This window comes from Simochromis diagramma, unplaced genomic scaffold, assembly GCF_900408965.1.
Source record: "Simochromis diagramma unplaced genomic scaffold, fSimDia1.1 OVJJ01000371.1, whole genome shotgun sequence".
NCBI lineage: Eukaryota > Metazoa > Chordata > Actinopteri > Cichliformes > Cichlidae > Simochromis > Simochromis diagramma.
In genome coordinates, this window is record NW_024386920.1 from 2,003,589 (window position 1) to 2,147,767 (window position 144,179).

At 40.8% G+C, this 144,179-nt stretch overlaps 6 protein-coding genes and 2 long non-coding RNA genes across 12 annotated transcripts; 5 read left to right on the forward strand and 3 right to left on the reverse strand.

The window, feature by feature from the left end:
* Positions 1-2,083: 2,083 nt before the first annotated feature.
* Positions 2,084-26,806, reverse strand: lmf1 (lipase maturation factor 1). 2 transcript variants are annotated; one of them, XM_040036678.1, is made up of 11 exons: positions 26,733-26,806; positions 25,378-25,687; positions 24,310-24,320; positions 21,639-21,787; positions 11,138-11,203; positions 7,387-7,554; positions 6,585-6,765; positions 5,586-5,739; positions 5,257-5,440; positions 4,689-4,801; positions 2,084-3,561 (listed from the first exon to the last, which is right to left on the reverse strand). In XM_040036678.1, the coding sequence occupies exons 2-11, from the start codon at positions 25,626-25,628 to the stop codon at positions 3,375-3,377; spliced, it is 1,464 nt and encodes a 487-aa protein (XP_039892612.1). In that variant the 5' UTR covers positions 25,629-25,687; positions 26,733-26,806; the 3' UTR covers positions 2,084-3,374. The 2 variants fall into 2 exon arrangements, with proteins under 2 accessions (XP_039892612.1, XP_039892611.1); XM_040036677.1 differs by lacking the exon at positions 26,733-26,806 and adding an exon at positions 26,250-26,460.
* A 1,940-nt stretch (positions 26,807-28,746) lies between these two features.
* sox8a (SRY-box transcription factor 8a) lies at positions 28,747-31,661 on the forward strand. The gene is made up of 3 exons (XM_040036680.1): positions 28,747-29,156; positions 29,913-30,166; positions 30,265-31,661. The coding sequence occupies exons 1-3, from the start codon at positions 28,747-28,749 to the stop codon at positions 31,038-31,040; spliced, it is 1,440 nt and encodes a 479-aa protein (XP_039892614.1). The 3' UTR covers positions 31,041-31,661.
* Positions 31,662-33,331: 1,670 nt separating this feature from the next.
* LOC120736502 (arf-GAP with dual PH domain-containing protein 1) lies at positions 33,332-79,633 on the reverse strand. Of its 4 annotated transcripts, none has more exons than XM_040036681.1 (12): positions 79,585-79,633; positions 75,927-76,334; positions 59,821-59,948; positions 52,415-52,506; positions 47,584-47,666; positions 42,233-42,345; positions 41,978-42,124; positions 37,502-37,585; positions 37,206-37,268; positions 35,538-35,609; positions 35,230-35,458; positions 33,332-35,048 (listed from the first exon to the last, which is right to left on the reverse strand). In XM_040036681.1, exons 2-12 carry the CDS (start codon positions 76,141-76,143, stop codon positions 35,020-35,022), a joined length of 1,257 nt encoding a protein of 418 aa, XP_039892615.1. In that variant the 5' UTR covers positions 76,144-76,334; positions 79,585-79,633; the 3' UTR covers positions 33,332-35,019. The 4 variants fall into 4 exon arrangements, with proteins under 4 accessions (XP_039892615.1, XP_039892617.1, XP_039892618.1 ...); XM_040036683.1 differs by lacking the exon at positions 79,585-79,633 and adding an exon at positions 71,314-71,514 and having other exon boundaries at positions 75,927-76,032; XM_040036684.1 differs by lacking the exons at positions 75,927-76,334; positions 79,585-79,633 and adding an exon at positions 71,314-71,515.
* Positions 73,220-75,106, forward strand: LOC120736503 (cytochrome c oxidase assembly protein COX19). Its single transcript, XM_040036685.1, has 3 exons — positions 73,220-73,403; positions 74,597-74,708; positions 74,792-75,106. Exons 1-3 carry the CDS (start codon positions 73,322-73,324, stop codon positions 74,883-74,885), a joined length of 288 nt encoding a protein of 95 aa, XP_039892619.1. The 5' UTR covers positions 73,220-73,321; the 3' UTR covers positions 74,886-75,106.
* Positions 79,634-82,010: 2,377 nt separating the features above from the next.
* Positions 82,011-82,966, forward strand: LOC120736613. The gene is made up of 2 exons (XR_005696545.1): positions 82,011-82,052; positions 82,801-82,966. It is a non-coding gene; the product is annotated as an uncharacterized LOC120736613 (long non-coding RNA).
* A 10,651-nt stretch (positions 82,967-93,617) lies between these two features.
* On the forward strand, positions 93,618-94,763 carry LOC120736637. Its single transcript, XR_005696560.1, has 2 exons — positions 93,618-93,872; positions 94,606-94,763. It is a non-coding gene; the product is annotated as an uncharacterized LOC120736637 (long non-coding RNA).
* A 26,667-nt stretch (positions 94,764-121,430) lies between these two features.
* Positions 121,431-128,174, reverse strand: LOC120736568 (RNA-binding protein with serine-rich domain 1-like). The gene is made up of 7 exons (XM_040036796.1): positions 128,054-128,174; positions 126,491-126,637; positions 126,152-126,334; positions 125,836-125,938; positions 122,487-122,640; positions 122,259-122,400; positions 121,431-122,149 (listed from the first exon to the last, which is right to left on the reverse strand). Coding segments are annotated over exons 1-7 (831 nt in total). The 5' UTR covers positions 128,056-128,174; the 3' UTR covers positions 121,431-122,049.
* Positions 128,175-128,205: 31 nt separating this feature from the next.
* LOC120736567 (solute carrier family 2, facilitated glucose transporter member 11-like) lies at positions 128,206-131,503 on the forward strand. Its single transcript, XM_040036795.1, has one exon. It carries the CDS (start codon positions 128,566-128,568, stop codon positions 130,168-130,170), a length of 1,605 nt encoding a protein of 534 aa, XP_039892729.1. The 5' UTR covers positions 128,206-128,565; the 3' UTR covers positions 130,171-131,503.
* Positions 131,504-144,179: the final 12,676 nt, after the last annotated feature.

Here is a 144,179-nt window from a genome sequence, read left to right on the forward strand (position 1 = left end):
GCTGATAACATGGTGAACATCACCATCTAGAGGCCATTTATGTTACTACAGGTTATTTTCATTTGCATAGAAACATGTTTTCCCCACCTTCATCTCACATCTCTGATATCTACTCGTGTTATTAAGTAAATGCAATTACCTTGTATATAATTATAAGTCAAGCAGCCCTAAGAAATCGTGACTGTAACATAAAGACGTAACTCAGACCTTAGCGGATGCTGAACGCTCAGGCTGACAAATTAATGACCCACTAACACAGGCCAAAGCGGTTTCATCGCGGAATGGAGGAAAGATTTATTGGTTCAAATCCAGCTTGTTTTGTCCAATATTTTACCGTCAAGACTTTCAGAACTCTCCATATTTCACTGCAACCATAAACACGCTCCTCTGAAGTTTGTAAAGCGTATTTTCGATGGAGAATTAATCACATCGGTCACATCGTTTGACAAAACTCTGTGAGGCCTCCGGATAATAAATGTTTCAGAGCTGAAGAATAATCAATAACCAACAGTTTTAGATCCAACCAGGAGCGGTCTTCATTTCAGAGCCAAAACAGGAAAAAAAAAAAAAAAGGAAAAATCATCACTCAACAAGATATTAGGCATCACAATCTAAAAGTCCAAGTATGGTATTCAAGAAAATCCTGCGGTGATAAGGTACAGGGCTTCTACATAGCAACAAGCAAATCATTGACAAAATGATCAATGAAACTTTATCATTCTTATTTGTTGCCTGGTTGTCAGCAGTAGTTTTATACCTACTTTTGCAAAAAAAAAAAAATTGTGATATTTAACTGAGCGTAGCGGCAGTCCAGAAAAATCAGACTACAACAACAACAACCTTTATTTATAGAGCACATTAAAAGCCTTAGGCATACCAAAGTGCTTTACAAAAAAAACAATAAAATAATACAAACAATAAAATAATACTCCTCCATTACTGGCAGATTATCTGATATTCCCAGTAAAAGTGCGAAAAGACAACCATTAAGGGACTTGAAACCTCAACCTTCTGACCGACAGTCAGGCCTCACGGTGAGACTGAATTGCTTTAATGGTAAATGCACCAATGGATGAACTGGAGAACAACTAAGGGTTATTATCTTGCCCAATGACACCTGGAGATGGCACAGCTAGGGATCAAACCACCAACCTTCTGATCTGTAGATGCCCTGCGCCGACGCTTTGCTATGGCTACCCCGTTTAAGCCGCTTTAACCTGCCCACATTTTCTGCAAGCTACTTTGCAAACCACTTCTAACTTTTTTTCAACAATATCGCCTGACTTAATGTCATGTCTGTCATTTATTTTTGTTTTATTGTTGTTTATTTCTGGTTTTAGGCCATAAAATGACTTAATTTTAGCACAAACATCCTTGTAAATACAAGTTTAGTGACACAATAATTCATTAGGTAATGCCATAGATCTGTGCATCAACTTTACTCCCAAAGGACACTTGCGTGTAAAAGTTACTGGTAGCTTTTACATCACAGAATGAAATGACACGGCTGATTTCTTGGATGAGCACACAAGCTGTTTTACACCTGCCCAAGTTCAGCTGACACTGTTTTAACTGTAGACAAGCTACTAAAAGCAGACTCGCATGATCTGGTGAACTGTACCCAGTGGAAGTATTCTAGCTTATTTCATAGTAACTGCTGTGTACAGATCAGCTGGCTCGAGCAATATAAGTAGTGTGATCGCTAACTGTGAAAGTGATGCTTACTTGCTCCTGGACCCTTCAGCACAGTTTGAATACACAGTGGAGGGTTTGCAGTCATGGTTGGTACAACACAACCATCAAATCAATTTATTTATATAGCACTTTTAAAAACAACAACTGTTGACCTGTACAATAAAATAATCAGATCAAATTAAAAAGGAATGTAAAATAAAAGATAAGAAAATAATAAGAATAAAATAATGACAGACTCGTACAGAATTAAAAGCCAAAGAGTAAAAAATGGGTCTTTAACCTCCTGAGACCCGAACTCTTTCATGGCATGCATTTTAAATTTCTCTTTGATATTTGAGCTGATTGGGACCTGATGAATTTAAAAATAAAGAATTACCAGATTTATTTATTTTTACCTGATTTTTGTTTCTGAGAAAAATTAGATCCACACATGAGGACATTCGCTTTAAATTTCAATAGAACAGTTGCAGTATAATGTCCTCGTAAGTGGATATCAGGCCCTTGTAGAGAAAAACTTTGTATGTGATGTGGACGCCAGGTCCTAGGAGGTTAAACGAGTTTTAAAAGTACCCAGTGTTGCAGGTCCTGATATGTAAAGGCAGTTTATTCCACAGTTTCGCAGCAGTCACAGCAAAATACCCAATCTCCTGTTTTAATCTAGACCTGGGACAACCAGAAGCATTTGGGCCACAGACCTCAAAGATCTTGCCGGAGTATACCAATTTAAAAGATCAGAAAGATATATATAGGAGCTAGTCCATGCAATGTTTTAAAAACAAGTGTCAAGATCTTAAAATCAATTCGAAACCTTACTGGCAGCCAGTGCAGCGAGACGAGTGCAGGGGATATGTGCTCTCTCTTCCACTTGCCAGTCAAAAGCCTTGCCGCAGCATTTTGAACCAGCTTTAGCCGGCCAATAGATGACGAAGTAACACCAGAGTAGAGGCTGTTGCAGAAGTCGAGGCGAGATGAAATAAAGGCATGGATTGCTTTCACAAAGTCTCTGAAGCAGAGAAATGGCTTCGCCTTTGCAAGTAAGCGGAGGTGAAAGAAGCTGGTCTTGATCACATTATTTATCTGTTTATTGAATGTTTAATTACTATCAAAAATCACACCTAAATTCCTCGCAAACGGTTTTTTATAATTTTCTAAGGGGCCGAGGTCGTAATGGTCACTAGGGCTGAAGACAATGATCTCAGGTTTCTGTTCATTTAGATTGAGAAGATTTAAAGTCATCCATATCTTAACATCTTCCAGACAATCGAACAGAGGGTTCACAGATTTGCGTTTCAGTGGGAGGTAGATCTGTGAATCATCTGCATAACAGTGAAAGGAGATACCATGTCTCGTATGAGTACATCTGTAGTGACACAAATGACCAAACTATCTAAAAGACTGTCGGAACAGACACAAATATGGTGGGACATCTCTCTGCATGAACCAAACACACAAGAAAAAGCAGGAAAGCCGATCATTACATATGTGTAGATCCCTTTTAATATAGAAACTGCACTCATTCAGAGATACAAAGGCGGGCAACTTCCCACCTTTAATTGAAAGCTTTACAAAAACCCTCACATCATGTGGGAATAAATGTGTGGATGCTCGATATCAATGAAAAAGTTCTTCATGAAATCGAATCCCACCCTTCTTCACAGTGAGTTTCAGAGCTCACGGCTTTACTTTCTGTTCTGCTGTAAATGCGGATGGGGCCAGTTCCTGGATTGGAAGTAGCCCCTGAGTCCTTCCAGGTTCACAGGAGGGAAGTAAGCTCCGATGCGTTTCCTCAGCCACCACTTGCCCTGTGCTGCGCTGGCACTGCCTGGCTGGCTGAACTTGTACCTGAAATGTTCTCCCCGAACCCACCTGCAAGGAAGAAGAGCCCAAAACTGCGTTCACATGAAGTAATGATTTTTATCGTCAGCATACATTCTTCAGGGCTTATAATACTGTGTCTACCAACAACAGTGAGTTTGTTAGGTTTGTTTTGCTCAGAGCAAAAGGTAAGGAATCTTAGAAAACAATACTGAAATATTGATTTTTTTCATCGCTTTTTTTTTTAAGATAAACTCATGTTTTGCAAAAAAAAAAAAAAAAAAAAAAATGTATGTGATGGAGGGAAATTGAGATCATTTTTGGATTCAGCACCCTAAAAAAGATAAAATTTACCAAAAATATTCCATGCAGCTGAAAAAGCTTTTTTTGCAGCTTTTTTTGTCAATCCTCACATCTGCTTTTAAAACACAGAGATGGTGACATTGAAAATAGTCCAGTTTATTTATATAGCACATTTAAAAACAACAGACACTGACCAAAGAACTTGTTGTACAACACACAACACAAATCACCAAAAAACATTACAAATGATTTAAGAACCATAGAAAAAAGTTTCAGCTGCAACAACAGAACTTAACTAATCACTGTGTAACGACAAAGTGCGTGTTGTCCATCTTTTATATACAGTATGGGTTGGACCATGATGGTCATACCAGCATGTTGTGCCGCTGGTGTTCATGCACGTTAAAACACTGAGGAACAATGTAGTGTTTGTTATTAGACGATTCCACTGCCTGAAAAAGATCTGCCCGGTTAGCTAGTTACTTAGCATGCCTTTCCACTGCTGGCTAAAAATGGTTTGGCGATGATAGAGACCAGTGCAGGTGAACATTGTACACATAATACACACTTTTCCTTGATGGTTGTGTTACATCTCTAAAGGTTGTGTGCGTGTGAGTTGCTCTCTTCTTCCTGTGAAGCGCTACTGAAGCGACTCCACTCAGCAATCAGCAGTGGAAGTACTTAAGCTGAGGAGCAGGAGTCAGCTCCACAGAGCCATTGTGGTGGCTCACAGCTGTGTGAATGAGTGTGGTTTTGGACTTATCCCTTTTTTTTTTTTTTTAACCAGCGTCTAAGTTTAGCTGTAGCTTTCTGAGGACTTTCCCAAACTTAACGGGAGTGTTTTGGTGAGGCTGGTGTAGACTGTGTGCGTTTACCTGGGTGAGTCTCTGCCGTGGAACGGGTTGTGGTCGAGAAGTGAGAGGACTGTGCTGTCGTTGGACAGCAGGCGTCCTGCTATGTGGATCACCCACTCGCTCTGCTCATAGGTCTGATCGAACAGATGGAGACAATGTGTTAGAGACTGAAATAAACACAGGAGAAGGAGACGGAAAGAAGAGAGGACGAGGAAGAGACAGAAATCAGGAGAGAGGAGAATTTTAACGAGTCACACTGGGAATCAAATAAGTGAGAAAGAGGAGGCAAGGGAATTTAATGTGTATTTGTGAGAGAGAAAAAGGGAAATAATGAGCAGATACAGGGAGACAGAAACACACAAATGAAGCCTGAAGGGCAAACACGACAGTTCTGGCTTGATTTAAAACAAGCGTGCAGCACTATCGTGGAAACACTGCCCCCCAGTGTTGGAAATGGGGTACTAAAGCTTTTCCACATTGATTACATTTAGATATAAACAGCCATAATAGCAACAATAATATTAATACATTGAAACTCTTTATCAACATTAGGATGATAAATAAAAATAATGCTGTAGTGAGGTTTCACCTGGAAGGCAGCGAACCACATGAGCCAGTCCAGTCGATAGTGGTACGGCGAGAGGAGGCACGGCCGCCGGTACACGTCCCCCGGCTTGCACATGAACTGGTACTCCTCCCACAATGCTTCAGGGTCCTTGGGATCTGGGCTCAGAGTGCCCTGGAAAATCACCTCAGTACGTTCCTTAGTGATGCTGACCAGAAGGAGAGGAAACATTAAATAAAACAAATAAAGGATCACATTTTTAAAATTTCACTAATTTCTTTAGTATGCAAAAATCTTAAATTTGCAATATGTCTGCTAATATATGCGTTTCCTCTCGGATCCTCTGGCTGTACCTGCCAAACGCTCCGTACGTGTTGACAATGCGCAGCGGGTCAAAGGATGTGTTCATCACCTGCCTGGAACTCAGCAGGTTCGTCACCACAGGGATGCTCAGGCAGCCAATCAGAATGCCCAAAGATATGTTAACCACCCGACGAATCAACATACCTGACACAGACACAGACACACAAACAAACAACTTCTAAATGCATCTTAATGTTCTGTCACTGGATAGAGCCCACTGCTTTCTCTGTCATCTGCTCCATTTCAGCTAAATATGAAACTGCACATGCATGTTGTCGCTCCTGTTTAGCCAAAAAAACGTGTATTCACCCCAAACCTGTACCTGAAGCCGAGGAAAACTGCACCTTAAATCAAGGTGACACATTTATTAGTGTCTGGCCTGGAGCAGTGGAGGTTGGCATTAACGAGTGAGCCGGCGTGTTTGCATGTGTTTGTGATCAGTGAAACAATTTCTTAGTAAAAAAGGTGTGGACGATGTGTGCCGGGGTAGCTGGTACTGGCAAACATTTGCTAAGTCTGCATCAGTTCCTTCCTACCTTTCTGCCTGGCCCAACACATGTTAAACACATCAGGCTACCCAAAATCATTTCTCACCAGGACCAACTTTCTGGCTCTGCTCAAATGATTCAAATAGGCCCACACTCCAGGTACCAGGTTATTTCATATTTACTATGCTACAGTGAAGCAAAGACACTAATAGGTCCAGTGGGACCAATTAGAGTGGGGCCACTCTCACACTTTTACCACAGTTTCAGCAGTCTGTATTGTAAAAATGTAAGTGGCGTTACTTTAAATTCCAACAAACTTGATGTCATTCTTTTCCCAGCTACTCAGCTCTCCAAGTGCTAATCCTTTTTATTCCCATAATTCCTTCTCTAGCACAACCAGATGCTATACAGCCTTGTCAGTCTGTACTGCTGAATACCAACATTTCAAATTCATAAGTAGACAACAATATCCTGCGTTTGCAAAGTTTGGGATGTGCATACCTTTGGTAGGTGCTGGGGTGCGTCCAGCTACATCCTCACTCTGTATCTCCAGCACTGCTTTCTTGGTTCCAGCCCCAGAGCGAAACAAGAAGCCCAGCGATGCATCGTCAAAGCAGGCCAAACTGGGAACGATGGTGAGCCAGTTCAGAAAGCTAAGGTTCCCGCTCACTATCAAAACCACCTGCAGCCCAAAATAATGGGACAGAGAGAGAAGGCACAGTGAGGAGAGATGATGCAGCAGTGTTTCAGCACCAATTCAAAAGCTGGAAAACATGTTTTTATTAAAGAAATGAACGACCCAATGAGCTCTAACAAAATGAAGGGCAGCACAAATGCCTCAAAATCCTGTTTGTTTTTCTTGTTCACCTCATGTAGGCTACCAGGGAGCCTACCACAGGCTACACATGAGGCACAGATTCAGTTTAAGTGTACAGTAATGGATAACATAGCTAAATGCAATTAAACATCCCAACATTAAAGCCATTAACTTTCAGAGTTCAAAGAGTAAGGGGACTTTCAAGGAATGAAAAATAAAATAATGACATAAAATCTTTCTGAGCAGCCCGCCTTGGTTAAACCTGTGTGTGTGCAAACACTGAACAGGAACAGTGTTTCCAAAACAGAGCCAACAACATCACATCAGTAGGTGCATTTATATTTCATTATTGTTTGACTTTTCCCCTCTTAATCATTACTACCTTGGCACCACCGTTAAGATCGTTATCTCAGTTGCCATAAACATCAATCATCATTCAGCCTTTGCTCTCATTGCTCTCTGTGGCTTGTGAACAGTGTAAATTACCTGGAAAAGGATCTGGATTGCTCCATTAACCATACACATCCGCCTGCCGAGGAAAGTGAAGAACGGGACGATGAGTTCGACAAAGTGGTTCGACAAGGTCTCAAAGCGATGGAACCACCACGGAGAGCGGTGAATGTAGTATGACATGGGATTGGGAACTGGTTGGGTCTGCACAGAGAAAAAACTCAAGGTCAAAGTGACAAGTGCCACGGTAACATCTCATCTTTAATGAATGGATTCCTCCCTGAAGTTCTGCAAAGTTTTTCTGATCTGCAAACATTTTCCAAACACAGTCTGCTCACAGCTTAAGATGGAAGTTTTTCGGATTTACTTTGGCAATAACTGTCTGAGATGGGATGAAAATTAATTTATAGTGTCACACCTTGAGGGAAACATTTCCATGTCTAAATAAAGATGGAAACCTATTTAAATAACAGCAACCACACCTATGCACCCCCCCAAAAAAAAAAAAAAAAAAAAAAAAAAAACCCCAGAGGATTCATACAGACTGGTAAATTATGCGTGCATGAGCTGGTTGCTATGTAAAAGCTGAATATGCAAACTGCTACAGGGAGTGAAAAATAAATATAGCACAGGAATAGGCGTAGGAAAAATGAAAACAAGACAGTTGGCATCCTAACCCAAACCTTTATTGTTTTTATGTTGCAGAAAATTGGGGTTATTAAACTTGCAGCTTACTGAAACACCCCTGGAAGACCAAGGGCAAGGGGCCTGCGACCTCAGACAGCCAAACAACCCCACAGGACTTGGAAACCAGCATTATTACAACAAACATACAGAGGCAAACAAAACAGCAACTATGCTGGAACACAGCTACACAGCCCCCCGAGAGTCAGGACAGGAGGAGATCTGCAGCTCCTCTGCTCATCTGAAAGGGAGCACTGTGTCCGAGGGGTTAATAAGGTTCACCTGGCACCACTGGCTTCCGGTACTGTGTGCGTGCATCTGTGTCTACATTACGGTGTAGGCTGCTAACTGTTGAAATTGGACCAGGAAAGGGAAAGTGACCCAGCGTGGAATAAGCTCCACATTGTAGGATGATTTGTCAGGTATAAGCTCATTTTCTGGTACACTAACCTTAAATAACTGTCATGTAGCTAAAGAATTGCCTCCGCAGGCATCTATAGTTTATTTAATAATTCAAGCAAGATACAGTGACCACAGTAGCTGAGGCTACAAACAAAGCTACATGCAGCTACACAACAGTCACAAGCTCTGAGAACTGAACCAGCGCTGTCATGCATCATTACAGTTAAAATAAGACAGCCATTTCCACTTGTGGTCATTTCTAATTGGTATAGTTTATATAGATATGTTTCAAAACCTGATGAGAGAGCAGCAGCACAACCGCCATCGCAGAAGAGACCAGACTTCAAGGACATCAAGTCATGTCAAGTGGGCTGCAAAGGAGCTTCCAGCTGAAATGAAAGTGTGAGCAGGCTGAAGCAGTTTCAGCAGTGTGCTGCATACGAGACACGCCAATTGGATGTAAGATGTTTGACTTCATCACTTACCTGAACTAACAAATCAGCAAGTGCCGAGAGACTGGTACTGGCACCCACTCGCCAGTACCAGTCTCTAGGCAGAATAATACCCTATACACTCACAGTCATTATAAAAAAAAAAAAAAAAAAAAAAATTGTTTTCACCCTTCATCACAATTTTAAAAAAAAGCTTTTTATAATCCATGCAGCTGGAGTTAGGGGGACCCTTTTAGCCCGATATCGGCGACAACCAAAACAGTCAGACTGAAGCTTCAGAACTGTCAGTGGAGCTAATGCTAGCCTCAGTTTAAAATAAGCTACCACACCAGACTAATTAAACCTGGAGCTGTTTAAAGCTTGTGTTTATTGTTTGTGTGTACTGAACTTAGCAAAGTAGAATTTCACTTTGAATTTAACAGTTCAGAGATTTTAAACATCATCTACCTTCGATTGCTCAAATTGGTCAACATCTGGCTCTCATTGTTCTAGCTGTAACAGCTGTGTGCCCCTAATACTACTGAGCACACTGAAAAGCAACACTTTAACCAACAGATCAGTTCAACTTTAACTATTTTTACATTTTACAAGTTTAAATGAAGGTATCAAAAGGAAGAGGAAAAAAAACAACCCATCTTTCTGGTAACAACAAGGTCATTTAGGGGAGTTTTCTTTATGATGTAATGGTAATCACATGACATATGAACAGAGAGTATAATTATTTCATACACTGAACATGGGGAGAATTAACCGATGTTATTTTTTTTTTTCAATGTACAGGACATTTGATCAATTTAGTTGAGGTTAAGACAGTTCAACATTTTCGATACACATGAAATTGTGAAATTTGTACAGTGGAAAATATTTGGCCTCACAAACTCTGCTCCCCTGTATGGCAATGAATGCTAAAACTGTGGGAAAATCTAGGAAAATTTTATAAGGAAGAGTCAAAGAAAGAAAGAAGGAAAAGCCATAATTAGAAAGGATAAAAATGTAAGCGCTTTATACTTCCACATTATAATCCTACACATCACTAGCTATCAACTCCATGGAAGCCTGTGTGTTACAACCTAACCTCCCTTCCTATTGTATTTTCGGCTGGGTGAATATCTATGAAGTATTCTTGATGTATCCCGTCTCATAGGAGCCAGAATATTCCTGTCTATGTTAATTACAGAAGACAGAAGAAGGTCCTCCTCCCTCTGTGGCCCGCTAACATTGAGCAGTGCTGGTTAGAGCGGTCGAGTGTCCCACCGAGGGAAAAACAAACACTGGATTTGCACAACCTCACACTCAGTGTAAGAGTTTGATTTATTGAATCCCACAACAGCGGTTTCTGTAATGTGCTGCCCTGCTGTGGTTAGCCTGATGCGAGTTTGTTGCAGCTTTGTCATCATCCAGGAGACGAAGCCAAGGTTCACTGTTTTTATATATCAATCAGACTGAGACGTTCAGACTGCTGAAGAAAACGGGCTTTTGGGAAATTTAAAAGCGACTCTGGTTTTGCTGGACACTTGTAATATGATAGCTTAGGTGAAATCTTTGGTTGTAGGAGGTCGTTACTGCAGCGGCTCCTGCACTGTACTCAGAACGCAAGCAAACGTGGGATTTTAATCTGTGTTCTGCACAGAACATGTTTAACAAACTTCCTAGAACCACCAAGGGGTTCTAGTGTGAAGGAAACAAGTGTGAACAGCTCCCGGCCCAACCTGTGAGGATTGAAGGCCCTTTGAAACCCATTCGTGTCTTTTGTTTGTGCGCATTCTGCTGTGACGTACCTTCACACAGCCAATAGAAACGAAGCATGCTGCGCTAAGTTCAGTCACACGATGAAGGAAAACATTCATATGCATATATAGGGACTTCCAAAGCCTTTCCAATGGCTCTGAGGACCTCGGGGGCAAAGACGTCTTGTGTAAACGACACACTCTTCACTAATCGGGATAGTTACAAAGATTAAGTCTTTATGAATAAGCGATACATTTTTTTATTAAACATAATACGTCACAAACTCTCTAGAGGATATAAAGTCAGAGAGATACATGTTTGGAAGTGACAAGAAGCAGGCGCATGTAGTACACGTAGAGCAGCTGCAATTTTTGGGTCCTTCACTCTAGTTAGGGTGAGTGCAGCGCACGCCGTGTCAAATGTCAAAGGGCCTTGAGGCTGCACTGTGCATTTACAACAACAGAACACTGAGAACCAGGAAGCTGGAAATGCAGGGAGTACATTAAATGCAACATACGCACCTCATAGTGATAGTCCATGCAGGTGAGGTCTCTCCAGCATTTGTCTCCTCTGATTTTTATAAGACCCTGAAAAGACAAAACATAAAACTTGTGCTACATCAACCTCAGTATACTTCAAACTTCACAGCAGCAAGAACTTCTGTGTTTAGCTGGACTTAATGGATGTCAGCACATGACAACTAAAAATCTGTCTCAAAAGGAAATGGTTCAACATGAACCAGTTAATAATAACGCCGTTGGAGAGTTATAATAAATAATAACATCAAATTTACATATTCATTAGGGGTGCAACGATATTCGTATCGATATTGAACCGTTCGATACAGTGCTTTCGGTTTGGTACGCATATGTATCGAACAATACAAAATGTGTAATTTATTTTATCAACTTTCCTTCTGACGATGCTGTCTGTGTTGAGCGCTCAGTGAATCTGCGTTCGACTACTCCGCCTAGGCAGTGCACTGCCTAGGCGGAGTAGTCGAACGCAGATTCACTGAGCGCTCAACACAGACAGCATCGTCAGAAGGAAGAGCGCAGGGCAAGCTAGCGAGACAGAAGTTAAGCTCTCCTTTTAACATGGACCTTCCCCCACCCTCATTCAGATCTGGCGTTTGGAATTATTTTGGTTTTCATGTGACGTATGACCCTGAAGGTAAGCGAGTCATGGACTAAAGTAAAACAGTATGTTGGATGTGCCACGCAATGCTCAATTACATGGGTGGGAACTAGTGTGTTAGCGCAGTTAGCTCGTTAACGTGTTGGCCGTCTAGCCCCATGCACGGGGCGATCGGCGGTAGCTCGTTAACGGAGATTTGCCATGTTGTGGCGTTAAGGTCATTTCAACGAGATTAACCTGAAAGCACTAGTGGGAACACAACGAATATGACTGCACATTTACGCCGACATCATCCTAGTGCAAAGACAAGTGGAAGCAGAAAAAAAACAACAAGCATGCTACTAACTTTAGCCGAGTCATTTAGACAGCTGTTAGCACATGATTCTCCTTATATGTTTAATATGCTGCTGAGAATATAGCCCAGAAGAAGCGGATAGTATAGCTTTTATTTTGGAAGAGACATTTCTCTGTAATAAACTCTCTTTTACAAAGATGAGTGATTCCTCAATCAGATACAGGGCTCGCAATATCGCTAGCCCGACGTCCCGGGGCTAGCGATTTTTTCAGTCGGTTTACCAAAATCTATCTCTGCCCTGCCCGTTGGGCTATTGTAGGAAGGAAAAATATATGGCAATGCTTTTGCATTCTTTCAGAAATGTAGCTGGGTAATTATGTCATTGGCATCGGTGAGCCACTGTCAATATGTGACATATTGCAATCGCGTTTGAATTTGCGCTTGTTTTTTTGCTTTCACTTTGCAATCGCGCGAACTGTGTATAGAGAGCGACAGTACTGATCTGTGAGTGATGATAATTTGTGCACCAATTCCTCTGACATCGTCTTATTAATTGTTAGCTTACTATGCAAACATGACAAGTGAAATCTCCCGCAGCTTAAACATGTGAGAGGTTGATCGCGCAGAGAATCGCTGAGCTTATGTGAGTGCGTGTGTAAAAGCAGCAGGATATATATTTGACTACAATGACCTGGATGACTGAGAACCTTCACAGACAGATATATATTTTAGTTCTGCTGAGCCAAATAAGACAAGTCAGGGTGAAGAAGTGACAGCCAAAGAAAAGCTTACCACAAAACGGAGAAGTTATGACAAATCAGACTATAAGGCAAAAAGAAAGTGCAGCTTTATGGTTTCATGGACAAAATAATTTCTGTGGCTGCAATATGACGAGCTAAATAACCAGGGCTGCACATAAGTGGTCCGCAGGTGCGCATTCGCTGTCAAAATAAAAAAACACGCACAAGGGTTAGGGTTAAATTTAAAAACTGTACTTTTGAGTTAAAATATATATTTATAATTTTAATAAATGACAAATTAAAAAGGCATGAACATTTTTTTGTATCGAAAAAATATCGAACCGTGACACCAAAGTATCGAACCGAACCGAACCGTGAATTTTGTGTATCGTTGCACCCCTAATATTCATATATATGTAATGTGTATAAAACATGCTAGTGGCTCTGTAAAACTGAGCATTGGCTCAGCCTTTGACCTAAACGCCAAGTTTAACTTGCTGCTGCCATTAAATTCAAAATGACTATTTCCTTAATGTTCCACTGGGAATTAAATTTGGGTTTCTGACACGGTTTTCTATTCACATGTTACAATTGGGGTTTTTAATATAGTAATTTTTTTGGTTCCAAAAATCCACAATGGCGACAGCAATAAATAAAGCTGAGGCTTCAAAACGAAGACATTCACTGCAGTTTTATCAATCTTTCAGTCTATTATCAGGGCACCATGATAATACCAATGCTTTAAAATCTCAATCAAAAGACCAAAAATATGAATCTTACAGTGGAAAATTTAAGGCATCACTAAAATCATACTCATCCGGTGTATGTTCAGAGCCTAAATAAACCAAATGCTTTATGGAGAAGAAATTCATTAACATGCTACACTCTAACAAACAGGATAGCATGTAGCCATATCTAAGAAGTGACAAGATACTTAAGCCCCTCAGTGGCTGACACACTTTAAGCACAACAAGAGACACAATACAAAGTGGGGATCCACCACCAAAGATCAAATCTGACACAACAAATCTAATTTGCTTGTTGTCTGAAAACATCATTAGCTTTTCTGACCTTCTCTACTCAATAGCAGCTCACAGTTGTGCAGCCCTGTTGTGCTAATGCCTCAAATTGGGAAGAAGCCCTCAGAAGATTCAGTTATAAAACAGAGTCAGTGCTAAAAAAAAAATAAGTATGGTGACGAATACAGGGGGGGGAAAAGCCTATGGAGCTCTACGAGTGTTTTTGGCCAAAAGAAATTGTCATGCTACTGAATCACAAGTCTGTTGTTAGAAGTCCATGGTATTTCTAAATTGATGATGCAGATTATGACTGTAATAAAAAGTTAACCATAGTCCCTCACTGAGGATTTTCCCTTAATAAAATAAGAAAAAACAAAAAAATGATTCAAACTAAGCCCAAAATGGAGAGAAAAGCAATGTCAGGGCTTGTTTTCCACCAACTGAATTAAGCAAACAGGACACTATCCAGGACCCAAGTGTCAATATTGACACATCGGCCTGTCATGTGGTCGACGTGGAATTTGGAATAAATCGCCTGCTAACCTCTAACCAGATTTACAAAAACCAGGACATTTCTTTCTGATTACAAACTTGGCTGCTGGCTGTTGAGGTGATGAAGCCAAAGATGTTGTTGATAATTCAATTCAGTCATGAGATTCTGAAATGTCATCAATTACTACCCAACATACAAACCTCTGACATAAACAGATATCTCTTCAGTATCAAGAGGCCTTAGGGAAAGGATATGAACCTGTAAACTCAGCAAAGAACACCAGAGAGATTCAACCTTTCACAACTATGATCCGCTCAAAATTTTATTAAGAAAGAAAATTGGATACAAATGTATCCATTGGATTCAAACAATGAAAATCTGACTATAAAAACAGAAAAGAGGAACTGTGGTGTTAATGCCACAGCAGTACTGGTGTTACATTGCTTTGTTTGACATGGCATTTTTCCAACATGAATGAAAACATACTGTTACTCTAAGAAGGCCTTTCTTGGAAGTCAAACAGGAAGCCACTTATCAAAAGTAAATAGTAATATCATCAACATATGCCAATGACACAATGGTAATGAATCATCAAACATTTTCAGTCCATTGATTGTCATGAGCTTAAAGGCTTAACTCTAGGAGGTTTAAGGCATCCTTGACTAAAAGCCCAAGCATGATTGTAATCCAAACTCTAACCCAGACCCTAGGCAATCATAATATCTAAACTTAGCACAAAAACTAAGGACATTTGTGTTTTATCAATTATTATTTTGTTGTAACTATGCTTTTTAGCAATAAATTTTATACCATTGGAAATGGTGCCCCTGTAAGAAAAATGCATCTGTGCATTGAGCAGGAGAGCCGAGTATGTGGGTTGTTCAGATCTTCCCTGCCAATGGCAAACAGCTTATTCTCCTATTGACTCTTGTTTGGTGTCATTTTTAGGATGTTTAAAGTCTGAAGAAAGAAGACATACTGGCAGTTTAACAAGTAGAATGTGGCCTCAGTAGAATGTGGAAGAGCCATACACAGCCACAGCAGCCTGACACCTCTACTTGGTCACACACTGCTGTGGGATGCCATCCAACTGTTCAGCCAGCATTTGAGATCAGTGCTGTTGTGTTGGTCACTCTGGCACGAACAGCACACCCAAGGTGATCCCACAAGTGTTCAGTGGGGTTGAGGTCAGGACTGCAGACATGTTCCAGTGCACGTGTTAAGTGCTGACAGGTCTCTTTGGGAGACAACACCACCAGAAGAATAAAGCCCGTCTCTGACATTCCCAGTTATATAGAAGTCGACTTCAATTTGGAGATGGTACTAGAACTCACTCCAAATAATTTTCCAACTCTGTTTTGTGGAACACCAGCCTGAAGTTGCCCTATGGCCTCTCCAGATCAATCAAACGTGGCATCCTGGTAAACAAGGCATCCTTGGAGCAGATGCCAACTAACCCCTGTAGCAGGGTCCACAAGCTGCCAGTCAGGCACCCGATTAGCTGCACCTGGAGTACCAGAAGCTCAAAACAAGATTCAATAACCGAATAAGCTGTTTGGCACTGACAGAGAAACGTATCATGGTTGCAGCCCACAAATGTATTTTCCCTACGAATGTGGCTCCATTTAAAGGGAAAATATGTAGATACAGGGGTATAAGACTTATAGCCAAGAAACAGTGCTGCAAAAACATTGTCAACCAGATACAAATTTCCTTAATTTTTTTTGCAAAGTTTTTTTTTTTTTTAAATTGAATTGTTCTCCTAAGTCTTATAATTCAGGGAACAAAGAAAAATCAAAAACTGTTGGCATTTGTCCCCAGAAAACACGTTTGCCTTCCTCTGTGATACAAAGTTAGGGTTATCACCTATGATGATTCAGAAGTCAGAGAGTTAAAGCTGCTATAATCAATATTGTTTTGCTGGCAATGAATACAATGACTGCTGTCAGAAACCTGACGCTAGCAGTTATTGAATAAACAGAGAATTACTATCTTACAGTGCAATTCCTATTAGCACCAAGCAGCTCTTTAGCGTCTTTCAGCTTTTTTGGGGTTTTTTTTTTTTGTTTGTTTTTTTTTTATACAATCTCAATATTGCTTTTGGCTCATTCTTGCTGCTCCCATTCACACTTAAGTTAGGTCTGAGTTACATTTGACTCATAGCTGGACTGTATGAAAGCCTTAATCCACGTCAGTCTTTCAGTATTAATAATTTGGACTTCTACTTAAACATATCTTCAGTTACAGCCAAAATGTCATTCAGCCAGGAATCATGAGCAGCTTCTCTTGTACACCTTGAACTCATTGTTACCCACATCTATTTATTATAACAGGCATATGGGTCTATCCATCCCAGTCGACCAGATGTGCACAACAGTCTGGGCGAATCAACGTGTCAGCAACACAAGAACCAAAGTCTAAATGTGATTTCAGCTCACGTTACACACCGTTAACTCTATAAAGCCAATTTAAGCCACAAACCACACCTAGCAAAATATTTCCTACAGCTGCTGTGTTTAATGGAAATGTTTGATCAAGCAAAAAAAATTATAATACAACGCATTTACAATCACTATACGCAACAGTAGAACTTAATAATTTATTGATTCTCTGACAAAAAAAAATAAAAAAATCAAACACCAGTATTTTTACTGCCTTCATCTATTAAGAGGTGCTTTTAAACTCTCAGGAATTTACTGGGGGGGCGGAGGGGGGGGGGCTGTTGTTATACCCTCAGTGATTAGTATGATCAAACTCTACTATGAACAAACTTAGAAGGCCATTTCAAGACCAATTTTAATTTAAAGTTACAACTAAACCATCAGGAAACAGCTAGCAAGCTAAGATGAAGGATCTATTATCAATTACTTGACTTTGTTGTCAATATTCTTGGTAACATGAGAAATTTAGTCCTCATACAAAAGTTTGATCAAGTAAGCATACCATGCTTATACTCAAAAATGTATCTACCCAACACTGTACTGAAAAAGCATCACATCTTACAACACTGAGACTTCATTTGAGGGTCACTTATCTAATTTACCTTTAAGATATAGAAGGGACTAAATGTCTGTAAGGCTGAACATCAATCAGAATTTAAAATGAGGCTTTTATCCCCTTTTGTGAAAACGCTTTATATTTAGAGTATTTACAGAGCTTCATAGTTAATGAGCCGACTCGATCTTCTGAAATCTAATTAGCTTCACATTTTGTAGCTTTCTGCCTGATTAACCTCACAGTCTACTGCTGCTGCACACAAGCTGCTAGGGCACAAATTGAAATGCATCCGAGCAGCTTAACATGCCACCTCAATGTGCAAGATGTATTAAATATGTTAAGCTACGCTAATTAGGAAACAAATAGGGGGAAACGTGTAATAATTACAACAACATTTTTTAAACATTTTAATGTCAACACTGTTGTTTAGCATAAAATACGGTCATGTGATATTTTTATAAACTGCTGGGGCATTTCTGTGTGTGCAAGTGTGCTGGAAGTTCCCCTTGTTTTAATGAGGTAATTACTTACTACAGAAGGTACAGTGGAGATGGTTCCAATTAGCAGGGGAAATCTGGTTTATATAACAACGTTAAGCAAGAAAACAAAGGCATTTATGTATACTTTTAAATTGGATTTTTATGCTTAAGGTAAGGCTTGTTTAAATAGAGCAGGGTATACATTTTTATCAAGGATGTTAAAATGATTTATGTACTTATTTCAATGGTAAAGGCTGACAAGCGGAAAATTACATTTAGTTAAACTGTTATCTTATTAGCCCATCCAATTAATAATATATGGTTAATGCATTTATAGTCCAATTCTTTCCTTTTTAATATATTAAAAATATTAGATGCTACAGCAATAGCATGTGCTATGAAATTATTATTGGGAAAAAATGACTTGTGCGACATTGTAGGACATTTCATTGCTTAAAAAAAATTAATAAATAAAAAATGATGGGCTCATACGCAACCCATCTCCTATATTTTCAGGGACCTTAAAAGTAGGGCTGGGCCATATTGTACCGTTCACGGTAATACCGGTATAATGTTAGGCAACGATAGGAAAATGAAATATCGCGATAGAATGAGAGTAAAACGCGCATGCGCAGTGCCTTTATTTTCATACGCACATGGCCGATTGTTGAGTGAAACAGATGAACCAGAATTGGTTTGTAAAAATGGTGCAACTTCAGTGATGTGGAACTGGTTTGGTGTTTGTCCGTCAGATACACAACAAAGCACATTTTTTTGCAGAACATGCAAGCGGCCGTTGTTATTGTCGTATTTGTCGGACTAAGATGCTCTTAAATCTGGGAGTAATCTGGGTCCTAAACTCTGTATGCTTCAGGTCAAACAACACTGCAGCATCACTGAGAGTTAAAAACTGTCTAAATTCTTTCATCTTTAATAAAACGATCAGCATTGCTGCTTTACCAGGTGTAACTATAAAGTTTAACTTCCAGGCATCCATGAAAACAAAAGTTATTACATTTAACGGAGTTAGAAGTTAGCAGGAAGCTAGCGGAAGTTAGCTCGCTAGTTTCGCTAGTTACCTAAGCATGATATTGCATGTTCTGACTGAGAGATTTCTGAAAAAATTAAAACGTACAGCTCTGCTATCACTTCCAACATAAATGAAGACAGGAAACTAAACAGCAGTGACGTTCGTAGGGTTACTGAAGTTGGGCTAGCTGGTATATAATGATGTGCTACGTGCTTGCTAGCGACACAGCTATGTTAGCATAACATAAACAGTGAAGCTGGAGGACGAACACTAACACTTTTCCACTTATAAAAGTTAACGTTAAGGTTCCTGATAGTTAAAGACAAATGCAATCGCATGGCACGATGCTGTAAACGGACCAAATTTCAGTCAGGAGAACAACTGAGATAATCCATCCACAATACGAGGTTAGTCATTAATATACTGCAACAACATGGGAACAGAGCAGCTGCCAGAGAATTCAACATTAATGAATCAATGGTACAGAAGTGGAGGAAGCAAGAAGAATGAGTTTAATAAAGTTTGATTTATCTGACTGCTTTGTTTCGCTTAATGTGCCTTATAATCCCGTGCACCTTATGGTCCGAAAAATGTGTACTGCACACTGCAGTTTAATGTTGCAAAGCACCTCTTTTTAACTTCAGTGGATATTATACATGGTTATGCTCAGGATATGTCAGCCCATTTCTACTGGAAATGCCTTTTGGTCAAACTTTCAGCAAGGAATTTGCATTTGCACTGTTACATTTTTATAAAGCTTTAATGTACATAAAAACCAGCTTCTTGTTTAAGTGAAAATAAATGGAAGGTTGTCTTTTTTGCGCTAGTAATGTTGTGGAGTTGTATTTTGTCTTGCATCAATTATATCGTCAGTTATATCGTTATTGCAAATTTTCAAATATATATCGTGATAAATATTTTTGGCCATATCGCCCTGCTCTACTTAAAAGTACATGCTAACCTTTGTCATCCTCACAAATATATAAGTCAAAGAACAGCATTGAACCACAGTGCTTTCAGATGGATAAATAGATACAGCCAGGGTGGATCAAACACTGTGGGAGGAACAGCACTGCAATTAAAGCTGCTGAAAAGTTGCTGAGTCTTTGTAACGTTTAAGCAGACCTCAGTTTGGACCATCATAAGCTCTCCCACTATAAGGTCATCAAACCCGTGATGGACGTCTCACATGAAAAATTAAAATATAGGAAAGTTCATCTCATAATCATAGTAGAAAATGTGCAGCAGAGCTTCAAAGTAAGACAATATACAGTCAGTGTGGTTCCTTTGTTTACTGTTTATCATCTGGATTTGATTTCCTGACAAAAGGAGCATGTGAATGCTATTTGGACCTTAACCTTAAAGTTCTGACATTCTTAACAATGTTACAAAATAAATTATCAACAAAATCTAATCAGCTAATCCAATTAGACAGAGGGTGATCAGTTGACTAGATACTAATCAGGTCCAACAATAATTTCATCTAATATTTTGTAAAGCTAAAGCCCAGAACATCATCCATTGCTATAAATCCATACACTTAACACTGTGTACTCTGAACAATAACGTGCAGCAGCTGGTTTCATTTAACTGAGGAAAGCAAGCAGAGCTGATGCATTTTATCAAAACTGCAGTATATCTGTGCAGCACACTGCAACAGAACAACTCGTCATAAGTACTTGAGATTAAAATTATAAAATTTTATAATTATTAAAATCTAAATAATTCCACTAGTAATAGCAGTTCTCTTTTTTGCACACAAAAATAATATACTCTCAGTTTTTAGTCACAATTTTGGAGGTATTTAGTCAATAAACAACAAAGTGAACAAATTTAAGCCCCAGACATCATCATCATCATCATCATCATCATCATCATATTTCCTCCAAGTGTTTTGAATATCTGCATATCTAATACTTGTCAGGACATTTTACCTGAATGCCTAAATGTCAGCCTATAAATGAAATATTTGGAAATAACCAAAGTCATTGCATTTTCCCCTTTGAAACCATGATCTCTAGTAGTTTCCTTGGTCAGTAGTCAGTTGTTAAGATACGTGTATCTTGGTGGCACAAAGAGCAGAACAAAAAAAACTTTCTCAATCTTTTCTTAAAAGATTAAAGTTTGCTTATGCCTTCGGAAAAATAACAGCACTTTCATTTTGCTTATGCAGTCACCGTTTTGTAGCATAACTGAGGTGCTTTCAAATAACGGTAGCCCTTAGCAACAAAACTCAACATTCATTCTGACGTTGTACATCAGAGAATGAAATACGCTATGAGAGCCTTTTACAGTGAAGCGCTGAGTAGGGGGCTCCCTGCGTTTCAGCTCGCTTTGTGGTCTTAACTGAAAAAATGCCACTGAATCTGTGGAAAACACAGTGATTGACAGATAAAACACAGACAGAGGTCTAAAATTCACCATGGAAACTGTCAAACAAAGAGACATATTGTTTAGTCGACCGTATATTTGTTTTGGCATCACCGGCTGCTGGCAGAGCTCAATAGCAAAAACCCAAAAGTAACAGTCTAAAATCCGATGACAAACATTCACGCTGCTCAGAAACTGTTTCATTTCTTCACATGACTGAGATGCGTTTATGTCAGGCTTTTAATTTAGAAACTTTAACAGCCACTGGAAGAAGATATATGCACACAAATGGAAGACAAAGGTAAGCTTTCTCATTTATCTTTCAGTTATTGTGAATTTGTTTGAAATTACTTCCTAAAATTTACTGTCAAAGCAGTTGTATTCTTGTTTTAACGGCATGCAATAAATGATCTATAAATTTGCAGACATCTCTTCTGTGTATTTATAAACTGCTATACTCACAGCCCCCAGCATGATGCGAACAATGAGCCATCTGAAGGTCCAGATACAGATGAGAGACGGGGGGCACCGGTGGGGAACCTGGGACAGAGTCCACACCGGACACAAGAAAATAGCCAGGAAGCCCGTCTCCAACAGCTGACTCTCCCAACCTGCACAAACAATCAGAAGATCATCAATGACCTGCTTTACTTAACGCAGGCTCAGTGTGTTATAGCACAGAAGAGCTAATACTGCTTTAATGGTGCAGGAACATTACACTTCAGGTCAACAAAGTAACACATGCACGCCCCAAGAAAACAACATGACGTCAAATTTCTGATTTGGAACAATATCAATAAATATGAGAGGAATGGCCCACGTTTGTCTGGTAATGTACTTGATAAAGCCACATTAACTGTGTTTCTGGGAGTCAAAGTCAGGATGTAACTGAAGAAGCACATCTTTGTCAAAGTTGGAGAGGAACTCTAAATTTTGCCAAAATAGGGAGTAACATTTTCCAGCCGATTAATGTATTGTGACCCCAACTTATTGCCATAACAGGGTGAATATCAGTAGTGATGGGAAACAAAAACACAGCTTTATGTGATTGGTTTTTGCTGCTGAACCTCAAAGCGTTCACTGCAAACCTATTTAATGGCTAAGTGTGTGGATCTTTTGCCTATCTGCCATACATATGTGAAAAAGCTTATAACAGGACTGTCATGCATGTACAGTAAGAGAAGTAAGTATTTGATTTGCTGCTGAATTCATAATTTTGAGCACTCTGTCTATAATTTTTTATTTTGTGATGGCATCAATCCACTTCCTGTACTTTGCGGGATAATAATTTTTGACTCCCACCCTAAAAACACTCAAACATGGCAGTGGAAACATTATGTTTTGGGGGTCTTTTTCTGCCAATATTATAAAATCCCTGCATCACACTGAGGAAAAAAAATGGAAAAGTCTTGGATAAGAATGTCCTTCACTCAGCCAGGACACTGAAAATGCATCGTGGGTGGGCCTTCCCACAAAACAATGATCCAAAACATACTTCAAAGTCAAAAGCTCAAGAAGACACCCGCTAAAGATGAGACAGAAAGCTGAAGTTTTGTATCTCCAAACCACAACCTAAAAGCCTTGAGGATTTCGACGAGGTCAGCAAAGATCTCTGCTTGACAACGGCTACTCTACCAAGTAGTCAATTTGAGTTCCAGTTATTTCTCTCTCTGAAATTCCCATTAATTTCTAACTGTGGCAGAATGATTCATTCTTGATTGTTTTGTAGATAATTTGTCTTTCACTACAGAAATAAACCAACCACTGACCTAAGCTGCTCATTTCTTTGTGTTTAAAACTGAATTCAACCGGGGGTTAAATCCTTATTTCAGGACTACATAAGGCATCATTTGAAGTGTAAAATATTTCAGTTTGCAAAAGTCATGTTGCTAAAATGAAACCACCTCTAACCGTATTTCGACATGGGTCGCCAGCAGACTGGTCAAAGACACTTATTACAGGCTACCTAATAGCTTTTTTCCCAGAGATACTTTGACATTTTACTGGAAGCTAAATGGCAGTGTCAGTATAATATGCTCACAATGATAGTGCTTATGTTTAGCAAATATAACGTTACATTTTTAGGTTTGCATATGCTCATTAGGATTGGAATTGTTTCAAGCACTGAAGAAAAACAAATATTTAAATTGGAATCACCTATTAAAATTCTAGTGTTATAGTCTATAAATGTCTATAAACAACCCAATATTAGTGCTAAGTGCACTAATATGGGAACAGTGGACCTTCATCTGCAGACTTTCAGCTCCACTGTCAGCCAGAGTGTGATGATGAGTCCAAGTTGCAGCAGAATGAGAGAAAAGGAATTTTCTTTTTCGGGTAATAGAAGCCACAGCCCAACCACAGACACAGGCCTGGCGTCTCTGACTACAAAGTGTCATTAGGCAATCACGGCGCTGCCGCTGACCTCACCACTTATCTGGGCCAAAGCTCTACATGCAACCTCATGTTTATACTTCCCCCGCCGCCATCTTTACCATCATAGCCATGACAGTTTATTGGGTTCACCCCGTTAAAAAACAATATACTAAGTTTTCACTCTAAGCTGCAAACAAAGTAGTTGATTTTTTCGCAGCATATCTTGATATCTACTGAATTTTGTAATAAGACTGGCTCATCTTTACAAATATGTCAAGTCGCCTTACAGTCATAGGCTTCTAAATAAACGCAATGTGTCAGTATAGATGTGCTTTTGGTTTAAGGAACATGTGCAAAATACAAACATAAGGACTGACTCAATCAGGCCGTCCCATTACCAAAGAACAACCACTCAAAAACACATTAATAAAAAGCAGCATGAACTACACTTTTACTCTAAATAATAATAATAATAACAACAATAATACACACTAAAATTCTGTTTCTTTTTTTAAGAACAAGGATCAAACACCGATGATCTTTAGCACTATTTAAATCCAACTCTTCAAATTGTGACCCGTAATTCGATTTTTCTAAAAAGTGTTGCTCAACACATGTTTAAAACATCTCACAGAATCAGTTTCACCTTTTATGAAAATATAAATGACACAGACACCTGTCTCACATTAATGCTTTCCTTCAAATCCACTTCTTTTTGGAGGCGAAACAAAGGAAGCTTCTGTGGAAGTTCACTTACCAAAGGAGTACCTGGAAAGAGAAAAAGGAAGCAGGTTAATGCTGTGAAACTCTGACAGACTGTTTGGTGTCAGGAGAGATCAAACACGCTGGGCAGCCAAAATGCTTTGCGGAAAAATAAGTCACAACATGAATACAAGAAATGAAATATGCAGTTGCTGTCTAGTAGAGAAGTTGACAGCTGACTATGGTAACCATCACTGTAGGATCATCTTATAGGGAATGTTTTTAAATGCATGTATGCTTTATGCTAATATAAGCGCGGGCATGAGCGCTTCAAATTAGGACCTACAACATTAATAGTTCACATAATCTTATCTTTTTAAACACGGAAACATCCAATCATAACTGAAGTGTATGCTATGCAATAGCAATAGCATACACTTAATAATGAATTCACTTGAAATCTTGTGGTGACTAATATGCAAAAAAATATTCCATCGTAAAAGTCGCCTGAACCTACATATTCTTTCTGAGTCACTCACACGAACACACAAACAAACAGTTATATGTTTAAAAATGCAAGTTAGATGTTTTATTATACTTAAATGATTGATAGGACTTAAAGAAATACTTAGAGACCTTTGAAAAGCCTGGAGAAATATGGTTTGAAATCACTGAAAAATGAGAATTCTGAATCAAAATGTAAAGAAATGAGTCGGCTTGATACTTTTGCACAGCCCTCTACGTAGCCACGTTTGACTACTCAAATTCTGCTCCCAGTGATATATTTTATTTTATTTTTTCTAACAACACTTCCTGTTAATTTCCACAATAAAAGCCCTGTAGCAGGAATGCGAAACTTATTTTACATTCTGAGCAGTAAATTAATGGTTTTTCAAAATCTAATAGTTTCAAACATTAATACCAACCCAGAACTTTCCAATCAGGGCTTCTCTACTCACTAAATTTGGCTACAACTTAAGATCTTCTATAAAGTTTTTTGAAGATTTCTACAAATCTGGCTGTAAAAAGTTATCTGATCAATCTTTAAGATTAGGTGCTCTACATTAAAACATTTTTAATCCAGTTTTATTGAGAGTGAAAGCATGATTTAACCAACACTTACCACAGCTGTCCTACGTTGACCAGGGAGTGGTATAGCACCCACAGTGTGAGCATGATCACCATGTTGGCCATTCCCATCACCAGGACAAACCCTGACAGCGCCATCCCCAACAGGGCGATGCCGTCCAGGTTGGCGTCCATGTCGCTCCAGTCAAAGAACCAGAGAACGGAGGGGGTGTACGCCATGGCAGCCATTCCGATCTTCCCCCCAACATAGCGCTTGACACTTCTGAGGTAGCTCTTACAGGGCATCAAGCCATGTTCACCAATCAGCTGCTTGTTCTGGTTGTAAGCAACACTGAAGGCCACAACTAAAAAACAGATGAAATTGTTTGTGAGACAGAAGCAATTAGTTTATTTTTCTCAAATTAAAGAGCAAACTTCTCCATGAGGCACAGCTGTCCTGACAGGAGCTATTCAGGTGGGGGCTTATTTATGATGTGAGTAAAACGCTGGTGGTGGTTGTAAGCTCAGCTCTTTGCAAGAAGCACCAGTAAAATCAGAACATGTGGTAAATGGACTGGTTCTTATAGCGCTTTTCTAGACTCAAAGCACTTTACACAACTTGCCTCATTCACTCATCTGACGTTCACATTCATGGGATTAGTATATTTCCTTGACTGCGCCATCCCTGTGTTTCAAATGAATGGTTATCAGAAACTAACAGAGCATTAATAACAGTAGTTAAAAAACTGCCAAACACACGTGTAGGTACATTCACTAATTGCAAGTTTTATTTACAGTAAAGTGCGCATGCGTTAAGATACCGTGGCACTAAACTGTGACTGTCATGCTAATGATAAAAAAGTAAACCACTACAGCTAAACTACCACCCACACACTAACTGACTGCAGACCGTAAGTGTCAACATACAGTAAATAAAGGCGACGGAGCGCAGCAGCACAATGCGAGTGAGCCAGTAAGTCCCGGGCTGTAAGGACAGAAGCGGCTTCTCTTTCTCTGCGTCGCTGCTGGAGTGTTTTCCATCTTCTCCACCGCTAACAGCGGAGTCTGTCTCTGTTCTCTTACTGCCAACACGTCTTTTCCTCACAGAGATCTCTGCACGCTCACCGCTTGCCGCCATGTTTAAGGATGTCACGGTCACGTGACAGAACAGACGCGGAAGTATGTTATTGTTATTATTATTATTGTTATTATTATTATTATTACATTTTAAATTTAATGATATTATACGGTTTGTATGTATAACGTATACATTTTTTTCAAAACCAATTTAAATTTAATTTATTGGAAGTAAACGGATCTTCCGTAGTACAAATGTTCTGAATCTACCAGTTGCCTAAGATGACAAATTTAAAGAGAAATCTATAAAGCAGGATTGAGGGGTTCTTGTACCTGAAGCTGTTTGAGAGGCATTTTGCTTCTCTCCTCTCCAGTCAGAGTTTTTCTGGCATTCCCCTCTTCAGACGCTGAAATGAAGATCGCAGGTTAGAACTATTATAGGTTTTATTACTATTACTAATATTATTTTTATTATTATACTTTTGTATTTTATAATATGACTTTTTTCATTTTGAGCTTTTGTTTTGTTGTTTAGTTCGTTTTTATTGTATGAGAAGTTTTTATTGTAGTTTAGTTTTTTATTAGTTTCATTGTTAATATTGGTCTTTTTAATTATTATTAAATATAGGGCATATGTCAGAGGCAAGATTTATCAAAACCAATTACAATAAAAACACTGAACTTTTTGAAGTCTGTTGAATCACAGTCTTGTTGACATCCACAGTTTCATCCATCACAGCCTCATCGGGCAAGTTGGGATAATATTTTTAAGCAAACTAACTAATTTGTTGTTTTTATCAATAGGTAAGGAATACAAGTGGAATTTTAGCAGAATAAAGACTCTTGTTTCTATGTTTTTCCTAGCTTTCTCTACACTTTCTTTACTCCGCCTGCAGTCGCTCTGGGTCTTACAGTGAAGGTTCACTGAAAATGAACAGAGAGTTGTTCTGAAAGAACACCTTTACACTATGATGAAACATTTCCGTCCTAACAGGAGTGGTTTCCTCCAAACTGACCATAGGGCATGAGGTGTCTCAAGAACCAACCGAAAGAACTATGGAAGATTTTGGAGCGGCACTGCTCTCCAACGCCACTTTAAAAACACCAAATGAGGGAATATCTTTTGGAAGAATAATGTTCCATCCCTCCAGTAGTTTTCCAGAGACTTGGAGAATCCACACCGAGGTGCACTGAGGCTTCTCTGTGGACGTGTGGTAGCTCAGCTCCTTAGACTGACTTTTCCATTAACTTGTCACCTGCTTGCAGTAAACGATGTTGTTTTGTAAAGTATAAAGAGTAATGAGGTGCTTACCGATACATTTAAAAAGAAAATAACAGCTGAAGAATAAAGATTAGCTACTGAACAATGAAATAAATCAGTTATTCATCTGGGAATTAGCTCAGCAATAATAGCTCTAAAAAAGAAAAAGAAATTGAAAGGTAAGCAGTGGAACAGGTTTTCACACCTCATAGAATCCAAAAAAGAGAATAAATGTGCATGCAGTTATTTTTAATAATGGAATACATTTACATTTACTTACTGAAGGTGGTGCTGATGTTTGTTTGTTTTTCGTTTGTTTGTTTTTATCAACAACAACTGTGGTATTGGTATCACATCAATATGTAGCCCACTGAACAATGTTAATGTTTTTTGCTTTATTTGTGTGAAAAAAATATATCTCAGACATGAACTGTAGAAAATATCTGATTCTTTGTGTGTTGCCTATGATGTTTTTAATTTATTGCCTATATCACATTTAAACAAGAGAAGCTTGGCACTTTTATATTCAATTACTTCAAAAAACCCAGTTTCAAAATAATGAAATACATGAAAGTGATTTGATGTGGTAACTAATTATTGTGGAAAGTAGCAATCACAGTGATTTGGTCATTAATATGTGTTCAGAATGATTCATCTCATAAATCATGACATGCTCTCCCCTAGTTAAGCTGGCTTTAAAAGATAAAAGAATCAGAGTCAGTATTAGTATCAGTACTGGCCTTGGATTTACTTGGATACCAAAGTGTGCAGTATCACAGCACTAGACTAACTACTCAGGGGCTCTGAAGAAACTCAAGCTTTGCAAAAGCCAATAGGACAAGAGGGGTGGAGTGACATGAGCTCTAAAGTGCTACAAAGAGTAGAATGTAACCGTCCCTCGTCAACATTTGCCTGGTCCTGGAGGAGGATGTGAGACGGAATGGAAAAATTCAACAGACCAAATCCGGGATTTTGGTTATTTACGCGGGGTTACACTCTTTCTACAAAGTCGCGCGCCTTTACGCAACTAGAGAGCTCTTTCGGATTTTGGAGGGTGGGGGTCAGTAGATCTTTGCAGCACCAAACATGACTGAGGAGAACAAGCCATTGTCACAGCAGGCATGCAGTCCAGCGGGAACCGACGGGTCTGCGTCCCAGCATGGATCGGATTCAGAGTCTCCGGCCTCTCCGGTAAGGCCCGAAACGCAGGAGGCAGCGCGCCCGCCCGGGATTACGCCCAAACTGGAGAGCTGCTCGGAAGACGAGCGGTTCCCTACCTGCATTCGCGACGCTGTGTCGCAGGTGCTAAAAGGTTACGACTGGTCGCTGGTGCCTGTGCCCAGTCTGGGGGAGAGGGGGCTGAAGAGTAAACCTCACGTGAAACGGCCTATGAACGCGTTCATGGTTTGGGCGCAGGCAGCGCGGAGGAAGCTGGCGGACCAGTATCCACATCTGCACAACGCTGAGCTCAGCAAGACGCTGGGAAAGCTGTGGCGGTGAGTACACCTGAGTTTCATCTGATGAGCACCTGCACAGTACTGAAACACTGCGCTGACTGAACATGACTGATCTCTGGAGTTACAGACTCTGGACTCCTCCATACATCTGCATTTTTGTAGAATTCAATAGATTTTTTTTAAATTACTATGTTACTGTGTGTCCCCCCCCTTTTTTTTTCATTACCACGATTATGTAATGTAAATCTAATATCATGACAGGCCGGTTTTATTCACTGAAACAAACAAAAAGAAGAAAGAATTCCAGTAAAATGAGAGAAAACCTGCAGATTGTGCATAAACAAAGCTATTATGGCGGGAATATCATTTTGTGGTTGTGGTAATACACACAGGAACCACTTCATTGTGGCTTTATCTGTACAGTACAAACAAACAAAAAAGCAACTGCTAGTTCATTTGTCATGTCTCAGTAACTGTAGATTTTTTAAGAAAAGGAAATATTCCTATTCTTTATTTAAGTAAAATAAAGAAGTCCTGCGTCAATGCACTTATGTAAGTAAGTATGTAAGTGGGTATTTCTGTGACGGAGTATTCACATAAAGTAGAATAAAATGGAAAATACACAAAACTGTAACATGTATAGAGTTCTTATGTGATTACTTATGTGAATAACTGTAGTTATTGACATCACTGATGAAAGAAGCAAGGAGTCTGTCTGGTTTTTTTTTTTTTTTTGCTTCCTGCTGTGTTTGAAACGCCAGCGGTTGTTCTCTGACTTGTCCCTGTCCTCCTCAGACTTCTCTCTGAAACAGAGAAACGTCCCTTTGTTGAGGAGGCCGAGAGGCTGAGGCTGCAGCACAAAAAAGACTACCCAGACTATAAGTACCAGCCTCGGAGACGCAAGAGCAATAAACCGGACCAGGGCGACTGCAGACCTGCGCTGGTCCAACAGCAACAGCAGAAGCAGGGCTTATATAAAATGGACCCGGGTGTGGCCAGGCTGGCTGGCACAGGGGAAGTGGAGCAGCATTACCATTCAGACAGAACAGGTGATGACACTGTGATACTCGTTTCTTTTCTTTTCCCTTTTTTTTTTTTAGTTAAATGTGAAAAAGCTGATTAAGGTTCACTTGATTTTGCGTTCCAGGTCAGTCTCACGGGCCTCCAACACCTCCCACCACCCCTAAAACAGACCTGCACATGGCACCCAAACACGAGAGCCGTCAGTCTGTGGACACAATGAGCTCCAGCGCTGCTCCTCCTCCCAACCGTCAGAACATCGACTTCAGTAACGTAGACATCTCTGAGCTCAGCACTGACGTCATCGGCACCATCGACGCCTTCGACGTTCACGAGCTCGACCAGTACCTGCCTCCAAACAGCCACGGTGCCACTGTTCTAACCCCGCCAGACACCAGCAACCCCTCCGGTACTTTCATCCCACCCAGCACCGACTGTCACACTCCCAACATCCAAAATTGGACGTCCAAAATGTCTGGTGGGACTTCCGCTGGAATGCCGCTAACCTCTTCCAATTGTGAGACTGACGGGCTGCACAAGGATGGCGGCCAAAAACCTCAGATTAAAACTGAGCGGATGAGCCCGGGTCACTACAACTCCTCAAGTCCTCCACCACCGTCACACCAACCTGAGTATACATCCCTGGGTTCGGGCATCTGTCCTTCCTCCACCCCTACCACCTCCTCATCTGCCAACCAGTCAGACTACACCGACCTTCAAAACTCCAGCTTCTACAGCGCTTTCTCTGGTTACCCCGCCAGCCTGTATCAGTACCCATACTTTCATTCCTCCCGCAGGTCTTACACCACCCCACTGATCAACAGCCTGGCCTTGGCACCACCTACTCATAGTCCTCCCTCTGGCTGGGAGCAGCCCATCTATACGACCCTCACCAGGCCTTGAAGAAGACAAAAATATATAGCCATATAGACTGACTTCTAACAGACCAAAATTTTTGAACATTGATGATCATTGCTGGCCGTAACTCACATAGTGTGTCATATATTGCTGCATTTGTTGATTTTCAGGCAAAAAAACTTTAGCGTTTTTGTCCACTTTGAGTACAAACACCTGCAGAGTGACATTTAAACCCGCCCTGGACACCAAAATGTTCCACTGAAATGCCACACTAATGAAATTTCAGCATGAAAGTAGCACCTATTTCAGACAGGGCGTTTTATAACACTTTTCCACACTAAAACTTAAATAGTTTCCTAATTTTTATACACTTTTATTAAAGTCACTTGGAAAGTGACGCGTTTCCAAAGGGCTTCTTAATCCTTCACCAGTAAGAATGTGATTTACATCGACATGACCAGGAGATTGTAACTTTTCTTAATTAGATTAAAAACAGGAGACCTGTAAGCCTTAAAGGCCCACGCCTGCTTAACTGTTTGGTATAGCATGTGTTGCATTTCGTGGTTATGTATGATAGTTGGACAAAATAAAAGATGTTTTGCTGAATTTGTAGTTTACGTAAAAGGAAGTTGTACCTGTGAGCAGGAGTTTTGAAGCCCCTCTTGGTCCTATCAGTTGTTCTCTGCAGACCCGGTCCCTCCTGCTGCTTCATTTCCACTGTGACAGCTGCTCCTGCTGAGTTTCCTGTGAGGAGATTAGTTAATTTCACAGTCCAAGCTGCGGCTGTCCTGTCCGTCAGCCACAAGGTTTGATAGGCGGGACAGCTGTGTGAGGTTTTCACAGAGGCACCGCACAAGAAACACACAAATTATTAAAGAAGAAAGAAATGTGGGTAAAAACAAGTCCTACACTCAATGGCTGTGTAGACATGCTATACTGACAATAAAAAATAACCAAAAATGAAGCTGATGTTGTGCTTATTACGTCCATGTAAGGACTGCAGTGCTGTGAAGCCGCAGGTTCACTGAGAATGAATGTTTGCCACATGTTCCAGCCACTCAGTGACCGTGGTATCTTTAGGACAAACACACCCGTTTTTAAACACTTCCTGTGTGGGTCTGAGCCGGCTGCTGCAGCTCAGTGGCTCCCTGTCTCAGCAGTTTACCGTGACAACCCAGGTGCCAACGACAACAAGGGCGCCAGACAGAAGAGACATTGATTTATTCACATGTGCGTACGGCCCTGGAGCCAACGTGCGGACGTTTGTGGAAGAGTGGCGAGATCATCAGGTGACATTTGCACCAACAGACCTTCAGTTAAGTCTTTATTCTGTGGTGAGTGTGCAACTTCACACATGCCAAGCTCCATTTGCTGCTGACCAGTGAGCCCCATCCACTGTAAAACGAACTGAGCTTCTAACATGTCACTTGAAAATTCAGGCTGTTTATTTGAGTTTAAAGGAGGGAACTGAACATCTATCATTTCATTCAGTGATCCCTGTGATGAGTATATGTCTTAAGTAGGTCCACATGAGGGGAATTATGACATTTTGCTTTCTCACTAAGAGAGACATGAGCATATTCACACCACCCTTGGCTCTGGGTATAGTGTTGCATACGATGGCAACTGTGAAGCTGGGATTTCTGAAGTTCTCCAGAAAAAAAAAATAGTGATAAAAAACAACACCAGAAATTTACTTTCCTACTCAATAACTTTCAAGGTTATTTTTTTAAGGCTTCTACCTCTTTGTATCATTTTTTTCAAATTGGGAGCTCAAAAACTAGGCTAACTCTCAAATAGCGTTTGAGCTTCTAATGATTTTAATTAAATATGTCATCAATTAAAAATGTCACTCAAGCTTTTACCAATCGAATAATCAGTTTTGATTTTGTAGTCATGTGATCAGTAACCATATGATATTAAGTGTTCCACTGTTTCAGATGTGTAACAGTCTGGGGTCAAGTAAATGAAGTCCAAGTCACACACCAGCCTAGAGAACAGTCGACAACCATCTCGCAACTATGAGAAAATTGTTGTGCTCCCTGACCGGTTGGCAAGTGGTTGCTGGAGGTTGGTGGTAGTTGCTCTGAAATCGATTCCTATATATTCACACATATCAGTGCAACCACTGGTTGCTAGGAAAAAAATGTGCATTTCCCGCCTGGTTGCTGATTATTTTGGCTGCTAACAGATTGCCACAGTTAGCACGGAAATACACAGGAGCTAGTGAAACTCTAAAAAGTGTGTCATAAGTCAGAAACAAAGACCGTCTGGCTTTAAAGTAAACGTTACTTTGAATGCTCTCTGGTTTGCACGATTGGCTAGCATTGTGTTTGCAGACAGGTAAGGGTCTTCCATGCAAACTATGGGCAACTGTGACTAATAACCAAAGCAGAAAGTTTTTACTGAATGACAGCCAGCAACCTTCTGCAACCATTTTCCAAGCGGTCAGAGAATATATGATTATATTATTATATTTTACCTGTGACACCAGAGACACATAAGGATGTGTCGATTTCAATATAAAACTACCTCTCACTCTGACAGTGGTTAACACTGCTGCCTCAGAGCAAGAAGGTCCAGTAGCTGCTCACGATGTGGACTTTGTATGTTTTGTCTGTAAGTTAAGAGAATGGATCTCTAACTCTCTTTCAGTAATTTCCCAGCAGTGTAGTATCCTTCTGGACTAAAGTGTCAGTCTATTTTTTTTGCCATCTGTTTGTACAAACTGCTTCAGTTTACATTAATGTCCCCCACATGCTCGCACATGATTCACATCGCCCTGTGAGCAGTGGCGGGGTGATAAAAGAGCTCCACCTAGTGGAAGATTTGGGGAGCACTGGCAGCCATGCTCAAAAAGACAGTACTTTCAACAAGTGTATTTGTGTATTGTTGTCAGCCATGGTTTAGTTTAGACTTTTGTGCACCAATCAGGATTCAAGGTTACTTGAAAGCAACAGCAGATGGATCAGTGTGTGGAAAACTGTTGAAAGACAACAGAGAAGAGGGAACACGGAGGACAATCCAAAACACCGGCAGCTCATTTCAGGATCCTTTGTATTGATTTTATAATGAAACAAACTATCACTGTGATTTAAGGATCAACACAACCATGTGTCTTTAAAACAAGATGCAAAGATTAAACGAAACGTCTGTAGAAGTGTCATATAAATTACAATCCTGTCACATTACAATCCTGGAAAGCAGCGATAACCGTCTACGATGACTCAGTATGTTCAACAGTACAAATAAATAAGAGAACATCTGTCAGATTGAGGTTTGAAAGGTAACCCTGCCTGGATGCAGATATGCCACCTCGTGCTGCCGAAACAGCAGAGGTGCTCACTGAGAGATTGTTGTGTGTATGTTTGTGTGTTTCGTATGCATATTTGTTGTTAACAGCACTTTGCAGATTTCAGGTTTACCAGGGTTTTAGTGCGGGAGGTTCAACCTCACAGTGTCCTCAATGAAAAACGTCGCACGCACACAGAATAAGCCACTGTCATCAAAACTGTACATTCAATAAATTAACAATGCATTGTCTTTGTTAAGCAACCAGTGAAATGACTCTAGATTACATAATTACATTAGATTACAGACAGAATGAACCATTCACAAGACAAAAAATTCTGGGTGGGAAGGGGGAGGAGGAGCTTGTTGCAAGGGGAAGGGTCCACATGGCTGAGGAGAGGAGAGGAAAGGGTTTCTGATGTGATAATGTACAACACAAGGTTGGTAAGCGCAAGAGTGATGACATCATCTACCCTTTGGCCTTGGATCACCCCATGAGGGGCCTCGAGTCCCGTTAGAGTTTTAGGCTTCCTACACGAGACAGACTGGAGTCCTGCCGGTGTTTCCTTTCCTTTCTTCGTGTTTTCACATCTCGGCCCATCCCTAAAACCCCTCGTGACCCATAAGACCCACCCCGCCTCTTCTAGCCATGGTCAGTGGTCGCACGCTGGGGCCGTCTCTGATCTGAATGAGACCGGGCTGGTCCAGTTGAGCGCTTGGTTTCCAGCAGATTTCAAGGCTTGTGTTTGAAATGGGCCTCCACTGCAGGGACACAGAGAAAACGACTTTCAGTAACAGGAAATTCATTTTTTTTCGTGTTTCGCTTATAGTCCGTATATTATGGTAGGATTTTAAAGCTTTACACATGCCCTTTCCCCCACAACAAAACATGCAAAAAAAATAAAATAAACCATTTTAGGACTCTAATGTTTTACTTAATGACCTGCGTACTCCTGTGGCCTCATTGGTCGATTTATGACCCTCTGGAAAGCGGCTATCCAGTCCTGTTGCTCGGCCTCAGTCTCACAGGCAAAGAGGAACTTCCTGTCTGGCGTGACGATGGTGATGCCGTGGTTCCAGTGGTAGCCCTGTGTGGACGGAGGCAAGCCAGCCAGGACAGTGTAGCTGTTCTCCTTGCTGCCGATGAACACCTCCCCGCGGGCGTAGGCATCCTGAGGGACAGAAAGACAAACTAAGCAAGCCACAAATGAACCAAATCAAAAGGTTGGGTCGATGCAGGGCTCTTCTTACCAGAGGGTCTTTGAAATACATGAGCCGCCTGTCATCCATCGTAAACCACCTCTTCTTGAAGCCCTCAGTGTGCTAACGCAGAGTAAGACAGACAGTACATTTGTTGAAAGGAGGGAGACAAATGCACATTTTGTCACTTATCATAAGACATGAAGATGAAGTTTTGTTGTAACTTGCAATACTCACTCCTCCCTAAACTCAAAGAAACTGCTTCCAATACAGGTAAAGAAAAAAAATCCTAATTTTACCACTAAGGAGAAAAAAGCTCCAAAATTCCAGAATTTCTTCTTTAGTTTTTAGTTTTTATAATACATACTGTATATAAAAGATTTCATAGCCACTGTGACTCGAACTATTAGGCTGTCAAGTACCGTTTTGTGGAATCAGACGTCAAGATGTCATTAACAATTGTTGGCTCTTACTGAGAAACTGAAAAATGCTGCAGCGTCAATCACAAAGTGGCCACGCCCTAAATCATATTCTGCTTCGTCGTTTGTTTCACTTTAACAAAGTCACCATCATGCTGTATTAAACCAAACTAGTATCTGAGACTATTTGAGAAAATAAATTGAGCGAGCAGATGACTCCTACACAGCCATACTTCTTCTTGCAACCTATAGACTGTATACAAAGGATGGATGGAGCTTCCTGGTCTGAAAAAGTGAAAGCCATTCTTTCTAATGGTCAACAGGAAGCAACTACAAAAAACTGGGTCTACACAGCTTTGGCAACAAGGGATAAGAACACCAAAGACAATTAATACCTTGTTTGTTTCAATAAAAGAAATACTGGAGAGAAACTTAATCCAACAATAGCAGGTGTAGTCAGTAGGGTGAGTGGCATGAGAGAGTGCACTAGCGTGTTTTTGGAGCAACCTAAATCCAAATGGGAGAACCAAGCAATAAAGCTCCAAGTCTTTTTGGATACAACATGAAGCTTATTTTGTAAACAATGTTCCCGGTTTGATTTTTGGGTGACTCGATTTTATAATTGACAAGTAGCTAGCCTATGAGTGTACACTGTCCCTAAGTTTCTTAGCCTCATGCACCCTTCACTTATCGGGTCAGGTTTTAATGAAAGTCAAAATTCCAGCTTCACCCGACAACATTAATAAGTAATTTTTTAATATTTATAATATATGCTATGATCAGAGGAGTCGCCCCCTACTGGCCATTAGAAAGAATGCATTTTAACTCCCTTTCATTTTCAGACTGACAAATTACGCCCATCTTTTATTTACAGTTAATGAAATCTGCATTTGTTCCATCACTTTCACTACTGCATTTTCAAACTTACATATTTTCTTAAATAATTAATTACAATTTACAACACAGCTAGCCTTAGCTTTAGGCATTACTCAGACTTAATTAGGTCAGTCTGCTTTATGGTTGTAATGGTTCACAGAATGAGAAAGAAGAACAATAATTGTAATCGCTAATGTTTACTTTTTTTATTGCAGAATTCTGAACAGATTTACTCCCTTGAGCCTCCATAACCTTAAAAATAATTCCAGCAGAAGAAACCAGGAGGCTAAAAGATTAGGAACCAATGAACTACTCTGAACCTGGAGACACTTTGGCCATATTTAGGTCACCTGAACACTGAAACTCAGGTGTAACTGATACTATCATCCTTAGTTCACTATAGAGGGATGACTACAGCACCAACCTTTGGACCCGTTTTCTCCATAAAGCCTTCCTTCATAAAGCTTCGGGTCAGTTTGGGCACCAGCTGGAGCAGCAAATAGACAAAAGAGAATCATGTAAAGAAAAAAGAAAAAGCATGCATGAAATATTAAAAACTGCCCTTATTTCAGCATGGACATGTGCAGTGGGATCAGAGGCGTCAAGACTGCCATGCAGTAGAAAAGCATCATGAACAGACACCTCTGAGAATGCTGTTTATTTTTTGAAACTATAAGCTCAGTAACAGCGATGCGCATGCTTAAATCACACCATCCTCACCTCTTCGTCACTCGCTCCCGGGAAGGCAACCTGCAGGTAGTGGAACCTGGCAGCTCTGATAGCATTGAACCAGTCGACCATCTCCTGCAAAGGACAAAAAGCTCTCTCAGTGGAACCATGCCCTGCCACACTTCATATCTTATTCATTCTAATCCGTCATTTCTGTTCTGAGTAAATAAAACAGATTTTGGATGAAGGTATCTGTCACACACAGCAGAATGAATTCCAAGGCGTGCGTTGCTGCGTGGAAGCTGCAGCGCTGTCGATAAATCCGCTACAAAACGTGAGAGTGACAGGGATGCTGAATGAACCCAGTGAACCCTTCCTGTGACAGCAGGCAGGAACTCTAATGCACCAGCAGAGGGAGCAGTGCACCCTTTGTCATTCTTACTCCACCAAATGGCTTTAAAACCTCTCCGTGTCTTCTCTTTCATCTGTTCAGCTTTGATTATGTCGCCCTCTTATTCTGTTTCAGCCCCAAATCCCAGTAACGTAGCAGCAACGTGAGGCTCAGCAGTGTAAAACTCTCAGGAACACACACCGTCAGTTTAAAGGTTGAAGTGCAGAATTGTATTCAGGGAGGAAGTGTAATGATGGACAGCTTATCTTACACATAGCAGGGCTATAAGATGTCAGATATGATTGTTTGTGTTGTTCAGTAAGCTAACAGTGTTTGTTTGTATCTTTCAGCGTGTAGCTTGATCACTGGGCAACCATAGCTTACGATACCATATTTACTGCAGTGTCTAAGAGCTCTATCACTATCTTACACATTCACAGCCACTTTATTAGGTATACTTGTTCAGCTGCTCATTATTGTATCAACGGTTCAGGCTGGTGATGGTCCTGTAATAGCACACTTTAGGCCCTTTAGTACCAGCTGAGCATCATTTAAATGCCACAGTCCATTTGAGAATTTCTGTTAACCACGTCCATCCCTTGACCTCAGTGTTGCCATCTTCTGATAGCTGCTTTCATGTTAAAAAGCTCAAATCATCTCAAACTGGTTCTTTGAACGTGACACTGAGTTCACTGGACTCTAATGGTCTCAACAGTCACCAGATCTCAAGCCAGCACCTTTGGGATGTGGTGGAGCAGGAGAGTTACATCACTGCGTGCAAACGCTGTGTGATGCTGTCATGTTAGCATGAAACAAAATCACTGAGGAATGTTTGCAGGACTAGATGAATCTACCCCATTAGGAATGAAGGCAAAAGTCCTTCTAATGTGTGCCTAATAAAGTGGCCGGTGAAGGCCCTACTGTTGGTCATACAAACAAAAACATTTAAAATGCTCTAACCACTGGATAACTGTATATAGAGGAAGAAGGAGTCACAGAATATGCTCAGTGCCGATATTTTACAGTTTTTCCAAATGATATCTATGTGACCAGCAGCAGTGGCAGATTGGGGTGTGGGTGTTGGGCGGAGGGGCGGGTTAGTGTGTGCAGACATTATCATCCATCCATTTACTTTTATGAGAAGAAAAGTGCCTGTCAGGAGCTTTATTGGACTGATCCGTTACCTCTGGGAGCGGAAGGGCTACAACACCTGTGAACACACCCTGCACCTTAATAACAATGAACTGGCCTAACCTAAGAGAGCCTGCAAACATTACTCACTATTTGCATGTCCTTAACATTTACTCAGAGTCAGATTCAAATGTTCTGACCCTCAATCAAGCAACAGGTGTGGCTGCATTTTAGGAAGTTGACACGCGACGCTTTTGTCTAAGAACATGGCTTTGATTTTGTATTACAAGTGGCATATTTCATCACCTTTGGTATAACAACTGGCTAATCCAGCACTAGCTTCAGCGCTGGTGTCTGTAGCAGCTATAGCCAGACCAACCAGACAAAACATGATTTCACAACTAGAATGATTCATTACTCCCCAGGACTTGAGGCCTCTTCACATTTTTCTCTCACTAGGTCTGAAATCCCATAAATATATGCAGGTGCTTACTGTTGTCATCATTTCAGTATCAAATCATATTAAAATAACAGTTAAAAGTTAAGATTTAATTTGATGTAAATGCTTGTGTTTTAATTAAGGTTAATAAGCCTAGCAGGTGGAGCGCACTCAGTGCATTCTGACTGATTTAATTCATTTCCTGATAACAGGCAAAACTGTAGCAATCACAGCTATTTTCATCTTAATATAACATCCTGGTTTTTGAACAACTGGCTGCTTCCAGGACTGTGCACAAGTCTAGATTTGCCCCTAATTTCTTTACATTTTGCTTCCAAGGAGGTAAAAATTATTGCAATTTTTTAAAAAGTGGTCTGAATGTTTTCAGCGCAATATTTTGTTGTTGTTGTTGTTAAGCCACTTAACACTGACTTATGAGTCATGCAAGCATAAAAAGCAAAGCTCAAGGAAACGCACGAGTGTTCTTTCGACACAGAACAGACAGCTTAGCAAAGAACTAATTGTATTTTTAGACACTTTGTTTCCAGCAGCCTGTCACTAAAGTGCAGAATTTGTTAAAAAATCTGAAAAATGGCAAAGATACCACAATGGGACAAATATAAAATAGTATAATTAAACCAAGATGATGATTCTCAAAAAGCAATTAGCTGAAAACTTGGAATATCTCATCATGGTGTGGCTTTAAGAAAAATGGACAAAAGAAGAAGTGGCAAACCTAAAACACTATGTTCAGAAGATGACCAGTCTATGAACGTTGTGTCCTGGTTTTGCTCACTGGGCTGTGCAGGTGACCCACATACTGCCTTTACCTTACCATATAAAACACCTTAAGGTGCCAGCTGTGATTGGAGCTATATAAATAAAGGTCCAGAGAATTCTCATTCCCAACGCGTAACATACTGACGATTTATCACAGCCCGAGGCGTCTCATAAGGACGCGGAAGGGTACATTTCGCGTTACTATGAGACGCTCCGGATTGTCAATTGAATCCAATAGAATGGCGTTTGAGGCGGTAACACATGCTTAGAGCAGAGGCTCCAGCCGTCCATTCCAGTCCGAGCCCTAACCCTAACCTTAACCCTATCAGATAGTGTTTTCCAAAGTGATTCATGATCAGAACGTAAAACAAAGGTACATGTACAAATTCATTCATCACCCCTGTTCTCCAGGAACTTCACTGGCTCCGTGTGAAATTCCAGATAGTGTACAAACTTCTTCTGGTCACCTTCAAGGTCCTTCATAACCTCGCTCCTCCCTACCTCTCTTCTGCCCGCTCACTTCGACCCTCTTCTTCTGTTCAGCTTGCTGTGCCTTCTTTCCGCCTCACCATCATGGTAAGCAGGGCCTTCAGCTGCTCTGCTCCCTGGCTGTGGAACTCTCTACCCCAGGTACAGTGGAACGCCGACTTACGAATACCCCGTTAAACGAAAAATTCAAGTTACGAAGGGACTGAACGGCAATATTTCTGCCCGTGTTACGGCAAAATGCCCGTGTTATGAAATCTGCTGGCTCTGATTGGCTGAGCCTAGAATGCCTACAATGCCGTCCGAATCATGTGACAACCCCGTGGCTTTTGTACTTGCGCTTCACTGTTCCACTTAAACGACGTATTGTTGTTGCCGTTAGCAATTAGCCTATCGTTCACTCAAAAGGCGCGATGGGTGCTTCGACTTACGAAAGACCCTCGGGAACGAATTAATTTGGTAAGTTGGGGTTCCACTGTATAAGAAACCTTGATTCTCTCCTCCATTTTAAATCCCTACTCAAAACCCATCTTTTCAAATCTGCATATTCACTGTGAACCTGTTGTTTGTGTACGTTATCTTGTGCTCTTGTTTTCTTATTTTTCTTCTGTCATTGTTCTATTATGTGTTTTATTCTATTGTTAAGTGTCCTTGGATGTCTTGGCACTTTCAAATAAAATGTATTATTATTATTATTATTATTATTATTATTATTATTATTATTTCAAAGGCTGTCATGCCTCCAAACGCGAAACACACCAACGATTTGAATGAGAACATGTTGTACAATTCACTTTATTTAAACTGAATTAATGTTGATGCAGAAGCCTGGTTTAAATTTGCCCCAAGGCCTTCTCCTTCTGGTCTTTCTCCCAGGTTTTCTGTCTTCTCTCCAATAAAAACTAAAAAACAAAGAAGCTTTAAATGTCCTTGGAGAAGCGTGGAGAACTGTTCCTGAAGACTGAAAGAAAGCTGCCTAAGACACTCCAGGCTGTGGTGGAGACTTTCAAGCTTGTTAGAATTGTACAAACTCCCTATTTTCCAGATTCTTAGCAAAATATAAAGAAATGATGGAGGGCAAAGACTTTTGCACAGTATTGTGCTTTGTTCATAATCTAAGGCATAGTCTCCTCAAATTAAAGTCTGCACTCTGCCATCAGAGTCATCTTTTGAGGCCACAGTTCTCCTCTGTGCTATTTTTAAAGCTTCGCGCGTGAGAAGCAGAAGCCCGTCATTTTAGTGTACATAGTAATTTGGAGTTACTTGTGCAGAAATGTGTGTAATACATGCACGTGCGTACCTTGGCGTCGCTGTGGTAAACAAAGATGTTCCTTGTGCTGTTGTCTTTCAGGTAGGTGATCTGCAGTCCGCAGGGGTTGCCAATCTTGGCAGGCTGGAAGGTGGCATTGAGGGTTTCTATTTTCATTATTGCCTTGGGATCTCTGGCCTTGACAGGAGCAGGGGTAAACAATGAATTGTAAAAGTCTCACATTCCTCAGTATGGCTGCTGTGCACCAAAGAGAAATTCTGCTATTGGCTGTATCGTGTTTCTTACATCCTGCTTGTTGAAGTATTTCAGCGCTCCCTCCCTCTCTGACAGGACAAACTTTCTGCTGAGAAACTGACCGTTGTCTCTTCCTCGTTTCCATAGAAACCCCTCTCGGTACCCTGGGTAGAAAGAAAAAAAAGAAATAAATGTGTGTGTGTGTGGTAGGGGAGCTGGTACCATAAAGCCTTTATGGGAGACAGGAGATCAAACAGAGGAGACGTTTACAACAGTGATGGGGAGATATTGTAACTGGTTGGTGTCAGATGATACTTCAGTTAAGCTGAAATCAAAGATCGTTTGAAATCTCATTTATGCAGACAGCGAGGAAAAGGAGACGGCGTGCAAGAGCGAGAAAACACAGCAGAGCGGGAAGAAACAAACAGGGGAGGGGGTAAAAAAACAGCGTGAGTCAGCGCAGACGGTTTTTATTGTTTCTGTACATAGAACATGCTTTCCCATGTTAATGACATGCCGCACTATTTGTAGCCCTGTTATGTTTTCTTCTTCTCCTTTGGTCTATTTCAGTAAACCCCTCTGACTCACACTGCCTCTTCTTCTTGCTTTTATCTTCTATTTCTGTCGAGCTCTGATGTGTTTTTTTGTCTGGATCTATTTTTGCGAGTTAAAATTATAGGAAGCGTAACCGGGTAATCCTCCAAAGAAGTGACTAATTTACATTCAAGATGAAACTGAAATCCCTACACTGGGGAGGACAAATAAGGAGAGGGGGTTACGCTAAATAAAGTTTAGAAATTTCAATGAAATTCGAATTTGTCAAAAATTTCCCAAGTGCTTTTATAAAAGAGCAAGGGATTTTCAGCATAGCATTTCCAAATATAGTAGTTTTCTTTAAAGCTGAGACAGCATCATGCCGAAAACAAAAGCAATCAGTTTAGACTTAGAAGAAGAACTGTTGATGGTCACAAAGCAGAAGATGAACATACAAAATGATTAGAGTGTTTCAAAGTGTTTCAAAGTGTCAAGAACTGGAAAGAGAAGTAATATCAAGAAATTCAAAGACAGTCACAGAGTACAGAACAACCCTCGCAGAGGTAGGAAACAGAAGACTTCAAAGACTAGAAAGAAAAGTAGCGAGAGATGTGACTAAAGACCCCAGAGCAACTGCCAGGACACGAGTGAAGGACTCAGCCAAGTAGGAATTGTAGAGGACAAGACAATCACCAAAACCCTGTACAGAACCTGTATAGACTCAGAGGCTGAACCAAGAACTTCATTCCACAACCTGGATGCATACTGCAAGTTCGTCTGATCGGATGAAACTAAACTGAAACTCTCTGGCCACAAAGATGCTGCTTATGTTTGGAGAGAAAAAGGGAGAGGTGTACAACCTAAAGAACACAGCCCCCACAGCAGTGGTGGGAGTATTATGCTGTGCGATTCTTCATTGTGTCTAGTCATGAAGAAAGAAGAATATGTGATGATTTTGAAAAAAAAACCTCAAGCAGTAAGCAGAAAAACTGGGTCTGGATCTTCCAACATGGCAATGACCCAAAATATATGTGAACAAACACTCCTGGTGAAGAACCAAAGTAAGCGTTACTGACTGGTCTGCACAAAGGCCGGACTTGAATGCTATTGAAAATCTGTGGGATGAACTAAAGACCAAGGTCCATCTTGGAACACCACCAAATTTGGAGGAAGTTGAGAGATTCACCAAAGAGAAATGGGCTCGTTGAGAACTACAAGTAACAACTGCAGTCGAATTCTGTCCTCATCTGTATGAGGATTGTTTCACCTGCACTTACAGGACTATTTAATCACACAGGTAGTTTCATTTGTTAAGCTATGAAGAGGCCAATGAAAACACCGCAGTGTGTCAAAAGCTTCTCCATTCCCAGGAAAGGTTTCAGTGGGTAACTGAAAAACCTCAATATTGCCGCAGTGGTAGCGTTTCTGGATAAATCAATGTTTTTTAAAATGAAACTATTTTCACATACACAGTTTAGTTTTAGCGGTTGATTTTATTCGCCAGCATTTTTTTGGGTGGAAGCATAAATGCCACCTATAAATAAAACCAAACATGGTCCGTCACAACCGAAAAAAATAAACAAAAAGATGACGGCTGCTGGTAAAATAAACTGAAAAGCAGAGGTCAGCGATAACTATTACAACACAGTTTTATGACATAAACAAAAGGCAAATACCACTGCTAATATAAAAAAATAAGCTTACATAAAATTATGAACTGCAGCTTTACAGTTAAAAAGCTTGAGGAGTCATTTTCATATTCACTCACATTTCTTTACTTTACTGCTGTCTTTTCTATTTTTTTTATTAGCAGCCATTGATTACCTGTGTTCTATCTATTCATCTTCTGCACTCATTCTGCTCCATATATGCATGTGTATGTGTGTGTGTGTGTGTGTGTGTGTGTGTGTGTGTGTGTGTGTGTGTGTGTTGTGTGTGTGTGTGTATGTATATGTCTTGCTGTCTGTGACTTTCCGGCATGAAACATCCACCTACACTGGCATTACCTCACCAATCAATAGCCCTCCTTGTCCCCACCCTCGCCTCCTTCTCTGACCTTTTTTTCTCCTCCTCTTCTTTGCATATTAGATCAATGTTGGTCACTGTGCATTCCAGGTTACTGCATAAAGTCAATCTCAAACACACACACACACACACACACACACACACACACATATATTTATGTACATGCACCTCAAAATGAGTGATGACGTTACCACAAAGGCACAAATAGAGATGACAGAATGACTCATATCATTACACTCTGTTGTGTGTGTGTGTATTTGCGTTTGAGTGTGTGAGGGTGAGGTCACTGCAAGCCAATCAGAAAGCACCATCTTCATCAAGATGTGAAATGTATACTAGTACTCTACCCTCAGCCTCCACACACACACACACACACACACACACACACACACACACACACACAAGCAAGCATACTCCTTTTAATGGCAGTTCCATTCACCAGCAGTGACAATTACAATGTCATTGCACGAATATGCTTTTAACCGCAAACATATACCACAACCATTTAGGAGGAGAAGGATGAAAATAATTGTCTGAGAGTCGTCAATGGATGTTTCAGGGTAATTGAATTTGTGCTACTGGCATCCACGGGGAAATGTTTACCCAAAGAGTTTTTCAAGGTTTTGCTTATCGAAGAGTAAACAGTGCAAGCCTGGCACCACAGCAGACCAGCCACTTTGCAGTCTCTTTTTGAGGTATGCTTGCTTGAGCATAGATGTGTTCATCTTATGTAGTTCTAGCTTGAGCGAGCACATTTACTGCTACAAAAAGCCTAAAAGTGGCTATATACATTTAAATGTGAAGACATTAGAGGTAACACACAAAGTACTTTAACCCCCGTCCCCAACCAAGTCAGAGTTCATGTGTTTTGTATCCATGCGCCAAAATGCTTCTTGTGCAGAATTACCAAAAACTGCAGTTCCTCTAAATGGCCACTTGAGGCTGATTACGAAATAATAAAATTCAAATATTTACAGCCTCTTACAAAAAGGTTTTTTTCTCTATAGTTAAAGTATAATAAAAGCAATAAAAGATGATGCATAATATATAGGATAATATACGACTTTTAAGATAAATACTGATATTTGATGATTTAACCATCTGACATTCCAACATGTCAGCTGATATTTTTTTTCTTTTAGACAAATGAAATATAAACATATTTTCTTAACATTTGTTATGTGTAGCTATTTATTTTATCCTTTACGCTCTGCCTGACTCTGCTTGGATCAGCTGATTGTTGTGTTTGTGTTGTTTCAAACACATGTTCACCAGCAGGAAAGTTACGTTGCGCCCTCTGATGGACAAACTATGCAATGTCATCCGTCATAACATGGCTGAAAGGTGTTTCTCTCTCTCCTCTTTACATTTAAATGTTCACTTACCGACTTTTATAAATGTAGCTATATCAGCAAATTATTGCTGATCGATATTAGCAAATAATATCAGCCTGCCAGTAAGTCTAATAATAATGGATTGGATTTATATAGCGCTTTTCAAGGCACCCAAAGCGCTTTACAATACCACTATTCATTCACTCTCACATTCATACACTGGTGGAGGCAAGCTACAGTTGTAGCCACAGCTGCCCTGGGGCAGACTGACAGAAGCGAGGCTGCCATATCGCGCCATCGGCCCCTCTGGCCAACACCAGTAGGCAAGTAGGGTAAAGTGTCTTGCCCAAGGACACAACGACCAGGACAGAGAGCCCAGGGATCGAACCGGCGACCTTCCGGCTACAGATGCGATTCCCAACCCCGTGAGCCATGGTCGCCCCTAGCTTTATAGCTATCATCCCCAGTTTCTTTGGATGGATGAACTGTTAAATAATATGGCTTACTGTGAGTGCCAGGCTGTCCGAGGAGTTTGTGTTACAGCTTTGGTGAGTAAAGCTGGAATTTTATTGGTCTGATACTAAGCACTAATTATCAGGCATGCAATTCTTATAGGGCCTACATTACAATATAAAGCACCTTGATGTGACTGTTGTTCTGATTTGGTGCTGTATAAATAAAATTTAATTGAAATGAGTTGAATGCCTGTGAATTGAACCCATCCAGTTTATGAATGCCGCTTTAGCTCCAGAAACCACAAGCAGTATCATAATGATTATGGTACATGCATCTTTTACATACAGTCTTAGTCTGTTCTCGAGTACTATTGCCCAGTGCTTCTACTGTTGTGGTGGATGGATATGAAGAGACAGTTGAGCAGTCGGACGTTATCTGAAGACCTCCTCCCCAACAGGGATGAGCTGTTTTTAACTCATAAACATGACGTGACATTTTAATATTTTTTTGAAAGACGTGTTGAAGGAATATTTTGATTTTGGAAATAGGCTTTTTCATTTTTGAGTCTCGCCATCTCTGTGAGGTTTCCAGGCAACCAGTGGACATGCAGATTAAACAAACAGGATGTGCTGATTAGTGGGCTTTAGGGGTCTCTCAGCAGTGGCTTCATATTTACCGTAAACACATGAGCCGCGTCAATCCTTTTATCTAACTCTAAGCAAGTGTGCAATTTCCTAAAATGTCAAACTGCTCCTCTAACACTGTTTCTTACATTGCTGGGATAAAGCCATTGCAGTGCGTAGGCGATTATTAATTATTCAGTCCTGCCTGATGCTGTCTTATTTTGCTCTTGTTTTCGGTCATCACCGGGTCAAAAGATCTGAACTGAAACCAATTCCTCAGTTTCTGTTTCTGACTTTGGAACACTGCAAGTGTCTTCATCTTTCACAGGCAAAAAAAAAAGGAAAAAAGCCAGCAGTTACAGTGATGTGTAGGAACATATAGATTGATGAGGACTTTTATACAAAGCCTTCCTTATCAGTATGCACGTACCTGCAGAGTATGGCTCTTGCTTCTCGATAAATTCAAACTCGTTCCTTTCGTACTTGGCTCTGATCCACTGCTCTCTCAGCAGTCTGGAGACACGATGAAAACACACAGTTAGCTTTTATGTGAATTGCACACTCATCATCAATTGCTCTGATGTACACAAACTTAAAATGATTTCTTTCTTTGTCAGTTAGACGTACACACTGTTACTTTTTACTGCTCAGGAGTCTTACTTTGCTTACAGCATGACCTCATAGAAATGAAGACAGACATATTTAAACACAGTGACCTTGACCCTTGACTGCCAAAATCAAATTATCTCACACCTTGAAATGGATTTTCTTTTTATGGAAAAAAAAACAAAAATGCAGCTCTCCAAAGACCCAACAATAAGCTGTAGTATTATCAGGGTTTGTTTTTTTATACTATTTTAGGTATAAACAAGATGTATTTGAGATTTATAAGAACTAAAGACTAAACCTAAGGTGGAAACACACATTCACATCCATAGACTAATTCAACCCCTTACTAGAGCCAATATTAGGCATGTGCCAATAAATGTGAAGTGGCATTTAAAAAGTAAGGAAGAGGCAGAAGAAACACCCTTCAGTGTTGATGTTCCATAGTCTGTCCAGCAGAGGGCTCACTGCAACTTCATAAATGAGTAAACATGCACAAAGAAGTAAATAAATGACAACATATAACAAATGTTCAGGAAATCTGTTTGTACTTTGTTTCCTGAAAGAAGAAAAAATGTCTGTCTATCCATCAGAAAATAGGGCAGAGTTAGCTCAGTTTGCCCCATGATCAGAAGGTTGGGGATTCAAATCCACCGAACGGCTACCCTGAGGTACCCCTGAGCAAGGTACCGTCTCTACACACTGGTCCACGGGTCCTCGATTGGTGACTGCCCACTGTTTCACTGAGTGAATGGGTTAAATGCAGAGGACTAATTTCCTATGGGGGTTAATAAAATGAAAAAAATAACCAGTATCAGTACTGGCTTTAAAAAGTCTGTTTTGGTTGGGCTCAACTGCTTATGCAGTTCAAGGTTGCAGTAGTGAAGACATCACCAATACAACATAAGGTGAAAGCTGCATCCACACTGGAAACGATGAGCTCGTTGTAAATCACTTTGAAGCCTACAGCTGGTCACTTTTGGACATTTGAGGCTCTGGTTGTCTAGGTAACTCTTGTATTTACTGCCAGGTCAAATGTCAATCAATGGCTTTGTGTGCTTTCACTGGTAGTTGCTTCAAGCAGAGAACGGTTTATATCAGGTCCTGCTCACATCGCCAGCAGTTATTTCACATATAGTCATGTGAAGTGAATGTGATTGACTTTCTTCTATTTCTGATCACCATGTCACTGTGAATCGCTTTCATTGTGGACTCAAATTTACACAGAGAGGCATACAGGCTCAGTCTCACATTCACAGCTATGGCCAATTTAGAATCACTACTTAACCTAATCAACACGTCTTCGGTCTGTAGGACAAAGCCAGAATATATAGAGGGAAATTACAAAGGAACAGCAACACCCTATTGTCCCCAGTTCTAAAGACCTTGGACACACTACATGGTTTTATTCTTCACTTTTCAGTCACTGGCTTTCACCTCCAAGATAAACTGCTACTCTGAGGACATTTGTGTTTAAACTTGCATCTTCTTATTGTCTAACAAGCAAGCTGGCAAAGGTCTTCTCTTACTTGTTCTCCTGGCAGTTCACAAATGCCAAATGCATTACTCCTGGCTTCCAACTTGAATTTTCTGACTTAACCATGCAGTCACCTGTACGCTTTCCCAACACATAGAGGAGATTAAAAGAGTGGAATACTGTGATGAAATATTTAAGACCCATCTGAACTAAGTGAAGCTAAGGTCACAGACACGCAAGCTAAAAGACTGGTTAGTGACCCCATTGAAAGCACCGGTCACTAGAGAAAAGTGAGTATTCCCTGACCAGATGTGAGTGGTTGCTGGAGCCGAAAACGTAATATGGTGACGATTTGTCACCTAGCGTAAAATGTTACGCTTTGGGAGTGAGAACGTGTTGCATAGAACTAAAGACCATCCAGTGACTCCACCACCAGTCGCTATGGAAAAATCTCTATTCCCCAATTGATTGGTGAGTGGTTGTGGGAAGCTGTTTGCTGTCACTAGAAGAAATTGGTCATTAAGAGGTATCTGGTGCAGCACCAAAAACCTTCTTGCCACTTCTTTGGTCATTAGTGATTACCACAGCTGACCATAGTTGAATAGATGATGACGACTTGTCTGCAACCACTTGCAAATTGCCTACCAAGCGATAAGAGCATTTGCCTTCAGAGCAAAAATTGAGCTTTTAGATATGTGTGCATGTTAGTGGTAGGGCACAACCAAAGCAACACAAAGGTTTTTGTCTCTGCACCCTCTTTGGGACCTACTTCACCCAAGCAACTTCCCACAACCACTTGCCAACCAGATTGGGAATACACATTTTCCCCTACTAACCAGAGGTTGACAAATGGTTGCTTACCAGTTTCTATGCTTTACTGACCAAACAAAAACTGATCATAACTCATCAACTTGATTATAAGATATAGTTAAGTGGCTTTTTATGGCCACTGTAATTCTGCTGACAGCCTAAGGAGGAAGAAGAAACTTCAGGACAGCTTCAGTCTCCCGTCAAAATAAAATAGCTTGAATTGTTAAATAATCTAAGCCATATCAAAAAAAATGTCACAAATATCATCATCATTCATAAAATGCTTACAGCAATAGAAGTATATCCCGGAATAGGAGGAGGGTATGACATGTACCTTTACAAGAATGTGCTTTACATGTTATTTTTTCATAAACCTCTTCCTTAGTTTTACAATGGCCATGGCAGCACTTTTAAACTTCTTAATTCATCCCTGCTGCATCTTTAAATTTGTTACTTAATCCTCAATAAAACAGAATAATGGAATATCCATTAAGCTTATACTCATATAACACTCATAGATATCTATTGCAATGCAACTCAAAGCAACCTGATCACAGCCTTGTACCAAAGCCTAATGTAAAGGTGGCAATCTCATTTTTAAACCTTCTTCCTTCTCACTGATAAAAAACAAACAAAAAGGCAGCTCATCGCCATGCCAACAATCTCTCTCATTCCGTTTCCTTCTCTGCCTCTCCCCAGCATGCTCTAAATGGCTCACACCATCTCTTTTTCTGCACAGAGGAAATACATTAACTATTCTATCAACATTTAGAGGTAAACATTCTTGGCAAATTTTTCTTCAAATGACACCCAATGATGACACTGGGTGAGAGCACAAACAGACAGCTGATACTGAGAAGGGTATTTCTCTCACTTCTAGTTCTAGGCTTTCTGTCAGTCTTTTGGATTCTCTTGGTTGTCTCTTTTCATTAAATTTACTGGAAGACAGGGAGACAAATGGAACAACACTCCTAAAATGCCAAGAAATGAAAGCCTTGCTACCTCAAGTACTATTTGAGGCTGATTCAAAGCACATGCTGGTGCAATGTGTACTACATAACAGCCTCCAGAATATTCAGAAATGCTGAATAAAACCCCTGCAGATTTACAGTAAAAATAATAACACAAACAAAACCACACTGCTTTTCATGGCCTTTCATACACACAAAAAATAAGAGAATGTGATGCTTCCTGATCACTGTGATTAACACGTGATATAACACATGATACACAATCTACAGCTGTTTCCTGAACAAACATGCAGCTTCTTTTTAGCTCAAATGCTATAAAAGTACACTGCAATTAGCTGTCCAACACCAAACGGTGGCCGACGTTAGCGCCTAGCTAATAGGTATAGCAGCAGGTTTGGCTCTGTGTGTATTACATGCACATACCAGCTACTATCAGAAAACTTTGCACCACAAATGAACACAATCACATAAGTATAGTCATAATGAATTAATTGGCCTAAACCCAAGTCGCTGTTATGAATGTTCTTATAACTTGTCGCCTCTGTCAGTGCGCCCCAGGGCAGCTGTGGCTACAACGTAGCTTGCCATCGCCAGTGTGTGAATGTGTGTGTGAATGGGTGAATGACTGAATGTAGTGTGAAGCGCTTTGGGGTCCTTAGGGACTAGAAAAGCGCTATACAAATGCAGGCCATTTTACCATTTTTTTTTTTTTTGTTGCTGTTGCTTCTGCTTTTTTCAGAGCAGCCATTGTGATTTCTTTAAGTACAGAAAGCACTAGTTCACTCTACCTTCATTAGGCCTTTAAGAAAGAATGTAATACTTGCAAAGCTAATATAATAATTAAGTAGATTTCCCAACAATCCCAACCTTTTCATTACACATTATTCTGTATTCAACTTTGAAAATGTACAAAAGTGGACTTTACACTACAGGAAGCATAGAGGGAAACAAGATGGGTTTGGTTTTGCCACGTAGGCAACTAAATGACAACGGAGAGAAGACTGGTAGTTATCAAGAGGACAGAAATGGCAGTTGTTTGTGTTGTCTTCTCTGGGTTTAGCTAATCATCCTTGTCTAGTAGTTTTTAGGGCTGTATCCTGTGCCTCCACTTAGCCCAGAACATATACTTTTTTCTACAAACCAAAACAGCCCTAAGAAATGTCCTAAATAGTGGTTCCTGCTGTCCTGACACACAGAAAAAACAAGTTCCTTTGACAGGAAAGGGCCTAACATCAGTTCACTCAGTCCTAGCACACAGTCACCCGCTAGCTAACAAAAAAGAATAAGCTAATTTAACATTAGACATAAACTGGTTATGCAACTATAAAAACTTTATACACACAAGGCTGTGTTTTCTAGTGTTCGTGTTTTGAGATTAATTTGAAAGGTGTACTTACTTGCAGTCAGTGTGTGTTGGTCTATAGTAGAAAGCCGGAACCTTCTGCTCATATTTGGCCTTGGCTGCACTGTTTCCCATTGCAGCCATTAACTGAAAGGAAAACAGAAAGAAAAACCTAGTCATCAAAACACTGTCCGCAGCTCAATATTTAATACTGCATTTCAGATATCAAGGTTAAATGGAAAACCGGATACATTTTATCTACCCAGTTTTTAATGAACCATAATTTTGCTATACTTTACTTGGGGACATAACTGCATTAAGTTTATTATATTTATAGTAATAGCAGCACCAGTAATATTGGTTTTAATCCTATTACTATCATTAACAATAATAACAGGAAGAAAAAATTCACATTTAACTTTAAATTAGATTAAAAACAGTGGGCTATAGCACAGAAAACCTTAAGTATGTTAGAACTTGTTCACTTGACAATAAGGCTCTGGCTTTCTTATAGGATTAAGGGTGGAAATGGCCACACTGCATTGGGACACATTTTCCTCCTGCCCTTGTTCCCTCCGTCGTACATTTCATCCTAGGATAATCCCTTAGCTCAATCCAGCTGGCACAATCCCTCAGTACGCTTCTTCTTATCCTTTAAGGGACTTTGGGGAATGATGCAGCACTGTGGCATTTTATTGTGAACGTCAAATAGAAGCAGATTTCTAAAGAAAGCCACTGAAATTCAGCTCATGTGACGAATGATGAATTTGGCACCTTGAATGAACATGAAATCAATCAATGTTGAATCAGCTGTTCCTGTCATTTGGTATAATCACCTCTGTACCACATCCATTCACTGTATTCCTCTCCTTCATGTGAATTTTTAACTCCACCAGACGGCTGAAAAAAACCCACTCGCAACTGTCTCAAGCTTCTGCGGAGCATGACCTTCAGTTACTGCTAAACCCGATCTTCATGATAACCTGGTTAACGCTGCAATAGCACATGAGACTGGATGACTTCTCGTTATCTACAGTCTAATTTATTATAGATCCAACTGCTTAAGCACATACATATCCATGAAAATAGCAAAGCTGATTCAATTTATATACTGATAAATATGCAGCAGTGTGCAGTGTAGTCTGGGCAAGGATAAAAAAAAAAGAACGTGCATAATGCATAAAGTGTAACTGAGATTGAATCAGCCACACAAAGCAAGGTGAAAGCTCCAGCTCGACTTCATCCTGGTAACTTATGAGACCCCAGTTAGTACAAGTAATGACAAAAGCCCACAAAGGAGGACTGCTTCCCTTGATCCTGCTTGCCTGCCCCCTCGCTTATTTGCATTTAGATGCAATATTTGAGTCATGGTTTTGGGTTTCTGTTGTGCCACTTCCCATTTTATTTTCTCATTTTTAGTGATGTATGTATCTAGTTACTTTGTTCTTTTTTCACATCAGTTTTCACCAGTTACATACTCTTTTACTATATATACTTCTTTGTCTCTCTGTAACATGCCAGATTGTCTTGGAAGTTAAGCTTTCTAGACAGTTTCCTAGTTATATTCCTCATATTCTCTTCCTGGAGTTGTATTCCTTGTGCTTCTTGTTCATATCCTCATTGTTACCCTTCGGGACTTTTTTCTGCACTTTTCTTGGATTGCTAGCTCTGTTGGTGTATGACCAGCCTTTAATTAAAAATGAGATTCTGGTGTATTATGTGGTGTCTTATGTTATATTTCTGAGCCTGCTCCGTTGCACCATTAAAAGCAAGGGTAAGATAATGTGTCCAGATACAGATTAAACATTAGTACATGGTGTAAATAAAGCCTAATGTGGTATTATAATTCCAAAACAAAATGAAGTAATATCCTTGTGATTTGTAGCACCTAGCTGAACACAACCACAGACACATTTCCACTGATCCCAATAGAAGCCATGTTCAGTTAATAAAGTGAATACTGCTGTGGTTCCTCCGATTACTGACATTTTATTGGTATGGGACCAAAACAGAGCTCCAGAGGTCTCAACAGTGATCTCAAAATCATCCTAAAACACTCCCAATTATATTAACCCAAACGCACGTCACAAAGCCCTCGTGTATTCCCGTACCTCAATCAAATGTATCCCCCATCCGCCAATAAATGTGCTTTTGTTCTGGTTTTATCCAAATGCTCTGTCCTTCCTGTGTATTCTTCTTCCATTTTCCTTGCTAACACCCCCACTGCTCACCCCTTAAGTCAAATCCCCATAACATCCCAATTACTGTCCTCCCACATCTTCAACCTTCCTGGTGACTCACATCACCGCTCCCTGAGTCCCTTTTTGTCACAGACTGACAGTCTTTGAGCGACAACACTGTTTCATTCACGGACAACTTTATTTATCCCCAGCAGAGTACAGAAGTCCAAATATGCATTCTGTGTTTACACATTTGCAGGGGCGGTACTAGGATGCCTTGAAGATGTATTCTGACCGGGACATGATCGCAAGGCACACAAGGGAAAAGAGTAAACTATTATTTTACTAATAATGCTTATTGATCCATATGGTGAGATATTCTCCTTCCACTGGGAAGTCAGAGTTAGGCTGAAGGTCAGAATTATAGAGCTGGTTAGAATTCACATATCAGGGCACAGGCATCACAGCAAATCTAAGTATTATTGGAAGATCAATACTGGCTGTATCAAGCCACATGAGACTCTGACTCTGATCATGCAGCCTTTTGTTTTATGCTGAAGAAAAACACTATGGCTAATCTAGAAATATAATGAATGTGTCAACAGACAGAGATGCCCTGGGTTTCAAAAATCCACCACTTTTCCTTTAAATGACATCGCTCCTCCTCATTTTTTTAATTCTGTCACATTATCCATAGTCCATATCACATGTCCATTGACTGGGTTGTTTCCATAGAAACAATAGTGATGCTTAAGCTTCAGTTACCATGGTTTTTGTTTTTGTCTGAATGTATTTGGTACAGTCACATATCAAATATGCACGCTTATATTGGGATTTGCACATATTCGTGAAGAATAAAGAATTCTAGCAGTTATTTCAATCGACTCATAACAGAATATAAACATTTAAACTCAGCTGATATAAAACATTGATAGTTTATTCACTTCTCTGAGTTAATAAACTGTTTGGCTTGAAGTTACCCATAGGCAGCAAAGATTAACGTTTGCACCGCCGCCATCTTGGTTTTAAAAAACTGGATGTAACAAAGAAGAGCAATTCTGATTGTGAAACTGCTTGCTCACTGGGTAATGACTTGCCTTTCCACGTTGCTAACTAACATACCATGGATAATATCCCTTTTTGAAACACAGTATGACCCAAAAGTGACTGAGCCCATATATTCATAAAGAAAGTTTTTACAGAAGTCGAGACAGAAAGCTGCTTTCCCATAGATTTCTATTCAGGTTCCTCATGTGATGTCATGCGGAAGTGACACAGTCACTGGTTGTATCACCTCCAGTGATACATCATGTATTCCCCCACTGGTTGGCAGTGGTTTCTGGAGGTTGCTGGCTCCTGCCAGCTGAAATCAGTTGCCAATAATATCCTAGTGAATTCTTTGGTTGCTAGCAGAATCCCAGCACTAATAGTTCCTATTAGCCGAGCAATAATACGACTTGAAAAACTGTGATACAAACTGGAAATGAAAGTTTGTTGTCAAAGTAAAAGTTGTACCTCAGCAGTGGCCAATATGTTTCAAAAGGCACAACTTTTAATTTGAAAGCAAATGGTTTAGCAATTTAGCAATAAGCTAGCGACCAAAGAAAACACAAAGGGGTTTTGCTAACTGGTTGAGGAGTACACATTGTTGCCAAGTGACATGTGGCTTGGGGGGGTCACTGATTGGTCTCTAGGCCACGTGACAGGGGCTTTAGCAATCATTCTCCCAGCAACTGCCATTAGCCTCCAGCAAACATTCACAACCATTTGGCAAATAGTCTTGTTTCCATTGCTTTTGCAATTGTCATGGTGTTAACTAGTGGACTTCAAAGGTATGTGCGATTTTGGGAATGACACATTTCAAAACACACAAAATGTAAAACTAGGAGCCATTTTACTAAAACAAGTGCAAGAGCGACTCAAAAGACAATCCTAACAAAAGGGACTGTTTGCTACAACTGTTAACACCACCACTTTAGTTATGATGCTACAAGTTGCTAAAAACAACCATCTCCGGTGCTAAAACATGAAGCCAAGCCACATGTGTGAAAGTCTAAAGTTCCCCAAATGGTCATTAGTTCTAAAATGACCCCACAGATATTAAAAGCACAGCCTGCTACAAAAATAATTTTGGTCTCTATGGCTATTTTCCACTTTCTTGACAACTGTACAAAGATGAATAATAATATAAGGCATCCATTTAGATTGCATGAAAGCTTATGTTTATGCAATATTTCAGCTGTAGCTGCCATGAATAATGGTGATAAAAAAACATACTGCCACCTCGTTAGCTAGTCGACTAAACTGAGTGGCTCACTTTACAACTTGACCATTGTTTACAGTTGTTGCTTTCATAGGTTTTAAAAGCAACTTTCTCACAACTAATACTCGTATGTATGATACATTATAGTGTTTCATGTGTATATTATTCTACAGTTGCAGAAGACTCAAAAATATTTTACATCAGCTTTAGCTAATTTCATAACAATCCACATCTAAAAGTTTGTCCATTTACAGTGGGGCAAAAAAGTATTTAGTCAGCCACCGATTGTGCAAGTTCCCCCACTTAAAATGATGACAGAGGTCAGTAATTTGCACCAGAGGTACACTTCAACTGTGAGAGACAGAATGTGAAAAAAAAATCCATGAATTCACATGGTAGGATTTGTAAAGAATTTATTCGTAAATTAGGGTGGAAAATAAGTATTTGGTCACCTCAAACAAGGAAAATCTCTGGCTCTCACAGACCTGTAACGTCTTCTGTAAGAAGCTTTTCTGTCCCCCACTCGTTACCTGTATAAATGGCACCTGTTTGAACTCATCATCTGTATAAAAGACACCTGTCCACAGCCTCAAACAGTCAGACTCCAAACTCCGCCATGGCCAAGACCAACGAGCTTTCGAAGGACACCAGGAAAAGTATTGTAGACCTGCACCAGACTGGGAAGAGTGAATCTACAATAGGCAAGCAGCTTGGTGTGAAAAAATCAACTGTGGGAGCAATCATCAGAAAATGGAAGACATACAAGACCACTGATAATCTCCCTCGATCTGGGGCTCCACGCAAGATCTCATCCCGTGGGGTCAAAATGATCATGAGAACGGTGAGCAAAGATCCCAGAACCACACGGGGGGACCTGGTGAATGACCTGCAGAGAGCTGGGACCAAAGTAACAAAGGTCACCATCAGTAACACACTACAACGGCAGGGAATCAAATCCCGCAGTGCCAGACGTGTTCCGCTGCTGAAGCCAGTGCATGTCCAGGCCCGTCTGAAGTTTGCCAGAGAGCACATGGATGATACAGCAGAGGATTGGGAGAATGTCATGTGGTCAGATGAAACCAAAGTAGAACTTTTTGGTATAAACTCAACTCGTCGTGTTTGGAGGAAGAAGAATACTGAGTTGCATCCCAAGAACACCACACCTACTGTGAAGCATGGGGGTGGAAACATCATGCTATGGGGCTGTTTTTCTGCCAAGGGGACAGGACGACTGATCCGTGTTAAGGACAGAATGAATGGGGCCATGTATCGTGAGATTTTGAGCCAAAACCTCCTTCCATCAGTGAGAACTTTGAAGATGAAACGAGGCTGGGTCTTCCAACATGACAATGATCCAAAACACACCGCCCGGGCAACAAAGGAGTGGCTCCGTAAGAAGCATTTGAAAGTCCTGGAGTGGCCTAGCCAGTCTCCAGACCTCAACCCCATAGAAAATCTGTGGCGGGAGTTGAAAGTCCGTGTTGCTCGGCGACAGCCCCAAAACATCACTGCTCTCGAGAAGATCTGCATGGAGGAATGGGCCAAAATACCAGCTACTGTGTGTGCAAACCTGGTAAAGACCTATAGTAAACGTTTGACCTCTGTTATTGCCAACAAAGGTTATGTTACAAAGTATTGAGTTGTATTTTTGTTATTGACCAAATACTTATTTTCCACCCTGATTTACGAATAAATTCTTTACAAATCCTACCATGTGGATTCATGGATTTTTTTTTCACATTCTGTCTCTCACAGTTGAAGTTAAAAGAGACTGTAAAATGGATTTTTAAAATAATTAGTTCACAAACTATATGATTAATAATACAATGATTTCCTTTGCATTCCCTTTTGAATTGAAACTGGATGGCTTTTTCCACGAGGTTTGTAAAATAAATAAAAATTAATTAATGTTTAAATCTCTAGTCTCTAGTTCCAAAGTTGCTGGCAGATTTAGCTACCTTCAGACAGAGGACAGGCTAGTTGTTTAGCAATCCCTGAATATCAGGTGATCTCACTGTCTGCCCACATCAGCTGATGGCTTAGCTGATACCTTTCTCCATGTCCAACTGACAAATCAGACTCAGACTGCGGGTTTACTTGTGGTTCCTCGGGTATTTAAAAGCAGGATGGGAGGCAGAGCCTTCAGCTTTCAGATGCCCCCCAACCCCCAGTTTGTATTTGGGAGACACACCTTCTCTACTTTTAGAGACACTGACCGTCCCTTAGTTATACTACAATATGTCTATACTGCTAAGGGGCTTCCCATGATGCACTGAGTGTTTCTTCTTCACTCACCTCTTTCCACTCTGTGTTTATACACCACTCTGCAATTAATCAATAGTTACTGTCAATCTCTAGCTCTACACCGCTACCTGAACCTGGTTTATTCCTGTTAAAAGGGAGTTTTTCCTTCTCACTCTCGCCAAGTGCTTCGTCATAGGTTGTCGTCTGATTGTTGGGATTTTCTTTTCTTTTTTCTCTGTACTATTAGAGGCTCCTACAGTGTAAAGCCCCTTGTGGCAACTGTTGTTGTGATTTGGTGCTATATAAATAAAAGTGAATTGAACTCCACACAACAGAGGAGGTGGATTGTATTTGATGTTAAATTAAAGCTCTGTTCACGACATTATCATCACAGTAATTTAATAGCATCGCAAAGTTGGTTTTATTGCCATATTTTAAAAAAAATATTTGATGCTGTCCTGATAAACACCGTGTGTTACACCTGATCAGACTACACCTCCTCCTGTATTCTCTTGAGAAAATCGTAGTTGTCGCTTGCCTGTGACCCCAAACCATCTGACGCTGTGGAGGCGTAGTGCGAGCAGTATGCTAGCAAAACAGCGGCGTTAGTCCTCCATCTCTTTCTCTCGACACAAAATGTAGGAGTGTAGGAATTCAATGCTGTGGAAGCCTTGTCTCACATTCATTTTATTGTTCAAATGTCAAATGTCATCAAATGTCAGCAAGTGGACTGAGGTTAAAGGTATGTGGAGATTTTTGACATTCCCACCCTACCTCCACCTCGCTGGCATCCCATGTGTCCTGGACAGACTTGACCCGGCTGATGTGTGGGATGCTCCGGTGAAGGAGCGAGCAGGCCTGGCAAACAAACACACCCAAAGTCAGCGACGCCCAGTCTGGTTCTGCAGGAGAGACAGAGAAAGGGAAGAAGGGAGAGCCGGGGGGGGGATTAGAGAAATGATGAAGGTAAAAGAGAGAGAGAGGGAAAAGGAAGAAATGAAATTTGTGAAAGCAGGACAAGACCGCGATACAGAGAGAAAGATACAGGACAAACAAAAAAGGAGGGGTGCAAAAGTCTTGTTATGAAGATGCTTTAACAAAAAAGAACAGCAGCTCAAGGTTCAGACTATAAATACTGAAGGTGCTGATGCCAGCGCTGTTAAGAGGTTACAGAGGCAAAGTAAATGAAGCGAATATTACACCAGACTGTGGCTGAGTGAGCTCCTGCTCATAAAGGAGAGCAGGGCTGCAAAATATGATTTTGGGGAAATCCTATTTAGCCTACTGGCAGGAAGCAGACCACCTGAGATCTGATCAGACCTTAGTTACCGAGCTAGTTGCATCAGACACACAAATGCACACACATAAAGACTCTGGGAGAATGTGCAAAACTGAAGAAAAACCACTCTCTCTGCAACGCAGCACAACAGCAGCAGCAGCAGCATCTGTGGGTGGTCAGCCAGGGTGCATGTGAGTCACTGTATCACACACAGGCTGAGTCTGCCCATGCTGATGAAGTGTTCAAAGTCAAGAGGCGTGATGTGCAACGGAAAGAGGAAGACAGAGCAAAGTGAGAAACTGAATGTTAGAATATGAGAAAGAGAAACAAAGAGGATCACACATGTGAATACCACAGATGGGCTGATTGGTGGGTAGCAAATGCAAAGAATCACAATTCAAGTTAGCTGACTGGTAAGACTAAATGACAAGCAATCCTGGCAGCCACAGTTAGTTACTTGGAAGTGATCGTCTTTCTTGTTCCAGTTTCTCAGCTGAAAGTTTGGTATTTTTAGCTGTAGACATCGCAGTGTGCATTTGGTGTTTTTTTTTTCCACTGAATACTCAAAAATCTCAACTTTTAGGCTGATTACTGACAAAAACTAAGGGAGAATAGCGAAGGGATGGGAAGTAAAGGAAGCATCATTTACGAAAAGAAAGTTCAATTCCAGCATCAGGCCGGGGTCTTTCTGTGTGGAGTTTGCATGTTCTCTCCGGCTACTCTGGCTTCCTCCCACAGTCCGAAAACATGCAATTAGTGGGGATAGGTTAATTGATCAATCTAAATTGCCCATAGGTGCGAATGGTTTTCTGTCTCTGTGTGTTAGCCCTTCAACAGACTGTCGACCTCTCCAGGGTGTACCCTGCCTCTCGCCCTATGAGAGCTGGGATAGGCTCCAGCGCCCCCCGCGACCCTGAAGAAAAGGATAAGCGAATGGATGGATGGATGGATGGGCCTGACACAGCACTAAGACCACTTTAAGTGTGTCTGAGGGAAATCCTTCACGTTTTGGTTTCTGTCACTTGGTCTGTGCCATTATTTTTTCTTTTTCTGTTGTTATTTGTGTGCTCTTGCAGCATTTTTCTATTTGCTACTTAAGTTGCAATCTATTTGACCTCTCTGGACCACCGTAGTCTTCTTCCATCGAGCCAGTTACTGTACAGTTAAGGTATTGTATTGTAAGTAAACAGTCAAGCAGGGCGAGCTTATTGAGACAAACATGTGAATAACAAGTCCATGAACATTTTTTTAGTCAGAGCCAGTTATTTCCATCTTTTATATACAGTCTGTGCTATCAGTATGCAGTATTAACGAAAACAAAATATATTTTATAAGTTCAAAGGTGATTATATTGGCTAATGTTAGTGTGCAGGTGTGTCATTTATGGATTAAGATGTTGCTAATGGATGCATATGCATGTGTGTGTATACTGTGCTACAGAACATATGCACATCCTAACCTGCATGTGCACAGCTACAAGCGACTGAAAGTACTGAGGGTGCCCTTACTGAGCAACATTCAAAAGTCTTTCTCTCTGTATCTCACTCTCTGTGCAGCTGCTATTTCTTAAATAAAGAGGCCCTCAGCGTGGCGCACCACAGACACACACACATGCACACACAGTGACAGCAGTGTGTAATACTCAAGGGAATCATATGAGAGGCAGGGGAACGAAAGGTTGAAGGAGGCAAAAAAAAAAACCCCAAAACCCAACACCATTTCTGCATCTCTGTCGTTTCAAGGCTGAAGCGGAAAGGTTTAGAGATCTGGATGGAAGCGGAGAACAGAGATGAGGGTTTGGAGGAGTGGAAGAAGCAAACAGAGGGATGATGTGAGTTCCCCCGAGAGCGTTAGCTGACATCTGCGATAATCTTCCTCCATTTCATCTCTTTTAACCCATGACAAGCAGGTGATGCTTTTATAAACGTCAAGTCATCCTTTAATCATTCTGGAGTGCAATGAAGCTTCAAGCAGCAGCGCTTTAATGTAAGGGAATCAAACCTCTTCCTTTTTAGGTCTTCGCAACAACAATATAAAAACTCACAGGCACCCACACAAACACACACACTCACACCAAACCAACCCCTGCTGACATGAAAACATACAACCTGCCATTCGGTGGTGAGGTCATCTCTGTCTGAGTCAGGCCTTACAGAGAAACAGGCGGCACTCAGGGAGATTACTGTGGCCGCATGACTGACTAACAACACACACACACAAAACCACACACACACACACAACTACACATGCACATACGCAGAGGGCTTTTTCCTCTACATGTACATGAGTGATGTTTCTCAACAGGATAGCTGTGAACAACAGATGCACAGTCGTAGTGAGCAGGAGGTGGAAAATTCCTGATGTAGTGTGACTTTTTTTTTCCTTACAGTGCATATGCTGTTTGAGACATGTTGTTTTTTTTTAAATGCAGCAGTACTGTGTTGCATCTCTGAGCAACTGTTCAGAGAGAGGAGACAAAAAGCTTTGCAGGAGATCTTATTGGGCTCACCTCTTAGGGAGCTTTGGACAGAGGATGAATGAATGGGTGAGGGGCATTTATATTCTTACAGTGGCGGCCTGTGACTGTGAGCATCTGCAAGCACTTTCATGCATCTGCAGCAGAGTCATTTGTACAGTATGTCTCATACACATGCCTGTCAGAAGTGGCATTGTGTTGGAGATTAATAGCTAGAAAGTAGGGCCAGCTGAGGTTATGACCCAGTGTGTTGGTAAAAAAAAAACAAAGAACAGACACCACAACATGCTTTCATTTCTCTCAGGGGTTTTTCATTTTAAAAAGACAGACGTTCCAGAGGAAATGTCTCTGCAAATACAAATATTGCCCATTGAATCCACTGAATTTGCTCTTCCCAAATCATTGATTCATGTTTCTTACCTGCTGCCATGGGGATAGATTTTAAGGCTATGACTGTTGGGTAAGTATCATAATTTTCCTTGATCCACTGTGGGCTAGTGTGGTCACTGTGTGTAGCGTGGTTCACTTAAATAGAGGGCTAACTCTCAAGTCCAAAACACGGGTTTGTTTAAAGTAATTGTTTCACAAAAAATACTCCATCTTTGTTATTGATGGATTACTACCTCATTACTTTTCTTTGCTTTTCATGTTCTTAACTTGAGGACATTTTTATTTACTAATAGATCTTATCCAATGCTAAAGTCTGTTCTAGAAGCAAGTATCACTGCACTGTGTTCCTTTCATTTTAAGGTCACTTGGACATGCTTGGTAAATTCCACTCCCCCCCAACTTCTATTCTGAGTACACGAGTACAAACAAAGGAGGAAATGCATTTGCTGAAATGCCACTGGTTCTAAAACTGAGGGCAATTTCTCTTTTACCAGCTATCAACAGTAATGATTGGTGCACAGAAAATGAACTCTTGGGGTATCTCACAGCTATACTGGACGCCTTCAAACATTGCCCACAGCAATCCAAAACCAATGGGTGAAGGTTGATGCCCATACAGTAGACATTTTTATGGAAGGACCAAACAAACTATGTAGCTTTTAGTTATAACCTTACTAAGGTATAAGGTATAAAGATAGAAGTACTAGGCCACACCGCTTTATCTTAGAATTAAAGCTGATTTTGGGCTCATTGGCCCAAGTATACAAAATCATAGCGTAAAAGTGGCATGGGTTTAAGTGTAAAGTGGCTCAGTATTTTGATAATGATGATGTCACTATGTCAACCCCTATATTTAGTAGAATAGCTAAATGTATAGCTAATAAATAAATAGCAAAATATTTGTTTCAGAACAATCCTGCTGAGCTTTGTTGGCTAATTCATGCAAGCACACCTTCCTGAAAGGTTACTTTGTCATGTTAATACAATATTTCTACAGTTACCTCATAATCATTGGGTCAAACAGCTTTCTAGAACATAAAATACTTCAAGGAATTTTTTTGTCCTGAATCCCTAAAGGCTGGTGTGTAGTTCCAATAAAGAGGAATTAGCGTTCTGTCTCCCTGAAACTCCCTAAAAAGGAGACTTGGTGAAATCCTTGACAATGAAACGTCTGAAAAAAGTACACTAAGCAATTGTATGTGTATATGTTTTTGTGTGTGTGTGTGTGTGTGTGTGTGTGTGTGTTACGTGGGCTTGTTGTTATGAGGTCACTAGAGTCTTGGAAAATTAAGAGTGTGGGTTGACCTCAACTTCCTTGAATCAAATGCTCTGTTTGATTTCATATACCACCCACTGTTTTGTTCATTTTCAACATGCTCTCCTTTGGTGATCTAATCAATAACACCTTAATGTTAAACACCAGAAAGACCAGTTCAGACAATTTCAAAAAGGTGTATTTCATTTCCAGAAGAATCCAGAACAATCTACTCATCTATTTTTGTACTGATTTTAAACTGCTTCTTATTATGTATCAAGGCTTTGTGCTGCCATATTTATTAGAATGCTGTATTATTTCAGTCGGTTGCCTGCTGGATGACAGAAAAAGACTGTAACTTTACTAAATCGAGCCTACAGCAAGGCAAACAGACCATAGTCTAAGAAACAGAAAGATCTAAAGATACTGATACATTTTATCATTAGTGCCTGATTCCACATTAAAGAAGTTTATATTCTATATTTACAGTGAGCTTCATGTTGCTAAACAGATGCTTGACTTATATATACAAGTCAAGCATTATACAATTTTATATATCTAAAAAATTCCCCTCTCGCCCCTGTGGGCGGTCTTTATCCATTAAGCTCGGGTCCTCTACCAGAGGCCAGGAGCTTGAGGGTCCTGCGCAGTATCTTAGCTGTTCCTAGGTCTGTGCTCTTCTAGACAGAAATCTCCAATGTTGTTCCTGGGATCTGCCGGAGCCACTCGCCTAGCTTGGAGGTCACTGCACCGAGTGCTCCGATTACCACTGGGACCACTGTTACCTTCACCCTCCACATCTTCTCAAGCTTTTCTCCCAGCCCTTAGTACTCCTCCAGCTTCTCATGTTCGTTCTTCCTGAAGTTGCCATCATTCGGTATCACTACATCTATCACTACGGTCATCTTCTTCTGTTTGTCTACGACAACTATGTCCGGTTGGTTAGCCACCACCACTTTATCTGGAAGTCCCACAAGATCTTAGCTCGGTTATTCTTGACCACCCTACGGGACGTCTCCCATTTTGACCTCGGGGCTTCCAGGCCATACTTGGCACAGATGGTTAAGAGAACTTTGTAAATATTCTCTCAGGCTTTTTGTCAGTATTACCCAGCAGAACTGTAAGCAAGAACACAGAAGTTGAGCTGGAATGGAGATGTAACAGTCTTTAACCTGCCTGCTGCTTAGAGCTAAGTTAGAATGTATTATTGAGCAAACTGAGAACTGAGAATTACCCTGAAGCAATGCCCTTCATGCATCCAGCCTACTGCACACTCTAACCGAATGATAACCTTTGCTGAAATCAAACAATTTCATGTAGCGAGAGTACATTAGAAGTGGAGAACCTCCTCCTGCTCTTGAGAAAGCAGACTGCAAAGGATGATATAAAAACATTTGTTCAGGATTTCATCCGATGTCAGATCATAAAAAAATACTCAAAACACCTTAAAATTAAAGCCCATGTGATCCTAAACTGTATTACAGCTCAGTCTGACTAGCGTAAAATAAGGACCATAACCTCCTTGTGACTTGAAAAAATTGATGGTTGCCCATTTCATTGCATTTTTTCGTCAACCAACTGTGAGTCGTTGTGCTGATGAACTGATCCACAGAGAACACTTTCAATCACAGGACACATGTTGCCTGATGGGAGTAACTTACAGCAATCACTCTCAGACTGGCAAAGACATGCAAATAGTTGCCGTTTGATTTATAAACTTGCCAGTTTATATGGTCAACATGTTACGATCAATCTGTTTGTTTGTCTATGCTGAACACAACTTGTCTACAGTGAGTCTGTTTGCAATAGCAAACTCGACTTAGATGAGTGTCAACTTCTATTCTGATTATTTATTATTTATTTCTGATTATTTTGCGGGTCGGACTTGAACTCAGGCCGGTCGCTTTCAGACGTTTCAAACCTAAAAAAACCCCCAGAAAGCAATGAGTGGTACTGCAAAAGGAACCTAAACCTCGTTATATCTCATCTTGGACCTGCTGATTTGCTGTTCTATAAACACCTTCTGCACACCTAAAAGGATTGCTGAGGCTTCTCTCTGGAGGCAAAAAATCATTTGTGTGTCCTCAGCAGAGGGCAGAACCACAGTGCTGCTGAGCTACAGAGAAACCCCGCAGTACAGGCGCCCAGCTCAGCCTCTCAGCGGTCTCATCAAAGCGCACCAGCAGAGTGAAGATAGGGGAAGAAACGCAAAGGTAAGGAAGGGCAAAGTAAGAATGACTAAGCATTACAAAAACATCCACAAGCCATGCGTGTTTTCAGCCCAATTCCAGCAAGCTTTCTGCCTGCTTAATGAATGTTGTATCTGAGATGGGACGATAAGACACGGGTGAGGAAGGACAGGCAGGTCACTGCTGATGCTGCGATGTGTTTTACTTTGTAAGTCTGCAAATTCACGAACAATAGAAGGATTTCATGCGATGTCGCGTAGCAGGGAAAATAGAGGACCTCATCTTTCAGGAAAAGCAGGCTAACCTGTCACCTTTATAGCAAAGTAAAGCTAGAAACTGTCTTTTTTCTGACATATTTCATTCTTCACCAAGAAAGATCTTTCTGTTTGGAGTGCTTCTGCACGGGTTTCCTCCCACACACCGAAGATCTGCTTAAGGTTAATTTGTGATTCTAAATTAGCTGTAGGTGTGAAATCGAGAGAAGGCGAGAGCCAGACAACCACACGACGGCGAGTGGACTAGACTCCAAAATAATTTTGTCTAGCACAATGCATGCTTTTCTTATTTCCTAATCCCATTTGAATTATCGTGTGAGTCATTGCAGAAAGCGATATATTTCTGGAGAAGACCTTTTCAGAGTGTAAATGTTTACTTGTAAACTAGCTGAAAGCCCTCACACCCACTTAACAGTCGCTTGTCTTGGTTTCTGGTCTGGTCTTAAATTTATGCATACAGATTCTTTAACAAATGCACCACTGTGATTAATGCAATCAGATTTCAAACAAATTTAAATGTCTGTACTCCCACTAAGTCAACTAGGAGAAGAACTGTGTGAACTGCAACATCTGGGAATGGCCATTATACAAGATTAATTGAGGGACATGCTGCCGGCATCTCCTGGGAGATAAAATAAGTGCATTTTCTATATAGGCCTGTGAAAAATGACCCTTATGCTCCCTCAATCTATGAAATGACCAAACAGTCTTCTGATGAGTTTATGGCCTCAATCGCTAGTTTCATTTCTCACTGAACACAGCATGTTGTTCATTTTGTAAACTGTGGCCCTATTAAAGCAAAAGAGGGGGATAAAGTAGAGCATCCTTTAGGGCAGCGGCCCCCAACCTTTTTTGCACCATGGACCGGTTTATGTCCAACAATATTTTCACGGCCCGGCCTTTAAGGTGTTGCAGATAAATACAACAAAATTTAAAAAAAGAAGATTCATAACACATGGGAAAAGACCCAGGGAAACCGAGTTAACAATAAAAATGATAAAAAAAATAGAAAACCCAGAAAACCATAGATTTCACACCCGAGCATCAACTCTCGCGGCCTGGTACCAAATGACTCACAGACTGGTACTGGTCTGTGGCCCGGGTTTGGGCACCGCTGCTTTAGGGCAGATCCACCTTGTCGATGACAAGTTTCTACCTGGGAAGTGTGCAATGTTGCTCTGTTTCTTAGTCAGTGACTGATGTGTAAAATGAATAAGAAAATTCTGAGTACAGGGAGAAGGTTACTGGGTTCGAAATCAGCCTGTGGCCTGAACGAACAAGCTTGTTCTCACCATGCTTGTGTGGATTCTTTCCAGGTTTTAGATTGGATATACGAGTGCAGGGTGTACCCCACCTCTCGCCCTTCGATACCTGGGATCCAGTTCTCCCACAAGCCAGAACTGGATAAGCAGAACAAGGATAGATGGCACTCGTTTAAGGAAAATCAAATGTTTGCTTCACTAAATATGAAAAAACTATTTCCCATTTTGTACTTACCTCTTTGTACGGTATCTGTTATATTCTACTTAACAGCCACAATGATGTTTTTTTCCTTTCTCTTTTGTCTATTGAGCGGATTTGTCTGTTTTTCTCTATATTGAAACCATCTCACAATTGAACCACCAAAACCAGCATCAAAAATTCATATCTTGATGAGATGTGAATTATTAGCCTGGGGATTCCTGGTTCCTGCCAACAGGGGAAGTGGTACTGGTGGGGGTTTCATCTGTGCTGCTTGTACTCTTGTGAAATTTTATGAAAGAAGCACAGTAATTAGGAAACAAAGCAGTTGGATTCAACTAAACTATAGCACGCATGCTGAAGGAAATTTCATCACCTCTTGAGGAAAACGAGTGTACACGACTTGGCGGATCAGATTTTCCAGCTCCTTCCCCTAAACTGTTGTATTACATCCTGGATACAATTGGCACTGCCACACAGAACAGAACATCAACTGCTCTTCAGAGGCGAGATTCTATTGTGCAATCATTGCAAAGGTGAAAGTGGTGTACTTGCCAGGGAAAACTGCTTAACAGTTTTAGCTCGGGAACATTCAATGCCAATCTTTCCCTGAGGCATAGTGAACTGTTGCAGAACAGTGAACAAATCATCAAAAACGACATCCCAAGAGACAAATAACGCTTGATCAGTGTAAATCATTGTGCCAGCTTTCCCCAAACAGCTTGTAGTCATGCTAGCTGGCCTGTGAGTCTGTACAGGTTTGCAAATAAATACTTATGCTAACACAGCCACACGCTCACAGAAAAAATGCTAATGCTAACCGTCTATAACCTTTACCATGTTCATCATCTTAAAGAAGACAGCATACTTGACAAGGATGTCTTTTAGATACATAACAGATCAGGTTTCATTTTAATTTCAGCTTGGAGAATTGGCTTCCAGCATAAGTAACACTTATAAAGTACTTTCTTTCCTCAAGTATGCTAACATTTACTAATTAACAATGAAGCTAATGACTACTGCCCATCAGTATTCTACTCTCTTTTCTACTCTATTCTACTGAACAACCATCCCATATGTTTTAATAGCATTCACGTATGGCTGGGGTCTCACAGGGGTCAGCTAGGATGCATCTTCTGAATGCCACAAATATCCACAATTTTCCACCAAACCCAGCACACCAATGGGACTCATTTGTAAACTATTTTGTAAAATATCTACTGAGCCTATTGTTCATACTAATCAATTTTTATAACTCTAATTAAGGTTAAAAAACTAGGGTCATTGACGAAAAGTATAACGAAAATAACAGTGATGCCTTGCTAACTACCATAAACTTAATTTCAAGTGATAATTTCACACTTTGTTAGCTTTTAGCGGATATGTACCAAAACCTCTTCTTGTGGATGTGGCTCTGCAACACTGTGGCTAATTTTAATTGACTTTATTTGGGCTGGTGGAGGGTTGGTTGAGGTATCCATGTGCAAACTTATATTATATCAAGTCATGGGTTTGGACTCAAGGTTGGGTTAATTGGTGATTCTAAATTACAGAGATGTGTGAATGTGAGTGTGAATGTATTGTCTGTCTCTCTGTGTTAGGCCTGTGTCAGGCTGGCAACCTGGGTGTACCCTGCCTCTCCCCCTGTGGTCGCTAGGATAGACTCCAGCCCCTCTGCGACCGTGAATTGGATAAGCAGATAAGAATTGATTGATTGATTGATTGATTGATTGATTGATTGATTGATTGATTGATATTGGCCTGGTGGAGGGCAGTCTGAGGTATCCATACACACATAGAGATAATATTAAGTAGTCATGGTTTTGGAGTCAAGCTGTCTGCTAAGACACAAGCCCACTGGAGCTAACGGTACAAATCAATCTCTGAGTTATTTTAAGGTGAGTCGTTGTTCCCTACTGCACCACTACACCGGATTTCAGTGTTCCCCCCGCCCTGCCAAATCTCACTTTAACCATTGTGTAAAAGCTGTTATAAACTGAAAAAAAGGCTGAACTGTTGTTATGTAGGTTGCTGATAATAAAAAAAAAACAGGAAAATAAAAGAAAAATGCTTCTGCTAATTAAAAGCTGCATCAACCACAAAAAATAACAACCTTTCCACCTTGCTACAATCACAATGAAATCCCTCTTTAAGTGTCTACCCCTCAGACAAAGCTATCTCGTTTTGCAAAAGTGCCTTTGGCTCAAATAAATAAATAAATAAATAAAATGTAAAAAAAAAAATGCTGCTCTGCTACAGCCAGTCCTCAGAGGAGCCGTAACCGGGGCCAAGGAACAGGCGTCCCGGGCAGGCTCGGCTCCAAGCACTGGGCGTTCGGCCCGTACTGGAGCCTCGACTGGCCACTCACTGGTTTACTGCCATTTGAGCAACGAGGAAGGAGGGGTGTACTGAAAGGATGATGAAGACAGGATCTGGGTGGGGGGGGGGGGGGGAGGAGAGATGAAGACAGTGAAAAATGAACATAAATAGCTGCACAGGAATAGGGTGGACACACAGTCAGGAACATGTAGAGCAAAACCACTCACACACAAGTAATAACTGAGCTTTATGGAGGTTGCTGACAGTGTAGATTGTAATAACACAAAACCACACACACACACACACACACACACGGAGTGAGGAGCAGAGTTGGCATGTCTTCACACAGTTTAATTGGTTTATGGCTCAGACTTATAAGTCCAGAGTCCACCGTCAGGCCTACTTTGGTCTACTTTGTCCTCGGGTATCTGCGGGCCTTTGTCATCAGACTCGCTCAGACTTGTGCGGTTCTGAAGTGCCAGTTGGCTCATGTACCCCCTGCTGGTGTACAGCGGCTCGAAAGGCACACGCGCACCGGCAGCTGGATGCGCTGACTCCACCGGGCGCCGGGTTTTCAGTAACGGGGCTGGTGGACGGGGTGGAGGGGGGAAGGTTTGCCATACCTGGATTGCCGCAGTCCGCGCACTTGTCGTTGCCCGGTCTCGCCAGCACGTCCTGCAGCTGCAGCTTGTTCCCCTCCGCTTCCAGCGCCATGGTGAGTTTATCCGTCCAGCCTCACCGCGGTGGGAAGAAGGTGCCCAAGAACATCCGCCGCTGGGGTCCAGCAGACAGACAGACTGGTCACCTGCCACCTCCGATCCGAGCTGTGCCCGAGGATAAGAGAGCAGAGAGAGAAAAGGAAACTGAGCGATCCGCGCCGAGAGCTCTTTCTGCCTCTCACTGATAGCTCTATTACCCAGGCTCTTTGGCTGCATAATAATCAAGCCCACACGTTACCATCGCCGCCTCCTCCCCTCCTGTCTGTCTGCCTGCTTTCCCTTCAGCCATATATCTTAGAAAAGTGAGACACCCAGCGGTGAGCTAGGTGAAGCTGCACGTTTAAAGAATCCAGTCCTCCGCTCGTGCAAAAATGTCATTTAAATGAAACTGATAACATGAACGTGCTCTGAATGCACACGCAGCAACGGAGAGGTGAATAAGTGTGCCTACTATTAATAAATACATATTAACATATATCTCCCATCTGAGGGAAGGTTGCAGGTTGTTTCCGGGGTTGCACTCTCCTGGATGGAGACCCCTGATTACCACTGGGATCGCTTTGGACTTCCACATCTGTTCCAGATGTTCCTTCAGCCGCTGATAATTTACTATTTTCTCCTGCTCCTTCTTCCTGATGTTGCTGTCTGCTGCGATTGCCACATTTAACACAACTCACACCACAGCGCATTTGGCCTGTTTCTCTTAACCACCTTTGTTGGTGTCTCCCAGCAGGACTTGGGGACTTTTAGGGTATATGCAGCACAGATGTTCTTGCACACAGTCCCAGCTTGCATCTTACATCCTGTTGCCTGCCATGTGTTGGATAGTCTCTGGGGCAGCCTTGCACAGTCTGCAGCTTGGGTCCTGTTGGTTGTGGTAAACGCTTACTTCTATGGATCTGGCACTTGGGGCCTGTGTTTGTGTTGCCATCATCGGAGCCTCTGCGCTGTCGGCTTCTAACCAGTAGGATTTCCTAATGTCAGTCAGTTCCTCTGTCTGTCATCCCATGTAGGGGCTTGGTTGTCCGTGACAGTTTCTCTTCCTGTTCCTCATCACCGTCTGTCGGCAGCTGCCTGAGGCAATCGTTTTTGTTGTTGCATCAAATCATTTTTAAATAATATTTTCAACCAGCAGTTATGATTTTCAATTTCTTACAGTATCTAAGAGAACAGTATGAATCGGTTCTATCAGATTCAGTGTACAGTTACAGAGTTTCTTTTTTATTTTGAATTATGAAACTGTTTTTTAGTTTTCATGAGAACTTTATTTTGCAAAGTATCCAAAGTCATTTGTTTATAATGAGGGGAAATTCTGATCACTGTGCTTTCCCCCTGTAGTCCTATAGTATCAGTTTGCTATTGTGCATTACATGGTCATTTTTAGCAGACTGGTTGTTAATGCCACGGAAAAAAATAAGTTACACATTTATTAGGACCAAAATTAAACCCGTATATGGTTCCAACACACAGGGACAGACAACCATTCGCACTCACATTCATTCACACTTAGTGGCAATTTAGATTATCCAATTAACCTATCCCCATAAGCTGCATGTCTTTGGACGGTGGGAGGAAGCCGGAGTACCCGGAGGGAACCCACGCAAACACGGGGAGAACATGCAAACTCCACACAGAAAGACCCCGGCCTGATGTTGGAATTGAACTCAGGACCTTCTTGCTGTGCGGCAACGGTGCTAACCACCGTGCCACCGGGATGCCGGGGTTTAATTAATATCAGCCCTTATTCTTTCACGAAAGGGCGGACAGTTTACGATAGCATCAATCGATTACTAATGTCTGTCTGCCGAGCCCTCAAAATAAAACGTCATACTTGCGCGACAGCAGGGTCAAACCGAGAGGCTGTTGTTTATGTCAAAACATTTTGAGACGGCCCTCTGTGAACTGAGAGAAAATGTCTACCGCTATGAATTTCGGGTCGAAGACTTTTAAACCTCGGCCTCCGGACAAAGGCTCGTTCCCTCTGGACCATTTCGGTAAGCTCCAGCTGAGCCTGTCTGCCCCGTTAAATAACTCTCGTTCCCCTCACCGCAGACACAACAGCGACAGAATTAATAATAACTGTGACAGTGTATGCTATAAATATTTAGAAATGTTTTAAATAAGTGCAATGCACTCATAGACCTTTGTCTAAGCCAGCTGCCTTTTAGCAGGATTGGTACATGGACGTTTACAGCGATGCTTGATGCTATTAGGACAGAAGGTCTGAAGGACAGACTGTAATGAAAATAGCGTTTACACAAACATGTATGATGTGCTGCTCTGCGTTACATTTATACCAGTTATAAATGTTCTTAACTACATTAAACTTCTGATCAGTTTGCTTTATTAAAATAAGAGACATTTAATGAAAATGAAGACTGACCACCACACATCTTTCATGGTTTTCAAAACTATAATTGGGTGCACAAGTTTGAAATTATTTTCTTTAATCAACACAGGCTCGTATATGTACACCCGCACTATTTGGTTAAATGTTCGTTAGCAAGTTGCACCTTGGTTGCACTTTAAAGAAATTATAAAAGCTCAAAATGACCATTCATGCGCATGATGAGTGTATGTAAAACAACTCACTCACAAACATCAGGAAACTTTGTAGAACAACGCCTCACCTGTTTGATTTTTTTTCCTTTCATTTGAAAACACAAATGTCTGTCCTGCTCTATATAAACTGCACAGAACCTTCAAGCAATATGTTGGCAGCAGCCCTTCACTTAAAAAGCTAGAAAAGTATCATGATACACAGTCATGGACAGAAAGTTTTGGCAGTAGCACAAATGTTGTGTTTCATACAAACTTCACTGATTCTGTTTTTATTAACATGATTTTTTTTTCTGCGTGTATGATCTACAGAAGAACCCACATTAGCGTGTCATAACTTTCAAAGACTTTTAATGGCAATTAAAAATCAAATATGTGCATTATGTTGTTGGCCATTGTTCTCGATAACTTGTGCTGGATGTCAGCTTCTTCTGTAAATCCTGACTGATGATCGTGATGGGCCGCCTTATCGGGGCTGAAAGTTGATGACAACCTGTGGGCTCCTGATTCTTTAATGTCCCCCTTAAGCACTAGCGTTGTGTGGCTCGGAAGAAACAGTTTTATTACTGGGGGTTACAGATAACCATACAAATGCACAAGTCCTGATTTTGTCCTTTTGTTTTTCCAGGAGAGTGCAAAGCCTTCAAAGAAAAGTTCATGAAATGTCTCAGAGAGAACAACTATGACAACTCCATGTGCCGACTGCAGTCCAAAGACTACCTGGAGTGCCGAATGGACCAGTAAGAAAGCCAATGAAAATGTTACCTAGTGAATCGACAAAGGTAACGTGTATAATCGTCTTGGTTTTATTTTTTGTTTTCAGTCAGCTGATGACCAAGGAGCCTCTGGAGAAACTGGGATTTAAGGACCTGATGGATCCTCCCCCCAGCCAAGCAGGCAAAGACAACAAATCCTGATTTGACTCCACATCTGCTGTTTCCAAAGTGCAGAAGCATAGAATAAAGTGCTGTGACCGTGAGCTGACAAGGATGACTGCAAAGACTCTGAACATGCAGCTCCAGCACGAGGACTGTGTGTTTTCAGTCAATACAAATTAATTTTGTACATAAGATGACTTTATGTAATATATAGAGATGCTGTTTTGCTTGTCAATAAATCTTTTTTATCTAAACTTTTATTTTGGAGCCTTTGACACAGTTGCAGCAGTGACATTCTCTGAACAGTTCAAAAACAAACCCGCTTATCAAAAATCGACTATTCTTATGTTTCTCGAACACAACCTTTATGAAATTTAAAGGCTTCCTGGATCTTCTCAAATCCTGTATGGTGGAATTCAAACCAAATGTGCCTGTTTGGCATTTAAGACTGTTTATTGTTAAGTATTTTTGATACTGTCCCATGAAATGACCAAAACGAATGATTCGTCCATGTCAGAGAAAAGTCGTTCTCCTGGAAATCCTTCCAAACAAAACATTCTTGTTCAGTCTTTTTAACTGAACTGCACTGTCATGAAGTTTAACTTTTAAAACACTAACCGAGGCCTGTAGTGTATATGGTTTTTCATCGTTTCTCTGAGCATCGTATCGCCTGATCTTGGGAATTTCTCAGGACATCCACCTCTGGGAAGACAGGCAGCGGTCTTAAATGCTGTCGCTGTAGATCTGGATGTCAAATTGTTTGGAAATTACTTTATAACTCTTTCGAGGTAGAGAAGCAGCGATAGTTGTTTCTGTAAGATCACTGCTGATATCTCTGACGCACACCTGAATGCTCCAGACAAGCAAAGACTTTGCTTCTCACTCTTACTGATAATCAGTTTGATTTGATTAGCAGCACCTGGCTGTTACTCACCTTCTGATACTCACCTTCCATATGTATTGACTCAGTCAATGGATCCGATTCTAATATGGTGGTTTGTAAATCACTTATAAATTATCAAATCTCAAACAGTAACTATAACTACAGGGAAGCTCCAAGATAGCAAACCAAGCCCTCACCTCTGAGCTCAGTAGCAGCAGTGTAGTTGGATGAAGCTTTCCAGCGAGCCTGATGCTTTTTAAACTCCTGCACCCGGCACATGTAGAGCCCCCGGTCCCCCTCGGACACGTTCAAGATAACCAGCTCAAAGATCTTCCCCTGTTTCACCACTGTCAGCTTCATCTTTGGCCATGGGAAACTTTTTGTGTAGTTGCCATAGAAACGCTCCTTCCTCATATTGACACGGGCGATGAGGAGTTCGTCTTCTGGTTGATCTGTGCCCGCCGGTAGAAAGGTCCATTTAACCACAGGTAACGCTGTGTTGCGACGTCGCTGGGAAACAACACAAGTAAGTGTGATATTTTCTCCCTCCTGGGCCACCGTGAAGGGAGAAGGGGTGATGGTGGCGTTGATGGCCAAACACAGATCTGTAGAAACGAGTAAGAATTACAGCATATATTATTTGGACTGTTGGATGCCATTGGCTGCACGTTGTTTAACAAAAACAATTGTGGCTTCTGTAAAATACTTCAGAATTTAAGTGATTAAGATTAAGTTAAGGAACATGGTGCAGAATTCAAGTCTTTGCAGAGATTAGTTGTTCTAATGTAAACTTGCTTACTTATGAACACGTTCAAAAAGCCATCTTTAAAGTAAACATTTCAACTTGCACCAATGCATCTGTAATCTTTTAGTAGCAGTATTTTTTTAATGTGCTGTAATATAAAACATCACTTCATGGAATTACGTGCAATTTACAACATTTTTAAACTTTCTTTTGCTGTTTTTTTCTCTGTTAAGCCACTCAGCACTGACCCATGAATCATTCGAGCATAAAGGAGGCACCTGAGCCACTGTTGTTTTTATGTGTAACACCTAAGTAAGTTTAGGCACCTTGGTACCCATAGCAACATAATTTGTTCTCATTTCTTTAGCTAAACCTTGCTTAGCAATGATCTGAAGCAGATGAACGGTGGTTCAACGGTGGCTGTGAATGTTATTAATTTGGACCCAGAACTGACTAATAACGTGAGTCTATTGTGAACAACTTTTAAAATGAGACGCTCAAAGTCACTGCATCGTATCAAAAGATCATAAAAGTGCTCTGAAAAATGGGTTTTCCTGACACAAGTTTTAGTTTTGGGGGGTCAAAGCTGTACCGTTCACAAAAAGTGTAAAAAGTGTCCATATTGTATCAAATGTAAGTGTGGGCAGCCTAGTGTTATTCATCAGTAGAAGAATACATCAGTGCATAGTTGGCTTGAATTTAGCTTTTGATAGTAAATGCACTGAGAAAGAACAGCCATGAGCATCACAAATCAGAGCTAAATATCTACACACTCCACAGTGAGTTTGTTGTTGCTCAGCAGCTTTCTTCCCTCTCAAGCTGACAGCAGTGTTGTTTTTGGCAGCTGTGATGACATACGTGGGATGATGGTTGAGGAACAAACTTTACTGCTGCGCGTGTTGTATGGCATTATATATGACACTTCTGCTTTTGTCAACTTTGGGCACATTTCACAATCCCCATTTTCCACGACACGCAAGCGTTTTACTGTCAAACAAGTCACATGCTTTGAGCGCAGTGCATAATTACAAACAGGGCTTTTCCCCCCAGTTTTGTCTTTTATTTGGTCTTGAGTGACAGAACAAAACAAGGAAAATATAGCTTAGAGACTGTAAAGTGCTGCTGCTGTGATGAGTTACTTAAATCGCCTGTCATAAATTACGCTTAAATAGACATGAAAATAAAAATAAGAATTAAAAGTGCTAAGTAGATAGATATATACATGATATATACATGAGTGCAGGTGGTGATCAGTGCCAAACATGGAATGATGCAGTGAACACAGCGTAGGGTCATGTGTTAGTGGTGGGAACAGTCATACGGTTATTGTTCATGTGTCCAACAGCAGAGGGGAAGAAACTGTTCTTATGGCGAGAGGTTCTGGTGCGAATGGACCGGAGCCTCCTGCCTGAGGGGAGCAGGTCAAACAGACTGTATCCAGGGTGAGAAGGGTCAGCTGAGATCCGAGCTGCATGCCCCAGTGTCCTGGAGGCGTACAGGTCCTGCAGAGATGGGAGTCTGCAGCCAATCACCTTCTGATATGCCGCGTTGATAAACTGTGTATTCTATTGACAACACACTCTCTAATCACACAAAGCTGCAGAAACTGGACAAAGACATGAAGTGCTGAGTTTGAGTCCACAAACCTGAGATAATCGGGAATATTTTTCACCACCTGTTTATCCATCACGGTGCAGAAGAGGGTGCAGTAGAAATACCTCATTGAGATGTTGCTGTTAAATAGGCTACTTAAGAACTTTGATTTCTACAGGAGCAGTATTGAACAGCTCTGTTGTTTTTTCTTTTAGCCCTCAAGGCTCTTCTTCCATCTGTTCATGCTGAATCGTATTTTTTTTTTTAAACAATGTGGGCAGGACCGCTTGAGAGCTAGATTCGTGCCATTCATTCAGTAATATTATTGATCTATGGGTTGTCATCTCATACTCTAGTAGGGGTCTATTTTTAGCCCAGCAGCATGCTACAAAGTGACTTTAATATTTATCGAACAGAGGAAAGTAGGTTGTGTTTTTGCTGGATCAACAGGCCGTATTTACCTAGATGACATGTAGAACTATTGCTACATTATGTTTGGCTTTGAAAATCTAGCCTGAGGGGAAAAACTACAATATGTTAACAGCTTGAAAAAAAACAATCTGAAGTGCATGGTACCAACCATAACCATTCATTGCTGGCAAAAACTAACTGGAAAGCTTGAATTTGCAGCTATCATAATGAGCAAAATACACTTCTTTCATTACTACTCTTCTCTCAGCAGACAAACAATGTGTCTCTGTAATGATTGTTACCATTTTCTGAATTGTGAATCAACACAAACAAACATACACAAACACAGACTGTCGGTAATGTAAAACACAATCGCATTTTTTTTAAAATGACATTCAAATGATCAAACACGTTGAGAGTGTTTGGATGGATTTTAATTGATGAATGTGATGCTGTTAATTTGTATTCGCCAAGCATGTTTACTTCTTCTTTTTTTTAAAAATCACCCAAGTTGTATTTTTCATTGAACTGCAAAATATACTGAACGTGTTTCTTTTTTGTATTGCTTTTTTAACAACACAACTCACAAAGCATCTTGACACTGCTATGTGTGGACGGGGGCATTTCTTGTTTGTCATGCAGGATTAAAGGAGCCAGGCTTTGTTCACACAGCTAGGATTGTATTTTAAACTGACCCTGGGTCAGTATAAGTATCATACAGTTTAAACGAAGCACTGAAACTTGCACATATTTATTATAGATGCACTGAAGCTAATCGAGATATTTGCTGTCAGTCTGTGGCTGCGATTAAACACTTTACTGAAAACTTTATTAACTAGTAACTTCATCAGTCATGACAGAAGCTAATATTTCTGTGCTAACATCGTTTAAACGGTAACAGCTTTACTACAATATAAGCTAACGTTTACACCGTAACTTTAAGCTAGCACCATAAAGACGGTAAAACAGTAATAATATCTACAAATGCATCTTAAAGCTGTTATATTAGCACTCGGTGTATTACTAACATAACCACATTAACATTACTGACACTCGCTGACTTTTAATAGTCATTTTATAAATGCTGTCCGTTTAAACGGTCTTACCTGTACACACTGCTGTATCCACCGGATTCCAGCCAGAGTGGATTCTGGAGTCTTCCACGCTCCTGTTAGTGATCCTCCATCTGGATGGATGATAACAACCTTCTGAACAATCTAGCAGGAGATGGTCCATATCTATGGGACTGATTTGTGCTAATAACGCCCATTGTATGGACTGATAACAGCCGAAGCGGGTGAATAAAGTCACCCAGTCGCTAGCTGTGCCATTACCCAGCATACATCACTCCCTCCATAAATGCAATAAACGATAGAAAAGTATCGTTCTACCTGTTTTTCAGGTAGTCGTTAACAGTATATAATTTATTGTGTTCAGTATACGTCACTACGCTTTGCTTAGACCCCCAAAATGGCGAATCGGGCCAAAATCCTTTCCACGCCCACCCCCGTGACATCACGCTCCAAAGCCCTATGACATCATATATCGTGCATGCAGATCAAAGCATCTGATCCATTCGAAAGGCATAAATAGGGGTGAGAACTGCAAACTTTTAGTCAGTTTATTGGCAGCACTCGTGTTCGCAGCATTCAAACAAACCTGAGAAACATTTTGAAACAGTTGGATCATTTACACAGTAGTTTTATTAAGATTCCAACATGTCTCAGAGAAAACGCAGCAAAAAAAGGCAGCCCAATGTGGATGATATAAATGAGGGCTGGAAAATATTATTTAATGAAGCACAGGAGCACATTTTAAAGCTGATGACAGAAAACAAAGACAACTGTGCTGAATTAAGACAAATGTCCCACCTGCTTGAAGAAAAAGAAGCTATTAATCAGGAGCTCGATGTGAAACTCAATAACACTGATTCTCAGTACTTAATACTGGAATCAAAATTGAAACAAGCCCAGGCACAAAACGAAAAGTTTCTTCAAGAGAAACAGCAACAGGAAAAAATGCACAAAGAGACACAACTTCTTCTCCAAGACTTAGAAAGGAAAAATCTACAACTACATGCATGTTCTAATGAAATGAAGGAGAAAATCATGGAACTAGAAGGAGAAAGGGAAAAACTGATAAAACAATGCTCAGGCATGCAGTACAGTTTCAATGAAATGCTAAGCAAGAACTCAGAGCTTGAGGAACTTAATAACATCTTAAAATACAAAAATGATGAAATCCTGAGAAAGAACACAGAGCTCGAGGGACAGAATAAGAACTTAAACCACAAATACAGTGAAATCCAAAAAAAGAACACAGAGCTTGAGGAAATTAATAACTTAAAATACAAAAACAAGAAAATGCTCAAGGAACAGCACGTACCGGGTGGTTTCGGCCAAGGGCCGGGTGTCAACTTGGGGGAGAAATCGGAGCACTGTGCATGTTGCCCCAATTCATGCACCCAGCAACTGAATCATGAGGGGCCAAAAGATGCACCAGTGCCTGAGCCCACCAAGGACTCCACAAAGGAGTGTGACGTGTGCGAGGCTGAGCCCTCTGCACCTTGTAATGATGTGACAGTGGAAGCTCCACTGTCAGAGGAACAGTTGCTTGTTAAAGAGCTCATAAAGGCAGTAGTCACACATGCCTCAAGAAAGGCAAATGTGTCGCCATCCGATGAGATTCAGCAGGGTCTCTTCATAGCTCTGTGGGCGCAACTTAAAGAAGAAACTCTAAATATAAAAAAAAAGAGGATCAAAAGTCTTGAAAAGGCAATTTTCAAAGACATTACAAAGGTACTGGGTATTACACCTAACCTTGTTATCATTGCGTTGGCTGTAGCGTCGCCGTACCAACAAGTGGTGATTTCCATATTCAAAGACCACCTGTTCCGAAAAAAGCGAAACCTACTTACAAGGTTTTTCGCATGGTGTGGAAAAACATAGGACGACCAGCTACCAGAAACTGACAATATCTCCCAGACACTTTTGAACGAATTTAAAGATATTATATTTCCAAGAAAACAAAATGAATATTTAGAGCAATCCATCAGGATTGCTCTAAATATTTCTTTAAAATTATTTGGACAGTTTAAGTGTATTAGTTGACATCAAAGTGACTCTTTAAATTGGCTAACAACAAACGATTCAAACAAGCTAATTTATTTCACATCCAATGAGTCACTTTAAAAATCCCACGACCGGTCGAGGCAGATGGCCGTCCCTCACTGAGCCTGGTTCTGCCGGAGGTTTCTTGCTTTTAAAAGAAAGTTTTTCCTCCCCACTGTCGCCGAGTGCTTGCTCAGAGGGAATTGTCAGATTATTGGGGTTTTATTTATTTTTTGTCAACTAATACACAACTCGGGGCTCGCAAAATCTCTAGCCCGACGTCCAGGGCTGGACTGGGGCAAAAAGTGATTGTCTGCCAAAAACTGATTTGTAATTTTGTAATTGTGTAACTGCAAAAAATGATGCAAGTAAAGAAGCAAATAAGATATTCAATTATTAAAGGTTACTTTCAAATCTTACCTTGAAATATGAACTTGTCTCTGTCTATCAGACTCTTCTAGGAGGTGTCAATGGAAAATTGCATTTAGTAGTCAGTATAATCTTTTAGTGATATAAGTTTGCATATGGTAGAATACTGCATGTAGTTATTTGTATTAGGAAATATTCAACCATGTATACTTAGAGGCATATAATTAATTGTGTGTGATCTTTAACAGGCTGCAAAGGCTTGGTGTGTATTCCACACTAGAATGCACACCCACATCCTGGGAGCACGAGAAAGGTCGTACTTTCTCTTATTGTTTTATGGTAGGATTAACGTAGCTACGTTTGTTTTAGTCTAAGTGCTCTTTGTTTAGATGAACTGCAGGACTTCCTCACCGTGTTATCTAGGGTGAACCATCTAGGGTGAGGGGGAGGCTACCCTCTTCCTGACCAAGGATGTTTGACCCTTTGATCAGCAGACACACACACACACACACACACACACACACACACACACACACACACACACACACACACACACACACACACAGTAGTTTATTGCACTTTTTTGCAATTAATGTAGTTACTATGGACTTAATGCATACATATTATTAAAATATGGGCTATAACAGTTGTATAGCAACTTGAAATGCTCCCACAAATGGCACTACAACATGTAAAAAAATAATATAAGCTCTGGCGGACTTGGTTCTATAGTAGGTCTTAAAGGGTTAAATAAATATCGTCAAATAATCGAGATTTCAATTTCAGTGAAAATAATCGTGATTATCATTTTTGCCATAATCGAGCAGCCCTACCTAACAGGAGGCTACGCTGAATTGCCTCTTCAAGAGCTTCATCTTCCTCCAGAAAAATAGGGCTAAGTAGATAAGAGATATTAGAAATCATAAAACATGTCAGCCTTGAAGAATTTCTCACACTACATCATTGAAAAAAAAAAAAAATTAAATGTAAATCCTAAAGTTGCAGTCATTCAGCAAGAAAACCCCAAACATGCAAATTAGAAACCTGCATTAAAAACAATATCCTAAACAACATCTAAAATGAAGGATTTCTTTAACCCCTAGACAACAGCTTACACAAATTCTGCCACATTATATGGAAACATCTGCTGTCCCTCTGCCTGGCCCTCATTTTTACTCTCTTGAATGCAGCTCTCCGTTTCCTGATGCTTGGCCTCACTTTCACCTGGTGTTGTAGACAACGCATGATGCACTGAACAAAGGAAAGAAGGTCAGCATGACTTTCTTCATAATGTTAACAGAGCCTTTATATATCCTTATATTAGTTTAAGTGAAAGTCGGGCACATATTCCTCCTTGGCTGTAATCACCTGTGATAATCCGTAAACATTAAAATGGTAAATGGCCTGTATTTGTACAGCGCTTTTACTAGTCCCCCCCCCCTAAGGACCCCAAAGCGCTTTACACACCCAGTCATCCACCCATTCACACACACATTCACACACTGGTGGAGGCAAGCTACAGTTGTAGCCACAGCTGCCCTGGGGCAGACTGACAGAAGCGAGGCTGCCATATCGCGCCATCGGCCCTTCTGGCCAACACCAGTAGGCGGTAGGTGAAGTGTCTTGCCCAAGGACACAACGACCGAGACTGTCCGAGCCGGGGCTCGAACCGGCGACCTTCCGATTACAAGGCAAACTCCCAACTCTTGAGCCACGATCGCCCCAATCGGACAAATTAATAATGCTCTCATCAAACAAACCCCCCAGGAATTATTACACACTACAGTAACAAAATCTAACTGGTCATTGAGCTTAGAACCTCACTAGGTTTTCATTCACGTCACATACCTCGTCTTCTCCGGCAGACTGGACTTTCAAAGTCACTGTCAGACAGCTCTACTGGTTCCTCCTGAGGGAAAAGAAAGCATGTTCTACATAAAATCAAATACAGTTGCACCAAATCACTGGTAACACAGAGGCACATGGCTGCACTAAAGACTGTTTACACCTGCTAAAACTGCAATATTAATTAATACAATTAATAAAATTATGTTAAGGGAACAGACTCACTTTTTAGACAATAAATATTTCTGCACTGCAATATAAAATGTTTACCTGTGCAGGTTTTTGTATCCCTGCCATTATATAGAGGTAGGTGGTGGAACAAATCGAGCCAACTTCTTGGCCACCCCAAAGAAAACTGCTAGAAACATTTGGTTTCATTAGTCGTTTACATCCTCTAATTGTACTCAAATACTCAAAAGGGAATGTCTGGCCAGTTGACAGTGCAAATGTTCTTCTGAAGATTGCTGCCATTTCTTCTCTAAGTTGTGCTTCAGACCAGTCAGATGTAAAGGAGATCTTCCCAATAAGGCCATCTTGTGCTAGTTTTGCTCGTGAATCTCCTCTCGGTATGAGAAACGTTGATGCTGAAGACAAGGGCAAGCACACAACATCTTTTGTATAGTGTTTGCAGGTCTTGTTTTTTGTCACAAAATGTGAGCGCGTAGCATGAGCTTGAGGAACTGATGGAAGAAGAACCTGAAATGAATTCAAACACAGATAGACACCTATGCATTACAATACATCCGTAAGGTTTCTGTTATCTGTTCATTAAAACAAACAAACTGTAGACTCAGACCATCTTACTATTGGTCTACTACTTTTTATGCATCTTTGAACGCCGTTTTTTTACGGCGTTCTGTGCCAGCTGTAACGGCGTTTAAAACGGCGTTTTATTGAAATTATGCAGGGCACTCCCCATGGTTCCCTCATCCAATTACTTTCAACTCATTTCACCCAATCAAAGAAGAGGAAGTGCAGACCACACTAATGCATCACCGATTCACCTTGCTGCTAAGCGATTGCCTATTCAGTACCAGTGCTTGTCACAGTATTCACTTGTATTATAATCCCACTATGCATTTTGATGTGTTTAAGGCATGATCGAGCAAACAAACGACAGAATACTTTTTCTGAAACCTTAACTGTGTTACCTGTTATGGCAGCTAACAGGTAATGAGCAGAGCTAGCTCTGCTCATTTCTGAGCCTCTTTCTTATTTTCCTCTTTACTTTTCTTAACCTTTAACTTATGTCTTAGCAATCAGATCCTGCCATCTTACATTACCGCTTCGTGCTAGTTATGTTGACTTTTCTCTTCTTTTGTCTCCACTTTTTTCACCCGTGTTTGGACACTCGGCGCATGGCTCCTTTGTTTACATTAGGGATCAGCTGTTAAGCGCTGCGCCCTGCAGCTGCGCTACCGGCAGACAGACCCGGCCTACATCCCCAGTGAGGGAAGAAATGGGGGTGATGTCTCCCGAGGACACCTCACACACCATCTCTCCTTCCTGTAATCACTGTAAATGTGAGATGGCTCCCTGATATGATTGAGGAGCTAATGACGCTAACACGGTCACAGTGGCAGTATCCCGGCACTGCCCGGTACTCCCTCTGTGAGTAGGCTGCCCGGCTTCCAGCTGCTGCGGGCGGACAAGACGAGAGACAGCGGTGAGAGGAAAGGAGGGGGGCTGGCAGTGTTTGTTAAAGACGGTTGTGGTATCTCTGGGCACATCGCTGTGAAAGAACAACTCTGCAACACAGACATTGAGCTATTAGCCGTTAGCATCCGTGGAGGCAGCCTGTGACTCTCTGTGGTCCGCAGACTGCAAACGCAATCTCCGAGAGCTCTTCTTCTAATATCAGGGGACTTTAATCATGTCTCGCTGGACTCCACACTGCCCACCTTCACCCAGTATGTGACCTGCCCCACCGTAGGCAATAAAACATTGTATGCCAATGAAAAAGTGGCATACAGTTCATCACCTCCCCCTGCCCAGGGAAGATCCGATCGTAACCGAGTGCGTCTTGTCCCTGTGTGCAGCCCTTACTGTGCAGGGAGCCACTACTCACCCACGCAGTGCAGAGATGGTCCGCGGAGGGCATATAAATAAATAATAAAAGCAAGTAAATGACAGTATGCTCTTTCTGAAACAAACGGAGACCTTAACTTTTATCAAAATACCGTTTTACTCAGTTTAAAGTAATACCACTGTATAATAGCCTTCAAATTTAATAATGTTAACAGTATCTCAGGAATATTTTTGCCCTTTCAACATGCATTTAAAAAATAGATATGCAGTTTTGAATCAGACCTGTATGTACATTTTCTGAAAAGTGATGTAAATAAGTAATCTCAAGACCATGAAATAATAGTTTCCAATGTAAACTGGAGATGTCCTTGTCAATGTCATCAGAGTACTCTGGATGTCTTACACGAATTTGAAACATAAAACCAGAGTGGCACATGACAGTGTTGCACATAACATAACTAGTTTATATGACATGAAGTTCTAAAAAAAGAATCCATGTAACTTGGTTATGGCTTCTTTCTGATAACTGTCGGCTGCAGTGTGCATTATCTTGACAAAAGTATAAGATACTGAACCCACTGATATGATGTGGTGGAGGAGCACAAATACCTGGACAGCCACATATATACATTTGCTGAACTGGAAGATCAAAACAGAAGCTGTACACAAGCAGTGGATGTGCAGGCTGTTTTTTGTGAGCAGGCTTGTGCAGCGCACTTTGATGTGTTCTTCTTGGATCAGGAGAGCAAGCTCTGAGATTGGCTGCACTTCGGAAGCTGTGGTGGAGAGGAAGTGAGTGAACAAACTGCTATGCATCATGGATATTCCTCTCAATCCACCTCACCAGGTACTTCTCTAAAAGTGTGACTCAGGTCTGTTGCCCCAAAGGATACAGGAAATGGACTGATTTCCATGACAGAATCAAGTCTGTTTAATGCTCCATGATGATAACTTTCCTATGAGCGTTTGAAGATCACTGACATCATGGCGTTTAGCCTCATTGTTTCTGCAAAGAGATTTCTCCAGTCACTGAATCTTTTGATAAAATATATTTTTATGCCTCTAGAGGATGGAATATTTTAAAGACTTTACACTTGGGGACATTACTCTGAAATTGTTGCACAATTTGTTAATGGAGTTTTTTGCAGATTGATCAACCTCTGCCCACATTTCCTCCAAAGCAACTCTGCTTCTCTAAGATGCTCTTTTAATATCTAATCATGTAGCTGACCTGTTACTCTTAAAATATCCCTGCAGCTGTTTCTTTTTAGAACCACTTTTTTTCCAGCCTTCTCTTGCCCCATCCCAACTGTTTTGAAACATTTTGCTGCCATCAAATTAAAATGGACTTATTTTTAACGACGTAGTCTCTGTGTAAACATTTGACATGTTTTCTATGTTCTACTGTGAATAAACTTTGCCTTGAACTGTCACAACATCACACACGCTAAACCATTTTATACCTACTACACTATACTGAGCCACTTCAAGACCTACTATCGTTTTTTAATTATTTACTGTCAATGCTTTATAGTTGTATTTATCAATATCAACAGCTGTAGCTTTTAGATTATTCAAGTTGACTTTATCGAGATTGTTTCAGTTGTAAACTTTCAACTTCACAACTTCCATCTTACACACTTTAAAAATCACTCAACATTTTTATTGTCAGTGTCACACAGCTCGTTCTTATATCTCCACTTGTAGCTCTCTTCACGACAACACAGACACAGGTCGGTTCTTTGAAACGGGCGTTCATTACTTGGGCCTTCTCTCCTCGGCTTCACCATCACCAGTATGCCAATACGCCGTGGGAACTGGTCACGAGTGAACAGTACAAACCAATTAGCAACTTTACAGTACACATATTAAGTCCAAACACAAATAACAACATTTCTCAAATGACAAATACCTCGTTGGCTGCTTGTCCTGAAAAGAGGTCCTTAAGTCCTTGTGTTGCTTTTTCTTTTAGCAAACTTTTAGCTTAAAATCGCTTCATGAGAGACATCTGCTCCTTCACAGTCCATGCAAAGTCTCGTGTACTCTCGTTAAGGGTATTCTCACGAGACACTAGCTCTTACACTTTACACATGTACATTTCAAATAAAGACATTTCAACACAAACTATATATATTCATGAAATTATGTAACTTATTATACATCAGTCATCTACATCATGAAATCTACACAGAACATTTTAACAGCATTTACACCACTACTCAATGGTACATAGTAAACACATATCATAACTTTTCACATTATATGTATCCAGTCACCTAGATATTTTGAAGTCTTTCCACTTGCTGCTATTATGTTTCAGTCATTAATTGAACTGTCTCAGTGATATGTGGAGTCCAGAAAGTATATTAAGCCAGATATGAGTTCAATACCATGACTCCCTCTGGTGCCACTTAGTGGATTAAATAGTTCTACCACTTGCTCCATCACCGTTCCGTCCAGAGTAAATTCAATGTCTGGCACAGTAATCCTCTCAGGCCAGTCGACCAGCAATCCCAGCTCATCTGTACCATGAGCAGCAGCACCACCACCACCAGAATCTGCACCTGAGCCCTGAGCAGCAGTCGTCTCACTCTCAGTGGCTGTCACACTACCATCAGCTGTCCCACCAATAGTCCCATCAGCAGCAGCTGCTCTGGTCTGAAAGATGTCCTGCATGGCAGTTGAGGCTTGGCCCTGTTGCTGGAGGCTGCCTCGGACAAAAATCTGTAATGGGTTCAAGTGTCTCTCTGTCCGCAAGCCATGATTGTTCCACTGTTGAGTGAAGTCTTTCAAATCTCTGTTGATCCTTGGGAGATAGATGTAATGGAGAGCCCAAAGGTGCATTTCATTGTCAATGTCAATGATGCCTTCCTCCTCCAGGTGGTGAAATAAATCACAGTACACATTGGTCATTCCTCGCCACAGATCACCCCAGAGCCTCTCAACTCTCTGATTATGGGTACTCCTTCCTCTTAGGGCACTTCCACGATCAAAGCCTCTGAAAATGTTCATCATCAGGCAGACAGCATTGTTTTCCCCTCCTCTGTCTGTCCGGACCCTCGAGGGTACACCATAGGATACCATGGCTCTGATGAAACTTGATAAAACAGTACTGCTACGGTTGTTGTTTGAGGCATGAAGGAAGACCACAAGACGACTGTATCCATCAATAGCCCCATGAATGACTATCCTCCACCTAAAACCGTGGTCCATAAGAAGAAAAATATTATTTCTGCTTTGTTATTGAAACAATGGAAACACACACTCTTAATTGATTTACATGGCACTATTGCATGTCAAGTTTGAATTTTTCTCTGTACGTTGCTTGCGCTCTCTGTGTTCTCTCATTTTCCCCTTTAAACATAACCAGTTGTGTTAGAGGACTGGCCATCCCAGGGCCTGGCTCTATTGGACGTGTCTTACTGTTCAACAATTATATTTGATGTAATGCTGAATTTCACTTTGGTCAAAATAGGTGTTCAACAAATCAGTGTGGTTGTTACCTTATCAGCTTGTGATTTCCATCAATGTGCCACAATGAGTTTGGACCTGCAACCTGATATGCTCTTCATTCTGGTCTCCGCAAAACTGCTCTTATGGCAGCTGCTCCAGGATTTATCCGTAGCATGCTTGCTCGAACCCTCCTTCGCTGTACACGTAGTCCACGTGCTCGCAGGGAGGCTCTGACAGCCTCGGGACCAATTTGTTCATTGCCAGCGACAATGTCCTGCACATGTTCATCCAACACACTGTCAGTCAGTTCCACATACATTGATGCATGGGTGAAATGATACTGTCTGAAATCAGACAAAAAAAAACCATGAGTATTTTATCACTGCCATAACAACATACATCAAGCCTATTCAAATGGCGGCCCGCGGGCCAAATGCGGCCCAGAAGCAACCTGCGAGTGGCCCTGCCTGTGGTCCTGGCAGAAACACAGAGAAAACGCAAAAAATTAATTAATTAAAAAAAAAAAAAGATTAAAATTCCTACAGCGTAGTGTAGACTGTGAATGCAACACTCCTAGTAGCCTAGCAATATTTAACCCACAATGCACCTTGATGTAAACATATTAAACAATCATCGTAATATATGATGCGACAACAGCATGTCTTTCTCACTCCAAAAGCGCAAAATTGACAATGAAAACTGTCGGTTTAACCCTGCCTGGACTGACAAATACTTATTCATTTTACCAAGTTTAATAATCTTACAACCGGAGTTGTACTACCACGGTGAGGGTCCTGTACGGTCCAAGAGAGAGCTGCAGCAGCTTCCCTTCGTGTTTGCTTCTTGGCGAAGAAGAAAAGGCCTTTCACAGATTCTGAAACGGCGAAATACTGCATGCTGGCCGTGGTGGATGCGGTGAAAAGTGATGAAAAAATTAAAGTGTGACATCTGCTATTAAAACGTACCCCTGTCAGACAGTTCAAATATTCGTAGAGTTGAAGTTCTGGCGTCAGTTTGAAATGCTGTTAGATGACCTGAAGAAAACGTGTCTGTATACTTGTGACGGATGGGGCTCCATCCATGGCAGGAAAAGTGAGTGGTCAGCGAAATATTTATTTTAATTTGAAAGGGAATTATCAAAATGTTTTTTTGTTAATATTATTATTATTTCAAATATGCAAAAAATAGTTTAGTTATAGCTCCCTTTTTTTTTAAAAAAAATGGACCTTTTGGTGTGCATTTGTGAGAGGTCACCAGATTTTTAAAAATTACTTGTTTTTCAATACAGTTGTGTGGGTTTGAAATTGATCATGATCTGCTGCTTACTGGCTTCAAAAAAAAAAAAAAAAAAAAAAATAATAATAATAATATCTGGCCCAGATAAATTCCTCGGTTTGAAAATCTGGCCCAACTAACTTCGTAGTTGAATAGCCATGATGTAGGGCATGGCTATTCAACTACGAAGTCAGTTTACTTCTTCTTTTTTTTTTTTTTTTTTTTTTTTTTTTTTAAAATCACCCAAGTTGTATTTTTCATTGAACTGCAAAATATACTGAACGTGTTTCTTTTTTGTATTGCTTTTTTAACAACACAACTCACAAAGCATCTTGACACTGCTATGTGTGGACGGGGGCATTTCTTGTTTGTCATGCAGGATTAAAGGAGCCAGGCTTTGTTCACACAGCTAGGATTGTATTTTAAACTGACCCTGGGTCAGTATAAGTATCATACAGTTTAAACGAAGCACTGAAACTTGCACATATTTATTATAGATGCACTGAAGCTAATCGAGATATTTGCTGTCAGTCTGTGGCTGCGATTAAACACTTTACTGAAAACTTTATTAACTAGTAACTTCATCAGTCATGACAGAAGCTAATATTTCTGTGCTAACATCGTTTAAACGGTAACAGCTTTACTACAATATAAGCTAACGTTTACACCGTAACTTTAAGCTAGCACCATAAAGACGGTAAAACAGTAATAATATCTACAAATGCATCTTAAAGCTGTTATATTAGCACTCGGTGTATTACTAACATAACCACATTAACATTACTGACACTCGCTGACTTTTAATAGTCATTTTATAAATGCTGTCCGTTTAAACGGTCTTACCTGTACACACTGCTGTATCCACCGGATTCCAGCCAGAGTGGATTCTGGAGTCTTCCACGCTCCTGTTAGTGATCCTCCATCTGGATGGATGATAACAACCTTCTGAACAATCTAGCAGGAGATGGTCCATATCTATGGGACTGATTTGTGCTAATAACGCCCATTGTATGGACTGATAACAGCCGAAGCGGGTGAATAAAGTCACCCAGTCGCTAGCTGTGCCATTACCCAGCATACATCACTCCCTCCATAAATGCAATAAACGATAGAAAAGTATCGTTCTACCTGTTTTTCAGGTAGTCGTTAACAGTATATAATTTATTGTGTTCAGTATACGTCACTACGCTTTGCTTAGACCCCCAAAATGGCGAATCGGGCCAAAATCCTTTCCACGCCCACCCCCGTGACATCACGCTCCAAAGCCCTATGACATCATATATCGTGCATGCAGATCAAAGCATCTGATCCATTCGAAAGGCATAAATAGGGGTGAGAACTGCAAACTTTTAGTCAGTTTATTGGCAGCACTCGTGTTCGCAGCATTCAAACAAACCTGAGAAACATTTTGAAACAGTTGGATCATTTACACAGTAGTTTTATTAAGATTCCAACATGTCTCAGAGAAAACGCAGCAAAAAAAGGCAGCCCAATGTGGATGATATAAATGAGGGCTGGAAAATATTATTTAATGAAGCACAGGAGCACATTTTAAAGCTGATGACAGAAAACAAAGACAACTGTGCTGAATTAAGACAAATGTCCCACCTGCTTGAAGAAAAAGAAGCTATTAATCAGGAGCTCGATGTGAAACTCAATAAAACTGATTCTCAGTACTTAATACTGGAATCAAAATTGAAACAAGCCCAGGCACAAAACGAAAAGTTTCTTCAAGAGAAACAGCAACAGGAAAAAATGCACAAAAGAGACACAACTTCTTCTCCAAGACTTAGAAAGGAAAAATCTACAACTACACGCATGTTCTAATGAAATGAAGGAGAAAATCATGGAACTAGAAGGAGAAAGGGAAAAACTGATAAAACAATGCTCAGGCATGCAGTACAGTTTCAATGAAATGCTAAGCAAGAACTCAGAGCTTGAGGAACTTAATAACATCTTAAAATACAAAAATGATGAAATCCTGAGAAAGAACACAGAGCTCGAGGGACAGAATAAGAACTTAAACCACAAATACAGTGAAATCCAAAAAAAGAACACAGAGCTTGAGGAAATTAATAACTTAAAATACAAAAACAAGAAAAATGCTCAAGGAACGGCACGTACCGGGTGGTTTTCGGCCAAGGGCCGGGTGTCACTTGGGGGAGAAATCGGAGCACTGTGCATGTTGCCCCAATTCATGCACCCAGCAACTGAATCATGAGGGGCCAAAAGATGCACCAGTGCCTGAGCCCACCAAGGACTCCACAAAGGAGTGTGACGTGTGCGAGGCTGAGCCCTCTGCACCTTGTAATGATGTGACAGTGGAAGCTCCACTGTCAGAGGAACAGTTGCTTGTTAAAGAGCTCATAAAGGCAGTAGTCACACATGCCTCAAGAAAGGCAAATGTGTCGCCATCCGATGAGATTCAGCAGGGTCTCTTCATAGCTCTGTGGGCGCAACTTAAAGAAGAAACTCTAAATATAAAAAAAAAGAGGATCAAAAGTCTTGAAAAGGCAATTTTCAAAGACATTACAAAGGTACTGGGTATTACACCTAACCTTGTTATCATTGCGTTGGCTGTAGCGTCGCCGTACCAACAAGTGGTGATTTCCATATTCAAAGACCACCTGTTCCGAAAAAAGCGAAACCTACTTACAAGGTTTTTCGCATGGTGTGGAAAAACATAGGACGACCAGCTACCAGAAACTGACAATATCTCCCAGACACTTTTGAACGAATTTAAAGATATTATATTTCCAAGAAAACAAAATGAATATTTAGAGCAATCCATCAGGATTGCTCTAAATATTTCTTTAAAATTATTTGGACAGTTTAAGTGTATTAGTTGACATCAAAGTGACTCTTTAAATTGGCTAACAACAAACGATTCAAACAAGCTAATTTATTTCACATCCAATGAGTCACTTTAAAAATCCCACGACCGGTCGAGGCAGATGGCCGTCCCTCACTGAGCCTGGTTCTGCCGGAGGTTTCTTGCTTTTAAAAGAAAGTTTTTCCTCCCACTGTCGCCGAGTGCTTGCTCAGAGGGAAATTGTCAGATTATTGGGGTTTTATTTATTTTTTGTCAACTAATACACAACTCGGGGCTCGCAAAATCTCTAGCCCGACGTCCAGGGCTGGACTGGGGCAAAAAGTGATTGTCTGCCAAAAACTGATTTGTAATTTTGTAATTGTGTAACTGCAAAAAAATGATGCAAGTAAAGATGCAAATAAGATATTCAATTATTAAAGGTTACTTTCAAATCTTACCTTGAAATATGAACTTGTCTCTGTCTATCAGACTCTTCTAGGAGGTGTCAATGGAAAATTGCATTTAGTAGTCAGTATAATCTTTTAGTGATATAAGTTTGCATATGGTAGAATACTGCATGTAGTTATTTGTATTAGGAAATATTCAACCATGTATACTTAGAGGCATATAATTAATTGTGTGTGATCTTTAACAGGCTGCAAAGGCTTGGTGTGTATTCCACACTAGAATGCACACCCACATCCTGGGAGCACGAGAAAGGTCGTACTTTCTCTTATTGTTTTATGGTAGGATTAACGTAGCTACGTTTGTTTTAGTCTAAGTGCTCTTTGTTTAGATGAACTGCAGGACTTCTCACCGTGTTATCTAGGGTGAACCATATAGGGTGAGGGGGAGGCTACCCTCTTCCTGACCAAGGATGTTTGACCCTTTGATCAGCGCACACACACACACACACACACACACACACACACACACACACACACACACACACACACAGTAGTTTATTGCACTTTTTGCAATTAATGTAGTTACTATGGACTTAATGCATACATATTATTAAAATATGGGCTATAACAGTTGTATAGCAATTTGAAATGCTCCCACAAATGGCACTACAACATGTAAAAAAAATAATATAAGCTCTGGCGGACTTGGTTCTATAGTAGGTCTTAAAGGGTTAAATAAATATCGTCAAATAATCGAGATTTCAATTTCAGTGAAAATAATCGTGATTATCATTTTTGCCATAATCGAGCAGCCCTACCTAACAGGAGGCTACGCTGAATTGCCTCTTCAAGAGCTTCATCTTCCTCCAGAAAAATAGGGCTAAGTAGATAAGAGATATTAGAAATCATAAAACATGTCAGCCTTGAAGAATTTCTCACACTACATCATTAAAAAAAAAAAAAAAAAAAAAATTAAATGTAAATCCTAAAGTTGCAGTCATTCAGCAAGAAAACCCCAAACATGCAAATTGGAAACCTGCATTAAAAACAATATCCTAAACAACATCTAAAATGAAGGATTTCTTTAACCCCTAGACAACAGCTTACACAAATTCTGCCACATTATATGGAAACATCTGCTGTCCCTCTGCCTGGCCCTCATTTTTACTCTCTTGAATGCAGCTCTCCGTTTCCTGATGCTTGGCCTCACTTTCAGCCTGGTGTTGTAGACAACGCATGATGCACTGAACAAAGGAAAGAAGGTCAGCATGACTTTCTTCATAATGTTAACAGAGCCTTTATATATCCTTATATTAGTTTAAGTGAAAGTCGGGCACATATTCCTCCTTGGCTGTAATCACCTGTGATAATCCGTAAACATTAAAATGGTAAATGGCCTGTATTTGTATAGCGCTTTTACTAGTCCCCCCCCCCTAAGGACCCAAAGCGCTTTACACACCCAGTCATCCACCCATTCACATCACCTGGTGGAGGCAAGCTACAGTTGTAGCCACAGCTGCCTGGGGCAGACTGACAGAAGCGAGGCTGCCATATCGCGCCATCGGCCCTTCTGGCCAACACAGTAGGCGGTAGGTGAAGTGTCTTGCCCAAGGACACAACGACCGAGACTGTCCGAGCCGGGGCTCGAACCGGCGACCTTCCGATTACAAGGCAAACTCCCAACTCTTGAGCCACGATCGCCCCAAACGGACAAATTAATAATGCTCTCATCAAACAAACCCCCAGGAATTATTACACACTACAGTAACAAATCTAACTGGTCATTGAGCTTAGAACCTCACTAGGTTTTCATTCACGTCACATACCTCGTCTTCTCCGGCAGACTGGACTTTCAAAGTCACTGTCAGACAGCTCTACTGGTTCCTCCTGAGGGAAAAGAAAGCATGTTCTACATAAAATCAAATACAGTTGCACCAAATCACTGGTAACACAGAGGCACATGGCTGCACTAAAGACTGTTTACACCTGCTAAAACTGCAATATTAATTAATACAATTAATAAAATTATGTTAAGGGAACAGACTCACTTTTTAGACAATAAATATTTCTGCACTGCAATATAAAATGTTTACCTGTGCAGGTTTTTGTATCCCTGCCATTATATAGAGGTAGGTGGTGGAACAAATCGAGCCAACTTCTTGGCCACCCCAAAGAAAACTGCTAGAAACATTTGGTTTCATTAGTCGTTTACATCCTCTAATTGTACTCAAATACTCAAAAGGGAATGTCTGGCCAGTTGACAGTGCAAATGTTCTTCTGAAGATTGCTGCCATTTCTTCTCTAAGTTGTGCTTCAGACCAGTCAGATGTAAAGGAGATCTTCCCAATAAGGCCATCTTGTGCTAGTTTTGCTCGTGAATCTCCTCTCGGTATGAGAAACGTTGATGCTGAAGACAAGGGCAAGCACACAACATCTTTTGTATAGTGTTTGCAGGTCTTGTTTTTTGTCACAAAATGTGAGCGCGTAGCATGAGCTTGAGGAACTGATGGAAGAAGAACCTGAAATGAATTCAAACACAGATAGACACCTATGCATTACAATACATCCGTAAGGTTTCTGTTATCTGTTCATTAAAACAAACAAACTGTAGACTCAGACCATCTTACTATTGGTCTACTACTTTTTATGCATCTTTGAACGCCGTTTTTTTACGGCGTTCTGTGCCAGCTGTAACGGCGTTTAAAACGGCGTTTTATTGAAATTATGCAGGGCACTCCCCATGGTTCCCTCATCCAATTACTTTCAACTCATTTCACCCAATCAAAGAAGAGGAAGTGCAGACCACACTAATGCATCACCGATTCACCTTGCTGCTAAGCGATTGCCTATTCAGTACCAGTGCTTGTCACAGTATTCACTTGTATTATAATCCCACTATGCATTTTGATGTGTTTAAGGCATGATCGAGCAAACAAACGACAGAATACTTTTTCTGAACCTTAACTGTGTTACCTGTTATGGCAGCTAACAGGTAATGAGCAGAGCTAGCTCTGCTCATTTCTGAGCCTCTTTCTTATTTTCCTCTTTACTTTTCTTAACCTTTAACTTATGTCTTAGCAATCAGATCCTGCCATCTTACATTACCGCTTCGTGCTAGTTATGTTGACTTTTCTCTTCTTTTGTCTCCACTTTTTTCACCCGTGTTTGGACACTCGGCGCATGGCTCCTTTGTTTACATTAGGGATCAGCTGTTAAGCGCTGCGCCCTGCAGCTGCGCTAACCGGCAGACAGACCCGGCCTACATCCCCAGTGAGGGAAGAAATGGGGGTGATGTCTCCCGAGGACACCTCACACACCATCTCTCCTTCCTGTAATCACTGTAAATGTGAGATGGCTCCCTGATATGATTGAGGAGCTAATGACGCTAACACGGTCACAGTGGCAGTATCCCGGCACTGCCCGGTACTCCCTCTGTGAGTAGGCTGCCCGGCTTCCAGCTGCTGCGGGCGGACAAGACGAGAGACAGCGGTGAGAGGAAAGGAGGGGGGCTGGCAGTGTTTGTTAAAGACGGTTGTGGTATCTCTGGGCACATCGCTGTGAAAGAACAACTCTGCAACACAGACATTGAGCTATTAGCCGTTAGCATCCGTGGAGGCAGCCTGTGACTCTCTGTGGTCCGCAGACTGCAAACGCAATCTCCGAGAGCTCTTCTTCTAATATCAGGGGACTTTAATCATGTCTCGCTGGACTCCACACTGCCCACCTTCACCCAGTATGTGACCTGCCCCACCGTAGGCAATAAAACATTGTATGCCAATGAAAAAGGTGGCATACAGTTCATCACCTCCCCCTGCCCAGGGAAGATCCGATCGTAACCGAGTGCGTCTTGTCCCTGTGTGCAGCCCTTACTGTGCAGGGAGCCACTACTCACCCACGCAGTGCAGAGATGGTCCGCGGAGGGCATATAAATAAATAATAAAAGCAAGTAAATGACAGTATGCTCTTTCTGAAACAAACGGAGACCTTAACTTTTTATCAAAATACCGTTTTTACTCAGTTTAAAGTAATACCACTGTATAATAGCCTTCAAATTTAATAATGTTAACAGTATCTCAGGAATATTTTTGCCCTTTCAACATGCATTTAAAAAATAGATATGCAGTTTTGAATCAGACCTGTATGTACATTTTCTGAAAAGTGATGTAAATAAGTAATCTCAAGACCATGAAATAATAGTTTCCCATGTAAACTGGAGATGTCCTTGTCAATGTCATCAGAGTACTCTGGATGTCTTACACGAATTTGAAACATAAAACCAGAGTGGCACATGACAGTGTTGCACATAACATAACTAGTTTATATGACATGAAGTTATAAAAAAAGAATCCATGTAACTTGGTTATGGCTTCTTTCTGATAACTGTCGGCTGCAGTGTGCATTATCTTGACAAAAGTATAAGATACTGAACCCACTGATATGATGTGGTGGAGGAGCACAAATACCTGGACAGCCACATATATACATTTGCTGAACTGGAAGATCAAAACAGAAGCTGTACACAAGCAGTGGATGTGCAGGCTGTTTTTTGTGAGCAGGCTTGTGCAGCACACTTTGATGTGTTCTTCTTGGATCAGGAGAGCAAGCTCTGAGATTGGCTGCACTTCGGAAGCTGTGGTGGAGAGGAAGTGAGTGAACAAACTGCTATGCATCATGGATATTCCTCTCAATCCACCTCACCAGGTACTTCTCTAAAAGTGTGACTCAGGTCTGTTGCCCCAAAGGATACAGGAAATGGACTGATTTCCATGACAGAATCAAGTCTGTTTAATGCTCCATGATGATAACTTTCCTATGAGCGTTTGAAGATCACTGACATCATGGCGTTTAGCCTCATTGTTTCTGCAAAGAGATTTCTCCAGTCACTGAATCTTTTGATAAAATATATTTTTATGCCTCTAGAGGATGGAATATTTTAAAGACTTTACACTTGGGGACATTACTCTGAAATTGTTGCACAATTTGTTAATGGAGTTTTTTGCAGATTGATCAACCTCTGCCCACATTTCCTCCAAAGCAACTCTGCTTCTCTAAGATGCTCTTTTAATATCCAATCATGTAGCTGACCTGTTACTCTTAAAATATCCCTGCAGCTGTTTTCTTTTTAGAACCACTTTTTTCCAGCCTTCTCTTGCCCCATCCCAGCTGTTTTGAAACATTTTGCTGCCATCAAATTAAAATGGACTTATTTTTAACGACGTAGTCTCTGTGTAAACATTTGACATGTTTTCTATGTTCTACTGTGAATAAACTTTGCCTTGAACTGTCACAACATCACACACGCTAAACCATTTTATACCTACTACACTATACTGAGCCACTTCAAGACCTACTATCGTTTTTTAATTATTTACTGTCAATGCTTTATAGTTGTATTTATCAATATCAACAGCTGTAGCTTTTAGATTATTCAAGTTGACTTTATCGAGATTGTTTCAGTTGTAAACTTTCAACTTCACAACTTCCATCTTACACACTTTAAAAATCACTCAACATTTTTATTGTCAGTGTCACACAGCTCGTTCTTATATCTCCACTTGTTAGCTCTCTTCACGACAACACAGACACAGGTCGGTTCTTTGAAACGGGCGTTCATTACTTGGGCCTTCTCTCCTCGGCTTCACCATCACCAGTATGCCAATACGCCGTGGGAACTGGTCACGAGTGAACAGTACAAACCAATTAGCAACTTTACAGTACCATATTAAGGTCCAAACACAATAACAACATTTCTCAAATGACAAATACCTCGTTGGCTGCTTGTCCTGAAAAGAGGTCCTTAAGTCCTTGTGTTGCTTTTTCTTTTAGCAAACTTTTAGCTTAAAATCGCTTCATGAGAGACATCTGCTCCTTCACAGTCCATGCAAAGTCTCGTGTACTCTCGTTAAGGGTATTCTCACGAGACACTAGCTCTACACTTTACACATGTACATTTCAAATAAAGACATTTCAACACAAACTATATATATTCATGAAATTATGTAACTTATTATACATCAGTCATCTACATCATGAAATCTACACAGAACATTTTAACAGCATTTACACCACTACTCAATGGTACATAGTAAACACATATCATAACTTTTCACATTATATGTATCCAGTCACCTAGATATTTTGAAGTCTTTCCACTTGCTGCTATTATGTTTCAGTCATTAATTGAACTGTCTCAGTGATATGTGGAGTCCAGAAAGTATATTAAGCCAGATATGAGTTCAATACCATGACTCCCTCTGGTGCCACTTAGTGGATTAAATAGTTCTACCACTTGCTCCATCACCGTTCCGTCCAGAGTAAATTCAATGTCTGGCACAGTAATCCTCTCAGGCCAGTCGACCAGCAATCCCAGCTCATCTGTACCATGAGCAGCAGCACCACCACCACCAGAATCTGCACCTGAGCCCTGAGCAGCAGTCGTCTCACTTTCAGTGGCTGTCACACTACCATCAGCTGTCCCACCAATAGTCCCATCAGCAGCAGCTGCTCTGGTCTGAAAGATGTCCTGCATGGCAGTTGAGGCTCGGCCCTGTTGCTGGAGGCTGCCTCGGACAAAAATCTGTAATGGGTTCAAGTGTCTCTCTGTCCGCAAGCCATGATTGTTCCACTGTTGAGTGAAGTCTTTCAAATCTCTGTTGATCCTTGGGAGATAGATGTAATGGAGAGCCCAAAGGTGCATTTCATTGTCAATGTCAATGATGCCTTCCTCCTCCAGGTGGGTGAAATAAATCACAGTACACATTGGTCATTCCTCGCCACAGATCACCCCAGAGCCTCTCAACTCTCTGATTATGGGTACTCCTTCCTCTTAGGGCACTTCCACGATCAAAGCCTCTGAAAATGTTCATCATCAGGCAGACAGCATTGTTTTCCCCTCCTCTGTCTGTCCGGACCCTCGAGGGTACACCATAGGATACCATGGCTCTGATGAAACTTGATAAAACAGTACTGCTACGGTTGTTGTTTGAGGCATGAAGGAAGACCACAAGACGACTGTATCCATCAATAGCCCCATGAATGACTATCCTCCACCTAAAACCGTGGTCCATAAGAAGAAAAATATTATTTCTGCTTTGTTATTGAAACAATGGAAACACACACTCTTAATTGATTTACATGGCACTATTGCATGTCAAGTTTGAATTTTTCTCTGTACGTTGCTTGCGCTCTCTGTGTTCTCTCATTTTCCCCTTTAAACATAACCAGTTGTGTTAGAGGACTGGCCATCCCAGGGCCTGGCTCTATTGGACGTGTCTTACTGTTCAACAATTATATTTGATGTAATGCTGAATTTCACTTTGGTCAAAATAGGTGTTCAACAAATCAGTGTGGTTGGTTACCTTATCAGCTTGTGATTTCCATCAATGTGCCACAATGAGTTTGGACCTGCAACCTGATATGCTCTTCATTCTGGTCTCCGCAAAACTGCTCTTATGGCAGCTGCTCCAGGATTTATCCGTAGCATGCTTGCTCGAACCCTCCTTCGCTGTACACGTAGTCCACGTGCTCGCAGGGAGGCTCTGACAGCCTCGGGACCAATTTGTTCATTGCCAGCGACAATGTCCTGCACATGTTCATCCAACACACTGTCAGTCAGTTCCACATACATTGATGCATGGGTGAAATGATACTGTCTGAAATCAGACAAAAAAAAACCATGAGTATTTTATCACTGCCATAACAACATACATCAAGCCTATTCAAATGGCGGCCCGCGGGCCAAATGCGGCCCAGAAGCAACCTGCGAGTGGCCCTGCCTGTGGTCCTGGCAGAAACACAGAGAAAACGCAAAAAATTAATTAATTAATTAAAAAAAAAAAAAAGATTAAAATTCCTACAGCGTAGTGTAGACTGTGAATGCAACACTCCTAGTAGCCTAGCAATATTTAACCCACAATGCACCTTGATGTAAACATATTAAACAATCATCGTAATATATGATGCGACAACAGCATGTCTTTCTCACTCCAAAAGCGCAAAATTGACAATGAAAACTGTCGGTTTAACCCTGCCTGGACTGACAAATACTTATTCATTTTACCAAGTTTAATAATCTTACAACCGGAGTTGTACTACCACGGTGAGGGTCCTGTACGGTCCAAGAGAGAGCTGCAGCAGCTTCCCTTCGTGTTTGCTTCTTGGCGAAGAAGAAAAGGCCTTTCACAGATTCTGAAACGGCGAAATACTGCATGCTGGCCGTGGTGATGCGGTGAAAAGTGATGAAAAAATTAAAGTGTGACATCTGCTATTAAAAACGTACCCCTGTCAGACAGTTCAAATATTCGTAGAGTTGAAGTTCTGGCGTCAGTTTGAAATGCTGTTAGATGACCTGAAGAAAACGTGTCTGTATACTTGTGACGGATGGGGCTCCATCCATGGCAGGAAAAGTGAGTGGTCAGCGAAATATTTATTTTAATTTGAAAGGGAATTATCAAAATGTTTTTTTGTTAATATTATTATTATTTCAAATATGCAAAAAATAGTTTAGTTATAGCTCCCTTTTTTTTAAAAAAAATGGACCTTTTGGTGTGCATTTGTGAGAGGTCACCAGATTTTTAAAAATTACTTGTTTTTCAATACAGTTGTGTGGGTTTGAAATTGATCATGATCTGCTGCTTACTGGCTTCAAAAAAAAAAAAAAAAAAAAAAAAAAAAAATAATAATAATAATAATAATATCTGGCCCAGATAAATTCCTCGGTTTGAAAATCTGGCCCAACTAACTTCGTAGTTGAATAGCCATGATGTAGGGCATGGCTATTCAACTACGAAGTCAGTTTACTTCTTCTTTTTTTTTTTTTTTTTTAAAAATCACCCAAGTTGTATTTTTCATTGAACTGCAAAATATACTGAACGTGTTTCTTTTTTGTATTGCTTTTTTAACAACACAACTCACAAAGCATCTTGACACTGCTATGTGTGGACGGGGGCATTTCTTGTTTGTCATGCAGGATTAAAGGAGCCAGGCTTTGTTCACACAGCTAGGATTGTATTTTAAACTGACCCTGGGTCAGTATAAGTATCATACAGTTTAAACGAAGCACTGAAACTTGCACATATTTATTATAGATGCACTGAAGCTAATCGAGATATTTGCTGTCAGTCTGTGGCTGCGATTAAACACTTTACTGAAAACTTTATTAACTAGTAACTTCATCAGTCATGACAGAAGCTAATATTTCTGTGCTAACATCGTTTAAACGGTAACAGCTTACTACAATATAAGCTAACGTTTACACCGTAACTTTAAGCTAGCACCATAAAGACGGTAAAACAGTAATAATATCTACAAATGCATCTTAAAGCTGTTATATTAGCACTCGGTGTATTACTAACATAACCACATTAACATTACTGACACTCGCTGACTTTTAATAGTCATTTTATAAATGCTGTCCGTTTAAACGGTCTTACCTGTACACACTGCTGTATCCACCGGATTCCAGCCAGAGTGGATTCTGGAGTCTTCCACGCTCCTGTTAGTGATCCTCCATCTGGATGGATGATAACAACCTTCTGAACAATCTAGCAGGAGATGGTCCATATCTATGGGACTGATTTGTGCTAATAACGCCCATTGTATGGACTGATAACAGCCGAAGCGGGTGAATAAAGTCACCCAGTCGCTAGCTGTGCCATTACCCAGCATACATCACTCCCTCCATAAATGCAATAAACGATAGAAAAGTATCGTTCTACCTGTTTTTCAGGTAGTCGTTAACAGTATATAATTTATTGTGTTCAGTATACGTCACTACGCTTTGCTTAGACCCCCAAAATGGCGAATCGGGCCAAAATCCTTTCCACGCCCACCCCCGTGACATCACGCTCCAAAGCCCTATGACATCATATATCGTGCATGCAGATCAAAGCATCTGATCCATTCGAAAGGCATAAATAGGGGTGAGAACTGCAAACTTTTAGTCAGTTTATTGGCAGCACTCGTGTTCGCAGCATTCAAACAAACCTGAGAAACATTTTGAAACAGTTGGATCATTTACACAGTAGTTTTATTAAGATTCCAACATGTCTCAGAGAAAACGCAGCAAAAAAAGGCAGCCCAATGTGGATGATATAAATGAGGGCTGGAAAATATTATTTAATGAAGCACAGGAGCACATTTTAAAGCTGATGACAGAAAACAAAGACAACTGTGCTGAATTAAGACAAATGTCCCACCTGCTTGAAGAAAAAAGAAGCTATTAATCAGGAGCTCGATGTGAAACTCAATAAAACTGATTCTCAGTACTTAATACTGGAATCAAAATTGAAACAAGCCCAGGCACAAAACGAAAAGTTTCTTCAAGAGAAACAGCAACAGGAAAAAATGCACAAAGAGACACAACTTCTTCTCCAAGACTTAGAAAGGAAAAATCTACAACTACACGCATGTTCTAATGAAATGAAGGAGAAAATCATGGAACTAGAAGGAGAAAGGGAAAAACTGATAAAACAATGCTCAGGCATGCAGTACAGTTTCAATGAAATGCTAAGCAAGAACTCAGAGCTTGAGGAACTTAATAACATCTTAAAATACAAAAATGATGAAATCCTGAGAAAGAACACAGAGCTCGAGGGACAGAATAAGAACTTAAACCACAAATACAGTGAAATCCAAAAAAAGAACACAGAGCTTGAGGAAATTAATAACTTAAAATACAAAAACAAGAAAATGCTCAAGGAACGGCACGTACCGGGTGGTTTCGGCCAAGGGCCGGGTGTCAACTTGGGGGAGAAATCGGAGCACTGTGCATGTTGCCCCAATTCATGCACCCAGCAACTGAATCATGAGGGGCCAAAAGATGCACCAGTGCCTGAGCCCACCAAGGACTCCACAAAGGAGTGTGACGTGTGCGAGGCTGAGCCCTCTGCACCTTGTAATGATGTGACAGTGGAAGCTCCACTGTCAGAGGAACAGTTGCTTGTTAAAGAGCTCATAAAGGCAGTAGTCACACATGCCTCAAGAAAGGCAAATGTGTCGCCATCCGATGAGATTCAGCAGGGTCTCTTCATAGCTCTGTGGGCGCAACTTAAAGAAGAAACTCTAAATATAAAAAAAAAGAGGATCAAAAGTCTTGAAAAGGCAATTTTCAAAGACATTACAAAGGTACTGGGTATTACACCTAACCTTGTTATCATTGCGTTGGCTGTAGCGTCGCCGTACCAACAAGTGGTGATTTCGATATTCAAAGACCACCTGTTCCGAAAAAAGCGAAACCTACTTACAAGGTTTTTCGCATGGTGTGGAAAAACATAGGACGACCAGCTACCAGAAACTGACAATATCTCCCAGACACTTTTGAACGAATTTAAAGATATTATATTTCCAAGAAAACAAAATGAATATTTAGAGCAATCCATCAGGATTGCTCTAAATATTTCTTTAAAATTATTTGGACAGTTTAAGTGTATTAGTTGACATCAAAGTGACTCTTTAAATTGGCTAACAACAAACGATTCAAACAAGCTAATTTATTTCACATCCAATGAGTCACTTTAAAAATCCCACGACCGGTCGAGGCAGATGGCCGTCCCTCACCGAGCCTGGTTCTGCCGGAGGTTTCTTGCTTTTAAAAGAAAGTTTTTCCTCCCCACTGTCGCCGAGTGCTTGCTCAGAGGGAATTGTCAGATTATTGGGGTTTTATTTATTTTTTGTCAACTAATACACAACTCGGGGCTCGCAAAATCTCTAGCCCGACGTCCAGGGCTGGACTGGGGCAAAAAGTGATTGTCTGCCAAAAACTGATTTGTAATTTTGTAATTGTGTAACTGCAAAAAAATGATGCAAGTAAAGATGCAAATAAGATATTCAATTATTAAAGGTTACTTTCAAATCTTACCTTGAAATATGAACTTGTCTCTGTCTATCAGACTCTTCTAGGAGGTGTCAATGGAAAATTGTATTTAGTAGTCAGTATAATCTTTTAGTGATATAAGTTTGCATATGGTAGAATACTGCATGTAGTTATTTGTATTAGGAAATATTCAACCATGTATACTTAGAGGCATATAATTAATTGTGTGTGATCTTTAACAGGCTGCAAAGGCTTGGTGTGTATTCCACACTAGAATGCACACCCACATCCTGGGAGCACGAGAAAGGTCGTACTTTCTCTTATTGTTTTATGGTAGGATTAACGTAGCTACGTTTGTTTTAGTCTAAGTGCTCTTTGTTTAGATGAACTGCAGGACTTCCTCACCGTGTTATCTAGGGTGAACCATCTAGGGTGAGGGGGAGGCTACCCTCTTCCTGACCAAGGATGTTTGACCCTTTGATCAGCAGACACACACACACACACACACACACACACACACACACACACACACACACACACACACACACACACAGGAGTATAAAATAAAGACCAGGGCAGTTCCTCACCGGAGTCTCTCAGTAGGGAGCTGCCCTTGCTAACAAGAACTCTGTGTGTTTCTCTTCTCTGAGTCTTTACTGAAGAAGTGTTTTAGAATATTTTCCCTAACAGTAGGGCTGCTCAATTAATCGAATTTTAATCACGATTACGATCTGGGCTTTCAACGATCATTAAAAATGACTGAGCCGATTATTAGCCCCTCCCTCATTTATCCGCGACACCTTAAAGGCCGGTCCGTGAAAATATTGTCGGGCATAAACCGGTCCGTGGCGCAAAAAAGGTTGGAGACCGCTGATTAAGAGGACCCGAGGGAAGCTCGGAAAGCTTGTTGTTTAGTTTTTTCTGCAGTATATAAAAATTGGTGTATCTCCAAAATAAAACTATGAAGACACTCAAACTAAATTTCCTGTTGTTGTAAACTATTTTTTGCAACTTTTTTGTATTTAAAGTTTTGAGGGATAAGCCTCTTAAATTTCTCCAAGTAGAAATATATGTAAAAAAAAAAAAAAATAAAAAAAAAAAGATTTTCAATTTTTTTGTAGTTTATTGCACTTTTTTGCAATTAATGTAGTTACTATGGACTTAATGCATACATATTATTAAAATATGGGCTATAACAGTTGTATAGCAACTTGAAATGCTCCCACAAATGGCACTACAACATGTAAAAAAAATAATATAAGCTCTGGCGGACTTGGTTCTATAGTAGGTCTTAAAGGGTTAAATAAATATCGTCAAATAATCGAGATTTCAATTTCAGTGAAAATAATCGTGATTATCATTTTTGCCATAATCGAGCAGCCCTACCTAACAGGAGGCTACGCTGAATTGCCTCTTCAAGAGCTTCATCTTCCTCCAGAAAAATAGGGCTAAGTAGATAAGAGATATTAGAAATCATAAAACATGTCAGCCTTGAAGAATTTCTCACACTACATCATTAAAAAAAAAAAAAAAAAAAATTAAATGTAAATCCTAAAGTTGCAGTCATTCAGCAAGAAAACCCCAAACATGCAAATTGGAAACCTGCATTAAAAACAATATCCTAAACAACATCTAAAATGAAGGATTTCTTTAACCCCTAGACAACAGCTTACACAAATTCTGCCACATTATATGGAAACATCTGCTGTCCCTCTGCCTGGCCCTCATTTTTACTCTCTTGAATGCAGCTCTCCGTTTCCTGATGCTTGGCCTCACTTTCACCTGGTGTTGTAGACAACGCATGATGCACTGAACAAAGGAAAGAAGGTCAGCATGACTTTCTTCATAATGTTAACAGAGCCTTTATATATCCTTATATTAGTTTAAGTGAAAGTCGGGCACATATTCCTCCTTGGCTGTAATCACCTGTGATAATCCGTAAACATTAAAATGGTAAATGGCCTGTATTTGTATAGCGCTTTTACTAGTCCCCCCCCTAAGGACCCCAAAGCGCTTTACACACCCAGTCATCCACCCATTCACACACACATTCACACACTGGTGGAGGCAAGCTACAGTTGTAGCCACAGCTGCCCTGGGGCAGACTGACAGAAGCGAGGCTGCCATATCGCGCCATCGGCCCTTCTGGCCAACACCAGTAGGCGGTAGGTGAAGTGTCTTGCCCAAGGACACAACGACCGAGACTGTCCGAGCCGGGGCTTGAACCGGCGACCTTCCGATTACAAGGCAAACTCCCAACTCTTGAGCCACGATCGCCCCAATCGGACAAATTAATAATGCTCTCATCAAACAAACCCCCCAGGAATTATTACACACTACAGTAACAAAATCTAACTGGTCATTGAGCTTAGAACCTCACTAGGTTTTCATTCACGTCACATACCTCGTCTTCTCCGGCAGACTGGACTTTCAAAGTCACTGTCAGACAGCTCTACTGGTTCCTCCTGAGGGAAAAGAAAGCATGTTCTACATAAAATCAAATACAGTTGCACCAAATCACTGGTAACACAGAGGCACATGGCTGCACTAAAGACTGTTTACACCTGCTAAAACTGCAATATTAATTAATACAACTAATAAAATTATGTTAAGGGAACAGACTCACTTTTTAGACAATAAATATTTCTGCACTGCAATATAAAATGTTTACCTGTGCAGGTTTTTGTATCCCTGCCATTATATAGAGGTAGGTGGTGGAACAAATCGAGCCAACTTCTTGGCCACCCCAAAGAAAACTGCTAGAAACATTTGGTTTCATTAGTCGTTTACATCCTCTAATTGTACTCAAATACTCAAAAGGGAATGTCTGGCCAGTTGACAGTGCAAATGTTCTTCTGAAGATTGCTGCCATTTCTTCTCTAAGTTGTGCTTCAGACCAGTCAGATGTAAAGGAGATCTTCCCAATAAGGCCATCTTGTGCTAGTTTTGCTCGTGAATCTCCTCTCGGTATGAGAAACGTTGATGCTGAAGACAAGGGCAAGCACACAACATCTTTTGTATAGTGTTTGCAGGTCTTGTTTTTTGTCACAAAATGTGAGCGCGTAGCATGAGCTTGAGGAACTGATGGAAGAAGAACCTGAAATGAATTCAAACACAGATAGACACCTATGCATTACAATACATCCGTAAGGTTTCTGTTATCTGTTCATTAAAACAAACAAACTGTAGACTCAGACCATCTTACTATTGGTCTACTACTTTTTATGCATCTTTGAACGGCGTTTTTTTACGGCGTTCTGTGCCAGCTGTAACGGCGTTTAAAACGGCGTTTTATTGAAATTATGCAGGGCACTCCCCATGGTTCCCTCATCCAATTACTTTCAACTCATTTCACCCAATCAAAGAAGAGGAAGTGCAGACCACACTAATGCATCACCGATTCACCTTGCTGCTAAGCGATTGCCTATTCAGTACCAGTGCTTGTCACAGTATTCACTTGTATTATAATCCCACTATGCATTTTGATGTGTTTAAGGCATGATCGAGCAAACAAACGACAGAATACTTTTTCTGAAACCTTAACTGTGTTACCTGTTATGGCAGCTAACAGGTAATGAGCAGAGCTAGCTCTGCTCATTACTGAGCCTCTTTCTTATTTTCCTCTTTACTTTTCTTAACCTTTAACTTATGTCTTAGCAATCAGATCCTGCCATCTTACATTACCGCTTCGTGCTAGTTATGTTGACTTTTCTCTTCTTTTGTCTCCACTTTTTTCACCCGTGTTTGGACACTCGGCGCATGGCTCCTTTGTTTACATTAGGGATCAGCTGTTAAGCGCTGCGCCCTGCAGCTGCGCTACCGGCAGACAGACCCGGCCTACATCCCCAGTGAGGGAAGAAATGGGGGTGATGTCTCCCGAGGACACCTCACACACCATCTCTCCTTCCTGTAATCACTGTAAATGTGAGATGGCTCCCTGATATGATTGAGGAGCTAATGACGCTAACACGGTCACAGTGGCAGTATCCCGGCACTGCCCGGTACTCCTCTGTGAGTAGGCTGCCCGGCTTCCAGCTGCTGCGGGCGGACAAGACGAGAGACAGCGGTGAGAGGAAAGGAGGGGGGCTGGCAGTGTTTGTTAAAGACGGTTGTGGTATCTCTGGGCACATCGCTGTGAAAGAACAACTCTGCAACACAGACATTGAGCTATTAGCCGTTAGCATCCGTGGAGGCAGCCTGTGACTCTCTGTGGTCCGCAGACTGCAAACGCAATCTCCGAGAGCTCTTCTTCTAATATCAGGGGACTTTAATCATGTCTCGCTGGACTCCACACTGCCCACCTTCACCCAGTATGTGACCTGCCCCACCGTAGGCAATAAAACATTGTATGCCAATGAAAAAGTGGCATACAGTTCATCACCTCCCCCTGCCCAGGGAAGATCCGATCGTAACCGAGTGCGTCTTGTCCCTGTGTGCAGCCCTTACTGTGCAGGGAGCCACTACTCACCCACGCAGTGCAGAGATGGTCCGCGGAGGGCATATAAATAAATAATAAAAGCAAGTAAATGACAGTATGCTCTTTCTGAAACAAACGGAGACCTTAACTTTTATCAAAATACCGTTTTACTCAGTTTAAAGTAATACCACTGTATAATAGCCTTCAAATTTAATAATGTTAACAGTATCTCAGGAATATTTTTGCCCTTTCAACATGCATTTAAAAAATAGATATGCAGTTTTGAATCAGACCTGTATGTACATTTTCTGAAAAGTGATGTAAATAAGTAATCTCAAGACCATGAAATAATAGTTTCCCATGTAAACTGGAGATGTCCTTGTCAATGTCATCAGAGTACTCTGGATGTCTTACACGAATTTGAAACATAAAACCAGAGTGGCACATGACAGTGTTGCACATAACATAACTAGTTTATATGACATGAAGTTCTAAAAAAAGAATCCATGTAACTTGGTTATGGCTTCTTTCTGATAACTGTCGGCTGCAGTGTGCATTATCTTGACAAAAGTATAAGATAATGAACCCACTGATATGATGTGGTGGAGGAGCACAAATACCTGGACAGCCACATATATACATTTGCTGAACTGGAAGATCAAAACAGAAGCTGTACACAAGCAGTGGATGTGCAGGCTGTTTTTTGTGAGCAGGCTTGTGCAGCGCACTTTGATGTGTTCTTCTTGGATCAGGAGAGCAAGCTCTGAGATTGGCTGCACTTCGGAAGCTGTGGTGGAGAGGAAGTGAGTGAACAAACTGCTATGCATCATGGATATTCCTCTCAATCCACCTCACCAGGTACTTCTCTAAAAGTGTGACTCAGGTCTGTTGCCCCAAAGGATACAGGAAATGGACTGATTTCCATGACAGAATCAAGTCTGTTTAATGCTCCATGATGATAACTTTCCTATGAGCGTTTGAAGATCACTGACATCATGGCGTTTAGCCTCATTGTTTCTGCAAAGAGATTTCTCCAGTCACTGAATCTTTTGATAAAATATATTTTTATGCCTCTAGAGGATGGAATATTTTAAAGACTTTACACTTGGGGACATTACTCTGAAATTGTTGCACAATTTGTTAATGGAGTTTTTTGCAGATTGATCAACCTCTGACCACATTTCCTCCAAAGCAACTCTGCTTCTCTAAGATGCTCTTTTAATATCTAATCATGTAGCTGACCTGTTACTCTTAAAATATCCCTGCAGCTGTTTCTTTTTAGAACCACTTTTTTCCAGCCTTCTCTTGCCCCATCCCAGCTGTTTTGAAACATTTTGCTGCCATCAAATTAAAATGGACTTATTTTTAACGACGTAGTCTCTGTGTAAACATTTGACATGTTTTCTATGTTCTACTGTGAATAAACTTTGCCTTTGACATTTGCAAATCACTGCTTGCTCTTTTTTTTATTCACATTTTACACCGGAGTCCAGTATTTTCAGAACTATGTTTGTACAAAGCGTAATCTGTACAAAGCAAAACATAATCTGCTCGCTAATGTTAACATTTTTCTCTGCTGTGAACTGTCACAACATCACACACGCTAAACCATTTTATACCTACTACACTATACTGAGCCACTTCAAGACCTACTATCGTTTTTTAATTATTTACTGTCAATGCTTTATAGTTGTATTTATCAATATCAACAGCTGTAGCTTTTAGATTATTCAAGTTGACTTTATCGAGATTGTTTCAGTTGTAAACTTTCAACTTCACAACTTCCATCTTACACACTTTAAAAATCACTCAACATTTTTATTGTCAGTGTCACACAGCTCGTTCTTATATCTCCACTTGTAGCTCTCTTCACGACAACACAGACACAGGTCGGTTCTTTGAAACGGGCGTTCATTACTTGGGCCTTCTCTCCTCGGCTTCACCATCACCAGTATGCCAATACGCCATGGGAACTGGTCACGAGTGAACAGTACAAACCAATTAGCAACTTTACAGTACACATATTAAGTCCAAACACAAATAACAACATTTCTCAAATGACAAATACCTCGTTGGCTGCTTGTCCTGAAAAGAGGTCCTTAAGTCCTTGTGTTGCTTTTTCTTTTAGCAAACTTTTAGCTTAAAATCGCTTCATGAGAGACATCTGCTCCTTCACAGTCCATGCAAAGTCTCGTGTACTCTCGTTAAGGGTATTCTCACGAGACACTAGCTCTTACACTTTACACATGTACATTTCAAATAAAGACATTTCAACACAAACTATATATATTCATGAAATTATGTAACTTATTATACATCAGTCATCTACATCATGAAATCTACACAGAACATTTTAACAGCATTTACACCACTACTCAATGGTACATAGTAAACACATATCATAACTTTTCACATTATATGTATCCAGTCACCTAGATATTTTGAAGTCTTTCCACTTGCTGCTATTATGTTTCAGTCATTAATTGAACTGTCTCAGTGATATGTGGAGTCCAGAAAGTATATTAAGCCAGATATGAGTTCAATACCATGACTCCCTCTGGTGCCACTTAGTGGATTAAATAGTTCTACCACTTGCTCCATCACCGTTCCGTCCAGAGTAAATTCAATGTCTGGCACAGTAATCCTCTCAGGCCAGTCGACCAGCAATCCCAGCTCATCTGTACCATGAGCACCACCACCACCACCACCAGAATCTGCACCTGAGCCCTGAGCAGCAGTCGTCTCACTCTCAGTGGCTGTCACACTACCATCAGCTGTCCCACCAATAGTCCCATCAGCAGCAGCTGCTCTGGTCTGAAAGATGTCCTGCATGGCAGTTGAGGCTCGGCCCTGTTGCTGGAGGCTGCCTCGGACAAAAATCTGTAATGGGTTCAAGTGTCTCTCTGTCCGCAAGCCATGATTGTTCCACTGTTGAGTGAAGTCTTTCAAATCTCTGTTGATCCTTGGGAGATAGATGTAATGGAGAGCCCAAAGGTGCATTTCATTGTCAATGTCAATGATGCCTTCCTCCTCCAGGTGGTGAAATAAATCACAGTACACATTGGTCATTCCTCGCCACAGATCACCCCAGAGCCTCTCAATTCTCTGATTATGGGTACTCCTTCCTCTTAGGGCACTTCCACGATCAAAGCCTCTGAAAATGTTCATCATCAGGCAGACAGCATTGTTTTCCCCTCCTCTGTCTGTCCGGACCCTCGAGGGTACACCATAGGATACCATAGGATACACCATAGGAAAAAAATACATACAAGTATGTTTTATTATTTTTGCTGAGTGGAAAAAGACCTAAAATCTACCAAACAACCGGAAAGTATATAAAATGGGAACACAAGTGCTATATAAAAGTGGTAACTAACCAACTGCTCTAAAACTAAGCTAACTGACATAGTAAATTTGAAAACAGTTAAATAAAAAACATCCCCATTCATAGATTCCATGTCACAATCTCAATGGCTTACAGAGTGATGATGTCACAAAACGTCTTAGAATCTTTGATCCTTCTTTTTCTATAAATAGAAGTGAGAATCAGCAGTTATCAGTCAGTTTGTTGACAGCAGTTGAAGCCAGCAGCAGTTCGCAAACGTTCCAACGTTCAAGCAGAGATACATTTGGTCACGCCTGCAAGAACCAAGTTTAACAGTAAACCGTTTGAGCAGACCTTTCACCTTTTCACACTTTGAAGAAGAAAGAAGAACCATCTATTTTATTTCATTATATTTTGAGGTGAAATCTGCTTTACTCTTCTAACTTTTAGTGTTAATCACTTTGATAGCATCAGAGATGTCTTTCGGAAATGTCCAGGACAAGTTAGTCCCCGGTGGCTGGCTCTCCTCCAACTACCGAATTATAAGTGTTGTCGGAGAAGGGACATATGGCAGAGTTGCCAAATGTGTCCAAATGGCTAACAAAAAGATTGTAGCCATTAAAATGATAAAGGATCAGGACCAAAAAGACCCGTTTAAAAACCAAGAGCTGGCTGCCCTGCAAAAACTTAAAGCCTGTAACTCCAGCAAGTACAATATAGTCGAATGGTACCAGGCTTTTACAGTCCGTGGACATCTGTGCCTTGAATTTGAATTCCTCGAAAAAAGTCTTTTTGACTTATTGCAAGAAAGATATTGCAATCCGCTCAGTTTAAAGGCTATTCGCCCCATTGTCATACAGATAGCTTTAGCTCTTAGCCACCTCAAGTCGATTGGAACAATCCATGCAGACTTGAAATTAGAGAACGTAATGCTGGTGAATAATCCCCAAGAGCCATACCGAGTTAAACTAATTGACTTCGGTCTGGCCTGTGAGACCTCAGCTGCCAAGGTGGGCTCATACATCCAGACACGTCCGTACCGGTCTCCGGAGATTATTCTGGGGCTTCCATTTACAGAAGCCATAGACATATGGTCTCTGGGCTGCATGGCAGTGTCTCTATACACTGGTTACTTGCTGTACCCGGGATACAGTGAACATGCCATACTAAAATACATAACGGAGACTCAAGGAGAACTCCCAGAGCAAATGTTAAACTGTGGGCAAAAGACTGCAAAGTATTTCTGCAGGGAGTTCAATTCCGACAACATCTACCACTGGAAACTCAAGACAACTGAACAATATTTCCAGGAGTTTGGGATTGAGTTTGTTGACAAAAGAGTTAAAAAATTGAAGTCTCTGGATGAACTCTTATATACCGAGATCATTGAAGATGAGGATTATGCAGATGCAACTGCAAAAAGGTGTGATATCCTGATGTTTGTAGAAATGGTAAAGCACTTGCTTCACCTCGATCCCCAAAAACGAATGACACCCAATCAGGTCCTTGAGCATGCCTTTTCAAAACTGAGCCACCTTGCATGGATACGCCAGAGTAGCTCCTATGTTGAGTCCTGCTATGAGCACATAAACTACTTAAGGACAAAGAAGAAAGAGACGCCAGGACAGAGTCTCCATACCAGCAGGACAGAGTCTGCACACAAGCCCACCTCTGACACCAGACAATCTGCTCAAAGGAACTTCCCTCCCTCTGCAGCAGAGAGAAAAAACACGAGTGATCCCCCACAGCCAAAACGGTTCTCCCCATTCAACTCAGAGGAGCAGCCACAATTTAGTCAGGTCCAGTCCAGCCCCACAATCTTGGAGAGAAGCAGTTATCCCAATTATCCCAAAAGACGGCAAAGATAAAAAAGAATGCAGCTCGTATAGGCCAATCTCTATCCTTAACGTGGACTATAAATTATTTGCTTCAATATTAGCTAAGAGACTGGAATCAATTATCCCGGAGCTGATAGACCTAGATCAGACAGGCTTTGTCTCAAATAGACAGACCTCTCTGCATTGAATCATATCTGTTATTAACCTCTGTCTCTCTTCCACAGCATATCTTTTATCCTGTCTTCCTTCTCTCACCCCAACCAGTCGCAGCAGATGGCCCCGCCCCTCCCTGAGCCTGGTTCTGCCGGAGGTTTCTTCCTGTTAAAAGGGAGTTTTTCCTTCCCACTGTCGCCAAAGTGCTTGCTCATAGGGGGTCATATAATTGTTGGGTTTTTTTTCTCTGTATCTATGAAGTGCCTTGAGGCGACTTATGTTGTGATTTGGCGCTATATAAATAAAATTGAATTGAATTGAATTGAACCTGAGGAGAACGCTACAAGTGATGGATCATATAACATCAGGAAATATTAGTGCAATGTTGGTCAGCCTAGACGCCGAAAAGGCATTTGACTCGGTGGGTTGGGAATATCTATTTAGGGTACTAGCAAGATTCGGATTCAAAGATGGCTTCATTAAATGTATCGAAGCACTGTATCACTCCCCAACAGCCAGGATCAGGATTAATGGGCACCTGTCTCAAAATATTGCTTTGAAGCGAGGGACACGCCAGGGCTGCCCCTTGAGCCCATCCCTGTTTGCCTTGTACATTGAGCCTCTGGCTCAGGCTATTAGAGAAAACTCTGAAATACAAGGAATAATGATCAGGGGTGAAGAACACAAGACTTGTATGTTCGCGGATGATGTTCTTCTTTTTATTACAAATCCTGAATCTAGTTTGTTCCAATTGATGACCTTACTAAAAGCCTATAATCACTACTCTGGCTATAAACTAAATATTCAAAAAACTCAATCCCTTACGTTCAATTATACACCTCGACCGGAAACTGTAAAGGAAATTTAACTTCAAATGGGACTCTCCCACAATAAAATACTTGGGAGTAAACCTAACGAAAGACATGTCTAGACTCTATGAAATTAATTATTGCCCCCTCAACAAAGAGATCAAATCTGACCTAACTCAGTGGTCTCTCCTCCCTTTGGATATGAGTAATAGAATAGAAATAATTAAAATGAACGTTCTGCCTCGAATTCTCTATCTCTTCCAGTCACTACCCCTGGAGATACCCCAAAAACAATTTGACGAGTGGGACAGATGGATCTCACGGTTCATCTGGAACGGCAGACGACCGAGGGTCCAGTACAAAACGCTGCAACTGAAAAAAGAGAAGGGAGGGAGAGCTTTGCCGTGCTTACAAGATTACTACTACGCCGCACAACTGAAGCCCCTGGTAAACTGGTGCTCCCCAAACTATGAAGCTAAATGGAAAAATATGGAAATTACACAATTAGACTTTCCACTACAGTCACTTTTAGGAAATAAGAACCAAGCTGAAAGATTTTACGAAGATTTGAACCATTTGACCCGGTTCACCCTGAAACTATGGTTCAGGGTAGTGGGGAAACTACAAATAGAAAAACAGGTTAGGACCTTGAATTGGATAGCTTATGACCCGGAGTTTGTGCCTGCCAGGCTGGATGGGACCTTTAAACAGTGGTCTCTGAGAGGAATTACTTCTTTTTGTTCACTAGCAACAAATGGGGGATTCCAAAGCTATGAAACCATCTCAGACACATTCGGACTGGCAAAGCATGACTTCTTTAGATACTTGCAGGTTAGAGACTATTACAATAAGACGTTACTAATCAGAGATGAAAACGAATACGACCTAATTCAAATCTTTCAAGAGGCATACAAGAGAAAGGACTCTAAAAAGATGGTCTCAAAAATATACGGTAGTATACAAGCCTCTAAAAATCACTCTACGTTGTACATTAAGCAGAAATGGGAGAGGGAATCAGGCTCACTAATTTCAGAGGACAGCTGGTGGGGAATATGTGAGTCTCAGGCTACCACTGCAAATTCAAGGTCTTTAAGAGAGTTTGGTTGGAAGAATGTAGTGAGATTCTTTATCACTCCTAAACTCACAGCTCGGCAAACAGGCTCACAGAGCCAGGGCCTATGTTGGAGAGGTTGTGGAACCCCCATGGCAAACCATTTTCATGTCTTCTGGGCCTGCCCAAAGATCCAGCCATATTGGGGGGAGGTGGCCCTTGAGATATACAAAATAATTGGGATTAAAATAGTCTATTCATTTGATACGTTGTATCTTGGCAAATTGCCTACGGCACTCCCACATAAAGATAATTATTTATTGAAAATACTTTTGGCTGGCAGCAGGAAGGCCATAACCCGAAGATGGCAAAAGGCAGACCCTCCAACTAGGGCCCAATGGCGTGGGATAGTGGAAGAAATTTTTGGAATGGAAAGACTTACCTTTGTCCTTAGACTCGAGCTTGAGAAATTCAAAAAGCTCTGGGAAAAATGGGTTGTGTACTCCCTTTGTATTGAATAATTGAATATTACCATGATGTAAGAAGATGCTATTACTGGAATTGTGTATGTCTCCTATGCTGACCGCAAGTTTTGTATTCACATACTGTAAACTGACAAATAAAAAGTTATAAAAAAAGAAAAAAAAGAAAGCAAAATAAATAAATGAATAAATAAACAAAAGTCTCTTTCAGATTGTTTTGTTTAGATTTGTTTTCTGGAGATTTTAAGGAATTACTGAATTGTGTACACTGATGCTTTAAAGCCAAAGCAGTTCATAATGATTGGCCATGCTTGCCTTAAACTCACAGGTAGATTACAAATATATGATCTAAAGCCAACATATTATTATTTTTACACACACTTTTAACATATTACACAAGTCAGATTTTTGCTGTTATTTGACATGTTTCCATTAAAATAGGTTCAAAAGAATTGCACAGATTCTGAAACCAATATGCTTGAATACATGTGACTACTTGCTTTAAAAGTCTAACATTTCAGCCTGTAAACTCTACCATATGATAAGGCAGTAAACAAGTGTACATATAATGAACTATATACTTTTGTTTACCTCATCATAATACGTTTTATTTTTATTTTTGAGTTCTTTTCACAAAAGACATCTTGGTATTTAGGATAAGTGTCTATGAAGAGGCAGGTAGCAGCACTAGTACCTAACTAGTACCTTGTTAACAGGAAACAGGGGAGTTTGAGGATTAGACGGGTGACATGAAAGCAGATCCTGAAAAGCAATAAAGAAGGCTGCAGGTGAGCATGTAGATAAGGAATCAAGAGCAGGAGGCGGTAAATTAGGCAGAAGATATGGACCTAAACTTAGTGCTGACATATGTCCATAACACTGGAATAAAGATCAGTAATTACAGGATTGCGCGGACAATTTTCATGGATAAAATGCTAAATTCATACCTAAAGCTTACCTTATGTATGCCAATGCCAAAAGCTCCTCAACATTCACTAATGAGGGCATTGGAAATAATCAAGTTAGCTTTTAACTAGCATCAATTAAGCTAACCTTACCATGGTAGTAGACGACTAGTGGCAACATATGTTTCACATTACTTTCAGAAATGCCAAATTTTAAGCACCTAAACAAACAAACAAAACATATTAAAGTTAAATTAAATTAAAATAATCCCACAGTGTATGTTTGAATTTGAAGTTTACAGAATAAGGTGTGTATTTGATTTACTGCTAAAAACTGCCTCAAGCTCCCAGAATGCATTGCTGTTTACAGAATGTAAAATCATGTCAATTTTACAGCAGTCTATTAAAGTGTAGATATGATCATAGAATGAAACCGCCATGTGAACAAAAGTGCTTTTTGTGTGTGTTTTTATTTGATTTCATTTCATCCCGTCTACAAACGTCTAAACAATTTCACGGGTGACTTACCACAAGTTACTGTCCTATTCACAGTTATCTACAAAGGGTTGTGAAACAGACTTACTTTGTCCAGGAAGGATCAGCAGCATAATAAAATATATGACATACATCCCAGGCCCAGATATCACTTTGTCTTTTTCCCTCTGAGAAAGCTCCCTGAATATACTGATGCCTTCTGCTGAATCATGTTACAACAGCAGATTTCTGCAGCTGAGTGCAGAGGGAGGTTTGTACCGAGCGAGACAAGAGGATCTGAAAGGTGCAGTCTCATATGAGCTGCACACCTGTGCTTAAAAAATGCAAGTCCCACTCCCAAATTTTAAATAATACAAATATTTGACTCCAGATCATACGCGTATAATCTCAACATGTAAAACTGTGTGGAGCAGACCATTTATCACAGGGCATGATTTTATTTACCGGTGAAAGCATGGGTGAACGTCTTACTGAGTATTGGAAGAGCTGGCACCTTTTCTGTATCGGTTAACAGGGAAACATCTTTATTTTAGTAAGGAAAAAAACAACATGCTGAATATAATGGAACACAATGTAGTATAGTGGTATAAATTAGACCTTTTTGAAGAAAGAGGAACACAGCTGTACTTCAGTGTGGTTGTGCAATAGATTGTCCAGTATATTTCCTTTATAAAAGAGGTCCCCATGTCACTATAAGTTGCTTGGTTTCCTTGAAAAACAATGATGCAGTCTTGTCAGTAGCATGTTAAAAAAGCTAGATTTGATTGATGGTTATTATTCATCTGATCTGATGATGTTGGAGCCATAGTCTCAGTCATTTGTTTAAGTATAGGAGATGTAACTTTCTAAAGGCCAGCAGCAGGTGGCTCCTCTGGTTGCAAAAAAGCATTCTGAGCTGAATATTTACTGGCAATTTACATTAACAATGTCATAAAATATGATGCAACATTACAAAGCGAGGTGAAAAAAACCACCTGCTGTTACAGTGAGTCAGTCCCATCCCAGCTTCTGACAGCCTCAATTAAAGATTTACAGTATGATCATAACCGGTGACCTACTCACTACAGGCCTATTGCATGATATGGCATTTTTAATATTCAGTCCAGTGTCCATTATAGCCCTTTATGCCAGAGTGGCAGAATAAATGTATGAGTTCTTAGCAAAGGAGATGTCAAAGGAGAAAACAGCCTTCTGATTCTTACCCAAAATATAACCAGAAGTCAGTAGAGAGGGAAGGGAATTCACTAACCCACAGATTGTACCTATAATAATGACGTAAACTGTCAGTACTCATCAACTTACATAATGTCAGAGTCATTCATTATATCTGGATTTTTTTAACCTGAGGGTTAGAAAGGTTTTGCAGTGTGGATGTGTTTGTTGTGTTTGCATCCAGCGTGATTTCATGTGAATATTTTAGGAATTCAGCTGTGGTCTTTGGCTCTGGTTGTGACAGTAAAACATCCACTACTGTAACTGTTAGTGAGACATTTGTCCATCCTTCTGACGCAGCTGCTACGTCATCTTCCAAGCACCTGGATGACTGATATCGATGCTAAAGAGTCTCTGGATTCAGGGAGTGATGATGATGATAGAAGGAAGTGGTTTTAAACTAAATTATGACGTGATATTTAGAATCCCCTTATATTACTCCCTAGATAGTTTTATCTTGTCAATGGAAACAATGGCAGAAAGAAACAGCTTTGAATAACTCTACAGCATTATTATTGCTTTGACCTTCAGATCCATCTATTGAAGGAGAGGTCAGAGGTCAAATGTGACATTGTAAATTTTTATATATAATCTTTATATGATACTCTCTATATGCTAATACTTACCTCACTCGTAAGACTTATAGTTTATCAGTTGTAAGCCTTTGTCATTTTTCAACCAATAAATCATTGAGTTCACCTTGAAGACTCGGTCAAATTAACATTTAGTTATTATATAATTTAGTTAACAGTCTGACCCCTCACTACACCACTAAAAAGTTTTATCAGAATTCAGACAAAAACAGGAAGCCCACAGGTCTTTGTCATGTCTGAATTATGTCTTCAACTCATTTGGAACTATAATTAAGTACTGATTTTATTTGTGCTGGTTTAGCTCAGCATGTTGAACGGGTGACCTCATGTCATATGGCTGAGAGTGGCAAGCCCAGGTTTGAGTCCAACCTGCGGCCCTTTGCAGAATGTCTTTCCTGTCATGTCTTCACTGATCTATCTAATAGAGCTTATTGCATTCAGAGTAGAGCAAACAACAGCAACCCATCTAGTAACGATCACGGAGTCATTCATTCTAAGGTCGTGGCAGGATTACAAGACAGTAATATTGTGGATAGGTCATATGATAGACATAAAGATTAGTGTGATTATCTAAGCTTTAATAGCACTTGTAAATGCAATGGCAATAATGGCTATTCATTGCCATATGACTGAGTAACTACCCAACACCATAACTGACAACAGAAATTAGGGACAGGCAGTAGAAGGAAACTGTGTTAATCTGAAGGACGGAGGTCCAATAATGATTTGAAAACTAGGAAATGGTTGCATTGCAATTTTCATATTAATCCCACTGTGGTTCATAAACATACAAGAGGTTCTTTTATTCTGATCTCACAGCCTTTTTTCTTACTGGGGACACATGAAGATTTGCCTTTTAGGCTCTTTTACAGTTTTGTGTTTCTATTGTTTTCAAATACATGAACACAAAAAAATATTAGAAAATAATGAAAAGGTTTCAATGTATTAAAAATGAAGCATTTAAAGTTCAACACAATTCTTACGTCTTATTATCATAAAACACCGCCTGAATGTCTTTACTGGGGAAAATGGTAAAGACTTTGGTGCTCCTGTGTTCGCCACTTAACAAGGTAACAACACAAAAACATTTTTCTTTCACATTTTTTGTTGCTCTGATCAAAAGGACAAAACAAAAGAATAAATTCAGAGGAGGCGAGGGAGAGGAAAGGCTTCACGATCGCTAGCGCGAGGAGTTGGAACTTGATCGCGACCGATGGCGGCGGCGGCCAGGCGATCGAGACCTGCGCCGCACTGGAGACCGTCGGCGTGGAGACCGAGATCTAGAAAAAGAGAAATTAAGAGAAAAGAACATAAATAACAGAAGAGGTAAAGGTTTCCTCTCTCCTCCTCCCCCTTCTCCACTGTGGGTGCCCATCATTTGCTCATTACCTTCTCCTCATACGAGGTGGAGTCCGGCGCCACATCGGGGGCGGAGGAGGCATCCTCCGGGGAGGGGAAAGCCTGCGAGGAGGGGGGCGCACTGTGGGAGTCAGCACAGCTGTGACAGTGATTTCCTGACCATCGATCTGACCTGAAAGACATCAGCGTGAGAGTTGATCCACTTTAAGCACATGACTCAGAACGTGGCTCTGAAACAATCTCTTCAGTCCTTCCTACCTCCGTCCATGTGCTTCAGAGCCTTCTCTGCCTCTTCGGAGGTCTCGTACTCCACATAGGCGTACCCCTTGGACAGGTGAGGGTGCATGCGGTTCATGGGCATTTCAATCATCTTGATCTTGCCATATGTGGAGAAAATCTCCTGGATGTGCTCCTTTAAAAGACACAGAAAACCTTTGAGATACCTGCTGTTTTTATTGTGAGTAACTTTCAGCTTCTAAACCAAAAATAATTTGTTCTTCCTGGTTGAACTGATTCTTTTAGCCTGATCACGTGACCACTGCTTGCCCATCTCTGGATTAAGTCTTTGGTGAGCCCTCTTTTGATTTTTGATCCATTTGTGGTTTCCCGGTTGTCAGTTGCTGATTACAGACTTCATTCATCATTCTGCTTGAACTTGAAATCTTTGCTCATTTAAAGTCTCAGTAGCCCGACGACTGCACAGATGAGGCTTAGCGGGGAAAACGTCACACAGAAGCAGCATTCCTTGTGGTGGTGGAGTAGGTATCCACATTAACAACAGATGGTGCATGGACACAAACAGGGCCTATCACATTGTTCTCCACACACTGAGGACTTGGCCGTTAAATGCTGGCCGTTCAGCAAACTCAGTAATTTCCATCACTGTTCTTTACATCCACGGTTACACAGACACAAAGCTGACAGTAACCTGATACAAAACAACCAACAAATGGTTATGAAAAAAGTTCTCCGCCACTTTTTCCAACGTGGATTTTGTAGCTAGAGGGTCCATCATACTTGACTACTTGTGTTTATTCAAACATAACAGCAGCATTCAAAGCATTCAGTCCTCCACCCCGACCATCAGCTCATCAGACCACGTCTCTGTCTTGTAAATTCCAGCATACAGACCTCTGGTCATCAGAACTACGGAGCAGCACTGCAGGATTTGCACAGACTGATCAGTGTTTCGAGGGGCTCAGGACACAGACACTGAGGAGCATGCTAAGGCTCTATGTGGCTAGATCTAAAATTTCAATTCAATTTTATTCATATGCCACAAAATCACAACAACCGTCACCTGGATGCAGTTTATACTGTAAGGTAAAGACCCTACAGTAATACAGAGAAAATCATCAACAATCAAACCCTATAAGCAAGCAGTTGGTGACAATAGGAAGAAAAAAAACATTTAACAGGAGGAAACCTCAGAGCTCAGATCCAGGATCAAGGAGGGACAGCCATCTGTCATGACCAGTTGTGGCTGAGGTTGCATGAAGAAAAAAAAAAGTATCAATATCAGAGTGAGTGAGAACCTTATGACAGAAACTCTGCTTTTAATTCTGGAGATTAAGCAGCCCTCAGAATTACAAGAGCCAACCTCTATAAGAAAATCAGTGGCAAAAAAGGCCCTTAGTCACAAAAACCCAAATTATAGAACCAAAATCAGGACCATAGAGATACAACTAGACTGGGACAGGGTATCAAATGTATTACAGACTCCAGGATCACCTCACAGCCACAACACTGCATGATCTCAGAAAACTACTTTGTAAATTCAACATCTCATCAAAGTCTTAACAAGGAAAATAATAACAAGGACTACAAGGAGGTGAAACTTTTTGCAGCAATGACAATCTTATTCTGCAAGTGAACCCCCCCCCCCAAAGAGCTGTTATTTGACTATACGCAGCCTGATCTATATCATCAACACTGGTGTGGAAACTGTGCTTCATATAATATTCATGGGGGTTCATGTGACCCCTGCACATCTCCTATGTTTTCAAAAAAAATCTCCTGCACTTCCTACAGAGGTTAAAAAAAGGCTCATCTTAACCCATCTGTCCTCACCACTTCCTACAGAGCCACCACACAGAGTGTGCCAACACGCAGTACCAACACTCTGTGGCATGAGAGCAGCAGTGCCTCAAACAGAAAGCCACTGGGGAGCGTGGCGATGGCAGCTGAGATTAATGGGGTCTCACTGCCACCTGTTGGGAGCCTGGCCCAACAACGCCACCTGTCAAGGGCAAAAAGGATCACCAGGGACAGCAGGCACCCCTGCCACAGACTGGTCTCTCTTCTACCTTTAAGCAAAAGCTATCACAGACTGGCGTGCAGCACAGTACGGCTCTGTGACAGCTATGACCTGACCTCCGATTTTTGTTTGTTTTTCTGTGATCCTAATTTTGTTCAGCAGTGCATCTGTGATGTATTGACTGAATGACAGTAAAGAAATCTGAACCTGAATTTGGATGACGGCTGGGTTCATTCTGGGAGTCATTTCTGTGTAACTGGGCAGTCTAAGCATCACCAACAAAACAGCCTACATTTGTTTTTTTTAAGCAACTACAAAGATTTGCTTTACAATCAACTACAAATGATCAAATATCTTAAGTTTTCACAAAAATGAAATGTGGCCACTGTGCTTGTAGCTAACAGTGTTTACCAGAGATTTTAATGCTGCTGACTCAAACTCCAAAACAAAGGCTTAATCAGTCCCCTGTGAGCACTCTCCACCATCCCTACAATCCTCTTCTTCATTTGAATCAACAAAAAGTTTCAAAACAAACTGTAAAGAAACAGTTTTTGAGCAAACACAAAACTTTTTAAGACCAGTGAAAATAAACTCTGCTCACAGTTTAAAGCTGTGACTAAGCAATATGTTTATTACTTGTTATTCTGTTGGCTGCAGTGACCTAAAGTCCCTCAGGATCTACCATAATGCACGTATCTACAGAAATCGGGTGTGAAAGAAAATCTGGCTTCATGGTTATCCATTTGCACACTGCTTGTATACATCACACAAAGATTCCCTGCTTTTAAGACTTAAATACAAAAGTATGGAAGATAGTTTCCACCACTGGGGGGATAAAAGAAAAAAAAATACATCCATAACTACATTTTTAGTTTATTTGAAATTTCAAGTTAGCTCTGCCAATCAGAAAGCTCCGTGAATGACGTCATTCCCTAGTTACCCAGAAACAAATGGTGCAGTCACAGGTGCACTCAAAATCAGGAATATGTATAGTAAACATGGAAAAATTCCTGTTAATGCTAATAATAACAGCATGTTTCCACTAGTAACACAAGGATGTCATCATTTTAAAACCATTTTGAAAGCAGTTTGCTCATTCATGACCTCCATCTGTAGCATTGGTAGCTGATGCCTCCACCTTCTGTTTCGGGGTAACAGTGAAATATGTTCACAGAGGTCCTGATTGGTGGAGCTAACGGCTTATCAACTTGAAATTTTATGTTATGGATGACAAAAAAAAAAGCAAAACAAAAAACATTCTGTGACATTGCAAAAGAGCCAGTGTGATAACAATAAAAACAAACAAACAAAAAAACCCATCTTTTTAAGCACTTCTAGTTAAGAATGTACCTTGATGACGTTTCTGGTCAGCCGACCCAGGAAGACCTTGGTCGGTTTGGGTGTGGGACTCCTGCGTCGTCGATCCCTGCCTTCCTTCTTTGGCGATTTAGACCTACAATCACATCTGACTTTAATTTAACATGTGAGCTGTTAATGACAGCGTCTAATATGAAAACTCTTCAAGTACATTTAAGTTCTTTTTATGAAAACATCACCAGAACCAAGACTCACTGAGGATTACTCACTGAACAGGCAATGTACAACCTCTTGCTAATCTCTTACTACATTTAGTTTTTTGGGTGCTTCCTAGTAAACGCTTCCATACTTTGAGCGCGAGCGTCGTCTGTTGTTGTGGCGTTGGCGGCTGGGGCTGGGTGAGGATGATGAAGATGAGGAGGAAGAAGAGCGGGAGCTGGAGGAGCCAGAGTGACTGGAGGCAGAGGAGCTTGAGCCGCTGGAGGAGCCAGAGCTGGAACCTGAGCTGCTGCTGCTGGAGCTGGAGCTCGACCTAAAGAGAACATTATGATAATTTTTTATTTATTTATTTATTTTTAAATGGATGATCTGCTGAGGGGAGCAATAGAAGGGTTTGGTCCCAAAGCTTTAATTAAAATGAGCTAACTCTCATTCAAACCAGAGGGGAACAGGTGGTTAGTGATCTGACCTGCTGCTCCTGCTAGAAGCACTGCGTCGGGTGCGGTTCTTGTCTCGGCCCCGGCCTTTGTCAGCTCCCTCTTTAGTGGCTCCTGACTTGTCCTTGCTGCGCTGTTTGCTCTTGTCATCGTCCTTCCTTTTTGTTGGAGAAGGCGCCCTGTTAAAGGAGAAAAAAACCAAAAAGATCTAAGATTTAGGGTGCCAGACATCCCCAACACCTTTGCACTGTGCAAAAATAGATTATCATTTGCATACAGTAACATCAAACCATGCAAACTGACAGGCAGGAATGATTTCCTGTGTTATTAAGCGGTGCATTTGGGTAACTCAGTCTCTAAGTGAATGTGCTCCTGTCATAGAGTGGATGGGCTGTATTGTCCAGCATTGTCCTCATCTTGGACAACATCCGCCTCTCTGACACCACCTTAAGGGAGTCCGGCTCCATCCCCACTACATTACAGACCTTTACGGACTAGATTTTGAAGGAACATTTCTATTTTAGCCTGCACAACTTTTTTTTATAATTTTGGTAAGGTTATTTAAAATCTCAAGGATTCAAGGAGCTTTATTGTCCTTCATGTCATATGATAACATGAGGTTAACATCTGCACTACCTTTCCAAAAATTTACATCAGCGGGACCCAAGCAGACTTGGAAAGTATAAAAGTAAGGAAAACAAAAATGGAGTAAAAGAGGCTTGAAGCTGAGCTGGTCTATATGTGAGATGTAACTCAAGAAAAGAAGAGAAGGGAAACTCAAACTACAGCTTTTTAATATTTTAATACAATTCCTTCATTTTCCCCTTTATCATAGTTTTAATTATTAAATCAAAATTCCAAAACTTTTGGCTTAGTCAGACTATGTTGAATACGTTCGTCATTTCTCCATTTTTAACTCCTTGCCTGCTATTGATCACATCCCAGTTATTAAAGGTAACTAACACTCTGAGGTATATGAGGGAAAAGGATCTTTATTCTCAGTTAAATAATATTCCACTGATGTAACTACAGGGATGCTAAAGTAACGTCTTTCCGTCTCTGTGCAAAAGCATCTGCATCGTCACTTTTTCCAACACTGAGGTAAGAATGACCGCTTGTTTATGGAAGCATAATTCTTTGCGCTTTTGACATGAGCTACAAATTAATTTAGTCGATTTGTCAAATAGATGCTACCAATAGTTCTGTGTTAGGGGGAGAAAACGAACTTCCTTTTGTTGTTATTATTCTGTAGGAGACTCGCGAACCCTCGTTCATTTGCTCTTTGAGCAGTTCTGCAACACATTTCTGTAATCGCCACATATGCATTTTTAAGAATGAGGACAAATGCTGAGTGGCCACAGTATATCTACTCATAGAAAATGCAAAACAAAATCAAGCTAGCTCAAAAGTTAGCTAGCTTACCGTTGGTTAAATATATAAATAATAATAATATGGCTGTATATTGTGTTTGCTTATTAACAATTTCGTGTAAAGCTAAAAGCGGTACCTTTCGCGTTAACACTTTCGTGTAGTGATTTGCAATTTATAAGCCAAATACAAAAGAGAAACAAATTAAAACGACTGCGTTCACTTACATTTTTTCCTCGCGACAGTAGTAATCGCACAAAAATGACGTAAGCAGTTTGAACCAATCAGCACTCTGTACGCGCCTCACACATGCAGAAACTTCCGTTAAGATGATGAAATTAATTCTCTAAATTTAGACTAGCAGGATTTATTTTTCGGAATAATACTTGTTTCCCATAGCTGCTTTCACTTCTTTTTATTACTCTTTTAAATAATTTCTGTAATTTGAGATAACGTTTAAACTTTAACTCTAAATTTGACTGGGGAAGGATCACTGCAGCAGAACTCTTGCGGATAGGACGTTGCCTGAAAGGTTAGACTCAGGGAAAAGGCGCTGATTTATATAACCCCGGCTCTAACTGAAGAATTACGCTGCCTTTCATTTGAACCGCATTAGAGATCAGCCGTAGTCTCATATGAGTGAAAAACGCCTCTCTAAGCTACATAAAAGGTTTGGACTGATTGAACAACTATCGGAAGGGGACAAGTTTGCTCTTCCACTTAAAGAGCCTGCTTTGAGATGAAGTCTGCAGATAATGTACCAGAAGAAACCAGGAAACCTTCAGGCAATGGATTGACTCTTGGACTGACTGTGCTCTGTGCTGCCATTGGAGGAACCTTTCAGTACGGCTACAACATCTCCATCATCAACGCTCCTACCAGCTACATCCAAAAGTTTATTAATGACACCTACATAGAGCGCTGGGGTACAGGCTTGGATATCCCTGAGGTGACCCTGGTGTGGACCCTGATAGTATCAGCCTTTTCTCTTGGTGGCCTCCTTGGGGCCCTGCTGGCAGGCCCTATGTCAGTTCGCTTTGGGAGGAAAAAGTCTCTGCTTTTGAACAATTCCTTCATGTTTGCTGGTGCTGTGCTGGTGCTAACATGCCGGGTGGCAAAATCATTTGAGATGATCATCATTGCTCGCGTTCTGGTGGGGATGAACTCAGGTGTCAGCATGAATGTCCAGCCTATGTATTTTGGAGAGAGTGCCCCCAAACACCTCAGAGGTGCTGTGGCGTTTTCTTCTGCCGTCTTTACTGCATTCGGGATCTTTTTGGGTCAAGTTGTGGGACTTACTGAGCTTTTGGGTAGTGAGCCTCTTTGGCCCTACTTACTGGCTAGTAATGCTTTGCCAGCACTGGTCCAGCTCCTTACCCTTCCCTGGTTCCCCGAAAGCCCCAGGTACCTACTCATCGACAGGGGAGACAGGGAAGCATGTCTCCAGGCTCTTGGAAGACTCCGCGGCGGGGAGGCTCCCGTTTTGGAGATGGAGGAGTTGCTTCAGGAGCAGCAAATGTCCGCAGCCATAAATTCTGGAGCTACATCTTCTGCTAAGACGCCCTGGGCCCTGTTTAAGGATCGTAATTTACGATCACAACTCAAAACAGTCATGGCCGCCAGCAGCGCCATGATGCTCTGTGGAAACGACTCCATCTACTTCTATGCTTCCTACATCTTTCAGGAAGCAGGGATCCCACCAGAGAAAATTCAGTACGTCACCATTGGGACGGGGGCATCTGAGCTAACAGCTTCCATTCTGAGTAACCTCCTGATTGAACGCGTGGGTCGCCGGTACCTTCTCATCGGGGGTTACAGTCTCATGTCTTGTTGGTCTATAGTTTTTACTGTAGCTCTTTCACTCCAGAGCCGCAAAGTGACAGGGATGGCATACCTCAGCATGGTGTGCGTTTTCGCTTACATCCTCAGCTTTGGCCTGGGCCCAGCCGGAGTGACAGGGATCTTACCAACTGAGATCTTTGATCAGACGGCTCGTCCAGCGGCCTACATGATTGCCGGCTCTCTAATGTGGATTAGCCTGCTCCTAATGGGAATGCTGTTACCTTTCATCGTCAGTGGCCTGGGAAACCTCTGCTTTCTGCCTTTCCTCTGTGTTTGTTTGGTATCTGCTGTGTTTCTGGGGCTCACCTTGCCAGAGACAAAGGGCAAGACGCTGGCTCAGATTACAGCAGTGTTTGATAAGAAGAACCAAGGGAAAATGAATGAAGTTCCAGACCTAATGACAGAGCACGATCCCCTGAATGATCTCTACCAGTTGGGTAAAATCTGCTCATTTACTTCCTCAACGCATGATCCTGACCTTGACCATAAAGCTGCTGAATGAAATTTGACCTGTGGGATTATAAAAAGCCATGCCTTTTGAGCTTATCTTCAGGTTTTAATTGACTTCTGTGGAGATTAAATCCTGTGTGTTATTTATGAGATGTGATCCCCTTAATATTGACTGTTCAAATCTGTTCTTAATTTACAATTTGGTCTAGGCCTTTAATCCTACCCAACACACATTTTGTGTTTATTTATTGCAAACCTATTTAAAGCTTCTAAAATGTCTTTTAGATCGCCATTGAGAGTGATGGTGCTGAACCCTTTTGTAGGGTCCCTATGCCAAAGAAATTGTCCTCACTCATATTTATGCAGAAATCTCTCAAGCTCCTGCCAAAAACTGGCATGTGTTTGCAGTAGTTTGGGCAATCATTTGAACAGCATGTGCTGTAGGGATTACCTTCTCTAGTTCAACACTTGTGAACTGCTAGATAACAGTTCATGTTTATTGTGCAATCTGATGCTGTTTTGTTTTTTATCTATCCAGCTCAGTGAACCATGCATGTGTGTTTTCCTATTTGATGACCTTTCTGGGAACACAGACTGTGTGTAATTCTTTTTTTTTTTTTTTCTTTTTTTTCTTTTTTTCTCTCTTTCTCTCATTTATGTTTATATTTATGCAGCAACTGGACTGCATCTAGAATTTAACTATATTAGTTAGTCCCCTCCAGACTTCTGTGTGCACCAGGGCTTCAACTACATGAGTGTAGCTCTGCAGAATGGCCAGTAGATGTAGCCATTGTGTCTGCCACAGTTTGTGCAGTGATAAACAAAGCAGCGCGTCATGAAAATGAATCACACAGTCAAGGTTAACACTTTTAAATTCACCAGCTTTTAAACTCAATGCAGCCCTTCTGAGCCTTCTGCGAGCCATCTGTCGCAGCGTCTGTATGTTCTGTAATCACCCTGCGTTGCTTGATCGTGTGCTGGAATGAATCCTAAATGCAGACGTCAGGTCTGTTCTTGCACTGTTGTAACGTGTAGCATGTGCTGCGCACTTACTGAATGACACTGTCGCACTTTTCTCTGCCTAAAAATATTATTACTATATATTTAAATCAAAATACAACTGTGTGTACAACAAAATAAAGGAAAAAAAGTGGTGACCCGCATTCTCGTCATGTTTGTGATTTGGTTAGTGAGATTTATTCTGCTTGCTTTTTAAATTATGTTTAATCACCCAACTTTGGCTCCCTTCACTCCTGCGCACTTTAATTCAAGTACTTCTGCCCACTCTTATTAAAGTGGATGGCATAACACTGTTTATTTATGGAAACAAGAGCTGGGTGAGAACATCTCACTCTCCAGTGGGGTAAGGTGTGCATTTTCATTTGTCTTTATTACACCATCCAGCTGACAGAAAAGTCAATTTCTATTTAAGTGCATCCAGTGTCAAGTAGGATTTGTGAGTGCAAGGAAGAATGTTTTTATAACCCCGACAGCTAATGGGTATTTCTTCTCTCCGTGGCGCTCAGTTCAGCCTACAGAATCAGTTTGCCTTTTCCAGTGAAGCAAACTACACAGCTAAAAGTGACTTTGTGTTAAAGAGGTAGAGAGTTCAGATATAAAAGCAAAACATAAGAGTTTTTCTGCCAGCAAACCCAGCCAGCACTGAGAGATTAGTCCTTAAAGAAGGACTGGACAAATACAGAAGCGCTCTCCACCGCACTCATCAGAAGCAGTTCATCTGTGAACATGCTGCTGTGCTTTGGGAGATGGCTAATGATTTCAGGCCTCAGGCTAGAAGAACCTCAGCGGCTTCACATACTATAGAGTAAATTGCTAAGGCACTCATAATACTTACCAGGAGACAGAATGACTGACATTTACTGCATCTGCCATTTTTCCAGTTATGATTTCGCTGAGTTTCTGGTGAAGGGTCGATCCAAAAGATGTTACATTTTGTTGCAGTTAGGTGCAAAAATGAGTAGCATTATGTTGAAGATAAAGGCAGGAAATGGTTTGCTTACATTTACATGCTGGAAATGAGTTTTTGTTTTTAAAATAATAGATTTAAACAGAATGGCTGGATCAGTTTGAGCTGATAAGAAGGCAACAGTAACTCAAACCACTTATTTCAAATAAGATATGCATACGAGCATCTCTGAATGCACAGCATGTCAAGCTTTTAAGCAGATGGGCTACAGCAGCAGAAGACCACATCGGGTGCTGTAGCCCATCTGTGAGCTAACAGAATAAAAGGTGAGGCTACATTCACACTGGCTCACCAAGAGAGACCCTGTGTGAGGTCCTGGCCAGGTTTCTCTTGGAAATGAGAGTTAAATCACAATGAAATAAATAAAGGTTAATAATTAAATAAATAAAAACTTGACAAAAGAGGATTGGAAATGTGTCTGTTGGAAGTGTGCACTGATGAGTCCTGATTTGTGCTCTAACATAGGTACAGGTAGGGTCAGAATTTGGCATAAACAACATGAAAGCATAGACCCATCCTGTCTTGCATCAGCAGTTCAGGCTGGCTGTGTTGGTGTAATGAAGAATTTAGTCAGTCCTGAAAGCAAAAGTTGCTAACCCCGTACTACAGTGGCAGCTGACTGTATAAAATAAGACGTTGTTATTGTCACTACATACAGTGATAGATTGAAATTTCAGTACATACACCAGTCCTAAACAACACAACATAAAGAAAACAGACCAAGGCAGGGTGAGATAAGATGCTGTGAGTGCAAGTCCAAAGACAAGTGCTGCACTGACTGACACAATATTGCACACATAATGGTGTTAAGCTGTAAAGAACACTGAGTGTTTATCAAGGGTCTGGATCTGTTTCTGTACGTTTTAATTGACCTATACCGCTTCCTTGAGGGCAAAAGGTCGAAAAGATGATGACTGGGGTGAGAAATAGACATTATGATGTTCTCTGGAGAGGAAGCAGATGTCAGCAATGTCCTCGAGTGAAGGAAGAGGGCAGCCGATGATCCTTTGCGCTGACTTTATGACCCTCTGTAGGGCTTTTTTTTTTTTTATCAGCTACTGAACAGCCTGAATACCACACTGAGAGACAGTGAAAAAATGCACTCTGTCACACAGTGGTGGAAAATAATCGCCAACTTCACACATGGATTGTTCTTTTTTTAGGAGTCACAGATGTTTCTGTGACTTTTGTATAGTAGCAGTGGTGTGAATGGACCGGGACGGATTATCAGATACGTGGCAACCCAGGAATTTAAAGCTGTGGACTATTTCCACACAGTCTCTATTATTGAAAATGGGAGAGTGGTCAGGTCTGCACTTCCTGCAGTCCAGGATTGCTTCTTTTGTTTTCTTTGTCTTTAATGCGAGGTTGTTTGCAGGGCATCAGTGGGCCACTTTTGGGACCTTGTCGAGGTATGTACTGCCTAAGATGAGGCCAAACACTGTGTCATCTGCCATCTTTATTATGGAACTGGAAGTGTGGGAGGACATACGTATGCACGTCATGTGTGTAATGTGAGCAAGCAATGGGCTCAGCACATAGCCCTGTGGGACGCCACTGCTGAGTGAGAAGGTGGAGGAGAGGTTAAGGCCCACCCTGACATCCTGAGGACAATTCATAAGGAAATTACTGTTTAGTATATCTGGGATGATCGTACTGAAAGCAGAGCTGTAATCATTGAAACGCCTCTGTGGACCTTTTTTACAAATTTGTCAGGGTCAAAGGTAAGAGGGAGGCTACCTTTTAACAAGGCTGAATATTATTTTCTCAAGGCACTTGGTAACAATGGGAGTGAGAGCAACATCTCTGAAATCTGAAAGTTTCAGCAGCAGGCTTCTTCAGGACTGGGACAATAATTGAGGACAAATATCATTATACATAGTTCACCTGTAAAAGACTGCAGGTGCTAAACTGCCTTGCCTGCAGTCTAGACCTATCACGCAGTGAAAACATGACAAAGGATGTCCTGAACTGCTAAAACACATAAACTCATTTACAAAGTAATCCAAGCAGTTTGTCACATCAGCTCACAAAGTGTTGATGAAAGACAGAGGTAAACATGACTCTGTTCTTGGCAACAAATTTAAAATGAGCCTACACATCTCAACATTTTCTACATTTAATACATTCTTTACTGAAAAGCTTTACTGACTTGGAAAACCTCTCAACTTTAGAAAACAGCTTGTAAGCAGTATGACATTAGCCAAGTCCATTTTTTAAGTGGATGAATGGTTTTTCCATAATCTCGACATGTCACACACGACAGGCAGCTTGATCTGAAGTTTATAAATGGACCAGGAACAGAATGAACATGACTTTCATGTATTCAGAGTACACCTGTCTTTGCTTTGATCTCTACCCAGTGGCGTCTTTGGTTTGAGCGGGTTTAGTGAAGCGCTTCACAAATGTGAACAACAATGAGGGCTAGAGTGTCTTTCAGCTCGCTCCATTTGTTTGCATCTTCCTCCTCAACTGGAGAGTGCACGTTTCCTTTGGCAACCAGAAGTAGAGTGCTTAAACAGTGGGGGAGTTAAGAGCCTTACCTTTAAATGGACTTCCTGTTTGTTACTATGAAGACATTAGAAGATGTTGCCAGGCACCTGAGACAGTAGGAAATTGGGCAGTGATAAGATTTCTGAAACCAAAAAGCAATGCTACCCCCCATCTACAGAGTGTATCCACCTACACACGTGTACGATGGACAAGAATAATTCAAAGGAAAACAGCTGTGTAAGAGTTGTAGCCTCTGTGTGCGTACGTCGCAACAACACAGGCTCGTGATATTATTAGGAAGCAGACAGCGGCTAACGATGGGAACCACGTCATTATCCCTGTTGTCTTTCATGCCAGCTGGCTTCTACTTCCAGTGTGAGCAGATAGCACCAAGAGATTGTGTCATTATTACAGTTTGACCTTTCGTTTGGGAAAGGCGAACACAGAGGAAGCAGTGTTATTAAACAGCCAATAAAGTGGTGTTAGACTGTCAGCCTTTTATCATAAAGCCTTTTTCCACCTTATATGTAATGGATATGCTTTAGTTTATTACATTTCGATTGTTTCTAAGGGCGTGTTACTAGTTTGATACTGGATAGACCAAGATCAAAAGGGTGAGATTTAGTCATTTGTAGCAATCAATCCACTGAGTTCTCAGCAGGCTCTGCAGTTGCCCATTATTTTGGTTTTATGATATGTTTTATGGCCCTTTTAGTTCCCTCTCAATGCATTATTTACCTTCACTTACAGATCATCAACAAAAAAAAATCAACAACACTTTGGCTACGGACTATGCAATGTTGACATTTAAGTTAATAATTACAACTCCAAATGCATGCCAGTGTTGTTTTGAGTATGTATACCAGGCCTGTTTTCAAGGAACAGGTTGATCAAGTTCTTTCCTCACAGTCTAAAGAAAGCAAGTGAGCATAGTTTTAACTCATATTAAATACTTTACCCATCAAGATAACATGTTGGGCTAATTATGTTTGTGAAAAGATTAGCAGCCATGGCTTTGTGCTTCTGTTGGTCTGATTGCCTGTCGGGGTAATCATGGATAGACTTAAATCTTATGGAAAGCATGGGCATAGCTACCATGAGGTCATTACACTCAAAGCCTCAAGTTTGGGATTTTGGCTGCTGCCTAATAAAATGTGCAACATTTATTCACGATAATATTAACTGCTGTAAGAGCCATTTATTCCTGGGTGTTTGTTGTTGCACTAAGGGGAGGTTGACTCTTGAGTCACTGCATTTATATAGGAAGGGGTTCCTTTACTCAGATGCCCCACTGATGAAGCACACCAGTTTTTGGCAGTTTTCTTTAGCAGGTATGTCAGCAGTGACAAGTTGCAGCATATAAAGAGTATTACATGTTGTGACTGCTAAATAATAAAGAAGAAGCAGATGCAAAGAGGTTTGGACTTGTGACTGCACCAGCTTCCTGTGAAGCTGTTACTTCTATGCTAGTTTGAAAAAGACTTTCAGAACTAAATTCACTTATAGAAAAAAATGTCTCAGTTTTACTAGAGTAAAAATAGGATGGCAACCTCCTTCTGACTAGTGAAAAACAAGTGGTTGACCGACTGCAAGTAGTAAACTGATTACCCAGAGGCAGAACATGCAACACTTTCAATCCCTGGGTGACCACTTTTGATCTCAAGGCGTTTACAGAGGGTACCTGGTGCGAGGCAACCTGTCTCCAAACAGTTGCGGTCTGACTCAAGCTGACTGCAATCACTCTCACACAGACTGTTTAAAAACAACTGCCATCTAATTTATAAATGCACAAATTTTGCCAACATGTAGAAATCAGTCTGAGTAAGTCTGTGCTGATGAGCGCAGCTCGTCTGTGATGCATCTCTTTGCAATAGAAAACTCCACCTTACTGGTTGTATTCTGGTTATATTACTTATTCCTGTTTTGATGCATCAAAGTCACTTTGAAGATGACTACTGCAAGTGGTCACAGACCTGGTCCCCATCATCTGAGCAACATTTTCAGAGGCACACACTTGTCAGCCATTGGTTTCCCTAGTGTGACTGTAGCATTAGCATTAGCCACTGCTGTGGCTCTGACTGTTTCTCTAAGGTGGTGATATGACAGTCACAGTGTCTCAATCCCCTTAAGCCAGGGTTGTCCAACTCCAGGTCTCAAGGGCCAGTGTCCTGCAGGTTTTAGATAGCACCCTGGATCAACACACCTGAATCAAATGATTCATTCATTACCAGGCCTCTGGAGAACTTCAAGACATGTTGAGGAGGTAATTTAGCCATTTAAATCAGCTGTGTTGGATCGAGGCCACATCTAAAACCGGCAGGACACCGGCCCTTGAGGCCTGGAGTTGGACACCCTTGCCTTAAGCATACACAGATGCACAGTACCTATTTCAGACAGGCAGTGCGAACATGTATGTCTAAAATGGCCATTGCAAGGGCAGCAAAGTGGTCCAGTGGTTAGCTGTCTTGCCTCACAGAGAAAATGTTGTGAGTTCTAATCATCTGGATGGGAGTTCTCTCCGGGTGCTCCGGTTTCCTCCCGCAGTCCAAAGACATGCAGTTAGTGGGGCTAGGTTAACTGGTGATTCTAAATTGCCCATAGGTTTGAATTTGAGTGTGAAAGGTTGTCTATCTTTCTGTGATAGACTAGCGACCTGTCCACCCCGCCTCTTGGCCTGTGGCAATAAAGGAAGGGGAAGAAAGTGAAATTTTATGTAGGACAACAACAGGCAAACCCATGTGCGGGCAGATTGTAAAATAGCAGACAGACCACACCAATGGTATAAAAATCACTGGCAGAAGGGAAAAGACCCAGAGGCAGCCAGCAGGCATGGAAAAGCCACAAACGGTGGCTGTGCTGATGGCTAAGAGCCTAAAGGCTGAGCATGCAGGAGCTGGAGACAGACACCACAGTCAGAGTAGATGAAACTGGAAAAAAGAGAAGCTAATCCAGGCAAGCAGGCAAAAACTGAGAAAGAAAACCCCTGGTCATATCATAGACTATGATCCAGCCAACACAGCAGGCTGAGCTGCTTACAGATTGGCTGCAGCTGCTTAAGCTCTACTTTGAATTCAACACACCTGTCTCAGCTCCTGCAAATAGCAAATTTAGCCACTGTCAGAGTGGCAGCAGGTCAAACTGACCAATAATTAATTAATTAAGCCGAATCACTGTTTGTCTGAACCAGACTGCTTCAGTGTCAAGCCAGCGGGGAAACTTTGGTGCTGCATGAAATGAAATGAACAGCGAGTCATGCAAAAATCCTGCCAGTGTCCTCTGTTCATTTTATTGCCAAAGAAAGCGTTTTGATTTGTTATCACTGTACTGCTATTGTAGTATTTTTGTGCAAAATATAGTGTGCATTTTAGGGAAAAATCTTTATTTAACCAGATCACTCATTCACCAATAGATGTATTGATCTCTGACAAGATGAAAGTAGAGGAACACAGAAGATAAAAGAAAATAATGATGGTGAATGACAACAAAATTATAAAAGAAGCTTAAACGACACCTGTAGCTAAATGCCACAGTGAATAAAAGGCTAACCAATGCATATGCATGACTGATATACCCAGGGGAGGCCCAGCGATTATTAAATGATATAAATGATGCTCTTCAGCCTGAGAGAAGGCAGTTATAACAGGTGTCTAGCTCCTACATTATCCCCACCGCCTCTCGCAGGTCCCTCTGGATATCATGACAGGGTGATGGAGAGAAATCACATCATCTCTCTCCTTCATCACCCACCACTAGGAGGGAATGCATTTAGCAGCGAATGAGAGCCATTGCAAACATAATGAGGCACCTGGCGAGCACTCTAACAGCAGATTTTCATCCAATTTGGGCACAGCTGTCATTAGCTGAATATAATGGAGAGTCGGCCCATATGCTTAGAGTGCAAGAGGTGTTTGATAATGCTGCTTATATGTTTGCGTCAGTGCTTTGATATTTGTAAATGCATACAGGTCATATTTTGCATTTATACATGCTTATCATATGATTAATGTTTCAGCGGAGAAAAGCTGTCAGTTGTTGCTTTTGATTATTAACAGCGCTTTTAGTGCTCAATTAGAGTATAATATGTACTGGTACATTAAAAAAACGCATTGTGTGTTTGTATATATATGTGTTCCTAACGAGATGACCAACGGTGTTCTGGGCGATCTCTTCCTAAATCTGGATCAGTGCATCACTGAGCTCCTGGACAGTCTGAGGTGCATGTCAGATGAACTGAGGTATCCCAGAGATGTTCTATTGGATTTAGTTAGGCCCTCCAATAGCTGCCTGCATACTCTCACCACGTGAAGCTGGGCGTTGTTGTGTGCCAGGAGGAACCCAGAACCCATCTCACCAGACATATTTTCCAACAGTAGATCCAAGGATTTTATCTCGATACCTAATGGAGCTCAGGATGCCGTTGCCTAAGCCTGTCCCTCCACGACCCCCTAGACCATCACTGACCCACCACCGAACTGGTCATGCTGAACGATGCTACAGGCTTCTCCAGACCCTTTCATGTCATGCTCAGGGTGAACCTGCTCTCATCTGTAAAAAGCACAGGGCGCAGCGTTAACTGCATTAAAAGGGTTCCAAAAACAGCAACAGGACAAATACAATTTAAAGGTCCTCTTCAATGGCTTAGATGTTTTAGTTATGAAACAATTCACCCCATGTACAGCTGTCACAAAGATGTACAAAGTGTATGATGGATATTTTTATCATGGCAATATGTGGGGACTAACTCACTGTTGGAGACAGCCTCAAGTGGTCATTTGAGGAAACAGTTTTTAGTACTACTGTACTGACATAATATTCCAACTTTGCTGCTTGTGCTGTTAACATGATGTTTATCCACGGGCGCTGGTCTCATGGCTTCCACATGTATGATGATTGTCACATTGTTACACCAATTAAGGCCTCTGTTCTTAAATAAAAACAATTGAAACATTCCAAAACACTAACGAGCCAATCACGCCACTGCTAATATTTTTATGAGACAGACACTGTTCTTACTCACAAGCCGTTGAGACCGTGTCCTCAAAGCATCGATGTGTGTATCCTCAAATTTACCTTGACTCACAATATTTCTGACTGAAGTATCATGAATCTAATCATAAAGCAGCACTGATGAGACTCTGGTAAATGCATCATCTACTCTTATCTGCTCTTGTGTAAGCAGAACTACTTACAGCTTCTCTACCAAGGCCAGCAATAATTTTACACTACATCATTTTGTCAGGCTACAGGTTCTGTTTACACCCCAGTTACTGCAGATGTGCTACCTGAGATAGCCTTCCCCAAACACATTAGCTACCCCTTTCCTAAAAAGCTTTTTCTCCTGAAACATAATGAAGTGCATAATAAATACCTCGTTTACAGGACACTCTACAATGAATCCGCTGTAAACATTAAAACATCAGCGAGAGACACTTTTCAACCAGCTCGTGGCGCTAACATTAACATAATTATCTAGAGTACTGTTAATTGAGCTGGAAAATCAGTGGGTGACAGCTAGAAATAGAAGCCTGCTTTTGCGCCATCACACTGAAATCCAAGACCCAGTGTTTTGCTGATTTTGAGCGATGGGGTGGATGGAAGGTTGGAAAACTTGACAGTCTTTTGACAGAGGAAGGTTTGTCTTTTTTTAAAGTAAATTCTTTGTTCTTCTCTTCTGGCATAATTGAACACCTGATAATTAATCTCTAGTGAGTCACTAGTGTTAGAACAACCTTGCTACAGACTTACAGCTTTGATAAATAAGGCCACTATTTTGGGGTTTTACTCATTAGTTATGTACAAAACCTTGGATGTCTGAATATCTGAACTCGAGTCATTTTTGCACTGCAGCTGCACGGTACTGGCTGATTATTTTCCTTAGGAAGAAAGCTGGAGGGAAGACCCACAATGCAACCTGGGGAACTGCACCACAGGAAATATTAATCTAATGATCCTTAATTATATTGCCAGTTGATAGTAAAAACTCATTCATGACAAGGCAGAGATGTGACAGATTCATTTCAATAGTTTCACAAATCAATCAATAAAAAAACAAACTCAGCAGGATTGTGGATATATTACTTTATTTTAATATATAATATATATTTCTAAAAAACTATCAAAAAACAACAACAATATCAACAGTAAAATTGTTCAAATAGCAGGACAACCAAGCTAACAAATTAATACAGCTAGCTTGGAGTAACTTGGGGACACGATCTACACTGAGGAGTGCCCAGGAGTGCTACCCACTGCTCACTAAATATTTCTCACTGCAAAACAAAATGGTTTTCTTTGAGTCTGTAGTTCCCACATGCGTTACATATGACCTCTCTTCATGTATGCCTTGTTCCAGCAGCACTTCTCATCAATATATCCTCAATCCTCAACATCTGACACACAGCTTGTTAATCTAAACAACATCTAACTTTAGCTATCTCCTGTTCCAAAGACGTTGGTGTTACCAATACACTATCCAGCTGCCCTACTCACACACCCCAAATGATTTCCAGGTTACCCACTGCCTCCCAGGTGGGGTCACACAGAGAAAGACAAGGCGTTGTTCCGGAATAAGTCGGAAGTCAGAAATTTTGAGGTTCCAGTTGGAAATGTTTTGTGTAACATCCCCTCAACTTGGATTTTTCACATGGAAAATTGGAGCAGACCAACATATCTCGAGCTAGCAATCCAAGATGGCGCCACTGAAAGGAAACAGTATTAGCAGTACTGTCACTGTTATTATAGCACTACAGAGTCCTTCTCTATGTGGGTAGAGCAAAGAGAGTTATGACATTGCAAAGTAGTACTATGGAGAAACAACCTTTTCCCACTGAGCAAACAGGTGTCTGCTGTGTAGGGGCTACAACCACCCACGCAGCACGTATAGGCTACATTGGCAATATGTCACCTCACTGTGCTGGATGGAGTGCAAATTACTGACGTTACATTCCTCTGTAATGCCAACATTGCCATGGTAGAGGGTAGTGACTGGGTCATACTGATGTCACAGGACTTCTGCTTACTTATATAATAAAAATAAAAACAGATTATCAACTCTAAAGAAACCAAAGAAAAAAAGGCACCTCAGTTAATACAATCAATCTAAAATACAATAGCTGACAGCTAATAACAAGACAGAAGCATCTGCGTGGCCACAAGAAAACAGGCACGCACACATCGTCACGGTATCACGCGGTAACTGTCTGATGACAAAATTTATGTCACTGGCACCCGAGGGGAAACAGTTGGCCTAAACACATTAAATCCATTTTTCACATGAATGAGACCAAAACACCAATATACACTGGAAAATGGGCTACAGGTGCCCCTTACAGTCATTCTCTGATTGGAGAGTCAGGGCTAATAATACATTGAAGAGCAATAGTCAGTTGAGGAAGGATTTCCTTACTGCTTCTTTTAACCTATATCTAAAAACACAGTAGATATGTTAACAAAGATATAAACTAGGTTTTTGCAAAATAAGGTTAGTTTTGCTCTTGTAATACCTTTTTATATTATGATAAGACTTATTAACCAATGAAAAAAAAACATGTTTGCATTTTGTTTTCTTCACCTATGAAATTTTATAATGCATGCGATATTTTTATTGGACAATATGAAAGAAGTGTATTGAGATGTAGTTGACATAGCAACTGTAAATTAATTGCTTTAGGCCAGCAATAAATACTATTTGCTTTGTGCAATCTGCTCTATGGTGGCAAGAAGAAGCAATTCTACCAGATATTGTGCCATTATCACTGAAAACACAATCATTTCCCACTGTTGTTGTTTCCATAACAGAAAATGATCCATGCTTAGTAATAAACAGGACATATGGAGCACATTTATCATTATGTCTACAGCCTCGGTACCACCAGTATTAAAAACCAATGGAAGTCTTTCAGCAGCTCATCTTTTTTCAAACAGCTGCAGTAAAACTTCCATTCGCTATCTTGGCACTCCCAGCGCTGAAATAAGAAAGGAGTGTAACACAACAGCATATTGTTTTATTTTAGATCTGAGACTTATCTCAAGATTAATGATGTCTTGACTTTCTTTGTTCTTGTTATGAAATCTGTCCTTCCCTAAATGCGTTTGAACTGTAGTTCCAAATCAAGTGTGGCTCTGTTATATTTAAGCAATGGTAGGACTCTGATTTCAAACTCAGGGTTCCAAGCAGCAGAGATTGGTGAGTGGATTTCTGTGGTTTCTTTCACTTTGTTCAGTAGTGGCTGGTGGTGTGCACCAAACATCTCCAAAGAAGAGGCTGAGGGACAAACAGCTTTTTGGAACTGAGCTTGAGCAGGTAATGAGGAAGTAGACAGAGAATCAAGGTTAGCAGGTAGAAAGCACAAACACTTGAAGGTAACGAAGAGCGTCTGTTTTTTATTATAGCACCAAAACGATATGCTGAAGAATTGGAGCCATTCAATTTTAAATACCATGAAGCTGATAATATTTTGTGGAATAGGCGGGAGAAGGATGATGGAAGCAGGGATACTCTGCCTTTGGGGAGATCCAGGAAGCACCACATCACTCGGAATCTGCTGGGTTGGGGGGTATCACGCACACTCTAAAAACTAAAACTGACATTTACTTAAAATTTTTGAGGCAACACTTTTACACTTAAAAATATTGAGTAGATTGGAAACTAGTCAAATCTGTTCAGTATACTTGATCAATTGAATAACTTACGCTTAAACATATTAAGTTGAAATGAATAATTGTAGTTGTTACACAAACATGAAAGAATTGAGTAAATAACACTGACATGCTTGGTCAATGTAACTGAAATATAGATGGTCAGTTAATCCAAAATTTTGTTCCATTTACTCATTATTGTAAACTGAACGTAATCAAAATTGTACTTAATATTAAATATGGTAAATGGCTTGTATTTGTATAGCGCTTTACCTAGTCCCTATGGACCCCAAAGCGCTTTGCACTGCATTCAGTCATCCTGAATGTGTGTGTGAATCATTCAGTCATTCACACACTGGTGATGGCATGCTATATAGCAGCCACAGCTGCCCTGGGGCACCACCGGGCCCTGTGACCACCAGTAGGCTGTAGGCAACCAGTAGGCGACCGAGACTGTCGGTGCTGGGGCTCGACCGGCAACCTTCCAATTACAAGACGAACTGCCAACTCTTGAGCCACGATCACCCCCTAACATTCAAACATGAATGTTATTGTATTTCACTGGTAGTCTAAGTCTAAAACCTAAACAAACTAATATGTAGTTGTGTTTTTCATAATACATGTATGAAAAATGACCACATGTTAAACATTTTTCCAATTGAAAACTTAATTTTCATAAACATGGCAATAACTTGAAATAAACAAGCACTAAAAATAAAAGAGCTTTTTCCCTTTTAGCTGGCAAACCAGGACAGCAAACACAAAAGCTCAGAGTTCTTAAAAAACAAAATGAGCAAAACAATGAAAAAGGCTCATGGTACTCAATTACTCTACGTTAACGTGTTTTACTTACACCTTTCAGTTGTAGTTGCTGACAATAAATAATATTGATTTGAATAATTAATGATTTTAGTACAAGATACTGATGAGTATAGATACATATT

What these genes read in the sequence shown, in the direction of transcription:
- LOC120736568 (XM_040036796.1), bottom strand. An exon ending in AGACGACGCTCGCGCTCAAA is followed by an intron (nt 125,939 to 126,151) that starts GTATGGAAGCGT and finishes ATGTGATTGTAG; the next exon opens with GTCTAAATCGCCAAAGAAGG. An exon ending in CCACCTCGTATGAGGAGAAG is followed by an intron (nt 122,150 to 122,258) that starts GTAATGAGCAAA and finishes CTCTTTTTCTAG; the next exon opens with ATCTCGGTCTCCACGCCGAC.
- LOC120736567 (XM_040036795.1), top strand. Translation starts at nt 128,566, where the DNA reads ATGAAGTCTGCAGATAATGTACCAGAAGAAACCAGGAAACCTTCAGGC.
- LOC120736502 (XM_040036681.1), bottom strand. Translation starts at nt 76,143, where the DNA reads ATGAGGAAGGAGCGTTTCTATGGCAACTACACAAAAAGTTTCCCATGG. An exon ending in TGCTGCTACTGAGCTCAGAG is followed by an intron (nt 59,949 to 75,926) that starts GTGAGGGCTTGG and finishes TCTCTCCTGCAG; the next exon opens with AACCAGACTGGGCGTCGCTG. An exon ending in TGTATTTCAAAGACCCTCTG is followed by an intron (nt 35,459 to 35,537) that starts GTAAGAAGAGCC and finishes TCTGTCCCTCAG; the next exon opens with GATGCCTACGCCCGCGGGGA.
- LOC120736503 (XM_040036685.1), top strand. Translation starts at nt 73,322, where the DNA reads ATGTCTACCGCTATGAATTTCGGGTCGAAGACTTTTAAACCTCGGCCT. An exon ending in GTTCCCTCTGGACCATTTCG is followed by an intron (nt 73,404 to 74,596) that starts GTAAGCTCCAGC and finishes TTGTTTTTCCAG; the next exon opens with GAGAGTGCAAAGCCTTCAAA. An exon ending in CTGGAGTGCCGAATGGACCA is followed by an intron (nt 74,709 to 74,791) that starts GTAAGAAAGCCA and finishes TTTTGTTTTCAG; the next exon opens with TCAGCTGATGACCAAGGAGC.
- sox8a (XM_040036680.1), top strand. Translation starts at nt 28,747, where the DNA reads ATGACTGAGGAGAACAAGCCATTGTCACAGCAGGCATGCAGTCCAGCG. An exon ending in ACGCTGGGAAAGCTGTGGCG is followed by an intron (nt 29,157 to 29,912) that starts GTGAGTACACCT and finishes TGTCCTCCTCAG; the next exon opens with ACTTCTCTCTGAAACAGAGA. An exon ending in TTACCATTCAGACAGAACAG is followed by an intron (nt 30,167 to 30,264) that starts GTGATGACACTG and finishes TTTGCGTTCCAG; the next exon opens with GTCAGTCTCACGGGCCTCCA.
- lmf1 (XM_040036677.1), bottom strand. Translation starts at nt 26,460, where the DNA reads ATGGCGGCAAGCGGTGAGCGTGCAGAGATCTCTGTGAGGAAAAGACGT. An exon ending in TTCGCATCATGCTGGGGGCT is followed by an intron (nt 11,204 to 21,638) that starts GTGAGTATAGCA and finishes TTGTCTTTTCAG; the next exon opens with GGTCTTATAAAAATCAGAGG. An exon ending in CACCCCAGCACCTACCAAAG is followed by an intron (nt 5,740 to 6,584) that starts GTATGCACATCC and finishes TGTCTGTGTCAG; the next exon opens with GTATGTTGATTCGTCGGGTG.